The sequence below is a fragment of the Paralichthys olivaceus genome, chromosome 14 (genome assembly GCF_024713975.1).
Source record: "Paralichthys olivaceus isolate ysfri-2021 chromosome 14, ASM2471397v2, whole genome shotgun sequence".
Classification (NCBI taxonomy): Eukaryota; Metazoa; Chordata; class Actinopteri; order Pleuronectiformes; family Paralichthyidae; genus Paralichthys; species Paralichthys olivaceus.
In genome coordinates this window covers 14,569,149-14,708,571 of record NC_091106.1, presented here as the reverse complement: position 1 = coordinate 14,708,571, position 139,423 = coordinate 14,569,149, and the positions used below count along the sequence as shown (strand labels likewise).

The following is a 139,423-nucleotide window of genomic DNA, read 5'->3' as shown; positions in this document are numbered from 1 at the left end:
CCGCATGTACAAAAACAAACAGTGAGTCATCAGGAATTCTTTCCATTTTCTCCATTATAATACCACAACTCAGCTTTCTGCATGGAGAGAGACCGGCCATTAAAACAGCACCTGTTGTGAGGGTGTAAACACGTGTTCCTCGTAACCGTCTGTCAAAAACCTGACTGCACAAACACCTTCGCCGTGCAGGCAGGCAGGGGACAGTTCTCATTATAGAGGTCTGTCCTATTCCAGAGGAGGGCAGAGGTGAGTGTGGTCTTTATCTGGTTTTATTTGGTATGTATGGGGGGGGGGGGGGGGGGTCCCTGCAGGCCCCACAGAGACTGCACCTCTACCGTACACCTCCTGCAGACGTACCTGCGAGCACGACCTTTGCGTTGCAGCTCAACTCCCCCTCATTTATCTCTCATTTCGCCTATCGGCCATCAACCCATCTTCTCTGTCGTCCTCTCAGTTCATACCGCACCTTCCTGTCACTCTTTCAATAACATCTTGCTTATTGCATTACGCCCTGCTAACTATCCTCCTGATGTCATCCTGCTTCCCTGTTATAACACAAACACAGGGGAGGGAGAGCGTGGAGGGAAAGAGACTTCACTTATCTAATGGCTGAAACAAAGGAGGGGGCCGGTAGATGAAGAAGAGGGGGAAAAAAACAGCAAAGACAAGGATTGTGGGACACAAAATAACAGGGGCTGCAAGAAGAAAGGGAAAGAGAGACAAAGACAGAGAGGCAGAGACTCCAGGGACGGAGCGACAGTGCTGTGGAGACAGGAGCTTAATTTCCCAACACCATCTGTTACCAGTCCCTGGGTTGAAAGCTCCACTTATGTCAAACCTCCCACATCCACACACCAGTAGAGCACCGCAGAGCTGTGAGACACACCACTGCCTTTTTTTCCCGGTTCGTCCACTGCACCTTTCTAAGCAAGTCACCCACCCACTCTCACCCAGTGGCACTATACAACACACACACACTTTAGCAGAGATTAACGACACTGCCTGCTCTACTTTTTTGGGTCATGGTGTGTTAAGGATCCTGTTGGGGAAAAAATATAACACAAATGTTTTGGTGTCAACTTGTTAAATGTCCCTACGCTCTGTAGCAAAGAAAAAGATGTTCCTTTAAAACATTCACCGAGTCCACCGTCCTCTTAATGAAAGAGGTCCTGATAACTCACGTTTCTTTGTTACTGGACTTTTGAATTATCTTGATAACTATCAGTGTTTAACCTTGGCTGGGAAGCATCGATTGAAGCTTTGCCCAAGGGGATGCTGGATAAATATACATATATGGCTTTCTGTTGGGAAATAAAAGCCCCCAATTTAAAATGTGTCAATGGATGTGCCTCCAAGCTGGTTTTCATTTTTTCCCCGGTGGTGTAGGCAGAGGACTGGTGGAGAAATGTCTGGCCTATATACAAGAGTTTTAACAGGCATGAATATTATGTCAAATAACAGCGTTAAAATAATTTTATATAACGTGTGTAACTTATTTACGGTCAATTATGTTGCAATAAGTTGGGTAAAGTAGTTGCAGCATTTGGATGATGATCCTGAGAATTGTTACTTGTTTAAAAGTCTATGGAGGTTAAAAGTTCTTGTTTGTTTAGTTGCAATAATAACGGCGAGTACTGTTCTTGTTGCATGCTGCGATTGTTAATGATGTAATGTATCTTCGATGAACTTCTTAGATCTCTGCTTTGATTCTTAGAGCAAAGACACACGTCTCCTGCACTGAAACTAAACACATGAACCCAGGAAGCCACAAGAGGTGGTTCCTGCATCTACAGCACAAGGAAATGTTGATATCAATAGAAGAGTTAGATTAGGGGGTGGTGGTGGGGGGTTACCCTGAGGACAGACCATTCCCTGGCATTTTAATCACTTCATTTACACAGTCTCAGGGTATTTCTATGCAAATGATCTGTAAAGGTCACGCTGCAAAGTGGGATATCCATTCTGTTCCAAATGGTGTTTATAGACCGGAAAAAGGCAAAAGTGCACATGCAGACAGGTTTATCTGCATATTAGTACAATTTCATCACTGGGGGCTTGGAAGTAAATAGTACCAAGTAAATATCCAGCAGGTAAACAACTCATCATGTCCATTCATGTATTACCTTTAGTGCAAATCTAAAACATTTGCAAATGAGTGCAATGATAAATTACAAGGGAAACAAATGACCTTAAATGGTCATTATGTTCTCATGTCTTAAAAAAAAATTGAAATCTAAATATCAAATTTGACCTTAGCAAATCCTATTAAATAAATTCACAGCAATGAATGGCTTAGGTGTTATTTAAGTTGCTTTGAAGTAATGTCAAAACAAAACCACTAGATGTCACTGTTATACAAACTCAAAGGTTTCTTCTACTGGGGTTAAATATTGATGAGGGCCAAAGTCCTTACAAAGACCATTATGTATTTTGTATTGAAAACAAAACAAGCATAGAATTTAGAGGTTCGAGAGTTAAATGTCAAAGCAATGTTAAATGTTTGTGTACAGCTGTCCCAAACCTAACCAAGCATCTCACCCTTCATCAATCCTGGGTACAAACAGTCTGGAGCAAATGGTACTCAGACTTTAAGGGACTCACAAAAACACACAGACATAGTTTCATGTCATGAGTTCAAGACGATGAACTCGGCTCAAGCAGACCATGGTTATTCAAATGAGAACACCAAAAAGGACAAAGTGTTTGTCAATTTTTTCCAAACTTTTATTTGATGACAATATACAAGAGCATGTTGAGCACGTAGACCCTCGCTGACTGTCCGGACTCACTGTGAGGAGAGAACAGCAGAATTAGGACAAGAACCAAATCAAGTTGAATCATTAAACACTCAACATGTGAGGAACATCAGGTTTTAAAAAAGGTAAAATGGGACCACACATGTTAAATTGTTTATAAAGTGAGAAACAGTTTTAACCTTAACACCATAGTAGAAAACTTCATGTTCAATTAATAAAATTGTTACGACTTTAATGGGAAAATGTTTCAGTGAAGAATTCACACGTTGATAAAGCAATATTTCAGCTGCCCCATACAAACACTAACCTACAATCTACATGCTACACTGAGGTTCTGCATCTAAAAACAAGGAATCTGGAGCACTTAGAAAGCACTTGTCTAGTGAGCCAGTGGACACATCCTGAAGGATAAGCTCAGTATGTAGCAGAGACAGAGGGATGAGGGGGTGGAACAGAGGAAAAACCTATGAAACAACGTGGGAAAAACACTGGAGGAAAACTGCAGGGGGAAGTAGGGTGTGACATGCATGACACAGCTCAGGTCTATCAGCTCTGGATGTGCTACAAAGTAGCACACCATGCTGCTTCTATACCTGCACAACGACACCTCATTTCTGCAAAAGAAATCCATGGGAAGCAAAATCAAGAACAAATATGGGGGGGGAAATAAGGTTAACGTGTTGAAACTTGAATTGTGGAACAGAAAAGATCTGAGTGGACTTTACTCTACAGGTTTTGTACTACATTCCATAGAAACCATGGGATACAGGGTTAGTTAGCATCAATATATTTATAAACCATTGCGTGGTAGCCATTACAGAGGGTAGTGCATGATATTATATGCAGACCAGCAGGGATTACATTTCACAGACCTATTCTAGGGGAATTCAGGGTTTTTAATCTCTTCATCTTTCCAAAACATGGAGTGAAGCACTATTAGCAGTTGAAGGTGACCATTAGCAGTGGGAGCAGGAATGTTGCCTGGTTAAATGTAAACCAGTGGGTCACATTTGATATTGGATGTATTGTGTACATCCAAGGTGAAAAGCAGCTCAGATGATAGTTGAGGATGTAAATGCTGGGAAGTTAACGAGTGTCTATCAGGCTCCGATTAGCTGCACACTGTCGTTAGTCTATCCATGAACATTTACCTTCTACAGTTCCAGAAGAACATTTGATACGATGGAACGATGACAAAGGAAATTAAAGCAGGAAACATTGTGAAAAACAAAGATTATAGCAAGGTGGGAAAAGATGAGAAATTAAATTAAAGGAACAATTATGAACTGAAATGTACAGTTTGATTAAGAAAGACAAGTTATATTTATCCATGGTTGATTACCACTGGACTACTTCATGTTACAGGTTCTACAGGCATGTTTTCTCTGCCACCTAATGACATTATGATAAGCCTTCTGAGCAGTGCTTCTTCAGGACATACTGGACATTACAGTGACTTGTTTTAAAAGAAAGTGAGGAGATGGGCCAGCGATGCTGGTGCTAGCTGTTTATGCTAACTTAGGTAGAAGGAAACAAGTGACAGAAACGGAAGCAAAACAAGAGTTGCAGTCTTGCGTTCCACCGTTAGAGGCAGGTCTTGGCAAGTACAGGATTTTTCTTTCAAGCTTAACTCAAGGTTTCTGCTAGACTGGTCATTAACAGCTGCTAATGCTAACAATGTCTATGTAGAAAAAAACATACATATAGCCCTTTTAAAGTTGTGCAAAACTACAATTGTGGTCAGCGACACTTTGTCAGAAAGTATGCAAAACAGTGAAATTACCTTCTTGCCAGCAGCACCCACACTGGCCTTCTTGGTGCCTCGTACTTTCTTCATTCTGTTCTTGCGTTCCTTGCGCTGTTTCCTTGAGGTCTTCTTTTTCTCATAGAGACCGTGCTGTGGAACACAAAGGAACAAGCATGTCATTACAAGGTGTTGCTTTAATTCATCCAACTATAAATCAAGGGATCTGCATATTGCAGTTTTCATGTCAACCCTCAACCAATCATCGTCAAACTTGGAGGGTGTATTGCTGTAGATCTAAGAACGTGCAGTGTCAACAGATATTTGCTTTGAATGAGCTGTTCTCAAAAATAGACAAAATATGATCTATAAATCTTGTGCAGTGACTGAAGATCCTAATTGTGACTGATGTCAGTATATGCGACAAACAAAGTGACAATGACATAATGATTGTTTTGAGAGCTTCTAATACACAATCATTTCTATGATGTAGTACACTAAGTGAGTAATGAGTTTCTACAACCGTCCATAACTGATTAACTTGATATAAAAACAACTAAAACAGCACATATCTTAATGCAAAATGTTTCCTATGCTGACTACAAATTTAAGGACAAAATTGCAGGTTCAAAAGCCCTCAGGAGTTGTATTGCTGCTTTCTGCAAGCTACTCACATATAAACTACAGTAAACTCAGTGGCTGAAAACTCTGCCTCTACAATAAGCAAAGACTGCCCGCCTGACACTGGGTTAGAGATTCAGATAATACGACACTGAAGCTGCAAATTGTTGCAGAGTTTAAAGAGGCAGGATGCTTCTCTGCTGTTTAACACCACATAAAATTCAGCATTTGCCCATGAACTGGCAAAGCTTTCATTTTGATGCGTAGCCTGACTGTAAGAACTCACCCTGGCCAGTCTGTGTTTTGGCTCATTCTTCTTAGCGTAGTCTAGAGAGTCGTAGACCATAGCAAAGCCTGTTGTCTTGCCGCCACCAAACTGAGTCCTGAAGCCGAAGACGAACACGACATCAGGAGTGGTCTTGTACATCTTGGCGAGTTTCTCCCTGATTTCAGTCTTGGGGACTGTGGCCTTGCCGGGATGCAGGACATCGACGACCTGCAGGGACACGCAGACAAAGGGGGAAACATTATAAAAGCGACAGAAGGTGTGAAAGATGAGAACTCCAAGGTGGAAGAGAACATGGATGCTCACCATTTGCTTCCTCTGAAGGAGCCGGTTCGTCATGAACTTGCGAGTCCTGACTGTCACTGTGTCATTCTGAATTGGGGGGAAAAGGAAAGATCACACTTACTATCACAGTTTCTTAGAATCATCTCCCACAAATGCTAATGCAACAAAAAGTGGCTCATGAGCTTCTCAGCCATCATGCTGGTGTAGATTCTCAGCTAACACGTGAACTAGAAATCCTCCACAGCCCTGACACTGTATGTTCTGTTACACACTGAAAATAAATGGATAAACCCGAGTATGTGTATTTAAGATATCCGTGGTCGCCTACACTGAGGGCCTGCTCACGTATGGCGGCGTACTGTGTGCTAACGTTAGCCACAAGGAGCTACTACTTCACTTCCCGGTATAATTAATACTTTTAACATCTATGTCCCATGCTTAGGAGCAGCTGTGTAGGAGGAGGAGGCCATTTCTGAAGTGAAACCGTAGGAAAATATAAAGAGGGAATAATATTCGCTGTCTCAAAGCGGGTTGGATCCAGTGTGAGTGTGTAACGTCAGTCAGGATAGCATCAGGACGGTGCCGCTTCATTTTCACTCAATTCTCTCCCACCCGCGTCAATATCCACATTTTAATATAAAGCAAACTTTCCCCATCACCCAGTCTGTATTAATCGTGTGTGAATGGACGGATGGCCGCGATGATGAACAGATTTTACTTTTAATTCTCGCCACAACACTCACCATCTTTACGTCGGCCTCGCTCAGGGACGTAGAAAAGGAGGAAGGACCCGCAGGCGGCCGCAATAATGCCTGCTCAAAAATGGCCCGGGCACGCACAAGCTATGCCTGATTAAAAATCGTAAAAAAAGGTGAGGAACGACTTATTTTTTAAAAGCATTTTTAAGTTTGGTTCGTGTTACTACACACGCTGGGTGAAGAAATAAGACCTGTAACCTATTTCTCCTTTCTCTCATTAATTAAACTACTTTCAAGTTTGTAAATAAAATACAAAAACTGTGGAGTCAAATCGAGGGCTACGCCTGCTGGGTGTGTGCATTATAAAATATATAATATATAGTAACTATATTACTAATGTATACAGCATTGTATAGTGTACAACTGATATAAGGGGAATCCTCTTGCATCCATATGGTGTCAGTATTGCAGGAGTCACTGTAATCTCTGCAGCACTGTTGAGATAAATAACAGGAATGAAATGATGTAATAAAAGTGCAAATGCATGCACAGATATACACATTTCACAATAATTTAGATGTATTCATGGTCAGATTAACACACTGGGGAGATGGGACCTGGGCTACACTTTGCACTTAGTCTCTATTGATCCCTTTCCTCAGCCATCACCCACCACGCTCTCTACATTGTTTATGTACTCTTTGTTTATGTCACTTTCCAATTCTAATTAAGTACAAAACACCCAGCAGAAACTAGATGGCATCTTCCTTATTTCCCTGTGCACCAAGAAACCCTTCTACAATGCTCAACCAGCACTATGCTTGTGTTCATTTGATTAAACACCATGCTGGAGTTTTAACTCAATGAATTAAATCAACATTTTTAAACAAAAGCAAACATAATTTTGGTGTATATTTGTTTGCAATGTCTGTTTTTACAAATAAATTACTAAAGCCAAATGACATCCAAGAAGAACGGCTCCAAAAGAAACACATGCTTCATGAATGTCACAATTCTCAAAATATTGATTCCAAGATTAAATGTGTGCAGTTTGAAAATGACCAGTCTGACCTTCTCTTCATATCCACTTTTGCAGTTTTACAGTACTCTAAGAAACTGTGGGTCATGTACACAGCTAATAACTAAACAGCATACATTTACATACATTACCCTTCTTTAAAGACAGTATTTGCTAATATGCATATATTAGTCTGTAAGAGAAATACAGTTGGTCACCTGAGGGAATAATTGGGTCCCATGAATGAGGGCATGAATGGGATAACAAAGAGATTTTATTTTTAGCTTGTTAATGAGCACTTGTGATGTGACATTTCTGATGAGGAGAGAGCTCCACTCTGCTGAGCATGAATCAGTGTAACTGAGGTAAAAGAACACTGTGTTAATCAAATAATGAGTGAACATATCTAGACATGTTGAATGACTCCATCTCTGTTTTTGTCTGTGTCTGAATAAGCAAACAAGCACACAAAACATCGCATTTTCTTTGTTACGGAACTTTATTGATCTCGCAGCAATAATGTCCACTGCCGTTGGAGATTCAGTGAAAATAAAAGTTGTTTAAAATCTGAACAGATGGTAACAGTTACTTTGTTCCACATCTCTTTCAACACAATGTTAAAGCCCTCATTGTCAAACCAAACTGATTTTATATAAATCTGCAATCCGAATGACTATGCTGTTATACAGAGCTTTATCGCCAAAATTAAAATGTGCAATGCAAATCGGGTTCAAGCAATCCCCTCGATGTACTCGACACCAAACATGGCCAGAGTTAATTACAAGCCCAAAAAAAAGGAAATTAAATAAAATCTATGAAATATATCGTGTCAGCCATTCAGTGGTTCCATTCACGCAGAGAAATTAATGAATGGATTTTAAATGCAACAAAAACACAATGTCTATCGTGATTTTTTTTTTGGGCCAAGTTCAGAGTTACTACTTGGACTGAGCACAATAAGCAGTAATGACTATGATGACAGACTAAATGAGCGCGTGGCGCTCTTTTAACCACATCACCCTACGTACTTCAGAATCCCAGAATGACACGAATGTCATCACACGTTCAAACTTCACAGCTGCATGAGGAAGGAAATTATGAAAGGAAAAAAAAACCCATAAAACCTATTTGTTTCTCTCTCAAGTGTTAAGTACAATGTTACCTATTCAATGTTACAGTGAAAAAATAAACATCTGTTGGAAAGTACAAATTGATGACAAGGAGCCTAGGTTTATAGTTACTGCATTTCATGTCAAGTAAGGCATGGGCAGACATGACACGTGAACAGGTAACGTAAAGTGGATTAAGGACACTGGGGACAGATTTGTAGATTAAGGGACAGCCTCCATCAAGCCCGGTTCAAACAGTGTTTCCTGGTTCCTTGACCAATCCAAAGGCTTGACAGCTCTTATTCCCAAACTAATCACCCTCAATACCAATAAACTGTATTCAACAATAAAATGCATATAAAACATCAGGATTTATTTCAAGTTTCTTAAAAAAATCTCATATTCCACCCATTAATTTAAATTTAACCTATTCCTATTTGTTCTACATGTGTAGCTGGTCTGGAGATTCAGAAAGTATTTACTCCTTTTCTTGGACCCTGTTCAGATCTGATATTAACTCTGTCCCGAGAGATCTGATCACAAGTGAACAGCGTGAAGTTTGTCTGTTCACACCCGACATTAAAATTTGTCCTGGAAGCATCTCCTGGATCTCACTTACCCGCTCTATATGCAAATAATCATTGACATCATTTGGTCTGTGAAGACAGAATGATGTTTTTTTTACGCAGTCTGACTTTACAGATGAGTCCAATGACAGCATTTGTGAGAGTGTGAGAGTGTGTGTGTGTGTGTGTGTGTGTGTGTGTGTGTGAGAGAGAGAGAGGAGTAGTGTACTAAGTGAATCAATGAGCTGAATGCAGGTATTAAGATTTGACTAATTTGAATTAAAGACCTGAATTTGGGGCAGACCCCTTGTGATCAGATTAATCAGGACGGATGTTACAGGTGTGAACACTCTTATGAATGAACACAACTCCCCCGCCAAAACAATAAACCAGTTAAGCCTAAGTAGGTTTTAAAAGTGTTTTCACGTTTCACGGCAGGGGGTAAAATGTGTAAATTAAATTTAGAGCAAGATCGTGACGACCAAAGAGGTTTGATTATTGATATATTTTTCTAAAATCTAATTTTAATGAAGAGCGTTTAGTTGATGGATTTACAATTAGCTTTATAGTAATAGTGGGAAATACAATTATTTGATGAATTAAAAAACGATCAACGTCACAGCCTAAGATTCACTTTAAAAAAATGTTCCTCTGAAAATCAGAAAGTTTCACAGGCTCGTGTTGCTTATGACAGCTAAAATCTTGGAATTGCATGAAATTATCGCCTAATTGGGAAAATGAAAACAAGTAGCATCCCTTTTACAGACCGTCAGGGGGAAACTAAACTGACCAAACAAACGATAATAGATTGTGGACCTTTTCAAGTAGTTCCAAAAACAAAAAAAGAAAAACAAATCACTTAAATAACATGCACACACAGGCCTGCAGAACCAAAGTCTGAATATGAATATCAAAGTTTTTGACTGATTCTAAGGCCAGTTTTAAAAAATGACCACTTCCTCCCCCAATTAACTCAGAATAGTACGGGTTTGACAGTGAGCTCTGTTGAGGATCCCGACTCAGAAAGCTGTAAAATGAGCACTGCAGTCGACTAATTGGACCTTGTGTCTGGGTACATAATATCCAGGCCTGAGTGGTTGTTGATTTGTACAGCGATGGGTGACCATGGAAATCTATACAAAATAAACCTTCCAGAGTTGGCAGCACTGTACCTGTATGCATGATATACTGACTCCCCATGGTTTACACACATTACATCCAGCAGTGAGACAGAGAGTTAAAGAAGATGGCTGCCATGAGGGCTCACAACATTGGATTCTACAAGCCAAGCCACTGGCACATGTGATGCCAGGTCATTTGCTTTTTGCTGGTGCTGTTCCTGTCAGTTAGATGTCCATTTCAAACTGAGCATCATCACCTAGAAAAAAAAAGAGGTGTGAGAGGATCAGGCTGGATTGTTTTAGAGAACTGGTGACGGCCAATACCGATAAAAAAAATTCCTATTACATGAGTCTTACCAGTTGTGGGCTTGCCATCACGGTGGTTGATATGGTTGTTGGCTTCGTTCTTCCTGTTCTCACGTAGGACATTTTGGCTGGTCACTCCGGGGATGACAGGCAGGTGAGCCGGCGGAGTCTGGGCCATGGGGGAGTTGCGCCTGTCCAGGAGGAACTTCCGGTCGTAGATGATCCGGGTCCCTGCAACAGGACAAACATTAAGTGTCAGTTATTCTGCTCCATCTGAAGAAATAAATGTTTAATTGGGTGATTAGTCAAATAATTGACTTTTCTGCAAGCACTTTCCTTTTGCTAAAGTAATCATTATAATCATCATCAGTCTCACAGTGATGGCCCCAGTTGAAATTTCCAAACCAAATAGGGCAAAAACAGTTAAGTGAAGAAAGGTGAATGTGAATCACCAGCAACATGAGCCAGCCAGTGATGACTTCACTTCCTCTAAGTCAGAGCACTGCTTATCAGCTGTGTGAGTCTTTCCTTTGTGCTGAAGTCCTGTCTGTCCAGTACTGTACCTGCTCTTTGTTTTCTGAGTCAGAATAATCTCCATTTTGATAGCATCGCAGTATACTTTTTTATTTGATTACCTACAAATGAATCTGATTTATTGTCCTTTTCCATGGTAAACTTCTAGATTCCTCATGGCAGGAAGACACAGGTGGAACCAGTGACGGCATTCATTTGTATTATCTGATTTCACTAAACTTAACCTTGGCCGTCCCAGATCACCTGTTTTACAAAACTGGTTTTCAACCGACTCAGTTCAAATTCTGACTGAAATGTTCATTTATAACCAGGATAAAAATATTCAGATGTGTGTTTGTGACGCACTGTTGAAACAACACCTGAACCACAAATCACTACCACAGCTGCTGGTGCAGCTGTTGAGCTCTTCTCACATTTTTAATGCTATAAATAATAATCACTTAACTTCAGAATCACCATTATTTTCTGAATCATGAAGGCAAATCAATCAATAAACATCCCTAGCAGGGATATACAGTGTCCATGCTAGAGTTACTGTACTTCCTTACATGCAATGTTGTGAATCATATGTTGCAAGACAAGCTGTGCTACAAACGACATGACACAGAGTTGACGTGTTTGCTTTAAGCTACATGTCACGACAATGACCAAGATTGACAAACCAAACGTTTCCTTAATCAGGCAGCGAGGCTTCCATCAGAATCTCTGCGCTGCAAACCAGCCAATCGGAGAGCGGCCTGGGAGCGTGTGGGCGGGGCCAGGCTTTGTTTTTGTTTTGAACAGGCCACAGTGACAGAAGCGCTCGGGTTTACTGAGAACACCTGCCCTCCATTTTGTTTCCAGACACATCCCGAAGCCCACACGGGCTGTCCCTTTACCTCCGGGGGTGGTGGAGAATAAAGTGCCTCCGGGGGTGGTGCAGTAGTCGTGAGGTAGCTGCGTTGTGTCGTTGATCAACACCGTCCTGGTCGGGATGGCCCTGCTCTCGCTCAGCTGACGACTGGTCGACATGTTCCGATTCGGTGGCAAATCCAGCAGCTACAGAAAACCGGGAGTGTTAGCAGTGGAAACCCGGGCCGATCCCCTCTCTCTTGAATCTTTCTGTCTCCTTTCGTCCTCCCAGCCGTCAGCTCCGTCCCCTCCCTCAGCAAGACAGGAAGAGAGACAGGCTGCTGGCGGACGTGACGTCATCAGGCCGCCAGCGTCTCTACTTCTCGAAAATAATAATAATCTGTGATATCATATATTGTCTGTTCTGATTCATCACATTCAGCTTGTGTTCGTTTATGTGAAAGTTTGTTTATGACCCCTGTTTATTTCTATTTGTTTATGTAAGTCAATGTGGGCTTTATGTCGTTTCTCTCATAAGTAAAGTTTATTTAAAAGATTGTGGTGGCGCATTTTAAAGATAAGAATTGTATATTGACTTCATTGTAAACCAAATACTTTTGTGTGGTAAAATTCTATAAATGCAGAATGGCAAATATCACCCCAAATCTTACAGGTTTTCTCTATGAATTTAAGAATAATCTAACAAGACTCTACACCTTATAGACACCAAAACCAAGACTGTACAAATATACATTACATTTTATTTTCTCTACTTTGTATTATGTTAAAAATAATTTATTGATCAAAAAAGATGTATCTACTGTTTTATTTTTAACTATACACACTAAGATTAGATTTAAACAACATAAATTTACTATTCAATATATTATTCAGTTGAGTCTAAAAAGTACAATTGAATGGAAACAATGGGGAAATCAATGTGTCAAAGATACTGGCTCATTGTCACAAAATTTACATTTATAATCCTCCCAACGCCAATATTTCCGATAGTCCGTGAAGGCGTCGTTGACAAACAGCGCATGCGCGGTTTTCGATCTAGCCGCCTCTGCTCACTCTGACCCTCGCTAACTCTTGTTCCGCCGCCATCCTCCATCCAGCACCTTCTCAGCCTCGTCCTGCAGCCAGACATGAGCTTCACCGTGGAGGAGAGGGGGGCCCCGAACTCCCTGAGCTTCCGCCTGTTCTTCAGTAAGTGCAGCACGAGCGGCGCGGAGGAAGTTCTCTGTGTGTTTTACTTCTTCTGAGGAGCCGGAGCCTCTCAGGCCAGCGAACCTCCCACGTGTCGTTTATTCATCTGCTGTCGCTTGTTTATTCAGCTCATCACTAACAGCCCGGAGCCTCTGGAACTAAAGCTAATGTCCGCTCGTTTCAAAAGATAAATATGAGGGGTCTGGTTGTTGTGAGTGAGCGAAGCAGCTTCGCCGGCTCAGAGCTCCAGTGAGATGGCGTGATTAGTGAATTTCTACGTGTCACGTCGTCGACCTGACTTGCATCAGATTTCCTGCGTGAACTTGGCGGAGGAGAGATGATGTTTCCGGAAAATTATAAAACCATACGAGTCAATGCCCTCTCTGATTAGAAGACCTTATTAACCCACTGATATTGATAGGAGCAGACTGTGGGATGATTATTAACCGCATGGTGATGATGTTTTTCTGTTATAGTTTGTTGCAGTAATTATTATCACGATCATTAACATTTTTCAAATCTGAGCCAGAAATTTAAAACCTATTATGTATCAAACCTTCTCATCGCCCCTGCCCAGTGCAAATGCAATATATTGATATTTTTAAAGTGTGTTTTGTTTTTATCGATTAAAATCATATTAAGATAATTACTGATGTTGTTTTATTGCCCTGGCCTTATTTGTTGTTCTTGTTATTAGTAAAAATTACACGTGCCAAATAAGTCAACTTTTTAATATAAGACTTTAATTAAATTAAATGAAGACCATGCTAATTGTAATAATCACATATAATAATAATAATAATAATAATAATGATAAAAAATAATAATGATACTAATTAATAATCACTGATTTAGTTTTCTTGAATTGCTGAGTTTGATTTGGATTTTATTTACTTTGCTATCTTTGCACTTTCATTCTGTTCAGCACCTTGTAACTTTGAATAGACGCTTTAGAAATAAGATTCATTATTATTACACAAGTCAAATAAGCCCCTGGACGCAGCAGTTTGAATATTTATAGTAACTGAAATAAATGGCCCCTATAGCCACCAGGTTGCAAATTGCTTAACACACTGTCAAACTGGCTCTACTTGTTCCATTTTGTTATCTGTGCAGAAAGCTACCCCTTCAAAGTGAAAGTAAACTAATGAAAGCCTGTGTCTTCGATTTCAATCTCATGGGAAATGAAGGCTCCATTTTCTTGGTGTGGCTACTCAGTTGTTGTCACATATTATTACACATATATATGTATAATAACAGCACTTGTATCTACCTGCCTCCACCGAGCTAATGTATCTTTCTGTTTTACAGAAAATGCTGAAGGAAAATACATCTCGCCATTGCACGACATACCAATGTATGCTGACGAGAGCCTGGTAATGTAGCATCTGTTGCCTTTATGCCATTAAATCTGTAGACATGTGTGCACCCTTTAAATCTACCCACTGGTTAAACTCCACCTGTGGTGCTGCCATGAATATTGAGTTTTTGCAGCAAAGGTAGTGAAGTGCTTGAGGTAATGCGTTCGAGAATAGCGAGGTCATAGTCTAATCGTGAAGGCAGTGGCCTTTACTCCGTATATTCTGAGTGCTGTGTCAATATCTGTGTAAACTGCAGATTATTTATTATCTTATCGTCCTGAAACAATATATGCTCTTTATGGTGACGTTTCAACCAAAGCAATAATTGAATAAAACACAGAATGTCACACATTATTTAAGGATGTTATACTTTGAAGTTGTGTCAACTTTAGTTGTGTAATAAGCTGTTTCATAATAACTGAATGGCTGATTCTTGTCTCTTACAGAACATCTTCCACATGGTTGTTGAAGTACCAAGATGGACAAATGCAAAGATGGAGGTATGAATCTGCTTTTAGCTTCACCACAGTGTGTCCAACAGGTTTTTAAAGTTTTCACTGCTTTTATGACCTGTGGAAGTAAAATAATCCTTCAGTTGAAAGTTAAACATTTAGATTCTGAGATGAGTTTTAGCTTTCTCATTATCTAAACTAGTGCTGGTTGTAAACCTGCCTGTGTGGAATGACCTGTTTGCTTGGCCTGTGGTGATGCTGGTTGCAGCTTTCAAAAGTAACAGCATAATTTATTTTCAGATTGCTACCAAAGACCTCCTGAATCCCATAAAGCAAGATGTGAAGAAGGGCAAGCTGCGATATGTTGCCAATGTTTTCCCACATAGAGGCTACATATGGAACTATGGAGCCATTCCTCAGGTTAGCAAACATTTCTGATGGTGATGTGTTCTGTCCTGCAGTGTTTAAACTGCACAGCACATTTTTTATATTTGTTTTGTAATGTTTCAGACCTGGGAAGATCCCAAACACAAAGACGGAGACACTGGCTGCTGTGGCGACAACGACCCCATCGATGTCTGTGAAATCGGCAGCAAGGTAAAACGCTGGCAGGGGATTTTGCAGCTCATCGATGTCATTGTTTGTTTTGTAAATACATTGAATTAAAAAAAGGAAATCTCTTCCAGGTGTGCTCCCGTGGGGAGGTCATCAAAGTGAAGGTACTCGGGGTCCTGGCCATGATCGATGAGGGTGAGACTGATTGGAAAGTGATTGGGATCAATGTGGAGGACCCTGAAGCCAAAGACTTGAACAGTAAGCACCACAATTTATTTGAGCCACTGGCCGTTTTCTCGCCCTGTGTCTGTTTGAGAAGTCCGGCATCTGAACACCTGTGGTTGTCCATTTTCAGACATCAGTGACGTCCAGCGCCTGAAACCCGGCTACCTGGAGGCCACAATCGACTGGTTCAGGAGATACAAAGTGCCTGATGGGAAACCAGAAAACCGCTTTGCCTTCAATGACGAGTTCAAAGACAAGGTGTCCATCAAACACACCTTTTTATTTATTTTCTTACTTAGATTAATCTCCAGCACTTGACTACTTTGTCAAAGTCTTTAATTTGCACTGCTCTGGGAAAGTATGGTTTCAAGGAAATACAAGTTCTTGTACTCAATGTAATGTGCAGATTTTCATGCATGAATGTCATAGTTAATATTTAATCTAACAGTTAGTGTTTCTTGTGTTTCAGGACTTTGCCATTGAAGTTATCAAGAGCACTCACAACTTCTGGAAGGCCCTCATCTCCCAACCGACCAACGGTGGTGAACTGAACTGGTAGGATACACACAACATTTCTCTTAAAGCTTTGACTTCATCTTGAAATATATTGAGTTTAGAAGTCTATAACTCATCTATAGGTATACAGTATATACACACATATCACAATTTCAATTCCCAATAAAAAATTGATAGAAACATTTTATTTTAAACCTTTTAAATCCAAAGCGTGATCATAGATTCTCCCAGTATAGTTTGTTTCACTTATGCTACAGCCCTTTGGTCACAACATTGCATTAGCATTAGCAAATAGCAGTAAGTAACCGTTTATCTGCAGCTGCACCCTCAAGGCACCATGGCCTTGGGCAGAGGTGATGACTTGTAGTTTCCAGTTTTGTCCTGGTTGACTTGTAAAATGAGTTATCGTTACATTATTAATACATTATTTAAATGAGTCTTTGTGGTTATGTTAATGACGATCTTAAAAAGTCAACACTTAATAGTGAAACAGTTTATCAACATTTCAAATGAAAAGTGCCCTTTAAAATCCAAAGTCAAATCTTGGATTTGGAGAATTGTGACACCACCAATATTTTATTCACACATGAATGTGTTTTTTTTTTCTTACAGCAAAAACACCTGTGTCTCGGTAGGAGACAGCTGTCACTGCTGCTCAGCGGATGAGGCGAAAGCTGCTGTTGATGTAAGTAACGTTCCATTTTTCAACGTAATTAATTTGAACTGTAGGCTTAATTCATTCTTGATGTTTCGCTCTGTTTTTAGATGCATCCTTGTGGAAAAGAGGAATGTATCCCCTCATCAGGTAGAAACTTCATACATACTTGTGTCGGTATTGATCAAATATAGAGAATGTGTCTTGTTTCTTTTATCTGTTGAGAGACTGACTGTTGTTATTCTGTTTTACAGTAGATAAATGGTTCTACTATGAGAAGAAGTAATCAGGAGCCTGTTTGGACTGGAGCAGACCACAAGGCTCATTTCTCACAGGACTACTTGATTATGGCCTTATATCAGGAACCAATGGGACGGCAGGATGGGTCGTGGGTGTCGGGTGTTGGATTGGCTGGTTTTCCATGTAGATGGAGAGAGGTAGTGATAATTTCTCTAGTGAAAGAGAAAAGTTGAAAAAAAAGCACTCGTGTATTGACCAATTAATTTTCACTTATTTAACAAAGATCTCGTTGGAGATGTGCTTTCATAACAAAGATCATGTACTTTGCAGAGTAGATATTTGTGTCCTGTATGAGATATGAACTGCTTTAATAAAGCTTTGCTCGTTAAATTATCAAAAGTGTGTGTTCATTTATTTCATCTATTTGTTTTTCCTGAAAAAATACAAAACGTGGCACTTGTTGAGTTCAGGATAAGTAAGAAGTTATGTTTGTCTGTGATGCTGTGGTACACAAGATACATTAATGAGGAGTGTGAAGGGAAAAAAGCCAAAATTGTAATCCTTTGCATTGTTATAATACTGCAGCCTAGTGGTCAGTGCCAAATACTACCCTTCTTTTTGTTTACTGGGATGCTCAGTGTTTTCACAACTGGCCAAAATGTAATAAATGTGTTTTACCAGGTATCGTTTCCCCATTCATAATAGTAGTGGTAAACAAATAAAGGTGAACTCTCTGTTCTTCACATTTTGTTCAAGACCTCGCAAATAAGATCTCAAGGGCTTCACCCTAATGAATAAATGTTCACAAAAACAATAAAATGCATTCATAAAACTAAATAGTATCCAGATATATTTTTGTAACTAAAGATGGCAGCTTATTTTAACACTAATTTGGCAAATGTATGTTTTATGTTGAATTTTGAGATTTGAAATGTTATGGGTTATCCTCAAAGGATAAGCAGTGACGAGTTCATGTAATGCACTGTTCATTGTTTGTGAGTAACCCATTTTATATCCCTTAAAGCAACATTAAACTACATCTAGCTTAAACTACATTAAATTTAGTTTGCAGGTGTTACTGGTAAAGAAAGTGATAAAAAATGTAAACCCCCCCCATCAACCATGTGTGCCCAAAAGTCATTAAACAGTCTTAAAGCTGTATCGCTCAGTTTATATTGCTTTATTCAAAACTCTGTGCACACACTTACCTTTATGTCCCTGCTATTAGAACAGGTGTGTCTTGATTATAGGCAATAATATTATTTCCAATGTGTATATGAGTTTAATTGCCTATGTCTAATATACTTCTTTTTTATATTTGGAAGCTACACTGTAATTAACATGATTTGCAGATAGATTATTAATATAATGAATAAAACAAATATATCTTGACACTTATTCTCGGGATTATTGTGCATTCATTTGCTTCATTCCTTATATTGTAACTAATCCACGGTGCAGGATTATATTTATATTTTTTATTTGAGGAGAAAACAACTCGAGAGATTCAGTGGATGTTGTGTGATCGTGTTTACAAAGAAACAGAAGAAAAGATAAAACAAACATAATCAAATAATAAACTAATAACAAGAGACAGGCAGTGCCCCGCCCCCTGCGTTAGTCAGTGTGACGTGTTTCCGGTGTCCTGTCAAAGTTGCGGGCTCCATGTCAGTGGACGGGACAGACACACCGACCAAAAGCCAACAACAGACCGAGGACAGACAACTTCATCAGGTAATAAAACCACAGACATACGCGTTAGTATTTATAGCCTCGTTGACCACCCCCCCACTCTGTTGTAAAGTTCTGAACTAATAAAGTTGTGTCTGTGGAGCCAGGCTGCTGCTTGTTGTTTACCACATTTATCATGTTTTACCGAAGTGACGCGACATCACAGGAACACACAGGAATCATCGTTCAGCAGCCTGGCGTGTTTTTAATCTTCTTATTCATGTGTACGTGTTTTAGAGAATTGGTTTGAGATTTGCGTGAAAACCTGCGGCTGCTGGTTACATGACCGTGGTGTGTGGATTTGACCAAGGACTTAAACATCATGTTTTTCACACGGAGTCTGGTGTGTACAAGTGACCCAGTTGAAATAATTTCCTAAAGCCTTAGTCACTGGAGGCCTCACTAGTAAAGCACTTCAAGTTCCACATAGTGACAGGTGTGTGAGTGTGTTAGTGTGAGTGTGTTAGTGTGAGTGTGTTAGTGTGAGTGTGTGTGTGAGTGTGTGAGTGTGTGTGTGTGCGTGTGTGTGTGCGTGTGTGTGTGTGTGTGTGTGTGTGAGTGTGTGTGTGAGTGTGTGAGGGACGCTGGGGGTAACAGATCAAGTGTCCTTGCCACAACCTGTCGTATAAATAGTCAGAAGAAGATCAGATGTGACTGAGTGAGGCAGCTCGCTGAATACACCAGCATTCAAAAAATCATTTAAAAACTTGTTGGCTGTTAAGTTTGTTCTTCTTTTTCCTTTTGTGCTTTAAAGCTTGTGTGATTACACAGAGCTTACACATGCCACCAGAGTAATCCAGGGTTATAGGAATAATGATCAACAATGGGCTTCAGTGCTTGAATCTGCAACGCAACCGTGTCCTTTTGCAATAGTTGGTTAAAATTCTGTGCTCCTTTGTCAGTGTGTGCTGTGTTGTTATCTGGAGCACGATCTGATGGTCACAGTCTGACAGAAGATTAAACATGAACTAATCACTGATTTATACCTCATGTGTTCATTGCTGTGTTATTATTCTTTAATGTGACAATGAATAATTTCAGTCTTCTGTATTGCAGGCGGTCAACAGACATGTCTTTTATATTTGACTGGATCTACAGGAGCTTCAGCAGCGTCTTACAACTCTTAGGTAGAGTACTGAACAGTGCAACTTCAACACTACAACTTCCTAAAGTCCAAGATTAACTATAATGGAACAAAAATAACATAAACAAATTAAAATGGCTGTTGCTCGTGAACCTCACAGTTGTTAATGCAAATAAAATAACAGTAATAATAAGTGTGAAAATGTGAAATGTGTGACTCTTTTTCTGTGTGAAGAGGCAGTACACTTTGAGTGAAATTCATCGCCATCAGCTTTTTAATGTATATGCTTTCATATGCAGACAGCAGTTAAAAGCAATTGGACTTTCTTGATAAAAGAAACTAGTCAGACTGTTAACAGTGCACAGCGAACAGATATCTGCTGGCTATACAACAGAAGCTGCAAAATATTTGGAGTTGCCCCCAGGCTGATTCATCATTAAACGATAGCCAGGGCTCCAAGATTGATTAGCATAACAAATTCAGATAAAATCACACAAAACATTATCACACAAATTATTCTTATTTTACAAATAAGTCCAGGTATATCTCTAGAGAGAGAAAAATTACAATTGTAAAAATGTTCTACTTGTATTTTGGTATAATAGAAATAAAGGAACAAATGTCTAATTTAAACATAGATTTACCATAACCTCCTGAATAATATACAATTGTTGGTGTTTGTAATTACTGTGGTGGAGAATGATACAAGTTTACAACGAAGTTACATTGAATTCTCATAATTCAGTTTCTCATATTTGTACCATTAGGGTTGTACAGGAAGAGTGGCAAGCTGGTGTTCCTCGGACTAGACAATGCTGGAAAAACAACGCTGCTGCACATGCTCCGAGATGACAGACTAGGGCAGCACGTGCCAACGCTACATCCAAGTACATCCAGCAGTTTGACATGTTGTCAGTTCAGCATTCTGCCTTGTGTTTGTTGCTTTCCTTAAAGTCAGTGCTTGCCCTCTGTCCTCAGCATCTGAGGAGTTGACCATCGCCGGAATGACCTTTACGACGTTTGACCTTGGAGGTCACACACAAGGTATAGCACTGAGGAAAGAATCAGTTTGAGTCGCCGCTCAAGTGTAACATGAATAATGAGACTGTTTTGCCCTCACAGCAAGAAGGATCTGGAAGAACTACCTCCCGGCCATAAATGGTATCGTCTACATGGTGGATTGTGCAGATCATGAGCGACTAGCAGAGGCTAAGATTGAACTGGATGTAAGTATATTGATTTTACATGACACACAATACACTTTTAAAGCTTTCACTTGAGGCTGGAGCAAGCTGCTCACTGATAACATGACCCCTCTCGTGTGAAGGCCCTGTTAACAGATGATACCATCTCCAACGTACCGGTTCTCATTCTGGGGAATAAGATAGACCGTCCAGAGGCCGTCAGTGAAGACGCACTGAGGGGCATGTTTGGTCTTCATGGACATACGACTGGGAAGGTACTGCATACATTCAGAGACTGACTAAAATAGGCTAAAATGCACATAGACTTCAAGTGTGGAAAGTGAAGACAATGCAGGAGTGTCCTGTACCTGTATTTCCTAGAATTACCAGCAGAGGACGCCTCCACTTGTTGTAAAAAGAAAACATTTTTTGAGAGGAAGTTATTTCTCACTTGATTTATAACATCAGGGGCATTTATGGTCTCAATACCTAGTTTCAATTCTTCCTCAATACAACATGATGTTCACTTTTTAAATTATGGTCCCATTTATCTTAATATAGTGTGGATACCACGTGATTGACAGCTAGGATTGTCCAATGGGTGCAGGTCAAAGGTGTAGGTGGGCGTGCAGTGTCCTTAAACTCTTAGTCAGGCTCAAATATGGTTACTTTTGGTTTCAAATGACCAAGATGGCACTGCCCAAAATGCCAAATTCGAGGTTTCCTAGCGACAGTTCACAAACGTGTAGGTACGTCACGATGAGTTGCCGCTTGCACACATGACGTGATAGAAAACTCAAGTCTGTTTTTTGCTTTGTTGTTGCATCCACCTGTATGCTGGAAAGATGTAGAAACAATACAACTGCACATTTGCTTTAGTCACAGAAAATCTCCCTCCTGTGCTTTAACATTCACACTTTCTCATCCATGTTGCATGGTTGTTCAAGGATTTTATATAATAGCAACAGTGAGCTTCACTTATCTCACAAGGCCAGATGTACCTCACTTTCAGCACAGAAGCAGAATTGCTACTGCTCCCGTTGTTGTTCTGAGACAGTTTAATATTCTATGTTGTGAATTTCCAATTCAAAATCTGAATCGCCAAGGGCAGATAAAAATGAGCTGAGATCACCACTGCTGTTCTTAAACACAGTGGCAGTGGGGGGCGGTGTGCTGTTGAGAAGCATTACCTGTGTTATGCAGATTTTTCATTGTTAGTGTAAATCTCCTCAAGCACCTGCTGTTTCTTGGCAGAGGAGCCAGGAAAAGAGAGAGAAAGGAAGCAGGATTTTGTAGTGAGCCATTACAAAGGTCTGTCTCAGTGATCTGCTGCTCCACAAATAAAAAACCCTACATGTTTTTATACATGTTCAGGGTCCAGGGGGAAGTATGCTGAGATGCTGTTTATTGTAATTTAATAAAAACATACATTACGCACTATATGATACAAAACATTACAGCACATCCAATAAAATAAATACAGAAACAAGCACACATATAAATAAAACAAACTTAAATTTTACAGAAGCCATTAAATAATTTAAAAAAAATTAAATTTACAATACCAATATTTTCAAAAATTCAAATAGTTCTTGATTCATCTTAAAAAATAAACATTTATCCAGCAAATATATTTGTATTTATAATCTGGGGATAATGTTCAACCCAAACATAATGTTTAAAGATGTAAGATTAAGAAATGATCCTGAAATGTTTGTGTCATGAATTCGAGTCAGTGTATTTAGATGTATTTTTGTTTCCTTTCAGGGCAAAGTGTCTCTGAAGGAGCTGAATCTGAGGCCAATGGAGGTTTTCATGTGCAGCGTGCTGAAGAGACAAGGATATGGAGAGGGTTTCCGCTGGCTCTCTCAGTATATCGACTGATTCACATTCAGATTTACCAAGCTGCCTGTCGGTACAAAAACATGTTCCACACCAAACTACCTGCCACTAAGAGATATGATAGACTGTATTTATGATTTTTGACTGTGCCAGGAAAAAGTGTTTCAGATCATGTTTTTAACGTCTATTTGTCTTATCAATCATAGCACAGCAATTTTAAGATGAGTTACAAATGCTGTGGGTTTTACCTTGACTTAAAGCCTGTAGGAAATGTAGTCCTCGCCATGAACCAGCTTCTGACCCCGTTTTATTTTTGTGCTGGTGTTGACTTACAGTGAAGGTCATTCAGAATAACATTCTGGGGCTGGGACTTACTCTTCCTTGATTAAGAATTAAATAAAAAACTGTGTGGCACCATAGATAATTAGCTGAGATAAAACATTACATATTCTGTATGTTTTTATTCAGTTTTAACCAAATGGTAATCTTGAAATACCGTTAACAAAAAAAGTTCTCATGGAAAGTTCTGCAGTGTTTTAGTATAATATTTGTTAATGAGAAAAGTGCCAATACCGTAGCCTGCTACCTCCAAAGCTGAAATTTGATGCTGATTGCATGTTTTTTTTCATTCAATGAAGATGTTAACCACTACAGGCCAATTATACAAATGCGACCATAAGTGCATTAACTGACTTTTTTCTGTGAGGAGCTTCGTCAACAGAAACGTGTTAAATAACTGCAGTATGTGTTTACTGCATGAGCACAGCAGGATGATGAAACCCACTCGTTCTTGTCAGCCTACCTGTTTTCACAATGGCTACTTAATGTGACGCGACTCAGGTACTTTGTGATTAGTTGCTGCTTACAAACTGCAGTGATATTATGAGAGTACTTGGGTAGTGTTAAACATACGGCACACAAAATGCTATGCATGAATTTTCCAGTTGGTGCAATACTATACATTATTTTGTATATAATCTGTTATTTATATTTTGCAATATGATGGGCATCTGTTACAAAAGGCAGGTTATATTGTTATTGAACACATGTGAAGGTGGAGCACAATAAATATTTTTGACAAAAGTTGAAATCTTTGTTGTATGACTTATTTTTATAAGGGGCAAATGTTTGATATAAGTAATTACATTATTTAAACACATTTATACTACTATTATACATTGATAATAATGTTTTTTTGTTTAGAGCATTAACCAATGGTCAAAGACACTTAATTAAAAAATTGAGAATTAAAGCAAATAACAAATATAAACATCATTTATCACATTTTAAATAAACACATTTATTATTATTAAAGATCCGTTTTTGGGTGATATCTTGTTCCAATGATAAAATACTTATATTGCTACGTAATTACACATATTATTGTCAAAAGTGTAGGACACAAATATAACTTTAACATCAGGAACATGTGGACACTGGTGTTTTCTGTGTGAGACGTGTTTTTTGTGTTGAAAGACATTGGACCTGCTTCCTCGTTTCCTATTGGCTCGGAGCTGCTCGTGTTTGCATTCTGACTAATCACGTTGAGCAGTGGGTGTGGTTTATTTCCGTGCACCAATGAGAGACAACCAGGAAACCAGCAAACGGAAGTGGAGTTCTTTAACACGAATTAAACGAAACACAACAGTTCAAAGTCGTCGCTGTGAGTTTGCTGTGTTGACTCAACATGGCAGCTTGTGTCCTGGCCTCTCCACCGGCCGCTAGCTGCCTGTGAAGTGCTGCTTTTACCGGTGTGAGCTCAGCGTGGGTAGGTGAAGCATGGAGCTGCAGGAGGTGGAGAGGCGCTGCTGTGTGGTCAACGTGTCCCCGGCTTCCTCAGAGAACAAACCGGTCAGCTGCAGCGGAGTTATCGTCCACCCTCAGACCGGAACCGTGATATGTGCCAGCCTCCCGTTTTCACGTTTCATCACCGACAAAGAGCGCTTCTCCTCGGCCGGTGAGTCCAGCTTCCTGCCCTCGCGCAGCTTGACCGACAAACTGAGAATCCGCGTCAGCTTCTCCCCTCAGCGAGATGTGGACACCGGCCAACAGGCGCTCGCACCCTCCCGGTCCAGAACCACACGTCAGCGGGAGGTCCCCGCCCGGCTGCTGATGCTGGTGAACTGCCTGGAGTTCAGACGAGCTTTCCGGGCTGTCTTCCAGGATGCTGACCGGTGGCGTTTCCATGGCGACGAGGAGGATGAGGATGCGGAGCTGATCAGGGATGCTCACTTCCTCAGCTGGTTCGCTGTGCTCCAGACAGGTGAGGTCCGGAGCAGCCCAAACTCAGTGAGGAGCGTCCCCTGGCAGAGCAGCTCATCCCTCCTGAAGGGCAGCCCAGTTCTCGCCTGTGGTTCGCCGTTCGGCTCCCTCTGCGTGGACCTCTTCCTCAGCACACTCAGCAGGGGCATCGTCAGCAACCTGGCCGGAGAGGACAACGCCGTCATCCTCACAGACGCCCGCTGTTTGCCAGGCACAGAGGGTGGAGGCTTGTTTTCAGTGGAGGGTGCAGACGATGTGCGTCTCGTTGGGCTGATAGTGTCTCCGTTTGGCTGGAAGGCCAACGAGTGGATAGGCCTCACCCTGGTCTGCTCTGTCCACTTGATCTTCAGGAACATCATGAGCTGCACGAGCACTGAAGATCCACTCCGAGATGTCTGGCTCCATCAGGGAGAGGCCGGCCTCCGCATGTCCACCACAGCCCACGAGTCAAAGGCTGGGAAATACCCTACTGTGTGCTTCGTGGACAGCGGCGAGTTGTGGGGCTCAGGGGTTGTTGTCACCCCTCATCTGGTTTTAACCTGCCGGCATGTCGTCAATGGGAAGTCGACCGTCAATGTGAAGTTCCATCACAGGGACAGGTGACGGCACATTCACTGTCCTCATGAACATGTCCCTCTTTGAACAGGAAGGGATTTGGTTCAAAAAGAAGGGATAATGGATCAGTAGACTGTAGAATGATTTCAGCTACTGTTAAAAGTTATCTCTTACATCTGCATTTATCCTTTAATGACATTTGAAAATAAAACTTAACCTTATTTAACTGTAAAAATAGTCATATTTAGTTTGTGGTTCTGGAAGCCCCCCGCCTCAAAAAACAGCCTCAATGGCAGCACTTCTCTCCAAAATTAGAAGAATCCACAGATATTGTCATCACGTTTTTTCCATCTGTTCGGCTCTGGATAGTTTGCAGGTGTATGGACTTTGTGGACTCTTCATATTAATCACAACCAACTTCAAACTGAATGTAGATGTAAAGTGTAATGTCTGTACTTATTTTGGATTCCTCAGTGAGTTCTCTCTTCCACAGAGTCAGTAATGTTGTGGGTGTTGTGCTGTTTTCCACGAAAGCGTCTTCACCCTATGATCTGGCTTTAGTGGAGCTCGGAGACTCTGTCCCAGAGACCGCGGTCCCTCAGATGGCTCAGAGTTTCAACCCAGGTTTGATTTCATTTGTTGGGTGGAATCATTTCTTTGGAATAGCCCCTTGCTTCATATTCTCTGTTTCTTTACACCAATGTAACAGTTACAAGAGTGATTGTTCAGTTGGGTTTGTCTGCCTGCAGGTGAATCTGTAGTTGTGGTGGGCTATGGAGGGTTAGGTCAACGCTGCGGTCCATCCCTGACTGGTGGTGTCCTCTCCAAAGCCATTAGCTGGAAATCCCAGCCTGTGATGCTTCAGACTACTTGTGCAGTACAAGCAGGGGCCAGTGGGGGTGCTGTAGTGCGGAAACTCTCGGGAGAGCTGCTGGGTAAGAAACCCCCTGCAACAAAATCCTGTATTCTTTTTGATCAGTGGGGGGCATATGATGACCACAGGAAAAACAGAACCCGTTCACCACACATGAGTTGGGGGAAAGGCAGCTATGCCCAGCAGACTGCTCTCCCTGCACTGCTGTATCTGCAGTTTTAACACAGTGTAATGAATATCTGCTGTTCTGCAGGTCTTGTGTCCAGCAACACCAGGGACCTGGCTGCCAAAGTGACCTACCCACACCTCAACTTCAGCATCCCAGTGACTGTTTTCCAGAGACTGGTGCAGCGTTTTCAACAGACAAAGGACGTTAATATGTTCAGGATGTTGGACACCGCAGAAAAAGAAGTCAGGAGGGTGTGGAGACTACAAGCTCAAAGCAAAATATAACTGAGGCACCCTCAGATGAACAGTTAGATCATTCAATTAAATTTACTTACATGTAAAATCACTTAGACAATCAAAATTAAAATTATGCGCATCTTTTTGAAACACTTTTAAAATACATAATTTAACTTTTTACACCTTGTTGCAGATCATAAATAACTGCAACTGAAACAAAAATAATGAATTCTTAATGTTGATATGGTCACACAGAATCATGAGGGCGTAATGTTAACATCCAAATTACTTTAATACCTGTAGTGATTTTTTATTTGTACAGTAATTCAATTAATAAAGTAATTTATTTGTGTATCATTCAGTGTATGCTGTGTGTATTACCCAATATAAACATGAACATAAATTGAACTACAAATTTAAGGCTGAGTAAAGGAAGGCCCATACCACCAATACCTCTCCAGAATATTATATAAAATCAATGTGTGAATCGGACACTGGGAGCATTAGTCATTATACAGCTGCAGCATCAAGATATCTATCAGTATATGTTCAGATTTACACCTGGCTCTCTTCCATATGGCTGGTTTTCAGAGAGCAGGAGGAATATTCAGCATAACAAGCTGACAGGCTGCTGAAAATGATTGGTCCCTTTGGGTAGCCACAGGACTTACTGTTAGTATCAGGTATTCAGACATCTGTTGGCAGATATACCCACTCGAAGCTATAACACATTTAAGGTTTCATCCACTGGGACGCCACCGATAATGATTTTCATTATCATAGAAATGTGAAACTGAGGTTTCGGAGGATGGCAACTGTCAGTTTTTTTTATTACATATTAGAGTTTTCTCAGCCTGAGCTCCAGAGGATGTTCGTAACATACTGTAAGGTTTTTATTTCACTGTCCCCAGACTGAATACTTTTTGGCAGTTTTCTATTAGGCATTGTGCTTTTAGAAGTGCTGATGCAAACCTGCGCCTGTATCTTGTTTCTGCTGGTTTCCCGAAGCATTAAGATACTTGCCACTGCAGAGAGGTGAGTCAAGAGGAGCCAACAATAAGGTCTGCTCCTCTGAGAGAGACACTGAGAGGAGACGAATGGCTTTGAAACTGACCCTCATGAGAATTAAAACAAGTCTTTGAAGGATGGGCTGCTAACACATGCATTACAACATTATGTTCAGTTCAGAAAAATGTATATTTTTAACACTGACAACTAGAAATGAACAATCACATTTTCTTTGTATATCCCATATTCACAAATCACAATTTGCCTCATAGGGTTTAACAATCCTCGGTCCTTAATCCTCAACTACAGATAATGTGGATTAGTTTTAAACTAAACAAGTCGCCTAAATATCTATCAACAATAAGTACAGTATAATTAAAAAATTGATGTTTTAAAAATGATTAAAATGAGAAAAAAAGCAGTTTGTTCACCAGAGAGGAAGCTGGCAAAAGATGTCAATCTCATGGTGGTGGAGGAGAATAGTTCAAGAACCACTCAAGTCAGCAGGCTTCATCCTCCGAACACCATTATTTTGTGACAAGGTGTCAGTACGATATTTCAGCCTCAGCCAAAGGGATTGACTGAATAACAATGACATGACCAAACCATATGACTAACATGGCTAATATATTATAAAAACATTGGTGAACAGTACATTTTTTCACATAGAGGTTAAATTGAAAGTATCATTCAAGAATAAATACTGTGTTTTTACAGACAATACTCTCAGAGTTGTAATCCCCTTGCTTGTGCTTCATTATTCAAGATTATTGTCCAATAACTGGAAAAGTATCTTTCACTTGTGTAAGTTACACAAAAATAAAATAGCTGTATGGTCTAAACGTGCTTGATATGTGCACACCATTTTTACACGATCATTTTTGTGCTAAAATCTGTCAGTAAATAAGAAAAAGAGCACGGATGCAGATGTATGGTGGCCTGCTGGACCACAAAGACCAGTTTATTTAATTTTTTTTTATTAAACACAATAATTGTTCCACATTATGATATGATGTACACTTGCCAACTGAGCAGTTTGTTCTGCTCGTCTTTCAAGGCATTGATAATGGGACTAATAGGTGACAATCTGTCTTCTGATACACACATTATATACAAGCTAAAGAGTGATGCGTGAGAAACTTCTCTTTAATAAGTCATGGATGAGACAGAGCACTACTGTCACATATGAGCCAAAGCGTATGACGTGTAAACAGTAAAGTCAAAAAGGTGCTTTTCTGTTTTCTAATGTGGCCTCTCTTCTCTTTGTCACTAATTTCCTGCCTTAAACCAGAAACTGGTTATGTAAATTGTAATAATCTGAAAAAAAAGACAAGAGGCCAATTTAGAATACTGAAACGCACTGGATCTTTATCCAATTTTTTACGCAACCACATGACAAGCACCTGCAGCTGCTTAGAGTCTCCAATATGCATCAGCTAAAACTGCTCAAAGATAGTTTAATAGACAAACAGAAGAAAACAAAGATTTACAAGTATGAGGGACAAAATTCAGACTCCAGACCCCAAAATTTCTAAATAGCAATATTTCCCCCTTCCCCTGCCCAGTTTAAGAACATCCTCTAACATTAAATACCCCCTTAACCTCCCATAACATATGCATATTCCCTCTCCCGACCCACGCAACCCTCATAAGCCAGTGTTGTTCAGAGTGTGAGACCTTCACCATGTCCATCTCTTTGCAGGATCTCCGTGCGAGTGTGTGTGTGTGTGTGTGTGTTTGGAACAATCAAGACGCCTGGTTGGCCCTTTACCAGATATATCCCCCATCATCCACCTCTCCCACTTCCCCCTCTTCCTCTTCAGTCTCCTCTGCAGTCTCCTCCACTCCTTTCTCCTCCTCATCCTCCCATCCGACGCCGCTGCCAAAGTCACCTGAATACGCCATTTCATCATCTGTGGAAAGACGGATGGACAACATGCGGGGCACGGGAGGATACAGGGAGATTGAATTATGCACTGTGGTCAGCATGTCTTCCTGAGAACTCTATTCCAATTAAAAATGCCGAAATCAATTTAAAAACACTGACTGCAGTAGCAAAAAGGGGGCATATGTTTGACTTTGTCTGGATTTTAATAGCTATTTCTAAGCCTTGCCAAGCGACCCATTTCTATCAGGCGCAGGTTCAGTCCAAGCAGTCCTCATTTATCTTGAAAGACTTTTCTCACAGCGACAAGCAGCGCTTTAGAATGCAAATGACTTCGGACACATGAATGTGGCACTGGTCCCTGCAGTGAGTTATGTTGCAGTGGGTCTCAGTCCTTCAACAGAAAGGCAGCCTTGTGCAAAATGCATGTGCAGAAGTGGGATGATCCACAGCAGACCATTTTTTTTTCTGCTACATCCAGCTTTCAGGTTCAATTATAACACTGTATACTGACAGCTGGAAGCTATTGGATTTACCGCAGTCTGGTTTCCCACGAATCCTAGTTCCGGCGACTTCTCCTCCGTTCTGGTCAACACACCAGCACTCTCCCCTGTCACACTGCTGCTTCCTGTAGTAGCCGTCTTCGTCGCAGCTAGGGATGAACCGGCCTGGCATTTGTACACACACACATACACAAACACACATACATAAATATGAGTCAGGTATGGTAAAGCGGCCCTGACCTTACATACTGTAACGGCTCCAAACCCCAGTGAAGGCAAAAGCAGATAAACACATACTGCATCATGCCTCATCACACATTGGCAGCCTGCCCGAGTGAAACTGTAATGCATGCGGCAGACAATTCCATATTCTATGAATACAAATATGTTCACGCAGCAAGACCGGGCTGAAGAAGTATTAAGTCAGCACAGTGCAGCATATTGGGGTGATGTGTGGGTGTGTTGTGGGATGGCTTTCTAATCATCACTGAATCAGGGAGGACGCCAGATGGGAAAGTTTTCGATTTCTGATCACTTGCACGAATATGAATGAAAGAATGTGTTTGAAGAGTGTAGAAGGCCAGGGAAACTGCACTGAGGCCAGTCCTAACCTTCATATTCTAAAGAGATGTGTGCAATGTGAAATACTTCAGACTTTATTCTCACATTAGGCTAAAAGAAGTTTAACACAAATGAGACAAAACAGAACTGTCCGTCCAGGCTTTCAAGGGAACATCTGAGCATTGCGCTGGCAGACATGCTCCCCAATCTCTGTGTCCTTGGAGAGTCCTGACTCAGAGCCCAGTCAGCCAGCCAAAATCTGCAGCTCGGACAGTCGTACAAACACACAACACCAAGTACACACACACATATTCACACGCTTACACATACATGTAAAACACACTGATGGCTGCTTTCCTAAGCTGTCTGTCAGCATCAAGTTCTAATCCATAAGCCTGATCAGGGCCTAATCCCCGCCTCCTGCTTGTCATCTGCTCCACGGAGCTCGCCAACCAAGAAAGGCTGACACAGATGAGTTGACGCTTTCTTGTCAGCTACCTACCAAACTTTCTCTTGCCGCCGTCGAGCACTTGGATCCTCTCGAGTTCAGACAGGCAGGGCGGCTCTGAAAAGTAAAAATAAAGGAATATCTGATGAAAACAAACAAAATTAAAAATTCTCCTGTGAGTAATGTAATGACACCAAAGAAACTGTACCCAGACCTAGTTTCTGCTCGGCTGTTTGGCTTACAGGCGCAATCTACAAGAGCTGTGGGAGAACCAGGCTGTCAACAATCAGCAGGAATGCTTTTAGAGCCTGGTAGTGACCATTTCACCCCATAGGGGAGTGTGAGGGTACGCAGGAAGACAAATAGTGAAAGACTATTGCACGACAGAGGTAGATACACCTCAGGGGCAGTTGAGCTCCTTTAAGTTTAAATGCATTTGCCAGGGGGAATATGTCAGCACACAGGCACATGATGGTGTGATGCATGTCCTCCCCCAGGGTACTCACTCTCCCTCCAGAAGCAGAGGCACCACTCGGCGGTGGAGACCTTGCCGTCCCTGTAGGAGTCACAGGAGTTGAAGAAGGGGCGGATGCAGACCTCGTACTTGTCCAGGTTGATGGCCGCCAGCTCGGCCTGGTCCAGGTACAAGTCGTTGTTGGTGTCCAGCTTGGAAAACATCCAGCCTATGGAGTCCTTACAGCTGGCTACCAGGCTCCTGTCCAGCACTGCAAACACACAGACAAACAAACATTAATTTTTCCATCAGGGGACGGCTGAACAAATGGAGAATGAAACCGTGCTCAGAAATATTTCCTGCTTTCAGTACTAAAGCCATTTATTTTATATAAGACATTTTGCACACTTAAATGTGGTTCTGAAGCTTTAAACTAAACAAAATGACTGTTCTTTAATTAAACACACCAATGCTTGTGTTAATATAACATTTTAACCAAATAAAAATAAAATCTTAATTTATGGGTTGAACAGGGCTCATAACTACCTTGTGTTTCAAACCGCTCTGAGCCGTGCAGGGGCAATGCTTATTTAGAGTCAACCATTTGGGACGTCTCTGCATCATGACATTTATATATATTTTAGAAAATGAGTACGCTCTAATTAAAGATGGGTGGTCCTCTGCTCCCAGCAACCACTTGCGAGTGAGGATCTGGAGGGCAGCACTCATTTTTAAATCTCTGCTGGAACTAAACCCTTAAACTGCTACATCGTGTTCCATTCATAGCCGTCCCTCATCCTCTCCTGCCCCTCCGCATACCTCCTGCTGCTTCAGCCCAGACTGTCTCACACAGGCACTCTTGTATGAAGTACAGCACTTCTCTCCTCTGTTTCAGCCAAAACTTGGGGGTGAAATCACACTTTAATCATATCAGATTTCAAATAAAAACAATTTCTCTCATGAAAACAGCATTAGAACGGAAAATGTGGCATCCGTACTATGTAAAAATGTTCCACTTCAGAATTTACACTTAGTTTTAGACTTGGTGCTTGTCAGCCACCAACTTGTGTCTGACTACATCCCGAGGCTTACTTCCTGTTGCCCTGAAGCACAGCATGCTCCAGTATGTGATGCAATGTTGCTTATTATATTTAAACACATGATATCCAGCAGGATCCTTGCAGTGAGAGCAAAAGAAAAGCATGAAGGTGGGAGCTGCACTATAGCAGAATCGTAATGTTGAATGTGCGAGGGATTTATTCTCCTTGTCTGGGATCGTTTTGCTTTAACAGTTGTATTGTGGCGGCAACAACTACTGTTTTCACCGAGGTCTGAGACCTAAGACTTGTTCGGACTATTTTTATTGTGTACTATCTGCATACACTGTAACTTCCTCTTAATGGGGTCAGGATTCTTTAGCTCTAACCTGATGTGGTGCTGACTGCGGTGGCTCTGGCCCCAGGCTTGCTGTTGTTGTTCTGCTTGGCGTTGCTCTGCAGTAGCTGGAACCAGTCCCTCAGACGCTCCCCGAGATCAGCCAGATCCTGACCGGTGCAGCTCTCTGTGGAGGCCGAAGAGACAGGAAGGTTATGATATTTCTTGCTTCAATTTTTGTGGTTGTGATGATTGTCATATATATTGTTCATGAGACCGAGATAAATAATAAAGTAGAATGGTATGCAGTAGATTCACTTAAATCAGGCTGCACTAAATTGCACACACTTCAGTAATCAGTCAGTATGATTGTTTTCATCAAGATCCTTGAATTATTTCCTGGGAAATCAGTGAAAATGTCAAAGAACACCCTGTACGTACAATTAATGGGTTCTTCCCTGACCCATACCACAACCTTCCACAGTTTTGTTGTGATCCGTGCTGTAGTTTTTGTGTAATATTTCTCATGAACAAACAAACTAACTAACCAGCAAACATACAAACAGGGGTGAAATCATAAACTCCTTGGTGGAGGTAATATGAAAATTAGTAAGCATTGCAGTTTTACTCCACAGTAATTACCAATGAATTATTTTCAAATATATTCTACAGGGTTATTTCTACATCTTTATTATATTGTAATGGTTGTTATGTGTCTGATCTTACCATATTTACTTTCGTTGGGCGTGGGGGCAGTGGTTGGACAAGGACACAGACCCGAACACTTCAGGGTGAGCTCCTTCCCTGTAAGACATGCCTGCTGCTCCAGCTTACACTGCAATACAAGCCCCCCCCCCACACACACAGGCGACATCAACAAAAGGAGACAAAAGGTGAAGTAAAATGAGTTATTGCTGCAACATAGATCAAATATTCATGAGGTGGCTGACTGTACGCCCTAATTCAGATCTGAGAATTGCTCCTGAATGCACTTTCTGACCTCTGCATGCACAGTCAAGAATAGCGATCCAAAAGACAGAGCATAAATCAATAAACGCATGGGATTGAGTCACCTCACACCCTCGATTGGTCCTGCTGAGGCTGTGGATTACGACTCTTTGTCTTTTTTTTTTCTCTCCTGAGTCTCTTCATGCTGCTCAGCTCTGAAGGTCTATACTGTTAATGACCAGTAGGTGTACAATATGCTAGCATGAATATAATAGAAAGTTAAGCAGTGAATGAATGTGCATATAGTTATGTATCCCCTTCCTTGCACACCTAGCGATTATTTCAACCTTTATTTTCTTCATTACACAAATAAAACTACAGAATTGGTTCTTAAATGTATGTTTTAAACTTGAACCTGCACTGATTTTATTTGCAGTTCTTGATACAGCTTTGTAAATGTAGGTCAAATCTTCACTCTCCTTCCTCAGCTCTGTTTTGCTCTCCATCAACTCCTGAGGGAAATCTCTGTTTGTTTTGCTCCTAAATGCTCCACCAGCTGGTTGCTGTGCCTTTGTTTGTGAGTAGTTCAGAGCTGGGCAGGTTGACAACAGTCTTTATTTGAAAGCAGCAGCCCTGCTCTGTGTGGAAACGCTGATGAGAGCAAAGAGGCCGAAGAAATAAAGAGAAACAAAAGATCTGAAAGACACGTAGTCATTTTATCTATTATTGAAATAAAAAGATTTTAAAAGCCAACGCACCGAGTCAGTCTCAGTCATGAACCAAACTCCCCAGAAGAATGGACACTGGAACAAATGTCAGTGTGATAATACCTCAAACGACAGAAACCATCTTTGAGAACATTTTTTAGCGTGCAACAAGCTGGCGATCAAGATGATTTTGCATACATAGCGAAGGCTTAAACCATCTACAACAGCCCTCCAATAAATCCTTTCTTCTAGAAGAAAGTAATGCTCGTTTTTGTGTGGATTTAACTTATTGGTCATTTTTGCAGCTGAAGGTTCATGTGCTGTTGAATTGTATTGAATTTTACTGGCAGATTTCTCTTCTATTCCATTTACCATTCACTGTGATAAAAAATGGTTAAGGCATAATATAACACTTCTTAGAATGATTATACAGAATAGAAGCTACAAACTATTGCTTCCTGAATAATCACGTTTTTTTTAAAATGCATTACTGACTTGAAACCACTGAAAGGAGATAAGCTGATTATTTGGAATTGATTCCCAGTCCTGTGTCTTTGTCTTAGTTTACCTTTGAGGCGTAGTTGTGCCCGTCTGATCCACACACAGGCCCGGTGGAGGAGATGGGACAGGGCTGACAGTTTCCATCAGGAGACCTGAGGGCGGGTTGCTTCAGTCTACAGAGAACACAAACAGTGAGTCCAGCTGAGACAGCTCTGGCTGTGCTAATTCAGAGCAGAGACACGGCAGCAGCATCAAGCTGAACATGAAGCAAACAGCCCTCGTCCACATTGTCTGAACATATTAGCTTATCATTAAATAACAGGCAGTCGTATTGCTCTGCACGATCCAACTTTATTATTAGCACTGAGGCTGACAGGGAGAAACATCCCAGACCAGCTCGAGCCACAGACTGTGTGCTTGGTTGTTTTGACCTCATGTTACCGTTACCGCATGAAGATTTTCTTAATGTGTGTGTTATGGGAGTTCCCCTGTACTTGCCTAGGGGCCACACACACACACACACACACACACACACACACACACTTACCTGTGCTCGAGTTTCTTGCGGTTGACGCACACAGCTCTTTGGTAGCCTTGGGCAATACACACCTTGTGCCGGCTGCACTTAACCTTTTGACAGGGGTCCTTGGTGGTGTCTACATCTGGGGGAAAAAAAGTGAGACATTTGCTATTGTATCTTTGCTTTTACTATTTCACTCATTCTCTGCCTGTCATGCTTCTGTTCGCTCCCAGTCTCAAATCCAGAATCTTTCCCCTCCATTTGTTCAGAATAACCTGAGAGTCAATGTAATGTTAGACTGGTTCAGAACTGTTGGTTGTGCACTAACCAATATTTATGCATAAGCATCTTGTGCTTTAAAGAAAGTAGAAAACCCTTTTAAAAAACACAACAGAAAGACATAAAAGGATGGAGAGTATTAGTACTTGTTTTGAGTTTTTGTAAAATTGTCTTTAGCTTAAAGTTTCAATGAAAAAGATGATTTGTGCTGGAACAGAGAAAGAAACAGCATTTCTCGCACCTCGCTGGCACGTTTACTTTTTTAAATATGATTAAACTTAAGGTGACCTGCAAAGACAAACATATCGTGCGATGTAGGCCTGTGTGGCTACCTCACTCCAACGTCATCCATCACACTCTGTGCTGCTGGCAGCTAAAGCCGTACCGTGTGTCAGCACCCAAACACACTCATATGTCACACCTGTCTGTTCCTAGCAGGCCTGCTGGAGTCTGACCTGGATGTCACACTATATTCTCTTCAACTCCCACAGCTTTTATTCACTTACACTATCAATCGGCACGGCGCACCTGAATATGGCTTATTCACAGATTACTGTTGCAAAGTCCCGTCTCTGTGACAGATGTGGTCGCGCATCATTCATTCATTCACCCCCCTGCTCTACTGTATCCTGTTTTTATGGCACTGTTATAATTTAGCAAGGAGGCTTAGGATCGCCTCTCTTGTCCTCTCCAGTGGCTGAATACATTAATGCTGCCGACATCACAGGATTATTGAGGCGAACCGACAGATATCTGATTTGAGAAGCAAATCCAAAACAACACACACCCCCCTGTCATCGCTGAGCTGGTTGTATAACTGACTGACTGACTGCTCTGCTGCTATGGAGAAACAGTGAGGCTTGGAGGCATTAATGCCCACATGCAGACTCCTCATCCATTTTGACTGTCAACAGTGGAGCCTTGTTCTCTGGTCGCCCAGTATCCTAGATAGTGTGGAGCATCTCCGTGAACAATATCTCTCTGTCCCTGCCTTGTGAGCGATTTCTCTCACTCGTCCTCTTTTGTCACTGCCTGCCTTTTTTGTTTGCAGGTTTGCCATTTCACCCCCATACAATCCTGAGACACTGACACACAGGATGAGGAAATCAAGGTAGTAATAGGCAGCACAGCAGGTGGGAAGGCAAGACTATGTAGCCTTTATTTCAGTCCACACGATGAAGATTCAACCAGTGGTAGCAGTGTAGCGTAGCAGTGTAGCGTAGCACTGGACGATACAGCCGAAAAAAGTGTTTAAATGACAAACTTGCTAAAAAGCCAATCATTCTACAAATCTGAGGTAACTCTTCTTTCTGCCGCACAATGCACAAGCAAAATATATCGATATATATTGAACCACTGTTATGTTGCTACTGATGACAATTATATTGTGACAGCTTTTGATGTTGTTTTATTGCCCAGCCGAAGCAGAATACGCACAGAGTAGATAATCCTGTCTTTCTAATGGCAAAACGTGTAAATAAATCTCGTTGTTAGCGAGCGGCTACAATGCTGGCGCGGTGTTGTGTTGTGAACACAGAAACATAAGGTGGCTGCCTGAGCCTCATGTTAATTTAACAGGCTTCCACAGATTAAAGCCGTGCCGGCGATGATGACGTTTCCATAGCAACAGGCGCTCTTGCAGTTCAATCTGGTGTTTCTGAGAACTCTCTCTCTCCCACTCAGCTTTCTGAAACCCCTGTTGTGCAATCATGTCCATCACTCTACCTTTCTTCCGTCTTTTGACATTCCTTTGTCTTCCCATTGTATCAGACATCTTCACTGTGTGTTCTCATTCTTTGTTCATTATTTCCTTCATCGCATCCACACTCTCTCCGTGTTCAACTCTGATTCACCCACCTACTTCCATTTTTACTTTTTTGTAACTCTCCTTTGGTATAAAACTAAAGCCTGCAGCAGCGAAACTCTCCTAATTAGACTCCCTGTGCCTTGGTTTGATCCAGTCCAGATTTGCATGAGGTTTATCTCTGCAGATTGGGGCCACATCCTCATTATGAACCCTATTATCTTATTTTTACACACTCAGACTCTAATATTGTCAGTGCTATCTCGTCTTCCAGGTAGCAGTCAGGACGAGAAAATCTCTGTTTGTCTCCAACTGTTAGTCCAAGCTTGAATCCCCACAGCCACAAGCAAAATGACCAAGAAAAGAGAAAAGGTCTTGAACTTGAATTATGCTGCATACAGAAACTGGAAACAAGGTATGTACAAGTGTCAAGACAAACAGTAAAAGCTGTTACTTCACACAGCTATTTGATTAATTTGGTTTTCTAAATATAGTAAGGTGAGCTGTTCCTTCCTGTATCTATGCTATACTAAACTAACCAGACAGTAGCTTTAGCTTCATGTTTAGCATACAGACATGACGAATGCTGAACTAGTTAATTAAAACAACAAGGACATAACTAAAATTCAAGCTACAAATATACAATGAGATTTATTTTGAAATGTAAGTTGTGAATGGTAAATGAAGGAGGTTCAGTTGCATGCGAGGCATGTCTTAAAAGTAGGGTCAGACCATATGGATTTTTGGGAGCCGATTATTACTGGCCCATCGATAAATAATTCAGGGACTAATGATTAGTTTTAGATGTTACAAGTCTTGAATGTGGGGTTTTGAGTTTGATAGAAGCAGCCCCATGTGGCTAGAGAAGAGAGAGCAGGGAGGGGTGGCACTGGGACATTGTTTGGAGTGTGAAGGTGAAAAGGGCAGCAGTGGTCCCTGGAGGATCGTAGTGGTTGTTTTTGGAGGTTGAGAGTTGTAGTCATCACAAGATGTGTGCAACTTGTACAAGAGAGCTTGAGGGACTCGTCTGGGGGAGAGTCTGCTTTGTTAGATTACTGTGGATTAACAACATGTTAGTGGAGAGGGTCTTACAGAGGGCAGGATTTTTCCAAGGGAAAATAAAAGATCTGCTCCATTGTCCATCTATGGCTGCAGATTTCAACAAGGTGTTCAATGGCAATTTACTGTGGGTGCATGTGTGGTCAGCCCAAGTACCAATATCTATCAAAAGTCTCTAGAGGTATTAAACTCGAGACCTTGTTGAGTGTGGACTCAGCATGTTTTCCTATCTTAGCGTCTGCCATTGATCTGAAACCATTGATTTGCCAGAAAGCATCCAATCACCATTCACCTGGCCTCTCTGGCTGAGATAAGATTCTAGGAAACTAAGATAGTGTTAAATGTGTATGTAAAAAAAAAAAAAGTCCTGTGAATGCAGAGCACAAACACGTGAGTTTCGCTGTGTTTGTGCATGTGTAAGAAGTGCATATACTCTGTTCTTACAAGTCTAAATTACAACTGTTCTCCTGCAGTGTTAAGTGTCTTAAGAGCAAGGTGATTCAAGCAGTTGCTGGATGATGAATTGACTGTAGAAATCCACAGCAAATTACCTTGACCTCTCTCTCACTGAGCGCAGTGCCAGCAGAAGTGGAGTCAGCCACTGCAGTGTCTGAATGCAAATTTCTACCTCTGTCTATTATTGGCGTTGGCTGTCTGCATGTCAGGAGTGTTGACAGTTCAAACGTTCTGTCTTACTCTGCGTGGTGGCTTGGCGGCTGGAGCTGCACGGCTGAGAGATGAGGCCTGCGGGCTCACCCAAACTCAGGTGTAAAGACATCACACTGATTTAGGGACGTCTCACGGGGACAAATCTCTTTTTCACTCCTTCGCTTTATTCAAAAAAGGAGGCAGATCAATGGGAGGGAGGTAGCACACTAGTGTTAAAATGAGAAAAAGGGAAATAGATAAATGAAGGGCTCTATGCTTTGTGAAATAGAGGTAGTGAAGTGCTATTCATCTGCTATCCTGAGGCAAGTCTATAAAACTTTGGTACAGTTTCAGAAAAGCTCAGAACACACGGCTGAACTCTACATTATAGAGATGCCACTTGTGACGGTCATCGATGTCAGTTAGGTTGACTCAGATTCTGTATTATTTCTGCTCTATTGTAGAACTAGAATCAAATCAGACATTTGTAGGAGTGTCAATGCTTGATCAAGGTTATGGAAGGAATTTGTCAATGGCATATAAATCATAAGTTAGGTATTAAGGCAAGTTATTAAAGTTTTCCAACTAAACTTGTTTAAGATTAGGAAAGGCGAGTGGGGAAAGTTCATGAAGAGGCCAATGCATCTACCACCTCAATCTCTACACCTCTATTTTCACCTCAAAGGGTTACTACTTAAGGCATTGACTAAGACAATGGAATTGAGTGTAACTCATGAAATGTAGAATGTCCAATAATGAGGTAACTCTGGAGGTTTTTGTAATAAATCGTCAATGTCAACTGACGTCGACCATCCCCTGCTGTGCTCTTTAAGTCCAAATTTTCCAGAGTTAGTGTTGAAAACAACTAGTTTCAGATCTGTAACAAAACGATTCCTCTTCAAAGATGAATAGAAATCAGACATTTTATAACCGTCTCCATTTTCATCTCATCATACTCTCTTATACTAATTAACTTGCCTTCTCCCACCAATCCACAATTTCCTCATCACCAAACTGCCGTAGAGTCGACAGGAATAGCGTTGATGTCATTTGCTTCACATTAAATCAATGTCTTATCCTCATCTCGTGCTTTTACTTCTATCTCACCCTGGCCTTTCATTTGAAACCATAATTAGTCATTTGTTAAGCTCTTGGAAATTGCACTAATGGACTCTGCCATTCAGCTGACTTCATTTAAGCTGCAAATCAAGCGACAATGTTTGAGAACACGACTCTGTGTCATGACTTAATCTTGTGGCAGCTCAATTAAGACCCGAGTCAAGGAGGGACGTCAGCGGTTCAGCCTCTCCACACGGTTCCTGCTCGAGAGCAGCAGACGAGGAGGAAAAGGAGGAATCAGAAGGAAGCAGTGATGGGTTGTTGAGCCAATCTTTAGCATCTCCTGGGGGAGGCACATTGGATCCACTCAGGCAGACAAAAACAGAGCGCTAACATCTTTCAACCTTTTTTCAGAGGAACCAAAACAAATGTACTCAGAGATTGCCTGACCCAGAGTACAAACATGGTTCGGTGCTGTCTAATATGATGAACTAACCCTCACCCTGACCATCTGGGAGGTACTGCAGTTCGAACACAGGCCATAGAATCTGACTCACTTTCACGCCCTCAGCATAAATTCCATGCAGTTTAAGAAGCTTTTTTAATATTTAGCTTTTATGAATTATGTTCATTGAATTATGTTGAATCTGTGATGAAACATTTCAATATTTTGAATCTGAAACCACTCTTTCATACAAAGCAGGGGAAATGCTATCATCGACAAAAGAAAATAAATCTTTTATTTCATAATTCTAAATAAAAACATTTTCCGCAACAGAATTTGTGCTTCATGTCCTGTCTCCTCCAGACGCCACCCCTCACCTTAATGTTCCGGAAATTTTCCCATTGTTGACCCAGATAATCTTCTGTTGCATTCTTTATATGTGAAAGGCAAACTCAGGATAATTGAGTTAATTTTGCAGCTATCTTCCATGATTTCATGTTTGATGTTTGATAGCTTTAGACTAATAGTATCTCAAGGCAACTTTCTCAATAGGAAAAAGTATTTTTCAAAAACAATCTTTTTTTCTTATAAATACTCCATTGGCCAATATAGCATGAACAGAAAAATTACTATCAGGTAGAAAGAATATCATTTGAACCAACTAAACTAATGCATTCTGTTGAGTAAAACTGGTTTACTCAACAGAATGCATGATAATCATTTCTTTTTTTTTTAAAGGCACAAACATAATTGCATATGTAGGTGTGACTGTAAAGTAGCGAAACCCAACAAAACACTTACATTAAATGACATTCATGGACTTATATAGTTACAAAGACATGAGATGGTGTGAGACTTACTGTCACTTGAGCCCTGATTTTCATCCCAAGTACGGACGTAATCATCCTGCAGAAACACAAAGAAAACAGTATTTTATTAGCGAGTACAGGATAATTCACACTGCAGGCCTGAGCACATTGTCGCTGATTTCAAAAAACATTAACACTGTCGTCTGCAGAGAAGAAGGGATGTTGTTTACATTATCCTTGCACGCTGATTATAATGTGTGCATTAGTCTTGCAGCATGACAATTAATTGAGTGAGTCACACACTGGAGATAGGCGAGTACTACTGTGGCTGATCTGTGTGGAAATGAGCCTAACAAATTTGCACCCGATGTCTATATTTGTGAGACATATGGCTTCTGGGGGTGAGCTGCCTTTTATGTCTTTTCTTACTTGATTACAACATTAATCGCTCTAATTAAAGTGGGCAACTTGAAGGAGATGATGTGAGAAAAAAAAATAAAAAAGAAGCGGGGAGGATGGATGGAGAAGAAGAGATAATGACACAAAAAGACAAGAGAATGTGTCATGAATGAAGAAGACATAATCATACAAAGGCAGCTGGAGAATTGTGGGAGAATAAAACGGAGAACTGACCTCTACCTCCTGGTGGAATGACGGCAAGAAAGAGAAAGAAGAGCCAATATTAGTGAGGAAGAGACATGTATATTTAGATACAGGGTTTTAAGATGCATTCTATGACACTGTAAAGCCACAAGAAAGCTGACTTTTTATGTTCATACTGAAGCATTTCTTAATAACCTTAAATATTCATGAGTTATTAAGACACAGTCACAGTGAAGGTAGAGACAAACATTCTTATGTCAGATTAACCAGCAGCTTGGTAATAAAAAGAAGAGAACACTACAAACGTCATCACAATTTCTTGAAATTTGGCAAGCAGATTTTCTGAGGATTACTTTTGTGTTACCTCACAATGCATTTTGCTATGTCTCACAAAACGTTTGCTTTTTCTCGTAATACATTTGCACAACTTCACAATACTGTCTTTAAATCCATCCTCTTCTATTCCTTCTGAGCAATATGTAGCTTATCTTCTACCACCGCAGCCCCACACTACGGATCAACTTACTGGATTTTACTTTGAACTAGGCATAAAGTACTGATATAATACTGCTGCTCACTAAAGCATGGTTATATCATTAGTGAAAGTAAACTTAAACTAAAAACTAAGGTCTATCTAGAAGAACGCAGAATGGTGATCTGCAGGATGCTGTTGGATTTATTATGGGAATGAGAAACTATTGCCAGATAATACAAAACTATTGCAAGGGAACATAAAAGCAGTTCTCGAAAAAAAAAAATCAGCATGACCCTTTGACAGCTCCGTTGATTGATGCATGGAAATAAAGAAAACAAAAATGAGAGAGAAAAAAACATGAAGCTTTGAAAGAAATCTTTATATTCTTATCGGATCCCATCATTAAGAAACTGATTCAGAAATTATGCAGAAGCTTTAATATTAAAGTAAGATCATCATACACTGATAGTACGGACCTTTCTGAGGAAATTTTTTATATTGAAACTGAAAATTCAAGATGGTGTGAGTGCATTAAGTTAAACACAAATCCGCCTGTGCTTCTCTAAATAAATAAGGGATCCCATAGGAGACAGTACAGATGCAAAGCCTTTTGAGCATATTTGCTGTCTGAACATGAGTCATTTCAAGATATTTACAATCGGCCAACCCTCCTTCTGCTCCTCCTTAGCGATGACTTACTCATCACCGTAAACATTTACTGTACGGTAAAGCGTGTGCCAAACAGCTCCCTGGAAGGCGATGAATCCTGACACAACACATGAAATAAACAGCCCTCATGAAAGCTGGGACCTTCTTCCTTGACCCTCACAGTTTTATTTCAGAGGTAAATATTTCCATCGCTTGCAAGCACTCCAAACACCAAAACGCTGAAATCTACCAAACTGCACTGGTGTTCTCATTCTCTGCTCACTGCCGCGTCAAGCACACTTCCCCTTCTCAGTGAAATAAAGATCACTCCCAATAAACTGGCATGCGCCTGGATTTTTGAACTCAACACTCCAGCTGGGCTTCATGAATGATTGTCAGACCGGCAGTTTAACCTTGTTGGGCCTAATGGAGTCATGTATTAGCAGGGTATAAGACCTCAAAGAGTTTATGACCTGGCCATTAATTTAACACCTCCCATGTCTCCTTTATTGATGCTCAGCTCCTGCATTATTTAGCAGCCTCTGTGTTTGCGTTTCTGCCAGAAACGATGAGGAGAGTGTCCTGCTGTGCTGACAGGACGGGAAATCATTATATTCATAAAAGAACGGTTGCAGAAAATGTATTCAGGGAAAATAAATTCTCCTGAGTGTATAATGAAATTGAGCATGAAACGCAGTGCGTGGCGACAAGTTGAGCACACAGCAGAGGAGTTGCATCACTCGAAAAAGATTTGTGGACCAAAGTCGTGATGAAAAGGCTTCTGGTTTATACACAAACGTGATTAAAGGAGGCTGGATGAGAGCTGGAAACGCTCGGCTGTACCCAGGAGCTCTGAGATTTACCTGATAACATCATCATATCAGAGCTCCTCTTGTTAAACACAACGGAGCAGCTTACCCTCTGCTTCAAACAACGCAGACTGTTTGCCTTGCTGCCGGGCTCCAATGTACTGATTGGCAGATCACAGTATCTCTTATATCTCTGTACCTGATGAGTCTCTTCACTGAAAAACTGGAGTCAACACCAGAGGAACAGCACATTGGCAATAAGATCTCTAAACTAGAATTACTGCCATGCACTGTGACCATGACCCTGTGACCTTGATCTTCGACCACTGAAATCTAAAGTAACATTTGTGCCACATTTCCTGATAAATCCTGTTCACAAGAACATGAGCACACTGCCAAAATGTAATCAGTTGTTTGAGTCCAAACAAACCTTTGTTTGTTTGCTGATTCCTTCAAGAGCTGTTGCGATCACAAGCTCAAAAATGTGACGGTCCCGGTGACCTTGACCATTGACCTTCGTGTACCAAAAGCCAATCAGTTCATTTCTTGAGTCCAAGTTAACATTTGTTCCAAATTTAAAGACATTTCTTTAGATATTGCGTTCACAAGGATTGAACGGAGGGACAGACAAAGATTGTGTTACTTGTGGGGATAGAAAAAGACGACCTAACAGGAAACCGGTAGAAATCAATGTAAGGTTCTATGCGTGTCTATCTGACAGGTTGTGTGTGTGACTGACGGATGTTCCTGTGTAAATGTCAGCTGTCATGTGCACTTAGTGTTCACTGTGGTTATCCTGAGGGGTTTGTTCATGTTGACAGCGGGAGGGCGTTGATGCCTCATCACTACCAAAGGACACAGTAATATCACTCTCATGTGGAGATCCGTGCAGGCTCATCTGCCGGATGAAGGTTCATATCTGACCTTTTCTTCACAATTATAGTTAATATCTGCCTTTAGTGAATTCATCCACCCATGCAGAACAGCACAGGTCTGCGATGTATGAGCAACATCTTGCATCAAAAACCACTAAGGGTCATAAAATTTACCACAGCATCTGACTTCAGCCCACACAGACCCCCAGTCTCTGATTTTCATGCATAAGTGTTCTTCTGGCCAAAACTTTTATATGCGTGAACCTTCAGAGCTGCTGCAAAGTAAACACAAGCATCAAGGGAGATCCCAGTCTGTAAATGTAAGCCAGTTCCTATCTTTTATTTTAAAAAGATGCCAAACAAGGTTATTTATGTTTGCCTGCTTCTTGATGAGAAACCAAACAGAGGTTCAGGTTTGATTGAACAAAAACAGTTGAGTGTGTAGTTTGAAACTCACTTTAAAATGCAGATCATGTAACATAATGGACAAATATCTAGATAAAATACATAACTGGTCCAGGCCCCTCAGAATAACACATTTCAGAATCAGTTTCATTAACTGAAAATACTGTATTGGTATTCCTTTGCTATGGTTTAGGTAGATTTAGGCACATTTTACATCAAAATTAACGAGTATACACAGGTTTTAACTGATAAACCTGCAAAAAAGGCGATTGACTCCTTTCCCATTGCCAGAAGAGAAGTTTACCCCTCTGTTGTCCCCCAATTAATTAAGTTCCACATCACAAATGCACTGGTGCAAAAATAAAGAATAATAATAGCAAAATAGCAAACTAGAGCCAATCAGAATCTGTGTCTACTGCAGTCATTTCATGCGGGACCTAATTGTATACAGTTCCATTGTCTTTTTGTCCTGGTAAGGACAATGTCCTGGTTTAGGTAAGAATGACTTTACCCACATTTACTCATATGGTTAAAAGAAACCAATGCTGACCACCCCACCCCCCTTCCTCTATCCAGACTTTCTGGCTCAATAACAAGTGAGGATCACTTCGGCCTCTAAAGGGCTTTGTCAGTTGAGTGTAAACATGTTTTTTGGTCCTCGCTGAAATAAATGATGCTGACGTGAGTGGTTTGGTAAGAAAGTCACCTGCTTTGCACAAATGAGTCTGAGCTCCACCGAAGGTCCAGCTTACTGTAATCTCTCCCTCCAGACTTTCACTGAGGCCAGGGCTGCAAGCCCAACACTTCTGCTGCTGAAGTCCCCTCTTTCATTCTCTGCCCACACCGAGAGGTCTTAAGGCAAATGCAAGAAGCCCTTTCAAGATGAAGGGGTCCATGTGCAATGTAAACTTCAGTTGACTGCTGCTGATACAGCTCTAGCAGCACTTCCTGTCATAGACTCTATATAAAGATGGTTGACATGACAGCTCCCAAAAGTAAAGCTTAGTCATCTTGATCACCCCGTTGGCTGGCTGCAGTAGAGGCCATCATCCCACCTCTGCCATGCTAGTGGATGGGACATGGACCAAACTATAAAGTCAAAAAACACATTGAATATAACTGTTTTCAGTCATTTAAGGTGGTTCTTATGACACCAATGTACTTTGTGTCCAGTTTGATTTTTAATTACTTATTTGATGCTATACAGTTGGGGTGAGCGGCTGCTCACCTCTGTCACAACCACAAAGACCCAAGCTCCAAACGATGTCAAAAGCACAATATCACAGTGCCCATATTGGCGGACATTTTGGCTTAACTTTTGTACAATGGGAGGAAGTAAAAAAGTGTTATCCATCTTTATATAGAGTCCATGACAACTTGATATGCTGGAGTTATTTGATACATTCACAAGTACGTAGTATTCACAGGGGAAGGTAACCCACTTTAACTATATGGCATAAATCCTAATTTAATTTGTGTAGTGTAAAAAAGAGTGCCTTCAGGATTCATGCAATGATGTTGTCATTTTACATTCATGATAATCTTGCTGTAGCACACTACTGAAAAAAATATGTGCTGGATACGGATGTAGCAGAAAAAATAACCCAAAAATCTGATGAAATAAAGCAAAAAAACGACATTGCCTCAAGGATTTCTTCAGCTGCGGTGCTACATGCAGCATCAAATCATTTTCTCCGACCTAGAGACTCGTATAAAGACCGTGTTGCTGCTCGCATCCTCTCAGCTTTAGTTTACAGATCACATGAGACACGCTTGAGATGAAACAACAACCCTCTCCACAACATTCTCATCCTGTAGGTTCTCCTCTTATCTTCACGCATGCTTCTGGCTTCAGGGCAGCAGAAGCAAGCCTCAGACTTCCCGTGTTCCTGCATGCACACACAGGAATCTGAGCAGATGCTAAAGGACTGCAGAGGCAGAAGAAGAGGCAGAGCATCAAACGCTGAGAGTCAAGTGCCGAGCTTATCTAAGAGAGAGAAGAGCGGGGTGGGTGAATAGAAGGTCAAGTAGGGGTTAGTACTTTTGGGGAGGAGATCAATGGATGAAAGGGGAAAGAGCTGTGGTTTTCAGACATGCACAGAACAGGATATTCTCCTGAAATTAACAAAAACTCTGTAGAATGTCCATGTGAGCGCATGTAATATTACTGAACGATAATATCTGGAGAATTCTCCAAGAGTGAGCGGGCGAGTTCTACAATCATCAATAAGAAATGCCAGACATGTAGAAAACACCAAAGATGTCAAATTGGAAACTGTGCAGATGCTGGTGTTGATATAATGTAGAAAACCTGTGATCTCTGCGTTATAATTTATATGATCTGCACCCTGCATGTTCCACCGATGGGTGCCACCCCTCGCCTGGACGCTTTGGAGGTGTTCCTGTTGTAAACGTGTTTGACTCTGACAATGTCTGGCTTTGTTCTTCATATGTGAAAGGCAAAGTAATGCTCGTATCCAAGGACAGCTTTAGCGAAAATAATTAAAACATATTTCTTCAACCCAAACTATGCCCATTCTCTGTTTTCCTTTGTCCATTTTTTCTCTTTTCCCAAGAGAAGCACTTGATTATATAACCTGTTAAGCCATCAGAAAATTATTCAAATAAAAAAAGATTTTGAGAAATGTGTTTCCTCTCTTCGTTTTCAGGTTATTGAAAATAGACATGTTCATGGGTTTAAACATAGACTTTGATTTGAATTCAGAATTATGACACTGACAGATTGCTGTGTTGATTTATCCTCATGTATCCTTTTTTGATGCATTGTGCTGTATCTAAACACCATTGATGTGCTTTCTGCACGGAACTATACTGACTTCATTTTCCATAAAAGCATATAAAGATATGCTCTTTTTTTATGTCATGTGCATTGAGACTTGAAGGACTAGCGGCTGCAAGCTTGGCTTCATTATTACAGAGCGGTGCTTTGTCTAATAATCCCCCAGTTCAAACACAGTAACAGAAACAAATGGATTTAGTTACAAAAAATGATAGAAGTAAGATAAATTAAAATCTTATACATTAGACTGAAACATTTTAAATGCTACACAGCTTTCTTCTCTTTCATATGGAATCACTGTATATTTTGTATGCATTTTGACACATGAATGAACTCAGCTTCATGCACTCAGCTTCTCCTCACTGGTTCATTCATGATTAATCTCTTTCACACCGAAGGCATATTAATTTACGTCTGCACTGAATTGTGCGACGCTCACGCTGTGACTTCTATGGATATTGTGCTTTATACATAATAATTCCCTGCCTTCTTCAAGCGAGGCTCTGATGCCATTTTTTCACACTCAAGTAGAGATGATTGATGTCTGAAAAACAAGAGAATGGGGAACAGATCAAATCCAAAGCCAGATTCAAAAAATGTTACTCGAGTATGTAAACTGTGAATTGCTTTTTCCTCTTCGCTACACACAGAAATACAGGACCAAAAAACCTGACTGTTTTCACTGAATCTGGCAGTAAAGTTGACACAGTGTTGATTTCATAGACATTCACTCCACCATCTCTCTCCATATTGCATGCCTATGAGCCCTTTGTGTTTTTGTGGTTGTGTTTCGGAGTTAAAATGCATGTAAAAAAAAAAAAATGAGTGAAAAAATAATTTCCCCTTGAGGGATTAATAAAGTATCTATTCTCTTCATTCTTACTTCGTTATAGAGCTCTACACACACACCCACACACAGAGATACAGCCATAAAAAAATTAAATAAAATAGAAAATCACACTTAGTCCAAAAAGTCTCAGTGCACCCATGCCAACCCTGTACTCACTATCTATAAATAAAATCAGCCCTGGTGCCTCTCAGGGCCCCGCAGGAAATGAGAAAACAGTCTGCAACCCTTGAGAATCTGGTACAAACAGCCAGAACCTTTACACTTCAGTTAAAATACCAAACTCTCCCGGATAAAAAAAAAAAAAACAGACCTGTAACAACAACGGAAAATCAATGACTTTTCCTTGGTAGTGGCCACAAGAAGGATTAGATGAGTTGAGACAGGGGACTCTACAACAATGTAATCGAATAAGAGAATCACAACCAGTTCAGAAGCCGTGGAGGGAAACCTGTCTCTTTTTTCTGTTGCATAAGACCAATCATCTCACTACTCACATCTAATGCTGCAAAGATTTCTTCAAATAGATTCCAACGTTTTCTCACATCATTCATTTATGGATTTATGGGTGTTTTGCCCAGTGGCTGTATCTAAACATAACATGACCAAAGCATCTTCATCGCTACCCGGTGGCTGGCTGCAGTATAGATCATAGATCCTGCCCTCTCCATGTTAACAGTTGTGATATGGACAAAAGTATTTTTGTCAAATAACAGGCCAAATAAAAAAAATTTCATAGATGGTTTGCGTCATTTTAAGTGTGCATGATTCTGGTAGGGTTGAATTTAAAGTTATTTGATGTTATAAAAATGAGGTGAAATATCATGTTTTGGTATTGACTTGCTATTGTTGCTTGATCAGCTCCATGTGGACTGGAGGAGCCGGAGATCAAACCACTGACATTCAAGATAGTGGATGACCCGCTTTACCTCCTGAGCCAGTACTTCTTTTCTGACATGGCAATATAAAGTTTACAATGACAGCAAAGATTCAAGATCAAAATTGGATGTGTCATAAACTTTGAAACAATGGATGCTTGATTTCAGACATAACTAAACAAACACAGGCTGCTCAGTTCCGGGTCTGTGTGTAGTTCATTAATTAACTTACAGTAATTTGAAATACTCCTGGCCTTGAAAGGAATAAAACATGAAGCTATTCCTGAAGGTATAGTAAACTGTCAGAGTTGAGGTGTGCAGGTGGAACCAAAACTGCAGAAGCAAAGTTCAGTGGCAAAACAAAAGTGTAATTTAATAAAAGGGAAAGGTACTTACAAAAATAAAGTCCACAAGAGAACAATGTGACAGGAGCTAAAGGAGACACGACGAACGCAGACAAACGAAAAAGACTCCTACACACGAGGGAGGTAGGTTGACTGAACACGTGAGCAACAGGTGGCGTCCATCACAAGGGCCGGAAATAGGACATAGACAGGAAGTGAAGCCAGAGACACAGGAGGAGTAAAAACTTCAAAATAAAACAGGAAACTGAGAACTCAGGGGAAAACAACCAAACACAAGCAAAATGTCCACAAAGAAAAGTGTCCAACAAAAAACAAAAACTCTCCATCTCAGAGTCCAGAGTCATGACAGTAAACGAGTTAGCCTGACTTTCTCATGGTTACAGCTACAGACAAACAAAGACTATTCTTTTATTATTCCATTAAAGAATAGTCTATTCTAGAGACTATTCTTGACATAACATCATCGTGTCTAGTTGATCAGCTATGAGCGTACAATGAATTATCTGACTGACTAGGAGATCTTCTTGGTCAACACTTTCTTTCCAGAACTCCATACACTGTGGGGTTTGGGTTTGTATATCTGTATTTATACGCATTTCATTCTGAGTTAGCTACAGCCATTTTCTCAACAACCTCACTCTCAGGCTCTCATGGCTTAAACATCTGGATTTATATTCAACCACTTCATTCTGAAATTCATCCTCTTGTATCAGCGGCTGTACTCAGAGGAGCTGATCTCACACAGGTGGTGACTCACTCTGGCTTAAACCCAAAGGTAATAAGACTTTGAATTATTGTTAGTTTTAAAAGGGGGGAAAAGGGTTTGATTAATTGAACTTCTCTTGCATAATTTCAAAGGTCATCTACGGTTTTATAATAATTTAAGAGGTGTAAGAGAGTTGCTTTTAAATATGACTCTTTAATTGTCCTGTTTTACATCTGGATTCATATCAGCAAACGTCATGATGCATAACTGTTTGCAGTATTTTAAAGCTTTTACTGTAGCTTATGTCTGGGCTGTTTACTGTGTTGTAACCACAGCAGGACATTGGATGTATCCCACAAAGATCTAATAACAGACAGATTCCTGAATGTAAGGGGATTTTGCAGCGAGCAACCTATTTGGCAAACAGACTCCCAGGTGTAGCCAACACAGAAGCAGGTCATTCGAAGAAGTCAGGCGTGTGAAATGCTTGCAGGGGTTTCTGGCATCTGCAAAGCGGAGTGTTGTCAAAAGAATGCCTCAAAGAGTCCAGTCGTCTTCTGCAGCTATTATTCTGGGTGAAAATACTTTATCTAGTTTTATACCCAATTGCACCTGCAGCGAAAATTGATATTTATCACTTTTCATCGCTACACTTATCAGATCGTCTCCCTGTCTCTCCCGCAGCACCTGTGCCCTTCAGCTGTGGCTATTGTACTGTAGTGGGAAGCAGCTGTAGTCGTGCCAGCGAGGTACGATGAATGGCTGTTTCTTTTTTTCTTTTTTTCTCACCTTCTACTCAATTACAGCCCACCTAAGCTTTTGGTAGCCATCCAAGACACCCCACGGCACACCAGTAATGCGTTCAAATCCTGACCGACCAGACTGAAGCTCTGAGAAGTGTCCGTGGTGATTGAGAACCACTCCATCTGCATTGCCAACCGACTTCTAGGCAGTTGCGGCCGATGAGGACGACTTACGTCAGAACAAAGTATGATGGGATAGACTAATGGATTTCTGATTAGCTGTTATCATCGCTCATAGCATTAATGCATCAATAGCAGTCTATTCTAATATCAGAGAGCATGGAGGCAGTCGAAGGTTTCGATATATACGAAAGCCAGACTGCGCGCAAGACTGCAGATGATAATTTACTGAATGGATAGTCTGTAATGGAGTATTTGGCTCCAGTGTTGCAGATGCCATTATCCACAATTATGTTTCCTATATTAGTGAAAGGATAAAAAGGAGCAGTGACAGTGTTGAAATTCTGCTGGAGTTTAGCCAGTTTAGGAGAATGAGAAAATCAGCTAAAGGTCAACCAGGTAAACATCCGATTAAATGTTCTATAAAAAACAACCAGGGTTGTGCAGGAGAAACACATCACATCATAATAACATCTGCCAGAACTTGCAGCAAGTCCTGTCATCAGTCTACATATTTAATCCACTGGCATCGACGAGGGATGGGATGTGATGTTTTTTCTTTGTGCTGGCACCAAGTGTTTTCTGCTCATTAAACATTAAGTGGTTGGATAACGGGTGCAGGCAGGATTGGTACTGGGTGGTCCAGAGCTGCATGAGTGCGCACGTATGTGTGTTTTTTAAGATAAAGAGTCACTAGGCACGGACAGAGCAAAGAGAAATAATGAAATAAAAACCTAAAATCTTAAATTCTGACCCCTTCCTGTGATGAATACTGACATTAAACATCCCCCTCCTGGGAGAACTTATATAAACATGCCCCAATCCTCAGCTCATATCTGAGTTTGTATAAAATCAACATGAATTAAACATTGAACCACGGCTCGAGGATTCCATGGACCGAGCAGTTTTTACAAGGGAAGTTGAGCAAAAAAAATAGAATTTACTGTTGATTAAATTTTATTAGACACAGCAGATTGGATCTGATATGCATAACGTCCCTGGTCTCCAGCCATTTAGGGTAATTTCATACTGAAATGAAGATAGACTTTAGTGATGAGGTGAGCCCCGTTGACATCTAATTGTCCCTATGACGAGTCTGTGAATTTCTCTGAGCTGAGCTAAATTTCTTTAAGTATCTGTTCTTAAAAATGAGAATGAGTATACGAGATGTATTTTTAGAATCCTATAGATGCAATTATTTCTAGCTGCTTGCATGTCTCCATATTGAACCAGCTATTAGAGCTCTATTTCTATTTAAACCTCCATGTTAATGGTTCCTTAACAGTAAAGAACTTTCCACTTTTAACTAAAGCAACTCTGTGTTCAGTTTCCATGACTGCCCTGCCTCGTCCAGCAGAATTATTTATTTATATACCCTGCATCTGCTGCATTAGTGGAATGAAATGTTGAGTGCACCTGTCAGATTAAAGGATTGAAGGTATCCCATTCTGTTATTTGTTGCCTGTAACTGTTAAATCTAATCGTCTCCCTGAAATAGATTGAAGTGTGGGAGCCATTTTTGTTGGGAGTGAGGGAGACTCTTATCCTGAATCTGCTTTTTACATTTCGTAAGAGAATAAATATGAAATATTTACAGTGTTTGTTCTGCCGCTTGTGTGTGTGTGTGTGTGTGTGTGTGTGTTTGAGGGCTTACGTGTGTGTTTGAGCTCATCTTTCATGTTTCGCAGCTTTGAATATTGCTTTCCAGTGTTGAATTAATATTCAACATTCAGCTCTCTGAGGACTGTGCACATCAACATCAATTTGTGTAATCTGAATACCTATAAGTGTGTCATTGGCAGCCCTTAATACATCAACTGACAAATTCCCAGAGACTGAACCCTTTTTTTTCTATAGCTCAAAGACCAACATGAAACAGCACCAATTAAATGTTCATTATATTCAATATTCAGCAGCTCTCATTAAGAATCATCAAGAAAGTACTAGCTGCTGCACAAATTATATTTTAGTGGAAGACGTCTAGGGTCTTAATGATATTAAAAATCTTAATAAAGGATGTTTCCACTCATTCCTCCGCCCCCTGAAGCGGGACTGGTGAGGGGGATAGAGTCGTGTAACTCCCAACGGTACAGGCTCCATTTCAACACCATAACAAACAGACTGCTGTTGCTACGGCAGCAAGCTGGAATCAAAGCTGTTTCTATCTGCGATTCCCCCGGGAGGTTCAGTGGTTCACTTCTCTGATGTTTCTGCTGTCATCATCATCATCACCAGAGACATAAATACTTCTGCCCTCTAATGCACTTGCAAATGAGTACACACACGCACTGGGTTGTGCACCTGTCCTTTGCATTGACTTCCATTCATTGTTGACAGCCTTACCAAAACCTTACACCTAACCATGACCATGTCTAACCCTAACCTCAACCTAACCACAAGTAATATCTTACCACTAACCTTGACCAGGACCTCAGAACACACACACACACATCTTGCACAAATATAGACATAATCATGCATGTAAGCATGCACACATGAGCTGTACACACACACACACCCACACACACACACACACACACATACACACACACACACACACACAACGCACATTAAGTAAATGACTCCTGGGAATAATGATCATGAAAGAGATGTGCAACCGCTCAGCAGCTTTGATGTTAAACTGAGAAAAAAGGGGAAAATAGAGCAAGTGACATCATACTGGATAGCAAACCCTTAAATGCTGTAGAGAAGAAGAAGAAGGAAGAAGAAGAAGAAGAAAAAGAAGAAGATTTCCCTGCACCAATTCTATCTGGGGATGCTCTAAATACTCCAGGTGTTTATGTTTTGAACATCCTCATGTGCTGCATAGAGAGTGAAGGTCCTTCTCTAACCAATCAAACTAATCTGCACCCAGGAGGCCAATTTTTCACAATGATCCACCTCTTTATCAGGGACGCCCTCAGCTCATTATTTACAGAGGTGTATGATTTTTCTGAAGAAAGGCTCACGGTCTCCTCCTGCATCGCTCTCATACAGACGCTCCAGCCAACTGCTCACATTTCAAATCCAATAATGAAACCTATCACGTGCTGCAGTGATCAACCTGGATCAATTAAAACCCAATTAACAGGAGTCATATGGAACATAATCCAACTGCACTATTGTCCAAATCCTGTTGGGATCATTTCTAATCATTTCACAGAGCTGGAGGCAAAACTACCTCTATACATACAGCAATACATCACTGTGCATACATACACACAAACATGCCCCGCAGGCTTTCATCAATCTCTGCAGCCCAGTTTAGTTTGTTCAGTAGGTGAATATGTGCATCAATCAATCAGCCAGCCCTTGCTCTAATTGCTTAATTCTCTTGTTTGTGAAATCTCCAGGGACGCATCTGGGAAAGCACATCTGAGGTAAGCCATATTTGGGTCAGTATGATGGAAGAGGTGCTCCTGCTGTGAAGCAGAGGCTAAAACATTAATTGCTTATTATTAACAAAGGGCTAAAAGTGGGAAGAGAAACAGCCTATGGATTGTGTTAGAGCTTTATTTTGAGTTTGAGGTCCAGGAGGTCAGCCCCTGTAGTAGCTACACATTTCATTCATATATAGACTGTTTGGATTAATTCTTAGAGGGAAATAAAACTAGGTAAACATGAACATTTGTGGAGATGACACATATACAAAATAAAAAAGATTGAAAGGCTATATGAACACAATCCTTCTATACTTTAAATATGTTTTTGGGCCTTCCTTAATCTACATATTAATATATATATTTTAAGATTTTAATCCTATTTCACAGTTTCCTTTGTCTAAACTTTACTGTTGATTCAATACACTCGGTTGCTCATATCTTATTCATTGTACCACCACTACTTATTGTATTTTCATTTTCTTATTTCTATTGTTTTGTGTGCTTGTACATATCCAGTGTGTGTGTGTGTGCAAATGTTTCAACAGCAGCAGCACTAACTTGTGTTGTGTGGTGTAACTATGTTTTACTAAATGATCGTGCATGTGCGTGTCCCCGCATCAGCAGCGCATCTTGTACCGCATTATACTGAACATCTCTCCATCATCATCATAACCATCAGCAGCAGCAGCAGCAGCAGCAGCAGCGGTGGACTTACGTCTCTGAAGCGGTTCCAGTGCTTGAGCTTGCGGCTGTACTGTGAAATGGTGGACAGCCACTGCTCATCCTCCATGAAATTCCCCGTCTTGTCCGCCTCCTTCACGCTCCTCACGTCCGTCTGGAAGCTGGACCCGGCGAGCAGCGCCAGCGGGACGAGAAGGCACACGACGTCCGTAATGTCCACCATGGTCGCGGATAATTAAAAAACCCCAACAACAACCACACACACACCTTCACACAAACACCGGCTGTAGGCTTTTCCTCTTCTGAGAGGATGGAGGAGGAGGATGCTGATGCTGAGGCTGAAAGTACCAACTGATCACCTTCTAGGATGCTGCTGCTGGGGGGGAGGTAGGAGGTGAGGAGAGACAGAGAGAGAGAGAGAGAGAGAGAGAGAGAGAGAGAGAGAGAGAGAGAGAGAGAGCATGAAGTGATAGAAATGTGAATTGTGGGTAGATGACTATTTGAGATGTTTATATGAGTGCACCTGAGAGACTTTACTTTCCCTGCTCTGGGACAGTTTGTGTATATCTATCTATCTATCTATCTGTCTGTCTATCTATCTATATTAATCAATATCCATAATCATAATGTAAATATTACTCAGTAAGATCTACAGTTTCATGTTTATTGTCTTAACAGAGTTTCATTAATTAAATAACTCCCAAGCAACATTTTAAGTCATTGTTCAGGGAATTCCACACTTTCAGTCCAAATACACACGAATGGAATTCTTCCTTTTATGATGATGATTAATTAATTTTACTTGCACTGCCCCAGCTTTCACGCAAATTTCGAACATTATTGAGTCACATTGTATTGGATTGTGTTAGTATAAACCCATATAGTCTAGATTCATGTAAAACAATGATTAACTGCACGATTCTGAACATGGTTTCTCTGATAATTGTAAATCTATCCATGCATAAAACAGAATTTACCTTCAATCTTCTCCTTCCTGCCACATTGACAATAAAATATAAGAGACTCAACGTGGATTGCAGAGTTTGTAATGTTGGAGATGTGATGTCTGTGCTGCTTCAGATTCGTTATCTCTGTTTATTATGAGACGATACAAATGCTGTCGGTCTGAGATAATTGTGTTTTCTGAATCGGGGCGTTTTCACTGTGCCACAGCTTCAGTGCCTGACTGTATCTGCCCTGCCTGCTGCGTCCCCCACTGCCCTCAGCCAGTTTCCCCAGGGACACACACTGAATGACAGCTCGTAATAGAAGTGCTGGATTAACTGATGCCATGTTTTTTTTCAGCCTGAAAAGAGTGTCTTTGAGGCCCTCTTAATAACGGCAGGCATGAGGCAGGGCGTCATCGATCCTCTCGGCTGAATGCAATAAAGTTTACGAGGAAAGATAAAGAGAGGGGGAGTTGTTTAAACTGAAAACACACATTAAAGTAGAATGTGGGATATGATCAATATATGAGTTTCTCAATCCAGACAGGATGACATGAGTGTGAACATATTTTACCTTAGAGCCACTGACAGATTCTAACTCTGTGCTCTGCAGCTGCAGGGATCAGTCTGCTTCATTCCTGGGGACATTAATCAGACTAAGAGCAACTTGTCAAATAAAGAAATTGTGAATAAAATTAAGCAGATCCCATAAACCAGATATTCAGTGCTACTCTGGGAGTCACAGACACAGCATGAATCAACTGACAGGTGAGATGTGACAGTCACACAACTGAGAGGAGGAGCAGAACATGACAGGTAAACAATGTTCATTGTATTTATCGGAGTGAGTTACAGAAAGAAAAAAATGGGTGAGTAATCCTGGAGTCACTGAGCCAACGGGGGTTTGGCTCATGTGAGACAGTGTCAGTCATGGGAGAGTGGTTTCCCCAGGTCGGATGCTTTGTGAAGGAAAGAAGAGAAACCTAATTGTGATGGATGCAGGATGTCATGCAAAGATCAGATGATGCTCATAAACAATACCGTCAGCCACCACAGAAGAATTTAGAATCATTAGCCACATGGTCCCGCCTATACACACACTCAACCAATCACGAGTCAGTTTCAGCTGTTGATCATGATGTTTATTCACATTTCATCGAATAACAAATTAAAACCATACTTACCAGAAAAGAAATTAAGTTAAGAATAAACATGGAGGAGGCAGATTTATGACCTATTCTGCAGCCAGCCACCAGGGGGCGACCAAGATGATTTGGCTTCACATTTTGGGAGCAGTGATGTCGTCCATTTTTTGTATACAGTCTAAGGTCCAAACTGAAATGACTCAATATTTACAAGTTGGATTGACACTGATATTCATTCATGGTTGACAGAAAAAGTAATCATTTGATATTGGTATGGTTCTATTAAGTTAAGCCCCATACGGATTATATTTGGTGTGATTTAAGATTTAAAGAGAAGTCAAAACAGCAACGAGTCGTGTTTAATTCAAACCAAACACAAAATCATAACATCGGCAGCATTGCTTAATAATGCACATGGTTCTAAAATGAGAGATAGCTTCAGTCAGGGACGGAAAGAGTTCCTATAAATAATGATCAGGATCCTTTCCGCTGCCTGATGTCATATGGTGGCAGCTCATCACGTATGCATCGGCTGTCATTTACTCCTGCACCTATCAACTGACAACACCTGATGATGTTCAATCAATATCAATAATCAGGCTCATTTGAAGGCGCAGCCATGCAAACTGGAAACTAGAAAAAAACGAATGAAAAGTCACATTAAACCAAATTTAAATTATGAATAAATTATATGTGCATGTCAAATTAAATTATATGACTCTCCTGAAATATATACAAAACTGTGGAGTGGATAGAAGCTTTACAAATATATTATATATAATATACTTATAAATATATATAAATCTAACATATAAATATTGATTCTTATATTTAATATTCATGTTGAATCAGTGTCCAGCTTCTTTGATTGTGTGATTAAGTTGGTTCTGATTTATAGATTTTGTCCAGGCTAAGTTTAATAATTGAGATACAGTCTGAGAGGATGCTTGTACGCCACAGTTTTCACACACTGAACTATAATTTTCTCACATGGTAGTTAAATGCAATTTGCTTTGTTGGAACAATGGAAAATATACTTGAGATTTTCTTTGTATTAGATAATTTGAGAAACATAGGTTTTAAAAAACTGCAAATGGGTCAAACGGCTGTTTCTGTTTAAGCTCATAAAATCAAAGTTACTGATTTTAACTTTCTCAATTCAGGGCGGCACTTTGAAACACTGGTTAGTTAAGACTTTAACTTTCTGATGCTCCATTAAACCTAACATTCAGAGTACAGGCCATTAGAAATAGATGTGGAAAGTGTAGAAAGTGTGTTGGTGCAGAAGATTGTGCTTCAGCAAATCTCGCCAAACATCACAGTTTCTCCTGCCCCCCCCCCCCCCCCCCCCCCCCCCCCCCCCCCCCCCCCCCCCCTTGAGATTGCAGGTCTGTTTCTGCCTCCTCCAGCAATAAATCACAACCTAAAAGAAATGCTGTCCCACCTCCAACTTCAGGTGTCACACGCACATGGAGCCAAACACAGAACCCTGCCCTGGGAGCTGCAGGGTTTTCAGATATTAAACCCTGGGCTGTGAGGGATGAGAGGATGCACACTGGGGTATTTAGCAGGGAAATGGAATGACCTTCTATTCCTACAATGATCATTTGCAGAGGGAACGACGCTGCCCCAGTTATGGTGAACAAACATAAAACACAAAGCGTCCAGGACTGTTGCGCTAAAACATTTTAAATGTCTCAGTGACATGGACCCTTCTTTTAACAGCATGCTGTTGCCATAGTTACAGCCTGGCAAACTCAAGCCAGGGACCCTTTTACCCTTTTGCTGAATTGATTACCAACATGGGCACATTCAAAAGTGCCTGAAGAAGGTTGCATGTGTGCTCGCTCAGGTGTAAACATGTTGCATTATATCACTGTAAGTGCCTCGTAATCGCTGGATAATTCTCACACTCATTGGTGGAACAAATAGTTAATTAGAAAATGAAAAATAGAGAGGGCAATGCTTTTTTGTTTCTAATTCATTGCAGATTAAAGCACATTGTTCCAGAAACATAAAAAATCAATTCCTAACAATTCATTTTGCAGTAGATTTATTACACCTGAATTATGGGATGGCCTGAGGCTGGTTGGCCTAACAGCTCTCTCAGGCCTTTGTTGAATAGTAAAACACAGAGCCTGTCACGTTTTATTCCCTCTTTTCCATTTTACTCCCTTCTTTTCCCATGACGTGTCACAAATAACATTTCACCCCCAAACATTGAACCTTAGCAAACATGACCCATTTAACATCCATATGCTGAGTTCAGTGACACATTAAGAAGCAGTAGAAAAGAGCAGAGTGGACACCATTAAAGTGCACATGCTCGTAAATAAATGCATGGAAAAACAGTGCATTCAGTAAAAACATTAGGTGAATTCAGGCATAAACATTTTAAATACACACACGCCACATTGGTTGCTGCATCTTTATTGTCTTTAATTTGAATGTGATGCATTGGCGCCTCATCGTGGATATGCACTGTATTACAACATTTAGGTCCAGTTATTCCATCAGTAGAAATACTGTAAAGTAAACCCCTAGCCACATTCTTCAATGTGTATTTACCAGTTTTACCAGTATAAGTAAGTTTTGTGAAGAATGTTCATGGCAGATAAGATTATTAAAGGTATTTGATATAGTTTTCTTGACAAAAGTGATTGAAAAAATGTGTTTTAGTCAATGAGTCTAGAATTGAGCTTTACCAGTAGCCAACCCAATTCATTATTTTCTTTTGCCTGTATGTTAAATGGGAGAATTCAGGCTACTCCCATGCACATCAAACACAGAGAGTGTTGAGCTCTACATGAAAAGACAGTGGAGATAGTGGTGTTTTTTCAGGGGTGGGGGATGGTCTCTCTCTCTCTGTGTGTGTTCAGGCTTGAGGTCAGGAGTTGCTCCCAAAGTTGGAACAGACCAGTCGGCTGCTTCTCTTAACCTCTTGGAATCAGTCTCCGTAAGAACAGGAAGAAGAAAAAAAGAGTGTTTGTAAATGATTGAAGTGTTTGTAGACGATCACACCACCTCCACACACTAAACAAACACACGTTTAATCAAACCACTGACTCACTGTGAAACAACACATGTTGTCCAAATACCCCGAGCACCAACGGCCTCTGGTCATTCTGACGTATAACCATAATAGTTAATAATACAATTGTCCCACTTTGGCTTTACAGTTTTTGAAATGCTCCAATCATTGACTGGAAACACGAGACATGAAAAAGAGTGATCTCTCCACATCTCAGTCATCATGTCTTTCTGCGGAAATCTGGAGGGTGTGTACTTTTTCTGTTTTGCTGTGTCACACAGTTGAACCCACATGGATTGGCTCCGTCAGTGTGACTCTCAGCATTGCAAATAAAAACTTGTGAATTGGTTTGAGTGGGGGGCGGGGGGTCAGAGGCCTGTGGGGTCAGAGGGGAGGGGTTTGCTCATCAAAGAAACCAAAATGTTACCAGGCAGGGTTGAGAGCTGGTAGACGTGTGCTTTAACCTCATTGGTTAACGAAAACGATGGGCGGGGCCTTGGGGGCTTGGGTATTTAACGCTTTGTTCCATTGTTACAGTGTTTTCCAGCTGGTCTGGTGTTAGGAGCTCAGGGGCCCCACTGCTGCAGGACACTATTACACCCTTTCTTTCTTCCTTTCTTTCTTCTCTTTCTTTCTTCTCTTTCTTTCTTCTAACAGTCCCTTCTTTAGTTTTTTTCCTGTGAAGATGTCTTCTTCCTGTAACCAGTCCCTGGACGGCAGCTTTCCTCCCTCTCCGGCGGAGGACAGGGGCGCACAGCGGCTGTCCTGGGGCAGCCTGCTGCAGAGGCTGTCCGAGCTGAAGGGGATCAACCAGCAGGTCACAGCAGAGCAGGGCTGCAGGAGCGAGTCTGGTGAGTGTCACTGGCTTTTGTTTAGAGCAGGAGGCCTCTTTGTCTTTTGTTTGTGTTGATGCAAATAATCTCATAGAAGCTTTTTATTTGATCTTTTGTTGACATGTTTACTTGCACATTAAAAAAAAAAACCAAAAAACCACCAGAAAATCTTGTGACAAAGGAGATTGAAGCCTTTACTGACCTGCTGCTATTTTAAGCACCATAAAACTGAGTTTAAGTTAGCCTAACCTGTATTCTTTTGTTTCAGGATCCTTAGCAGACATGTCACTCTCAGAGTCTGACAGCAGCATCTTCTGTGACCCCCTGGAGGAGGCCCTGGCCACAGATGTCCGTGGGACCATCACACAAAGCCTCAACAATGCCTCCCACATCCTGGGCTGCTCCAAACTTATCCTACCTGACTGTCTCCTGCACAGCATCAGCCAGGAGCTGCTTCACCTGGCAGCGTGCGAGCCCTGCGGCCTGAGAGGAGCGCTCATCGACCTGTGCATGGACATGGGGGACCAGGGCTCGTTGTGCACTGTGGACCAAATGGCAGTAGATGCCACCCTGGTCCCAACGTTCCACGTGACTCTTGTGTTGAGGCCCGAGTCCAGCGGGTTGTGGCCAAGGGTTCAGAAGCTCTTCAAGGGGAGCAGGTCCCCGCAGACGTCTGGGACGCCTCTTGGGCCCCGGAGCACTCTGAGGCTGAGTACGAGATTCAGGGCCATCAAGAGGAAACTGTATAGTTCAGGGGAGCTGCTAATTGAAGAGTGCTGCTGACCAAACACTCCTCGCCTTGCTGAGCTGAACTAAATTCATGTTGAACGTGAACAAGAAGAAACCTAACGCCAAACGGCACTGACCAGATTGCCCTGAAACAACACGTACATCTCTGTAGGTGCATTAACGTGTGACTACGGTTTCCCTGGAACCAGCTCAAGTCTCGTGGCTGCTACTCACCTGTTTGCAGGTGACTCCACAGTGAAGACTTGTTTAAACATGGGTTGCTTTCTTACCTATGAATGTAAAGTCACACCCTGAAGGGAAGTGGCTTAAGTATTTGATAGTCAAATATTATCAACTGAAACTTGTCTTGTTTTGTACTGGACTCGAAGAACATGGAGAAATAAATTATTTTCTACTGAATTGTGTTACAATTTTCTTCTTTGTTAAGGTGTCACTTAAAGGTCCGGTGTGTAAGATTTAGGTGAAAGGGAACTATTGGCAGAAATTTAATGTAGAATAATCCTCATGATGTTTTCACTAGTTCGTTTCATCTAAATTGTGTGAATTGTAGTTTTTCTTTACCCCAGAAAAGGCCCTTTACATTCAAACACTTTATATTTACATCGAGGGGACCCTCTCTAGTCCAGACCAGACAAACTAAACACCTTTTCATGACAATTAAAGTCTACCACAGTTTCTTTTTCATGTTTGGAAGGAGAGGGTGAGGTGGGGGTCGTTCAGCTGCAACATGCAATTTCAACACTAGATATCACTCCATTCTACACACTGTACCTTTAACCAGATTAAACCTATAAAGCATGTGCTACAGTGAAACACTGCACACAATAATTATCATAGCACACTGATAGCTGCTAGTAAAGTGAAAAATGTTATACAAATGCTATGCTTTATTTAGTAAACTAGAACTGTGGCACATGTGGTGAGGGGCATCCACAAAAAAAAACAAAAAAATCTCCTGTATCTATGTCAGTCAAATGTCAGGTTGGTGGTTGTATTCTAAATGGTCATAGGGCAAGACTTGACTGACTGCTTTGCCGATAGTGTATAAGCATTGGATAAAGTAGTGCTGTGTGAATGACTGAATCCAATTTTAACTGTTAAGAGCCTGGAGTGGGAGATAAGACTGGAGAACAGCTACACAAATACAGTCAAATAACTCGAACAATCCTTCATTAAAAACAGCGAAAGTTCTTCTCTGTGCTGCAGTGTAAAAGAAAGAGAGAAAAATCAATATTCCCCCTTAATCCGCATCAAAATGTAATGGTTTCTTCCCAGGACCAGGTGTCATCCCAAATCGATTTTGAAGTATTTGCATAATAATAAGTTAAAGACAGACACAGGTGAAAACATAACATCATTGTCAGGTTATAAAAATTAGAATACTATTTGTTATTTGCATTGAAAGAGCATTATCTATCAACAGCACACTCAAAATGGGCTATGTGTAGTATGCTTGGTGTCTGCTTTAACTATTCTTATTTTTTCTACTTTTAACCCACTAGAGTTAAAAGATGCAGTATGGATTTGGGACGAGCACATCAGCTCATTATAAAAGTACAAGAGTGTGTGTGTGTGTGTGTGTGTGTGTGTGTGAATGCCTGAACATTTTACAGAAAAAATATGCACCAATTAATCATTGAAGAAATTTAATTTAAAGAAACCTTTGTACAATTTTAGTATGTTAATTTAATAAATATGGTTGACTTTTATTTGTGCAATGATTTTCAATACTTATGATCCAACAGACTACAAGCGAATCCACATAACATTATAGTATATGATATTAACTTCAATAAACCCTGAACTGTTAAAAGTAAAATGAATATTTACATAGGTAAGAACTATAAAAATTACACACGTTCCTTGTGAGTGGCTCAGACGTCTGTCTATGAGAAGGCCATGAGGTTCCTCAAAAGGAAAACAGAAAAAGATCCAGACAGAGAAAACTAAACATAGCAGCTTCGTAACTGTTCAAATATGCTCTTACTTTTCCACTGATGCCCAGTGGACTCTCGCCACCCCGAAGACACTAGAGTAAGAAAATGTCAGCAGTCAACTCAAAGCTTCTCACAGTTCTACAGGAAGCCAATCTACAGCGAGTTGCAGAGAGGTTCCCTGATGAGGTCTGTCGCCCACTGCACATAAGGCATGTTTGATTCTCTTGGTTTTGCCGCAGAAATATGCTCCAATCTGAGTGGGCTCCGACCAATTTCTTCTAATTAGATTCAAGTACAGAGGAACCTGAGGAAACAAAGGAATCAGGGATTATTATGCAGCAATCACTTTCCACAGGATAAACATTTACTACATGTGAACATAGCCAAGACCCAAAATCAATTATTCAATCATTATCACTTGTGCAATGTTGAGTATCAGTGAAGCACCGACAAGATGAAATTGATCACAGATGATGTTACATGTTTTATCCACTCAACCACAATGATTATTATTCTTACATCTCAAATAACTGATTTCATATCATACACATTTTGATAAAATTCACTCCCTACATACAGGTGGCTAAAAGTTTTTGTTCATTATAAAACCTTCAGAGACTTGACCCTTGCTTGACCCTTGGATTATAGGTAATCCATCACAGTGACCCATTAGTTGCCTCTGTTGATGCATCTTTATTGGTCAAAGTTCTGTCATCACATGGTAATGCAGTTGTGAGCGGCGCCTGTGTAAAAAGCTCTCCTTGTTGATGCAGTAACAGTAAGCAGTGGGAAACTCCAGACATCTGAGACAGCAGCACAGCTGACTCTCGAACATCAGGTGTCAGTCAATAGGACTAAAATAAATATATACGAGCAGTGTATGCTGAATGGATTAGAATGAATGGTGACAGTGGCCTGCAGGGTTGGCAATCAATGCAAAAATGTGTGCTCTGCAGAAACTATCAACAGCTATGAAATGCATGTCTGTATATGTAGGTTGTGGGATAAAACACGCAAAACACCAAAGTCGTTGCAGGTCATTTACTGTGCATATTAGCAACTTTAATGTCAGTGTGATGTTCATGCAACTTACCCATGTATGTGCAAGTGGTTTCTAGCCATCCAATATGACCTGAATCTCTGATAGTCTGGAACAACTAGGCGTCCCCATTCTCTGCGCCCTTTCGTACAACCCTGAATCCCCAAAGTAACGAGCACGGTACAGTAAGCCTTCCTCTGAGAGAACAAGAGGACAGCAAGTCAGTGACACTGGGCTTCAGTCTACTATAAACATGATAACATAAAAACAGAAATGACATTTTAAAAACCCATTTACTAACTCATATTAAGGTTGAAATAGGATCAAAACAAAGCCAAAGGCAAGATCAGGGAATAAAATGATAAAGAAAGAAATAAAAACAATAAAATAAACATAACATAACAGACGACTCGTGTAGGTAATAAAAATGGTGTACCAGGACTAGTAAAGGTTTTTTTTAAAGATACGTTTTAGGAGCAGATTTAATGTCACTAATTCTGCAGAAAAATGTACATTTATTCTTTTGGAAGCTGTCGTCATTAACTCAAAAAAATGTGTCATTCTATTCCAACAAACAAATTCAGCAAAGAAAACCAGCTGAAATACACGTGGTGCACTATACAATGCATCTGAATTACTCTAGCCTGGAGCTGAGATAATTTATTGAATTATTAATCAATCACTAGTAAATTATTCTGCATCAGTTATTTAAAGCTGATTTGTTTTAGCCAGCTTTACAGGCTTAAATAAGTCAAATCAGCAGTAGATGAATTGAAAATCAAAATAAGTGTGTGATGTGCAGCATTTCTGTGAACTCACTCTGCTGCTTCTCCTTCCAACAGTTGTTTCTAAGGTTGGAGATATAGTCATCTTCTACACTTCTTTCCACATTCTTTAGGTTATTCCCCGAATATTCTTCATTGAAACGCTCTCCCACGTAAAAAGGCACCTTCAGGTGGGATGTATGCCTTTTGTGAATGTGTCCAGCTGATCTAATGCAAGGAGATACAATAACAGAGTGAGACAGACGTCGATGCATTTCCACACAGACCCAGAAAACATTAAGAGTGTTGTGCCACTTACGGGCGGTAGCTAAGGCTGTAAGGAGGCTGGGTAACCATCATCTGGCTGAGAGCAGAAACAATGATAAGGATTAAGATGGGCATCAGCTGGACAAAGAGAGCCAGTCCTCCCTGTCCAGAGAGAAGAAAAAGATAAGCGTTTAGTATCAGCTGCTGTCAAATTCATGTGACTGGAATATTAAAGACAGGACTTACATCTCTCTGTTGTTCTCGTCTTTCTTGTCGGTTATGATGTGCAAAATGCATTCTTCCGTTTCTGTAAACGTGTACGTTGCCTAAAATCAATTTAAGCAAATAAAACAATTAAAATATAAACAGGCACAGAGCAGAGTTAAGACTTGGCTATGGGAGGAGAGCAAAAGGCTTTTAGTCCATTCAATTTGACGTCCTCTGAAGTATTTTATGTAGTATTGTTTTAAATCATGCCTGTGTATTTGCATATAAAGTGGGGAAGTGAGATCATATCACAAGTGGTCACTTGTGACATACATGGTGACACATACGAGGTGTGAACTGGTGTACTTAGAGCTGTCCACTTGTCATCGTATCGCTCAAGACTGATATTAATACCAGGTCTGATCAGTGCCAGAGAGTAGATCAAATCAAATCAAATCAAATCAAATCAAAGTTTATTGTCACATGCACCAAATAACTTAGCGTCATCAGAGCAGTGAAATAGAAAGTATTTAATGAGTATATTTACAGGCAGAATTCTATGTTTAACAAGGCTGATGAAGCCTGTAATCTACATCGAGGGATCTATTCTCAAGACATTGGTTTCAGCCTGTGTACGCCAAAGAGTATATACATCACATTATATAGCAGTGCAATGAATGTTGTAGTTACAGTCTGCTTTTTCACACAGAGCCAAACAACACAAGCAACCAAGCAAAATGATGTGCATTATGCTTGTAAGATTATTAAATAGATAATTACTGTTGGAAGTCGCCCTGAGCTTTAGTTTGCACTAGCATCAGCTGGACTTTATTTGCTTGTGGAACAAAAGGTGTGTTTGAAAATGAGGTTAAACAGCCAGTCAGACAGCAATCTAAGCTCACATCACTCTGATCTGATAAGAGCTGAGTAATGCTAGCGTTTCAAGACAAAGCACAATAACCACCAGTAATGGCAAACTGATGGCTTTGAGTGGCTCACTCTCAAATCAAATAGCTTACTCAGGCATGGAAACATTACACAAAACACAAGATCCCAACAGACACAGAGTTCATCTGGCCTCTACTTACTTGACGGGAAGCCTCCACCAAAGAACATGTTGAAGAGGTCCTCGGGGGAAATATCTGCTTCAAAATCACGATGGTGTCTGTGTCTGGTTGGATGTGTTCGTTCCTCTCCATACTGGTCATATTGCCTTCGTTTTTCAGCATTGCTCAGTACCGCGTAGGCATTACCAATAGCTGAAAGACACCCACACAAATTTGCACTTGTTAAAATTACATTTGCATGTCTCCCATAGAACAGCAGCCAAATGAACTTTTAATTTACCTTTAAATGCCTCTGTGGCTCCAGGTGCATGATTTTTGTCTGGGTGAAATTTCAGGGCCAGCTTTCTGTAAGCCTTTTTAAGATCCTCTTCAGAGGCCGTCTTTTCAACTCCCAGAATTTGGTAATAATCTTTACAGCTCTTAATTCTGCAACAAAAAATAAAAAGTCTGATATGTTTAGAGGATTGTGGGGAAAACAAACGAATAAAACTACTGAAAAGATGACACACAGATACATCCTCATTAAGCTATAAGTCATTACACTAACAGACTATTAGCGATCGCTGAGCTAACCATATGAAAATTCTTCTGCACTTATCTGGATGCATTTTGTTCAATTGATTTTGCCATCTTCAAATAATATCCTATGACCAAAGGCATGTTTTCACAATTTAGACTGTTTTAAAAACCCTGTGTTTACTGTGTGAAGCATGATGGTAGATTGTGATTTTTTATATAACAATCACAAATTATGCATTTTCACAGTAAAAGCAGTATTAACATTGGACTCATGAACAGTGCTTCTACCTTCTTGGTCAACTAACCCCAGTAAAAATAACATTTCATCAGAGACCACATCATCAATCCTAGATTTTATATTATATGCTAAAAGATAATCAACAACATACCCCCAATTATTGCTTGATATCAGGAAAACAAGTAAGGGCTGCAATTCATATTCATTTAAAGGTTCTGTGTAGCATTCAGGTGAAGGGAATCTAATAGCAGAAATTGAATATAAAATAATCCAATAGATGTTATCACTAGTGTATTTCATCTTAATTATAAAAATGAAATTTTCTTTACCCTCGAAAAGGTCCTTTATATTTAAAGACTTTATGCATACATTGGAAGCTGGTCCTCTCTACGGAGGCCGCCATGTTTTGACAGAAGCCCAAACTGAACAAACTAAACACCTTTTGAGTTTTTATGACAACTGAGCGCTCCCACAGGTTCTCTTTCATGTCTTTCATGTTTGGAAGGGGAGGGTGAGGTGAGGGGCGTTCAGCTGCAACATGAAACTTCACCACTGATGTCTACACACTAAACCTTAAGTATATTCACCATGGAAACGAGAAAACAACAAATAATCACATTAGAGAAGTGGAAACCTGAGTAGGTTTTAAGTTTTTCTTTAAAGAAATGACTTCACTTCGAGTAATACTCTATAGACTGCCCATGATGTAAGTAATGGACTTATTGTCGTAGTTATGATACTGATTAAAATCACTTTTCATCATCATTCATCTCCGTTCACTCCACAGGACAGATCCACATGGGCACTGACTTTCTGACAGCCTCGAGCTGCTCTGCAGTGAAGGGTTTGGCCGATTCTGTGCCCCCCTGTGCGGACCCATCCGGCTGCTCTCCGTGGCCGCGGTGCCTCATAGCGGGCCCGTCTCCGTTCACAGGGCCGCCGTTCTCATCTGGGGGCTTCCCATTCTGCTCAAACGACTCCAATAAGTCTGAAAAGAAAGTGCAGCCATTTTACTCCAGCATAACAATCGCGTATGTGTTAATCAGGCAGTTAGCACAGCGAGCTAACGATTAGCAGCGTAGCGTCTACCGAGGGCGTCGATGCAGTAAAAGTAAACTGCGAATAAGCAAACGCTGTTTAAAGCCAGTGGGTAACCAAATATATCCGAGCCACTGTGGCTGGAGTCTGAAAAACTACAAATACCAGCGTCAGCTAGGAGCAGGTGGTGCGACGCTAAGACAGTTATGCTAACGTTAGCTAATTTGGCTTCACAGCCATGGCCCACCGTCAGACACACAACCACTGCGAAAACAGGCGTTTATTCGACGTACTTTTGGCTCGATCCGTGGGAAACAGGCGTTGCGCCTTCTCCAGGAACTTCCGGGCTTTGTCTGCTTGATTGTTGCCGATCGCATTCAGGGCTATTTTGATGCACCGATCGGCTTCGTCCTTGTTTGAGTCCATCGCGACACAGCGGAAATGTTTACTTGCCTCGAGTCGCAGCGAGTTGACGTCAGGAAGACGTCTCCGTACTTCTACGTCATGAGAAGTGAAACGCCTTTACCCTCCAGCTCTTTGAAACCTTCCTAAAACACGCGGGTCATCCCCGATAGATAAACTAGTCTTTGTTAATTATGTGTTTTTAGCCTTAAAGGCCAATTCTTCGACTTTTAAAATGGTGTTGGCAGCTTCACGCAGAAGGTCAGTCCTTTTTCTCAAATGCAACATTTTGTGTTCACTCAGGACTCCATGTTTGTTGTTTTCAACTGATGACAGTATTTTAGCTGAGCAGAGGAAACCACGGTCAAAGACTCGGCAGAGAAGAAGTCAGAAGAAACCTCCCTGGACCGATGACCTGTCATGGGAGGAGAGGCTGGCGGATGTGGTCACCCCTCTGTGGAGGCTCAGCTACGATGAGCAACTTGAGCTCAAGCAAAACCACCAGCTGAAGATACTGTCTCAGCTCTCCGGGCATCAATCACAGTCCTTGTCACCTGCGAGAGGTGAACTCAGCTTCCCCGTCCTGCCTATCCTGCCCTCCCCAGTGAGGGACAGCTACCGCAACAAGTCCACATTTTCTGTCAACAGAGGAGTGGATGGAAACCCAAAGACGGTGGGATTCTACGTGGGCACAGGCAGGCAGGGGAACATCGTCTGCGTCAATGGAGACCACCTGCTCAACATGCCGGAGAAGCACAATCTAGTGGCCAGATGCTATCAGGACTTCCTCCGCCTATCCTCCTTAGAGCCCTGCCTGCTGTTCCACACCGGGGGTCACTGGAGAGAGGTCACAGTGAGGACCAACACGGAGGGCCGCACCATGGCTATAGTCTACTTCCATCCGCAGAGTCTCACGCCAGAGGAGGTGGCGGTTCACAAGGCTGACCTGGTGGATTATTTCACACAGGGTCCTGGATCAGTGTGTCAGCTGGATTCACTGTTCTTCCAGGAGAGTAGCATGACTCGCTGCACTCATGAGGAATCCCCCTACCAGCTCCTGCATGGTCAGCCACACATATATGACGAGGTAATATGGAACCACTGGGCACAATAACATGGAATCTGTTAACAGGGACTTCATAAATCACACAGGGATGGCATTTGTAATTACATTTTCAACTTTGTAATCTTCATACTCTCTTGTACAGTTAGTTGTTTTGATCATTAGTTACTGGTGATTTTTTAATCTGAATACAAAATTGAAACATATATTTGGTTGCAAATGTAATAGTTAATCCTACAGACAGAGATTTGAAGAAACAGTTTTCTCATTATCAACAATTGAAATAATATTGGAATAATTTGTTGTGTTAAAAAAATACCTTCATATACCTGCTTGACATGAATAAATGTAAAGTTGTTAGGAATGTAACAATATCAGACCTTGACATTTGAGCCACAGTTTGAGCTGATTTTTTTTGTCTGTGGCAGCATGTTGGGGTATTATGGTTCTTTTGTTCTGTCTTGCAATATGAGGTTGTGGATGTTTGTATCACAGTTTCAGAAGAGAAGGCCGCTCAGAGAGCACCTACCTCTGCCAAGGCTAACGCCCTGTCTGGCCGTGTTAAGAATAAAAAGTAAAAATTCTTGCATCTGCACCCAAATTCAATAGGTTCTTAAATGGGTTATTCCCCACCTCTCCACAAGAGTGTATGGTAATCAGTTCAGTAGTTTCAGAGTAGTCCTGCTGTCAGAAAGACAGACAGACATTGAGAATGAAAACAAAATATAGATAGTAAGTACTGTAAGATGATAATAAACAGGAAGCATAAAAACCATGGTTGTCTACATAATGTTTGTTTTTTTAATTTGTTGTTTGTCATTCACAGGTGCTGGGCTTCAAGTTCCGCATCTCTGCTGATGCCTTTTTCCAAGTGAACCAGGCGGCTGCTGAGGTGCTCTATGACACAGTGAGAGACCTGTGTGTCCCGAACACAGAGAAAGGCAGAGAAAGAACGAAAGTTGGTGGTAATCTATTAGATGTGTGTTGTGGGACAGGTGCTATTGGTATTACCATATCCCCGAGAATGGACAAAATTATTGGAATAGAGCTCATAGAACAGGCAGTGGAAGATGCAAGGCACAACGCAGCTTTCAATAACGTACTGAACTGTCAGTTTTTTTCTGGTAAGGCAGAGGTTGTGCTGCCTGGACTCATGTCTCAGCTGAGCTCCACAGGTGGAGGCCTCACAGCTGTGGTAAACCCTGCTCGGGCTGGCCTGCACCCCAGAGTGGTCCGAGCATTACGAAACCAGCCCTCTATACGCCGCCTGGTCTATGTTTCCTGTAAACCAGATGGAGAGGCTATGAGGAACTTCCGGGAGCTTTGCTGTAAACCCGACCCGCAGAAGAAACTCACAGGAGACGCATTCTCTCCTATTCTGGCTGTCCCTGTGGACATGTTCCCACACACTCTTCACTGTGAACTGGTGCTACTTTTTGAGCGGTAGCAAATCTTTCACACCCAAAGGTTCGACGGGCTTATCTTCCACCCACAATGCTGGTGGCTTTAAATGGAAAACAGGGGGTTGTATAACGTGCAAGACTGTAAATGTACATGTACCAGATGATAATAGAAGTGTTGGTAACCATGACAACACACAGAGGTGTTTTTTACTTGATTAGACCTCCTTTCAGGGCTCTGTGGTACCACTGATTAGTACCTCTGCTAAGAAGGTTATGTTTTCATCCTTACCATTTATTTGATTGTCAGCAAGACTTGGTGCAAGGACAGGACATGGGCGTAGAAAGAAACAATTTAATCGTGGGCTGATCCAAGAATAATTTTTCACTTTCTTTAGCATTTTGGGATATATGTGAGATACATTTTCATAAATTTCCCAGAGAATAATTAATGGATCTTGAAAAAATGCGACAGGCTAGCTTGAAGTTCTCCCATGACCATTTTTTGTTTATCTGTTGGGTACTTTTTAAAATTAATAATTTACCCAACACAATCTCTTGCATGGTCTTTATCTGAGGCTATCACAATAGATTTTATTACATTATATTTGATGGTCATATATTGTGCAAAATCTATTTTGTACTTTATCGTACTCTGCCCTGCAGTAGCTGTGTTTGTGCAATAGGTGGTGTCATTACTGCCTCTTTGCCTCCTTCCCTCAAGGAAACTGGCTGAAAACAGCTGTTGCACAAGCCCCTTGTTGGTTGTTCAGTCATTCCAGTTCACTAAAGTTCATAATACATTGTGTACAGTATAAACGTAAGTGGTCACCATCGTTTAAGTGTGGTCATACATTGCGACAGGGCTCGAAGATCGGATGTTCTTTTACCTCCTGCGTGAAGTAATGGGATGATTATGCTCAAATCATCCAGGCAGTGCCAGGGTAAACACTAAGTCAGGGAAATGAACTTTAGTAGCCCCACAACAGTTACCAGGGTGCATAAATGTCATCAGTCTCGTGCTTTATTCCGATTAACTTCTGTTCTGGAAAACTTTATCACAAGTGGACAATTGAAAATATAAAAATTTTTAACAAAACATTTATGTGGAGTTATGTCCTTAAGAAAATAAAATCAAAACTTTGTTAAATCATGACTGCAAGGTGTTGTCCCACTCATTTCAGGTTTAATGGGTACAAATGTCATTGTTGCCTGACATCATGGTGTCTGCAACCTCTTGCACTCTTTCATCAGATAAAAGAGTAGAGATGTTCATATAAAAGATTGGGTAACAGAATCCCTCCTATGATAAGACTGATGATAAAAACTGAGGGCGGTAAACCTCAGTTAAGCAACAGCCAATGGCATTTCAGAGCCTGTGACATCAATTTCCCCATCGAGCAACTGCTTTAAAACAGGCCCCCGGGATAGGTAATAATATGATCTCAGATCCTGGGAGCAACTCGACACATCTTTATTTTTCATCTTTATCTACATCGCCCGTGTTGCCTGGATCACCTGCGGTTCTGGTGTCTTCTCTTGTAAGGAAACAGCACAGTGAGTATAGACTCAGCCATATTTTATATTTTTAGAGAGACTTTATATGTCGATTTAAACTTGGATTTGTAAAAATGTGTTTGTGTCACTGATGTTGGAGCACTTCACACCACTCTATGATGAGTCATTACTTTCTGCTGTGAGTAAGTGTGCAGCTGCTGTGTGGTACATGTGCAAGCATCACTGTTTGGCACGATACATGGGGATGCACTCATGGCCGGATCAACCTCACAGGGGGCCCTGGGGCAAACATTTTTTAGGGGATTCCGTATTGACCCCCATAGTATAGCCTACATGGCTGTTTCATTATTCCCCTCAGGCAGAAACCAACCAGTTATCCATATTGCTCTGTTAGTCAGGATAGAAAATACTTAGCAATAATCTTTTAAAGTTATTGATTAATAGTTTAACAAATTATTTAATAACATAAAATGCCAACAACCCACCAAATGCAGCTTTTCATGTGAATACTTGTAGGACAGTAAAATCTATTTGAATATATTGTCTAACAAATGTGAGGTATTAATGTTTCTAACAAATGTTGGAGCTTTGGGGGCCACTGAGGGTCTTTGGCCCCTGGGCATGTTGTAATCCAACCTTGACCACTGAGATCTGGCACATGTGGTGCTCTACCTCAGATGTGTTTCTTCGAACTTACAATAATGTGACATTTATCATGATAATTATTAATATCAACTGATATGCAATTTTTAAAATCCTGATATCATATTTGACCATATTGCCCAACCTTACATAATCATCACTGGTATGAGCCAATAAGAAGCCAGTGATTCATTTTTTTTCTTACATAACTAAGTAGAAATGTTTTAAAAAAAAAAGCTATCTATCTGCTGCCAAATTATTCCAAAGGACATACTGAACAGGACATGGTCCCCTGAATATTTTCTTTCTCTTAAGGGATGAAAAGTGTCCAGATTCAGCCATTATAAATGACCATGATATATGGTTGTATATATATATATATATATATATATATATATGGTTGTCATATGTTGACATGGTGAACACATTTTTAATACATGTCTAAAATCTTTATGTTACGTCTCTTGTGTTGTTCTCTTAAAGTAGAAATGTAAAAAAAAAGGCTATTTCAGATTATACCAAGGGACATACTGAACATGAGGGGGTCCCTGGAATATTTTCTACCTGGTAGGGGTACGTTTCTAGATTCAGCCTTCAAAATGATCGTGTTCATGGAGCAAATGTCTGAAATGTCTCTAACATAATTCTCATGTGGCATTCTCTTACATAACTGAGGAGAAATGTAAAACAATGAGTCACAGTTTTCCAAGGGGAATTATGGAATACAAGGGCGTGGTTCTATTTTAACGATCCTGAAATATGATTATTATAATGTTGACATAGTGAAAGTATTTGTACGCAAGTATAACATATTTAAGATGTTTCTCTTGTGTTATTGACAAACTCAACATGAGTGGGACTCTTGCATACTTTCTGGTTGCGGGGGGGCGGCTGTCCTTGGCTGAGATAATAAATAGTTTATGTCATCATGGAATAATAACTCGTGTATTCAGCTTGTACTTGGCTCAGGGCGCTGCAGCTGCAAAGCGGAACTGCGAAGCGCCGCATGTACTCAGCCAGCCGCCGTACCTCCCCCTCCTCTCTCTCTCTCTCTCTCTCTCGCTCGCTCTCTCCCTCTGTCTCTCCCCCTTGCACTCTGTTCCTGCATCCTGCTGTGCGCATTAATCTCACCAACTTCTCCACGTCTTCTCTCCCCACCTCTGCGCTCTCCGCTCACGCAATCCTCACCTCAGCCCCCTAAAAATGACCGAGACGGAAACCAGGGACCGCCAGCAGCATCGCGGCGGCGACAAGCAACAGAACGGCGACGCCGCGGCAGAAGCACCGACGACGACGGCAGATGATGTTTTCGACGACACCTACACGGAAAAAGCGGGACCCAAACCTCCGAGGATGCTGGTGTGGAGAAACATCATCCTCATGTCGCTCCTGCACACCGGCGCCCTGTACGGACTCTACGTCCTTCCCTCCGCCTCGGCTCCAACTCTCGCCTGGAGTGAGTATTGTGTCGCACACGGTGTTTCAGGTTGTGCAGATGGGTTTTTCCTCTGGTGCCTACAGGCCACAGGCAGAGAACAGAATGTGCTGATGTTGTGTGATCACTGCTAATACAGTACACACCGCACGAGGGGTCATGCCACTGGGAATAATGGAGAATGAGCCACCCTTGGCCTTGTGATTTTCATTACACACGTCCACGCTTGTGTAAACCTGCGAATCTATGTCATCCCCTTAGTTTGTTAAGAGCCCAGGCATTTGGCTGCTTGTAAACTACTTGTTGGGCAGTCAGAAGTATGTGGATTTCATTGTTTGCTAAATAATTTGTGTTTTGTAATATGTTTAAACTATGTAAAGGCATGACTCAGATTTCTGAACAGTCCCAACTTTGTGTCCACTGTGTCGCTGCATAATTTTTCCCCTCTCATTGCAATGCTGAGCTGCATATTATTTCACCAGGGGAAGACAAAGCACAATCAGCCTTCCCATAGACATCCCATTGTGAGGCTGCATGCATGGCACCACAACAGAATGCTCTCTGCCAGCCCAGAAGCCCCCGCTTCTCAAATCCTGTGTCGTCTTGTCTGGGCCTCACATAGGCGACACATTCAGCGTTTCTTTTTTAGGGCAGCAAAACAAAATCGAGGGCAGACCTCCACGCTCCCACCGTCCCATCTCCGCACACATGTGACTTTTCTCAGAGTCCTCCTGGGTAGTAATGGAAAGAACTTGGTGTCCCAGTGACTCTGCCCCTCAGGGGGTGTAAAAGTGATCTCAGCACTTCCTGCTTAACATTTTCCAACTCTCTCTTCCTTTCAGCGGTAGTGTGCTACCTCATCAGTGCCCTCGGTGTGACTGCCGGCGCACACAGATTATGGAGCCACAAATCCTACAAGGCTTCATTTCCCCTGCGAGTCTTCCTCGCCCTCGCCAACTCAATGTCCTTTCAGGTAAAGTTGAAAAGACAAATAATCCACCACCTCCTCTGTGCAGAATGATGTACATGCAGTCTAAACATATAGACAACGAATAGAATATATGTCTTCTTGCACCATACTTGCTATCAAAGATGCCAGTGCCATTGATTGATTGATCAATGTCAATAAAGTGATGTCATCTGAGCCATAAACATTTATTGTTTTGTTACCGGATGATTCCTGACCCTAATCTGATGGTGCATACCAGGGGCGCCTCATATAATCCTCTCTATATCTCTGCCTGTGTCTGTCCATGTGAGCAGAATGACATATACGAGTGGGCGAGGGACCACCGCGTCCACCACAAGTACTCAGAGACAGATGCGGACCCCCACAACGCCCTGCGGGGGTTCTTCTTCTCCCACATCGGATGGCTGCTGGTTCGCAAGCATCCCGACGTTATTGAAAAGGGACGGAAGCTGGAGCTGTTGGACCTGAAGGCAGATGAAGTGGTTATGTTCCAGAGACGGTGAGCAAACATGCCCCACAGACATTATATATTTATTTAGATTTACTGGATACACAGGTTCTGGTACTTCACTGTCGTATCACATTCGTGCTTGCAGCTGTTTTCCATAGGCAAAGTATGTTTATCCAGAGGAAAGAAAACATAGCAAACAATCATACTACCTACGTCACATCTTTCTTCAGGGTATAGAAAAATTCTCCATGATCTCTGTGTTAAAATATCATTGCAGTTATAGAACTAAAACCATTTAGAACAAAACATCGTGATTGACAATTAGGATGTCATTGCCTGCATAGCTGTTTTCAGAAATGAACTTAGTCCAGATATTTCGCTGACATAATTTAGAGGAGCTCTATGTGAGAATGCAAATGTCTGAATCAGTTGCTCTGGACCTTTTACCAACCAACTCATAAATGTCAGAGTGAGCCCATGAGAGAATACAGCAGGGAAATGTCAGAAACTTCACAGCCAGAAAAATGTCCAGACTACAATTTCCTGACATTTTCCAGACTTTACCTGGACATTCACATCTTCTCTCCTAAAGTGATATATGAATATCAAATTCCTCAATTAGCAGTGAATGTTGATATTGAATATATCATTATTGCTGAATAGTTGCATGTACATTTGCGTGGTTTGTAATTATCTGACAGGAAGTCACTTCCCCTCAGGCTCCGACAGGATGTAGTCATGTGGCTTATAAGGGCCAAAGATCCCTCGTAGTGACAGATCCAGCGATAAGGGACATTTTGAGGGAGTGAATCACAGCGTGCTCACGCAGCGTCCACTCGCTGGTCATTTGTCAACCTTTCTACTCGTCTCTGGAAGCAGTCCCAGTTTTTCATCCTTGCTCTAAGGCAAGGGGGATTTCCATTGACATGAGCAACCCAATCCAAGGCCTGTCAACGTACACTGAACTAATGTTAACATGTTTATAATCACACTCATAGCAACAGATTAAAATTGTGACGAGCTTACAGATTTTGCTGTTGCTTAAAGGGTCAAATTGTTGAAATCACACAAATGAGGTCCTGGTGTTTTTCTGGTTTCTTTTGCCATTAGACAAAAATGAATAAATGTTAGTTTGATTTAAAAATGTATGAGAAGTGAGGATGGATGGTTGTGCTCTTTTTTACAGTCACTACAAGCTCTCTGTGCTGCTCCTGTGCTTCCTCATGCCCACCTTGGTGCCCTGGTATTTCTGGGGGGAATCCTTGGTTGTGGCATACTTCGTCCCCGGGCTTCTGAGATACACCGTTGTGCTCAACGCCACCTGGCTGGTCAACAGCGCTGCACATATATGGGGCAACAGGCCTTATGACAACACCATCAACCCGAGGGAAAACCCGCTTGTTGCTTTCAGCGCCATGGGTAAGGAAACAGCATATCAATGAGCTACTTATCCCACTGTTTTATCTGTATTTGTCTAGAGACATGTTTGTGTCATTTGTTTGTTCTTTGTTTTTACTGAGATGCTGTATATTAATAATAATAAGTCACTTGTAGACGTGGATGTTGATGTCATTTTCAGTACATTTGTGTCCGAAGAGTTAAAACTCTCTTTTTGTGGTGACTGGTGACACTGTGATGACAGTGGCCAATGGCATAAATGTCACAAGTTAACTAATGATTAGAGTCTGATCAATGTGGACTTTTGGGGCTGGTACTGATGTTAGGGTGTGAAAAATGGCGATGATTCTTAAGATGTTGTTTTCGGTCTCTTATAATTAAGAAATGTAATTGTAGCCTTATAATTTGCAGTTCAACTATAAACCTAGTAATTAAGAACTGTAAATAAAGTACAAACCAATTAAATTAAGAATAAAAACATATTTTTCGTATGAACATAGTCAGAATGTCATCGTAATGTGGGGGACAAGGCTGCACCCAAGCAGCGTGATAATGATTACAGACATTAATTCAGCAGATCTGATTACGATGGTTTGAAAATGACTTCATGTGACAGTCAGCCTGTGAGGTTTTCACATCCAAAAATAAGTCTGTCTCCACCACAAACATTTCATGTGTCTAAATTCAACATATCATAATAATTGTCTTCACCATACAGTGTATGAAATATCATGCCTGCAAACCTGTTGACATTTAGCACAACACATAAGTGTTTTGGTTTTTTGTTTTACAGGGGAAGGCTTCCACAACTACCATCACACATTCCCCTTTGACTACTCCACCAGCGAGTTCGGCTGCAAGCTCAATCTCACCACTGCCTTCATAGACCTCATGTGCTTCCTGGGTTTCGCCAAAGACTGCAAGAGGGTGTCAAATGAGGTTATCACCGCTCGCATTCAGCGGACGGGTGACGGCAGCCACAAAAGTGGCTGAGTCACATTCGCCTGCGAACTCGATTGCAACCGATACCGACATGTCGAACCGAGACAGAACGTAGCAACAGGTATAGCAGCATTTCAGTGGTTGGGTGGTGATTGCCATGCTTCTGATTATAAGTTAAACCTCTTCCTGAGATTAATACTGGCTTCAAAGAGCTATAGACCTTTTTCCTAAAATTGTGTGGGTCTCTTATAAGTTTTGAAGTGTCCTCACTGACTATTAGCCACAGCCAGCCCCTTTGGTGGCACGTGCAAGCACAGCTTTTTTTCACCATAATATCAAAACAGGCACAAAGAAAATGAAGGAGGTGAAGTAAGGATTTAAGTCTTCTTTTTGGCAGTGGTAGGCCAGACAGCCAAACAGATCAGTGTGAGCTCTGTTTAAAAACCAATATTACAGAATAATTTACTGTATCTCTTATTTATTAATGTGCTATTTATTAACAGTCTTTGGCACTTTTTGAGAGCTTTATGAAAACTTTAACGGTGTGGTGTTTCTACGAGCCAGACTGAGGGCCTTTCACTCTGAACTTCTGTCAGTGCTTTGTTTCATTCCAAAGGGAGTGGACCTTAATCTTGGTATTTGTCTATTTTTTTTTTTTTTGTAAGCTCGTAGTCTTACTAAACTGAAGCTGCTGTGTTCAAGGCCAATATTTCAAGAGCCAGTTTATCATAGAAGAGTGACCCTGGCTGAGAATAGGGATGCGTTCACACCCACTGTCTCCAAACTGTCCGAGGGTCTCCTGATGAGGACTGATGAGGAGCGCTCTGGCGTAACATCGCGTATACGTTGAGCTGCCTCACACTTCATCATTAATCCTCCTGATTTCAGATGCCTCTGAACTGAAACACAAAGCCTGACTTCTCACTCTTAATCTGAAGAGAGAGAGTTTATATACACTCAGTTGTTTGATTCACTCTCCCTCAGAGGCCAATGAGGCAGGTGTAAGAGGTGCATTTACCTTTTGTGCTCTGTGATATTACTGAAACATGCCAGGACTCTTGACCAAATGCCTTATGAGGGTTGCTTATCTGTTTAAAAAACCCCACTAAAAGTGGGAGTTACAAAATAATTAGAGCTTCAATTTTCTGTCCAATCCCGGCTGTGTGGTATCTGTTTATAAGGAAAACTTGAAAAACCTGTTGGCCCATATTTATAATGAAACAAGAGGGGACCGTTCAACAAAACAATGCTATTGAACTATGATTGAATTTTTCTGTGTCAAATACTTTGCTCTAAAACAAGAACCAAACTTGTCATGAATATCATTAAAGATACTGTTGTAATATTCGTCACACCTCCTCTTTTACAGAGCGAAGATTTTTTTTTTTTACAGTGTTAACTTCTTGAACTTTAAATGCCTTAAAACGGCACAGTTTTTTCAAAGAATGTTTTTGCCCGAAGTATGTGTACAATGAATAAACCAAATTTTCTACTTGCGTACAGTATGTTTTGCAGGTTTTGTTGGAATTCTGTAATATTCCTTATTCGTATACTGAATAAAAAAATATGATCATACCATTTCTGTTACATTATTTATGTGGGATGCTGCATATATATGATGGACTATTGAAGTATTATAGTAACTATACAACAAAGAACTTTTCAACAATGCACTTTAGAAACATGTATGGCATAAAGAATAAAACGTAAGTCACCATCGAAACTTGATCATAAATCAAATATATATACAATTGCTGACATCATATAAAAAGTTATGTTTTCAACTAAGTTATTTTCAGAAATAAAGTGATCACAGCACAATTAAACGTAAAAACAAGTTTCACAAGTGAAAAAGCACACAAGCTTATAATTGTGTGTAAAAATGTTCCCATAATTCATCACAGTGCTCTAAGTGATGGTAAATGTCTGTCTCTACAACATAGTGATCAGCCAAGACTTGATCAGACAGGAGTTAAGAGTCTCTGACGGTTTTATCTTCGTCTTGCTGACGAAGGAGCCACAGCGGCTCTATCTGCATGATTGGGATCTACTGTACCTGTGCAGTTCATGCTTCATCGCTCACTTGTCTCACCTACATCTGAATAGGACCGTGACCACTACACCTGTGACACCTGCATAGTGTACATATTTAAAATGTCTTCAGATATTGTTTCGGACATTCCTCAAGGATTCCTAGAAAACAGATTTTTGTAGATACAGCACAGTATTTGTGTGTTCAACTCTGCAAACAGGCTCTTCATCACTCTGCGTCTGCATGATGGGAGCAGCACTGTATAGTCCAACAGGCTGAGATCTAAATTTCTTCATGGCAGCTCCTACTGTGTGAGCCTGGTGTGTTCAGAGAGGGAGAGGCAAGGCGAGAGAAGCTCCTGCAGAGCTTTCAGTGTTTGTGATCAATCATTTGAAACATCTGTGCACTTGCTCCCTCTGCTGGAGGATCCCTTCATTGTAAATCCACCCAGGCTTTGCAGTGCATCCTCCTTTGTTTTGAAGGAGAACAATACATGTGTTTTGTTTTTTTGGCAGAAAACAGTCTGCAGAGCACAGGCACCACAGTGAGTCTGAGCCCAAATACTTTACCAGCGTTGATCCCTGTTGACCCTGTCAGTGACATCAGCTGTGTGTCTATTGGCTGCAGCCTGTCAGGCCACTATCCTCTTCATGTAACACCTCAGTGTGACCACACTGTCAGCTGGAGCTCGGATGCTCCTCTGTGGTTACTCACTTGCTTGTGCAACACTGACTTGTGAAAATGTATTATGCTGCTGCTGCTGTTCACTTTGTCCCATTTTATATCTTTTTTAAATTCCCCTCATGTCCAGGGTCACATTCCTGTTCAGGTGATTCAATTTGGGCCAAAGTTAGAAATGCACAAACAACACACAGCCTGTGCAGCTCAGATATAAAACAAGTTTGCTGGTAGGTACTTCTCAGTGACTGTGCACTTTTGTTGAGGTTATCTCCTAAAGCTAAAAACAACAGGGTGGACTCCCCCACGTTTGTCTCATTTTACTTGTCATTCCTCTTTAAATCTTAATCCAAAAACATCCCTCAGAACCACCGTCACCCCCTCCTCCTCCTCCTCCTCCTCCTCCCCCTCTTCCAAATCACTTTTGCTCTAATCCTAATTTGCACACAAGACGTTTCCTAAAGGGGGAAAGGGACCTGTGGGTCAGATGGGGTTAGTGGGAAACAACCCTTCATCTCACTGTCAGCTGTATAGGGACCATCTGGATTAGTGATGCAAATGTAGCCTATCATACCTGATCAATGGCGGAGTCCCAATCCTCCTTTTTGTTTTCTGACGGGGGGTTCTGACCTTTTAAATTCTGCAGGCACCAGCAACTAAAGAATTTAAAGCATTTGAAGGTATTTTAGATGTTGTTGTTAAAAATTGAGAAAATTGCAGAATTGCACAAATGAAACTCGAATTCGTCTTGATGAGACGAAACAAATAATAACAACAATAAAAACCATGCACCTCTAAGGGTTATAGCTGTTATATTGATTATTGAGTCCTTATTGTGATAATCATTACACTGCATGAGATAGAAATGTAGTAATATTTGTACTGTATAGTTGATTAACACTAATAATCATGAATACTATACTATATACTATAATATAATAATAGTAATAGTGTTATTTTCTTTTATAATTCAAAAGTTGATAATTAAAACACGATCATTGCATCATCATCCAGTAGTTGCGTAGATCTAGACTCGGTATTTCTGAACGTGCAGTTCATCTCTTTGTTGAAATCTTTTAGTTTTTATGTGTAAATCGCTTGTTTTGCAAATTTAACGCAAATAATTTGATGCCACTCTACACTTTTGGTTTAGTGGCGTCACGCGTCTGAGTGAGTGACAGTCCCCATGTTTCAGGACGATGAACTGATCCAATCACACTTTTGTTACATCCATGAATTACTTCCTCTAAAACAAACACACATTTTTCTGGTCCTATCACAGAGTGTCCTCCTCCTCCACTAATCCGCATCTGCGTTAGATAACTTCGATAAACTCGATCTCTCTCCTCGGAGCAGCAGAAACTCGGGGGATCAGTGTTACACTTTCCTCTGCGGGATTAAACTGATCTTCCTCCGCAGCTGAATGGAGGCAGGGCAGCCGCGGTTGTCCGGCCCTGAAGGCCCAGGGTGCCCTTTTGATCACTTCACTCTCTCCCCGGTGCAAATACCTCTGATTGGCCCGGAGGCTGAGAAGAGGGAAAATCTTTAATTAAGCAGATAATCTCTCGTTGGGACGAGAGTGGCTCCATTTCACAGCCCCCTCCTCGACTCCTGCAGGCCCACTACTGAAGTCTGATGTGCAGGGAGCTCAGTTTCCTCTCCATCGTCGGAGCGTCTGCACCTCACCTGGCAGGATGTTCATGCATCTGGAGGTTTTCTACTACATCTTCATTCTCCTGGCTCACATGAGGTCCTGCTGCTGCTGGTAAATTGGATTTATAGATTTTATACTCTTTCTCTTTAAATCAGCACAACTCTTCGTTAGTTTTTCTTCCTAATATTACCTGGATTGCTTCATTGATTATACCAGTAGTATTTTTATAAACCCTCATAGATGGTTTATAAGTGTAACAAGCTTTTCTAATTGTGTTTAATTCATTCATTAATATTCTATCAATCAGTTGTACCATTAGTTAGAACAACATTTAGGCTTTACATGTTATTAAAACTAATTTTGACTGGTTTCTACCTTGCAAACGGGTTCCACCAAAGTCTATTTATCAACCTTCTTTCAAGACTTAAATCTAAAGACTAGATGATTTACATTTTAACAGGCGATTTGATGCCACATCAGAAAATGAGACTCTCGAGCGTGGACTCATGGGACCATAACCACATTTTTATACATATACATTCATACTGCAGTTAGGCTAGTCTGCTCGTTTATTTATTTGCTGATTTACTGATTGGTTAAATTATTCAATCTGTTTATGCAATCCAATGCTACATGGCTGCTGAATGGTTTTCCATTGTTCTCAGAGCACAGCGATAATAAAGATTTATCTGAATCTGCTTTATTTCCAAATATAAGGGATAAACAGCGGCCAACATCATAAATTAATTTAATTAAGCAATGATACCACATTCATTTCTTTACCCAGTGTGCTTCAGCTCCTACATTTCCTCAGTTTTTCCCTCTCTTACGAATTTATAAATATTGCTGACTTATGTTCGGATGTCACGGTTTAACATGTTACAAAGCGGACTAATGAGAGATGTTAGCAGAGGAATTTGTGCAGCACTGAGCTTCTCTGAGTGAATAAGCTGTCTTCTTTTCCAGGTCAGTGAATAATTTCTTGATGACTGGACCCAAGGTAAGCCAACGTTCTTTTGATCTTTTTTTTTTAACCCTGTCCTTTTCCGAGGGACTAGGCGGTGAAACATGGTTTCTGTCTGTGTTATGTTTTTGGGACGTTGTCCTTGTGATACCTTAACTCAAGTGCATGGACGAACTCAGGTACCTGCTCAAAGGCAACAATCGCTCTGATGATATTGGTGATGTTCTTGGCCCTTTGTGATTTTCTTTCCCCCCTCCGTACACTTGACCTTATTCAGCAGCTCATGTGCGGGCTGAATGTGTGAAGAGGCGAGGGCAGCCATCGCTGTAGTGGGTGGTCATCATTAGCGGGTGAGACCCCTGTGAAAGAGGTGGTGCTCCATCTCCCCAAAGGCCACTTGAGACATATTAGTTATATTATCGTTCACACAGTCTGGACAAGCAGCAGAGCGGCAGGCGAAAGCCAAGGACAGAGCCCGCGGGTTAGAGAGATCTCTGCAATTAAAAAAGTATAAAGATGTCAAGTTTCAATCTGTTTACATTGTTTTAGTGACACTGAAAGTCAGTTTGATCTCAATATCTCAGCTGTTGATTTCTTGAAAAGGAAAGAGGCAAGACACATTTAAGCATTTGAGTGTTTCTGTCCAAGTCAAAAAAAGTAATATGACAAAGATTTATCTCACGGTGAAGAGTAACACATTTGACACTAGTATGAAAGTATAAATATAAAAGAGGTTAAAAGTGACTTATATCATCTACGAAGTTGCAACAGCCAAGAATGTTCTCATAGTTTGTTGCATCCATGACATTGAGACTTCCACTAAGTGGAATCTGTCTCACATTTTTGCATCAGGCAAATCTTTGCTCAAGGGGTTACGATGATCATTTTCTTTTTCTACTGTGCACATATCTCTGTACTAAATCATACCAGAACCACCCATTCGTCCTCAGTCATCTTTATCACATGATGTGCAGAACCTATGTGTCTCAGAATGGTGGTTTAATACTTGTCTCTGTCCCTGCAGGCGTACCTGATCTACTCCAGCAGTGTGGCGGCGGGCGCTCAGAGTGGCATAGAGGAGTGCAAGTATCAGTTTGCATGGGACCGCTGGAACTGCCCCGAAAGAGCTCTGCAGCTCTCCACGCACAGCAGCCTGCGCAGCGGTAAGTCCCCTGAGATCCACCAGCCTTCAGACATCTCTACATGGCAGCTACGCTCAGAGAGAGAGACAGAGTTCTGGATGGTGAATATCCAAAGAAGCCTAAGACAAAACATCTTGTGAGCCTCTGCGTCTTTCAGGCTGCGTGTCCCGTCTCAGGGGGCAGGGTTTTGTTTCCTCTGTGAATGGAGATGTTTGCTCAGTGAAAACATTCATCAGCCTGTAGAATAGTTACAGTGGCAATGGTCAGAGGCAAATCAAACACGTTAATCCACTGCACAACAACACCAGAATTATTGCCTCTCTTGGCAGCTTCTAAAAGAATATGTTGACAAGACCAAGAGTCATTGAATCTACTTAATTTCAGCACAGAAGAGAAGTTTAAAAAGATTTTTTTAACCATTTTCTACATGAAAAGTTCACCTAAAAATCATCAGTTGTATATATTTAGAGAGTTTAATATGATAGATGAAATTCATGACTGACATCTGTGTGATAGTTAATGAGTCTCTCTGTTTGCAGCAAATCGGGAGACTGCATTTGTTCACGCCATCAGCTCTGCTGGAGTCATGTACACTTTAACCAGGAACTGCAGCCTCGGAGACTTTGACAACTGCGGCTGCGACGAGAGCCGGAACGGACAACGTGGTAAGACAGAGGTCCACATGTGCCACATTTTTTAATATCAATGAAAGAACAGAGATTAATGTATTCTTTTACTTCTTCCCAGGTGGTCATGGTTGGCTCTGGGGCGGCTGCAGCGACAATGTTGGCTTTGGAGAAGCCATTTCCAAGCAGTTCGTAGATGCGCTTGAGACGGGGCAGGATGCACGGGCAGCCATGAACCTCCACAACAACGAGGCTGGGCGCAAGGTACGGTAGATGTTCCCTTCATCAACTTGGCAGTGAGAGATGAGCCCCTGGTATAAGCTGAAGGACGACCATGAGATTTTAGTGGCTTGATTTTGAACCATACAGTATTTAAGCGGTGCCTCGTTGGAGATTTCTTGGGGGAATCTCTCCTGGGGCCTCCGACTGATTCCTCTGTGTAAAGCACCTTTTGAATAATTTTTTCCCTGCTTAGAATTACACTGAGGGTGCCACCCAAGCATCCCTTTCACGTCGCTATAAGTGAGGTGCCACTCGTCCCCAATAATAACAGTGTGTTCGGTGTACCAGAAGGGCCTATTTACCAGTGCTGAATGCTCCTTATGACAATACCTCAACTCAAGAATCTCAGGATCACTGGTGCAGGCTTAATTAGAGATCCTGCAGAGCCAGACATTGCACAGCATTCTGTATTATGCTGCTTTTTAAAATAAGTGTTTAGTTTTTATTCTTGCAATAAGGATCCCACATTTATGTTGGTCTTTGTTTGGCCCCGAGGGAGTCTGAGGGGACCACAGGCGTGCAGCTGAAGTGCTCTTTGTTTACGGTGCCTTTGCTCCCCCCCGTTGGGCCCTAGGATCCCCAAGGCACCTGGAGCATCATTGTAACAGAAAAAAATGGGGATAGAATGAGAGAAAAACTCCTTTTTCATTTCTCCACTCAATGGGACTCTCCATTGGGTCTTCTCACACTAGAAAACATGTTGATAATGAACATGCTAAATAAATACTCCTATTTCTTCCTGGGGGACAATGGGGCTCGATGTGAAACTTTGATTCAGCCTCACCTCAACAGAAAGTTCATCCCCTCCTCGCCAAAAGAAAACCTTTTCAAACGACAGCTCTTTTGTGTCGAGTAAAGTCAGGAAACACAGAAACTCAGCAATGGACCATGAAACTATCATTTCTTCCTTTCAGCGTATTCATCCTTTTTTACTTAACTGGAAGAACTAGAATACTATCATTTAATCTAACAACACTTTAATCAGGACACAATGGACATAAACAACCAACTTCTTTATATTTTCATATAAACCTGGAAGCAAAAAACAATATTCCTTAACAAACAATTTCTCTGGTTCCCTTCAGGCTGTTAAGGGGACCATGCAGAAGACGTGTAAGTGCCACGGTGTGTCAGGAAGCTGCACCACTCAGACCTGCTGGCTGCAGCTGCCAGAGTTCAGGGAGGTGGGGAACTACCTGAAAGAGAAATACCACAGGGCGCTGAAGGTGGACCTCCTCCGTGGAGCCGGGAACAGCGCAGCTAGCCGGGGGGCCATCGCCGAGACCTTCAGCTCCATCTCCCGCAAGGAGCTGGTCCACTTGGAGGACTCCCCCGACTACTGCCTGGAGAACCGCACCCTGGGCTTCCCCGGCACAGAGGGCCGCGAGTGCCTCAAGAAGGGCAAGAGCCTGAGCAAATGGGAGAAGCGGAGCTGCAAGAGGCTCTGCGGGGAGTGTGGCCTGGCCGTGGAGGAGCGCAAGTCTGAGATGGTGTCCAGCTGCAATTGCAAATTCCACTGGTGCTGCGCGGTGAAGTGTGAGCAGTGCCGAAAGACAGTCACCAAGTACTTCTGCGTGAAGAGGGGAGGTCAGAGGGGAAGGAACGAGAGTGCAGGCAGCCGCCGGAAGAGCCTCAGACTGAGGAAAAAGCACTAAGCATCTTCATCACCGGCTGTACCACGACCACTTTCAGACTCTGTGCATGTTCAGATAGTGTGTGTTTTGGACAAAAAAAAGTTTCTCTTTCTACAACCTTCATTGCCAGTTTTGTATTAAAAGTTAAAAACAGTGGGATGCACACAAAGCCACATGAAGCCATGTTTGGAAAACATGTATTTAAGATATATTTTTTATACTTTTTCAACATTTTAAACAGTCACCAAGCATTTGAAAAAAAATCCTTAGCTTCAAAGTTCTCCAAAACTTGATTTATTTATTTCCATACATATAGAAAACAATCTACTGTGAATAATTAAGCAATTAAGCATAATTATTTTTGGAGTGATGGATGATCTGAGTTTTGGACATTGACGGAAAAAAACCCCAATTTGTAAGAATCAGTCAGGTTGTGCTCTCAAGAATTGTGCAGCTGGTAAATGTCATGTATCACTAACAGGCTTTGAAATGATTCAGATTTTTTTTTTTACATTTTTGGAAACACTATGCTCTCACATTGCCTTGGCTTTTGCTGCCCTCCTGATGTATTTAATTGTACATAAAATGAAGCACTTTGTACTGTACATTGTTAATTTATTGCACAGCGTTTCCTAGTTTTGTTTGTTAGTCGCCTTTATGGTTTGTTTTCTATTAAAGTGTAAGGAAAGAAAAATAAATCCTTGGATCTTATATATTATACTGCCTGAAGAAAGCGCTCGTCCTGCTCTTTGTGACAGTAATACCTGATGCTCCGCAGCACACATAGCCTCGCTCTCCTCATTGTTCACATCGGGGTTAGGATACTTTGGGGCCAAAACAAGAAGAATGGAAAACTTTCCAGCGCACTCTTCCGTCCATCACGCCTTTCTCAATTTCGCCTCAACAAATACCTCCCCGTTCTCTCCCTCATCATGGTAATCCTCAAAGAGCCCCCTAACTCCTGAGTGCTTGGAAGTTTCTTTACTGTTTAATACTGGTTTAATTAACTTTGTCCAGACAGAGTAGGGCTGTGGGGGTGGAGGGCATGAGGCAAGTTGCCCTTAAAATCATCCCGCCTCTAATTTTGTATGCTAATCTCCTTTTTCACGCTGCACCTCCTTAGGAGCAGGGAAAAGAAATGTTGGGAAAACTTTGGGTTGCCTGTGCAGGGCTTCCTGCGGCTGTTTTATTTCTGGGCCCACCTATTTGGATCCTTTCACTCCTCTAGGGCCTTCCTTTGCTCGATTTAACAATGAATGCAGAGCTAATCAGCTCTCTCGGAAATGCACCACTGTCGAGGAAGGTAATCCCTTCTTCTCCACTCTCAATGGGCCGTCGCCTTCTAAAGGACTTTGGGAAAAGGCTTTGCACAGATTCACACTGTTCGCTCAAAAGAAGTTAGTTCAAGTATTGTGCCCAAACAAGTGGGTTTTATAAACACATGCTTGCCAAGATACTCACCCCACCTGCGAGTAAGAGGTGCCAGGCCCAGGCGGACTAGCACATGGCAGCTGAGGCCGAGACCCCTCAGAAGAGACGGGACATGAAAGAGCAGATTAGTGGTCCCATTGAGAAGGGGGCGTTCATTTCTGCACCTTCTTCCTTTTGCTCAATGAAGTGTCAAGGAACCACCTTGTTGACATCTTATTTACCAAATAATGATCATAATCAAAACTCCTCCTTCCTCTGGTGACCCCTGTGGCCCGACTGGATTGCTCTGCCTGGCACGCAGCGAAACCCTCTCAGCAACAAAAGAACCAGCATACCAAGCTTTTACCCCGCAGCTCTGTGGAAGCTCTGCAGTTTACTGTGATCAGGGAGCAAGACAGCAGCACATCAAAATCCAAAATGTTCATTTATAATATTCTAAAGGCAACACAAACATTTGAATTAGTACTTGGTAGTTAGTGGCAAGAAAGATTTTAAAACCTCGAAATCATTTCAGCATTGCCTTTAGATTTATTTAAGTGAAGAGTAAAACATTTGACACAAGTACGAGCACATTTATGGATTCAAATGAACAAAAGCACTTTTAAACTTCATATATGACACTTTAACACAGGTTCATCCTCAGCAGAAAATGTCCTCCTGATACCCACATGTAAATATAAGCAGACAAAGGCAAGTCTGCTGACATCGCAGCCAGTTCATGTGTGGGAAACCTCCACAGAAAAACTTGTTTGCCAGTTTTAATATTCATCGGTTTAACACGTCTGTGACACTGACTGTTTACTCAGTCAAGATAAAGCTCAGTTGAAAAGTAGAACAGCTCTCAGAAGAGCACGTTCCTCCACCAAGGCCCAACAGTCCCCTTAAATTCAATTAAGTAGCAACAAAATGCACATACTCATAAATATCAGTCCCATAAGTATGTTTTTCATCAAGATCCAAGGATGATTCCCTGAGTAATCAATGAAAATGTATAAAAAAGAGTGAAAGAAATTCCTGGCTCTTGGATCTCACACATACCAGATCCTCAAATGTTTTGTTGTGCATTTTCCTGCAAACTAGCAAACAAGCAAACGCCAATGAACAACTGAACTTCCTTGGTGGAGGTATAGATGGAGTTTTTCCCTGGAGACCTATCATCAGGTGCTGCCTGTAGGTTCCGTTAATGTTTACATAGGATAAGATTACCACTGTAACACTGACACTTTACTCCATTGTACTGTGATTTACTGTCTGTAACCAAAGGTATGTTTTTATGTACAAAACTTTATGGACTACAGTAATAATAGTAATACTCATACATTTTATTTATGCTTTTAACAATGTTCAAAGACACTTTAGCTGGATTAAAAAAGAAAAGAAAAGCAATTAACTAATAAAATGCACATCATAATCACACATTAAACTTAAAAATACACATAAACAACGAGACAGCCCCAGAACCCCAGAGGTTTACAAGCATCTTTCTCTCTCACACTTGTCTCTGTCTGTGTCCCTCCCCCGAACGCACCCCCAGCTGAACTGAATGGTTATAAAGGTGTGTGAAACAGCACATAACTATGATCATGACTCAGACACACAATTCTCCCCTCAACCCAAGAGGGTGACACGACCTCTGACCGAGGGGTTTGAACTTCCGTCTCTCGGCCCGGCCCTGCCACGTCCTATTTGCAGGCACACATGAGCCCAAGGTGACGGTGAGAGAGGCGACACCTCAGAGGAAGATCTGGGGCTCGAGCAGATGGTTTCTCCCACAACGCAATGAATTCATTTGAACTGAGAAACAAAGAGATTACTGACAAAACATGTACATGTTGTTTATTATACTGTTGCTTAAAAAAAATGTTTTAAGTTTTGGATTTTGGTGAAATTTAACATTTTTGTTTAAATTACATTTTTTAACCTGCAGCTCTGACGTATAATTAATGTGGAGAAATAAATCACACAAAGGAGGCTGATTTCTTTCAGGTACTGAGTGATAGTGCAATCACTGAAAGATGGGAAAACGACTTATAATGCTTCAGAGAATCCTTGACTAATAGGATTTAAGGCTTAGGGGTTCTGGACCTACAACACCTACAGGGGCGAGGGTCAGCATGAATGTGAGAGAAAGCCGATACAGATGAGTGTAGATGCTCTTAAAGTGGTCGACAAAACTCTGGGAAATCTGTCCTAACCTGTGCAATTACATGTGGATTTATTCCATCAGCTGCAGGCTCGATAACCTGGATGTTCCATTCACCAGGAAACTTTCAGTGTAACATCAGAGTCTTTGTTTTGACAGCAGTCCATCTGCAGGGGAGAAGGCAGCAGTGGTGAATGAGTTTGCCGCTATCAGCAGGATGGAGATACAGACTTCTCGGGGCTCAACAGGGTGGTCAATCTCCTGGTATCTGCAAAGAATGGGGAGGAGCGGAGCATCACAGGGATCAGCTCAGCTCAACCCACTGATCTATACAGGAAACAAGGAGCATGGGAACTCCCCAGGGGGCCTGGACAAGTCCCTGAGGTGGAAACCTGCTGATAAAGCATGACTCAGGAGAAAACATGTAGCTCTAGGTTTAAGAAGTAAAATAGGAAATGTATTTGTAGTGTTGAGCAACAATTCAGCCTGAAACTTTCATCAAGAGGTGAAAAACCAGAACTGATGAATCAATCAAACGATGATGGGTCAAAGTGATTGATAACTTGAACTCCAGTGAGTTCAATACCCGCCTGATACTGACTGAACTGAACGAGCCAGTTTAAACTGGTCAGTCCACTGTGCAAGGTACAGTGTGCATTGCTATCTCGTGAAGAATGATCAGCCAGTGATCAATGGGGTAATGCTGAGGCTATGATTGCCACAGGTAAATATTGGATCAGTGTTTCAAAAGTGTTTGCTCAGTCTCAGTGAACAGAAAGACAAAGAGAGCGGGAACAACAGCATCAACCCTGCACGTGTCATTACGACCTGTCACTGGATCACTTGATGCATTGAGCAGTGATTCAGTCGTTAAAGATGGTTAAGTATGATTTTTTTTTTACCCCTTTACATCCATTTGTATAGTTTCATCTATAACCATTCATCATATATTATATGCTGTGAAAAATAATCTGTCACTATGGGGATTAGATAGATGTTTGATGATATGCATAAAATATACAATATAAGTAAAGCAGTATAAGTAAAAAATGGAAAAGTTTTAAGTGCAAGTGCCTCAAAACTAAACTGATCGACAAGATTTGAATATGTTTTCTGATGAGATTACGTCTTTTTACTGTTTCCATGTGGTCTCTACTGCAATTAACGTTTCTGTGTTTTCATACTTATTTCTTAAAGGTCTTGGTCTTTTATTCTCTCATGCATTTAATTTCATTACATTTTCTTTATAGTTTCACATGTTTAATGTGATTTTGAGATCCCTAGTCCACAGTCAAATATATACTATTCTGCCTCTAAAACACATATATTTGGCATAAGTATTTCCCTGCTATTAACTTTGATCTGTAGATTAAACAAAAACTGCAATTTTAAAGATGTCATCAGGGTTGTCTTATCAAGTCAAAGCTAAATAATGAACTGGAGTGTTGTGTGTTTGAGTCCAACCGGGACCTTTGTGGGTATGTTGTCCAATCTAATTCATTTCAAAAGTAAAAGTACTTATTATGGAGAATGACACGGTCCGGGAGTGCTATGCTAATATTTGTTGTTATATTATGGTGATGCAGAAATGCTGATATCATCATTTTAAGGTGGTATAAATATTTTTCTATTCAAATGTCCACATTCTCCTGATGATGCAGCCAAATCAAAACAAATATTTAGAGAGTTTTTTGTTACTGTAGAATAAAGTCCACTGGAAAAGAAAATTGTTCCCCGAATAAAATTCACACTGTAATACTTTAAACCTCAAATGAATTAAGTACATCGATATTAAAGTCATCAGCTGTTCTAATTAATTTGAGTGTTATAGGTGAAGTATTTTTTTCAAGTTGGACCGACAACTTTTTCTTTTCAGTGTTTGTCAAGGTACTTTTTAAAAAATTACATGATTTTCACTACAAAATGTATCTCTGCCTGTTTGACATGAAGTTTCTGAAAAACTAAACTACAATTGTTCCCTCTAGCTGTGGAGTCCTATTGCTACAACAGGAGGTTTTCTTTTTCTTCTTTTTACTATAGACTCACTTTAATAAAGTACACTGGAAAAGAAAGTTATTTACATATTAAATATACTTCAACACTCAAACGAAATAAGTTTGTTCATATTAAAGTCATCCGCTGTGTCCATACAAACTGATGCAAACTTCATTCGAGTTTTTACAATTGAAGTATTTCTTTAAGTCGGTCCAACAAACTTTCTTCTCTCAGTGTTCATCAGTTAAACTCTTTGTTTGGTCAGGGCTGTGGCTGGTGTTCTGTTTCATGTCGCGGTCGCTGGGTTGAGACAAAACAGTGTTTGTTGTTGTGGCCGTAACAACGAACTTTTATTATTTATTATTTTCACTACTTCGCTATGTATCTCTGCCTGTTTGACTCTACTGTTCTACCACTGCCCCCTCTAGCGGTGGAGTCATATTACTACAGCAGCAGCATGCACGCAGTCAGCCGGTGCAGTAGGTGTCGCTGTGTGAAGCTCTGACCCCGGACAGATGGAGGTGTTGTCCTGACTCTGGCTCGCTCTCGTTGTTTGTCTGCTGTCAACACGGTGTGTAAACACCTCCACCTTCAGGCGGCGGGACCGCGCACACTCCCTCCGCTAACGTGATAACCGTGAATGGGAAAACCTGCGGGATTCTGAGTCCGTGGCCTGGTCCGGGGAAGAGTCCGGAATAGGAGCCGGCGTTCGTGGGTTCACAGCACTGAGGACGGAGGCAGCTGAGCGGCGCAGCTCGACGGCCATGGCAGCAGCGACCGTGGTAGAGCCCGATCCGGCGGCGAGCGAAGGCGGCGCCGCGGCTTTCCCCGGCGTCCAGAGCCGAGACTGGGACGAGTCTCAGCTCCGAAAATACCCGTTTACCACCAGAGCCATTCCCAGACTGTCCCACACGGACCCGCGGGCTGAGCAGCTCATCGACAACGAGGTAAAGCCGATGAGACAGAAACCTCATCTCTCCACAATCTACCTGTCAGATGAAGGATGTCAGACATGTTCTGTTAATGAACCATCTGAACGAACCAGCGCTCTGAAAGCGTGACAACGATTAAAACACACTCATCGTTGTTGGTATGAGAGTAAACTTGATTGTGAAATTGAAAGTACAAGTAGTGACAACACCTAAGGTGAAGCGAACTTTTATTAAGGCTGCAGCTAACTACTATTATCTCGATTAATCGATTATTCCTTGAGATTTGTTCATCAGTATTTGCTGGCGCCCAAGAAAATGTCCTGAAAAGTCATTTTACTCAGATTTTCAATTTCTGATTTGTAAAACCGCCTTTTACAAAAAAAAAAAGCATCACATTCTTACACTTTAAGAACATGTAAGCAGTATTTTGACTTTTTGACATTTGACTTTTTGACTTTACAAATAACCCAAAAAACACATTATTGTAGTTTTGGGAATGACAGCAAAATAAAACTACAAAGCCCATCGGGATTCCAGCCATAAAAGGTTAATACAGTCAGTTTCATTGCTTCAGGTAGTTTGAGGTGACTTCGACATGTGGTTAGAAAACATCTGTTGACAGAATCACAGCACAGCTGGAATGAACAGAACCCAATCAGCAGCAGGTTTTCTGCTGTTTATGATCTGATGTGGATTTGCCTCATTCCCCCGTCTCACCTTTAGGGGGAAACAGCAATGCAGACTCAGTGATTTTAATGTGCAGGTGCTGGAGTAGAGACAACAACCTCCTGTCTGGAGGATAGTATTACTCTAATGACTAATATGTTGCGCAAAGGTTGGTTAAAAAGCGCCTTTGACAAAAGAGGAACGGACGCATGACGTTAATTTGATTCACTCAGGGACATAAACCTCATTCAGTCTTATTCAGCGTCTGGCAGCTGGAGCCTCTCCCAGGAGAGTTATCTACCTGTTGCACTTCAATAGACTATAGCGCCACTGGTGAGTTTAGAAAATAAACAGTGTCCTGGATCAACTTGTTTGCTTGACAATCAGCAGTCAATAAAACCATTAACAGAATAATAATTCTACAGCATGTATACACCTATATTCATGAGCACGAGAACACAGGTTAATGCTGTCACTGTTAGGATCAGATATTAGTAGAGAAATAAATAATTAGACTTGAGAAGAAAAAGGTGGGACAGTATCAGCCATAGTCACAGGTCAAATCGAACAAGCCAACACCTGAGGGAGTAAAAGACCTCAAGTATTTTTATTGCACCTGATGTTAGCAAATTAAAGCAAGCAGCTTGGAGTCCAATAAGAGCTGTCTGCTCTGAAAGGTCACTTAAGTACTTTTGTTTTCACCACTGAGATCACAAACCAACAGACATCGTGATCAATGAGGAGTCAATATCGAGATGTGTCCATTATGAGTAATCATACACGTGGTTTCTGTAGAAATGAATGACACTGTAAATAGTAATTTGTTATTGTGTCTCATTCTGAAGAAACAACACCCATGGAACCACACCCTCATATTTCTCACAGACATGAATTATTCATTTCTTTTCATTTTTTTGTCCCCACTGACACATATAAACCTTGGGTGTCTTGACAGGTGCTATATAAATACAAGATAAATAAATATTATTATTCTGCTGGGAAAAAAAGTTAATTTGTCTGACAGCAAGTTTTATATTGTGTTCATTATGTCTATTTTTGGATAGTTTTCCATGTGACTCGAAGTTTAGATATAACAGGTTGAATAAAGAAACAACCCTTTATGGAGCTGTGTTGATGTTCTGACTGATAAAATACTAGTTTTACTGGTACACAAAGGTCCTTCAATGTGCTTTACAGAAATAACAGAAGCATTAAAGTACAGATCAGAAGAATATAAAATATTAAACACATAAAACATTAAAAGGTATATAAACAGTATAAAAGCCCAGAAGAATACAAGATAAATCTGTTTATCTTCACAGAGATCAGGTTGTAGTGAAGTGTGACTCACTCAAGACAAAAGAGATGTTAACTTAGCAAATTCCATTCTGTATGAGTAGAAACAATCCCTTTCTGCTCTATCTAGTCATTGTTAGTGTACACAGACATATCGCTCCACTTTAATTTAATAATGCTGTTGCACTTTAACGAATGACACACTTCAGCTCACGAGAAATGTTTTACGAGAGCAGCAGCACAACCATCTTGTAAACTAATCCTGATGAGGCTGAAGAGGAGTGAAAAACATTTTCACATATTTGAACTGCAGCTGCTTCCTCGCAACATGAGCTTGTGTCGCTTATAGAATTAGAATTTTGTTTGCAGTGAAATGTGAATTATACAATTTTCAATGCTTGAGTAGTTTGCTTCAGAGCTGGAATATGCAAATATGAATAATTATTAAGGGCAGAAGATTCTTATAGTCACCACAGTGGTTCCACATATAGACTTTAAAACGGATCAAAAAAAGAATGTTATGTTTGTAGGACAGGTTTGGTCATACACTGTCACTGTGTTAGTTACCTGTTTAAAACAATCCCTGTTCAAATTGAAGCCTGGGGTGAAGAGTGATGATAATAATAATAATAATAAACTGTATTTGTTGTATTTGTCTGTTTGTTACAGCTCAGAGTGCTTTACATATAATATAGATACAAATAAAAAGATGTTGAGTCCATGTTAAAGAAAATACATATGTTAAGACACACACGACACAACGATGATTTAACATTCAACACAGAGACAAAGACGTAAACAGAGTAAACAGAGTAAACAGGGACCTGGAGGTGGAGCCACAGTCGCTGCATGTCACCACAGTGAAGTTATTAAACCTGGGTTTCCTTCATCATCTGAACTCCAAGGTTCCGCACACACACACGCGCGCGCGCGCCCACGTGCATACACTCCTCGCGTGCTCCGGCGAAAGTGAAACCTGGAGTAGTGAGCGGCGGGCACGCGGCGGGCGCGCAGCGGGAGCGCGCTCACTGCTCTACGTTCTGTTAGTCACGTAGCCCTCTCACGCACATCCGCGTGCCACGCACTGTTGGCGGTGAGGATGTGCTGCGTTCACGTCTGTTGGTCACGTTCCTCTTTCTTTGTGAGACATAAAGAAGTCAGTCCTGTGGACATTTAGTTTGAAAACTGTGATGCATCAAGATCTAACCATCACAAACGGTACTTATGTGCAGTTTAAATTCTTGTGCACCCATTTACTGAAACCGAGCATTATGTGTTAAAGTACAACCATAAATTGCAGTTTTATGCCAAAATACCCCAGAAGATAAGATATACCTTTCTTGATCCTCCGTAGTTGAAAAGGATAAGAAAATACAATAATATTATACAATGCGATGTAGGCAGTTCTATAATCATGACACAGTATGAACATCCTCAGTCCATCATTAGTTTAAAACATTATTAAGTGCATATGGGCCAGTAAATATATTGTTTTGTAGTATGACAGTTTGTTATAAAATGCCCTTTGTCCATTTCCAGGAACCGGTGGTTTTAACTGACACAAACCTTGTGTATCCAGCGCTCAAATGGGACATTGCATACCTGCAGGAGAACATTGGAAATGGAGACTTCTCTGTTTACATCGCTGAAAAATACAAATTCCTTTACTACGATGAGAAGAAAATGGCCAATTATGAGAACTTTGTCCCCAAGTCACAGCGGCTGGAAATGAAATTCTCCGAGTTTGTGGATAAAATGCACAAAACGGAGGAAATGGGAGGAGAGGAGAGGTAAGGGTTCATTGTAAAAAGGATATTTCAGTTGTTAGTTCTGCACTGTTGTATTAAACAGAGATAAGACCTGAGCACCAGGATGTGATGTTGCTGCAGGTGTGTCTGACAGCGAAGGGTGTTTTCTCTCTTGAAATGTAACGCAGCTCAGGAAAGTGGTGCAAATGACTATGCATTTACTCAGGAGAGTCGGGGCAGGAGCTGCTTCCTGTGACCTGACTTGGCCACTCAGACACAGATCACTTACTAAATGTCTGGAATGTCTCCCAGGCTCCCAGGTCACGGTATTTGTAAGTGCAGCACGAAGGCAACTGGACTCTCCTGAGGTCCTTGAAGATGTTTTTCAGACAAGTCCTGTTCATTTTGCACGTAAAACAAATCCCTTGATTATGAGAACTCGCTGTTTGACTTGTTGAAACAATCACAGTGGAACTTTTCTTTCCATTATGTTTTCACCCCTGTCTGTTTGATTACACAAAAACTGCTGGATGGATTGCAACATAATTTAGTGGAAGGATGCAATATGGGTGAGGGAAGAACCCATTCTATTTTGGTGCAGATCTGGATCAAGTGGCAGATCAAGGAGATTTTGATTTTCACTTTCTACATTTTGAGATAAGGGGTCATTTTTAACAGTTTATTTATTTCTCAGAGAATAATTCATGGATGAAAACAATCAGAAATAAGGGACTGATATTCATGAGTGTGTGGAATGTGGCTCACAATTTGGAGGATCATGTGAATTTAAATGTTTTTTAAAGTCTTTACTGTGTGCCATTCAAATTTTCTTTAATTCACCTGGTGATACTTTGCAAACAAACTTATGTCCTGCAGACACATCTATATATCTATATATATATAAACAAAAATGCCTTACACATTCTGTCTTGTGCTTCTCTAGAGTATACCTGCAGCAGACCTTGAATGACACAGTAGGGAAGAAGATAGTTGTTGACTTCCTCGGTTTCAACTGGAACTGGATCAACAAGCAGCAAGCCAAGAGAAGCTGGGGACAGCTGACATCCAACCTGCTGCTCATAGGCATGGAGGGTAAGAGGTCTGACCATGGACTGTTTATAAAAAAGTTTGACAGGAGTCAGTCACTGCACGAGGAATGTAGTAAAACTACTTATCCTATGAATATTCTCTCACCACAGGGAATGTGACACCAGCACATTACGACGAGCAGCAGAACTTCTTTGCACAAATTAAAGGACATAAGAGATGCATCCTCTTCCCCCCAGACCAGTTTGAGTGTCTCTATCCGTATCCTGTGCACCACCCATGTGACAGACAGAGCCAAGTAAGATAAAAACAAGTACAAATCCACCCATAACGTGAACTGCATGTTAGCGATTTAGAAGAAGAAATGAATCAAACCATTGTGTGTTCATCTTATTTTGTGTGTTTCATTTTTGTAATGAATGTGTTTTTCATTTCCAGGTGGATTTTGATAACCCTGATAATGAGCGGTTCCCCAGTTTTAAAGATGTTGTTGGCTATGAGGCTGTCGTAGGCCCAGGAGATGTGCTCTACATTCCCATGTACTGGTAAGAAACACATCCACAAGGCTCGTGTATAGAAATGATTTGCTTCAACGTGAACTAAATCAGCTGATAATTGAATTTCTTGGATACACTGTCAGCTGATGTGCTTTCATGCGCTCTGATTCCAGTGTGACATGTAACAGCTCAGTTAGCAGATTAGTCTTCCGTGATTTCTTTTAATATTTAGAATAAAATACATTGGCTTAAAAAACAACAAACCCATTTTAGATTGGGAAACCAAGAGCAAAAGGAAAACAGCATTTTCCTGCAACTTCTGATTTGTAATTTAACTTTGAAGACTGTTCGTGCATCACAGTTTTGTGGTTGCATTCATATTAAATGTTTTATTTGTATTGTGTAGGTTACAGAAAAATTGACAAGCTGAAAATGTGAAGTTTATTTAATTTGTTCTTATTTTCTTCAGGTGGCATCACATTGAATCATTGTTGAACGGTGGAGTGACGATCACTGTAAACTTCTGGTACAAAGTAAATCACTTGGACTCTGTCTACTTTAAATTTGATTATGTTTTTATTTTGTTCATGACACTTACCTGATTGACTTATTTGCTCAGGGTGCCCCCACCCCCAAGAGGATAGAGTACCCACTGAGGGCTCATCAGAAGGTGGCCATCATGAGAAACATCGAGAAGATGCTGGGAGAAGCTCTTGGAAACCCACATGAAGTAAAAACACTTTATATCCTGTCTTTAAAAAGTCTCTTTCCTCATCAGTGTACTGATTATATAAGTCGCACATGAATGTCACACTGCCAGTTTCTAGAACATCAAATCAGATCTGCATCTAGGTCACCTGCTGGATGACATCCCTGGGGTGTGCTGACCCTCCCTGTAACCCAATTACTGTGAATATTTATGGCTTACCTGATTTTAGTAGAAAGGAACGATATATGCAGTGTGGGACAACGAATAAAACAATGTGATCTGTCTCTATAAAGTAATAACTAACCAAGAACTCTGTGTCTCTGCAGGTTGGACCCTTACTGAAAACCATGATCAAGGGGCGATACGACCAGGATTTCAGTTAGACCCCCCCCCCCGCACCCTTGAAACTGTTAACTTCAGTCCTTCGGAAATGTGTGAAAGTGAGACTGCTGCGTGTGTCATGCGCATCCTGACTGTGGAGCTACGCGTCACTGCATGGCAATAAGCGGCCATCTTGAGAACCATTCCGCTTGAGTCATCTCCGAGTGCCATTGTCATCGCGAATACGATGATTACAGAAGAAACTCCTGCCTAACTCGTAAGAATTGGCGCCTACTTGAAGAGGTCTTTTTTTAATTTTACCTTTGGCCTCAAGTCGAGATTGTTTTTCTGTGATTCAGATTTCTGTCAACACTCATGATTCAGGCTAATGGGTGTTATTGGTGTATTTGCTCAACCAGACAGTAAAAGGAATCGGTACCTTTTGAGCAACCTCAACATTTTGACCACTAATGGATAAATTATAAACTCAGTAGACATCAGTTAATGCAGGACATTGCTATACACAAGCAAAAAAAAAACAGTCGTGGCTTGATTAGTCAATGTGGAATGGCCGTAATTATATTCTCCGTCTTTATCACAAACTCTGCTTCACAACTGATTCACAACAGGTCCTTATTTATTAGTTTGATCTGCATTTTAACAACATGGTTTCTGTGAGTGATCAGTGAAGACTTTCTGCTGCAAAGACAGAAAAGACACAGTGATAAAACATAGTAATGGAATATGATCAAAAACGTGTTGGGAGTTCAAAAAGAGGGTTTATATATCGAGCTGAAGGAATGATGGCTGATGCTGCTGAATGATTTTAGCCCAGTGTTTGCTTTGTGCTTTATTTATGCTCTTGCTTCTTTTATATTTCAAGGACTTTTTGGACATGTTTTCCCACAGACCAGTAATAGGTCTGGGGACACCGAAGATAAATGAAGTACAATCTGCAATTTTAGTTGCAAATGTCAAATTTAAGACTTTAAAAAATACAACTTACTGTTTTTTTGGGAAACTTCAGGTAACTACAGGTGATGTTTTCTTGAACTGTTCTGATTGTTAAACTGCTTAAATGATGGTTTGTGTTAAAATGTTATTCACTGTCTGAACTAGCAGGGCCATCTGCTGGAATCTCGCTCTTATTCAGCCATTGCAATGCAACATAAAAGCGCCATCTAGTGTTCACGTTTGCAGTTGCATGTTCAGCTTGATGTGTCTGGCCCATGCACTATACTTCTACAATACATATTCAGTGTGTTGCATTAAATGCAGCAGATCTGGGATTAAATGACACTGTAATGTGTATGAAAGATGAACTGCAGATGAAAACCTGCACATGCTCCAATAATCACTTTAGATCCTCAGAAATGAACTCGTCTTCACTTTCCCGCAGCCGTATTTTCACCTAAGGAGTCTTGAGTGCATCTTAAAATGTGTTTGCTTTCTCTAAAGCTGTTGTGAAAATGTACATTAAATGAAAGGGAAAGATAATTTCATACACCGTGCTGTATGCAGCAAACCAACATAATCCAGTATATCATTATTTTCCTGTGACATTGTATGAATCAGCAAGTGATGCATTAAAAATAATAACATCCGAGCACTTAAATCAACAGCAATACACAGGTTTTCAATGGTTTTGTTTTGATTAACTTGCTGATAATGTGCAGGTAAAAACTGCACAATAATTCAACAGTGCTTTTTTCTATGTAGAAAATTTTACGCTACCTGAAAATAATGTTTCATCTCTTCTGTTGCTACGTTAACTGTGTTTACTATGTGTGCCTTGCTTGACATGGAAAGGGCACTAAATGCTGCAAGAACATGAATTTTTTTTTTTTTTTTTTTACAAAAGTGTTTTCACTCTGGCATTAAACAGCTTTAACCTGTGAGAGTGACAAGAGTTCATAGAGCTGGTGGCATGTTTTTGATTGATGGCTGCTGGCCTTCTGTTTTGAACATTCAGTATGTGTTCAGCTTGTTCCTCTGATTAAAGTTTGTTTGCAAAGTTCGACCCTGAGTTTCTAATAACTGCTGAAAGATGCGGGGAGGTCTTATACTATAAAACTAGGAGGGTACCTGAAGAGCTCATACCTCGCCAAGGCTGATTGGCCACTTTATGACCATATTCCATTTATATGTATTGCATCAGATATCTGCAAACTGTTTACAGTAAAAACAGGCAAACGATATATGTTCTGCTGTAGCTGAAAGTTATGTTTGTTAATAAACATAAAGATCACTCCAAATGAAAATATATTTTGATTCACAAAATCCAGATCTAGATATTAACACTCTACAGATGTCTGATTGTTTTCATAAACATTTCATTATTTCTTGTGGAAAATCCCACAATGTGAAAGGAAGTGAAAATCATGGATCCGTGAGAAATGTCATGCCTCCCTGACCTACACTGCATCCTTCCAGAGTTGCGTGATAGTCCGTCCAGTTGTTTTTGCTTAATCCTGCTAACAAACCCACATGGAAACATTGGCAGAGGTGATAGCATGGTTCTCTTGAATTAGCACCTAATGAATCAAAGAAAACCACGTGAATGGTAGTCTACAAAAGTTAGTATTTATTTACTATAAAGTGTGCATCAGCGGTTTCTCAAAGCGAGGGGTTAAAACGCAGTTGTGACCAAACAGCTCCAGTAAACCTGCTCCATGATCTATAGTAACATCATCATAGCATTGGTAAAGACCACATTGCTGCTGATAATGACAAGTATCAGTAACAACACATCTTTTTAAACACTTGATTGTGATACACCTATACTCAGGACAACTATATTATACCACCAATCAAAAACAATAGCTTATAGTTCCTCTGAATAGATGCAGAGGGGAATAAACAACTGGTATATCTTAGTGAAAGAAAAACCTGAACAACCATCTATTCTAATATAAACAGAACAAACAAGAAATAAGGACCCAGTCATAATAATCAAAAAAAGAAACTCCACGACCAACACTCACAAGCGAAGCAAAATTCACTGAACACATGAGATGAAAGACGGCTTCAGTAACATCATGTGACCCTGAAATCACACAACAGTGTCTCCTCACGATAAACACATAACATAAGATTTTGAGAATCTAAAGGTCGATATCAAAAATAAAGACAATGCTGTTGGAGTGAACTTTAAAATCGAACTCCTCCAGCCACATGTTTCGTTGATATTTAAGGGGCGACCACAGTCTTCTTCATTATGCCAGAATGTATAGTGCTGTGATGGTTTAATTTGTTGTGCAAGAAAATGAATTAACAGACTTTCTTGATAGAGAGTAACAACACTGAATTTAAGGTGTTTGAAAATAAGAGAAACTGAAGCTGTGTCACAAACAAATATGTTAAAATCTTTGTTTTTCCCCCCATTTTAGAAATGATAAATAATAAAACTAATGTTTATAGTATAACACTTTTGCATATCACATACTCTTCCTTTGTTTCCTCTACGTGGTTTGATAGTAGGTGATAAAAACAACTCAGAACTGTGATCCTCCTCCTGTAGACTTCTCCACTGCCTCAGAAACATAGAACCTCCTTCATTATTCAAAGTTATATGGATAAATTGGCTCAATTTAAACTAAATGATGTTATTCAACCAATGGAGTCCACATATCAAACCCTTAGGTGATGACTCCTGATACATTCTATCTGAAAATGATTTTGTTGCACAACAAATTGTCCACAAGGCCCGACCAAACATTTTCACAGCACTATTCCTCTATGATGTAAAAATAGAATTTGAAATAAAGTTGGCATCAATGATTTAATATGTACATAAAAAACAGCTGTGACTCGTAACTAACTCTTAAATTTTACAGTATCACTAGAGCGTATTTACAAAAAGGAAAACAGATTTATTTGAGTTATGAATCTAGATTGTACTAAGTTAAAATACAATATCAAAGAAATAAAAAACAAGAATACAAATGAAGAGTTATGTGTTGGAAAAGAAGGACAATAACGTCAGTGCAACATCAGACCTGCTGAGATGGCGAAATGTAGATAGATTAGACTGTTACAGAAACTAGAATATAAATTACAACATCCCCACCAAAATATCCCACATTTCAAATGTTTCTCAACCAAATAAACCGGGATAGAACAAAAACATTAATGTCATGATGTAACCAAGGCGTATAATGGTAACTCTTTTAAAATAAGCCACTGACACCAACTCACAAACATGTTCCGTAACTTGGAAGAAAACTCAAACCAACTCAGGCTAAATGGACTTAAATGAAAAACAGTGTAAACAATATTGTCAGTAGCTGCTCTTACGCTGCTGTGCTCATCATTAATGGAATCTGTATTTCCGTGCAGGCTTGAGGTTGACATATGTCTTCTTCATGTCCTCTGTCTCGTTTGTCTTCACAAGCTGATACCTCTCGCCTTTTGTGGTGACCACCTGGTTACCGTGGTAGCGCACTAGCTTCTTTGGAGCCTGCAGAAATCCCAGCACAATGTGTAAGTTTCATTGTATGAAACACATTTGATAAAGCTACACGGCAAATGTGGAGTAGAACCAGAGACTTACATCTTTGGGGGCAACAGGCCGGTGAGTTTTTTTGTCATCCTCTCTGTCCACATGCATGTACCTGAGGAGATTGATCACAGTCTCAAACACTGAAACAAAGAAGTGACTCTACATCCCCCTCTCCAAAGGGTAAGAACAGTCTCACTTACTTCTCAAGGATGCTCTCTTTAAGTTTATGGTCCGCCAGTGAAGAAATACTTTTCCCATGATTTACCTGAGAAAACAGAACAGCTTCAAATTAGACTGTACACACACACACGGGGTCTACAGTGGCTGAGATTCTGTGTGTAGCAGAGACTCACATTAAGAGGAGTGGGGCTGAATTGGACATCCTCCTCTATGATAAGACGCACAGCTTCCTCCATGTCTCCTTTGGCGATGGACAGGGCACTACGAGCCTCGGACAGACTACACTTGGGAAACATCTCCAGCAGGTGTTGCTCCTGAGCCTCCCATTCAGACACTGGTCCCTGGACATACACTCATTTTTAGTACCTCTATTTCAAGTGGATTCAAACAACACCAACAGCAGGAGAGGAATGATCTACAAGTTAAATCATAGTAATAAAAAAATCCTAATGCTTCAAGAAAAGGAGAATAATGTGCTCATGTATGCTGAAGTGATCACCTTGGCAGTGGCGCCCTCTGTTGGTGTTTCTCTGCACTGTGCCTCTCTACCTGGTGGAGGTTCATTGGGCAGGGTAATGAGTTTCAATGAAATATCATCTGTCCTTGGTTTAGGCACACCGTTGTCTTCATCAGCTAAAAAGGCAAAAAAATAGTTAGAATAAATAAATTCAATGCTAATGTTATCATTGAAATGGAGTGTCAATGCTCAGCAATGTTGGTTTGTTTTGATGACATTTGACAAACCAACGATAAATGAACAAATCTCTGTTCCTTTGTTTTCTTATTTTCTCAAAAACAACTTGTCTGATTGAGGAGTTACAGTTTTTTTCCACACATTGTTTTTGACTTCATGTGAAGAAAAAGGAATTCCAGTGTATGATAAAGGGCAGGGCAGTGAATAGACAGAGAGAGACCAGTGTTGTGAATATGAGGAAACCATTTGGTAAGATCTTGTATCAGGGAACAAAAACAAATGCAGTACCTGAGGTCCGAGCAGAGGCTAGTTTTGAAGCCAGGTTGAACATCATTTCACAGACTTTTACACTGCAAAATAAAAACAAAAATTGTAATGACAACAAATGAGCAAGTAATGTTGTTCGGTCATTTTTAACTCTAACAAATTTCAGAGCAGATAAAAAAGGTGTAGCTGTCTGTTTACCTGTCAATTTCAGCAAAACCAGGTATGTAAGCTTCTAACATCTCTGCAAAGACCTCCACGTCAAAGTTCTCCTCCACGCTCTGCTGGGAACCGAGATCCTCCAGGACTCCAGTGATGTATGACAAAAGAACATCATCCAGGGTGCTGCGATGAAGGTAAAACAATTGCTGTTTTCAGAGATGTGCTGAAGTCTGGATGTTTTACTGAAACTTTCCAGAGGAGATTTATGCGAAAACACAAATGTCTGAGTCAGTTGCTCCAGACATTACCCTTCAGCCCCCCCAAGTAAACGTTCTCAAAAATATGCGAATGATATAATTCACAGCAAGTGAGTTGGCTTGTTGATGATGTTTCTAAGACATGACAGACTTGACACTGGAAAGAACATAAATTAAAACTAAAGAATATAAATGTTATCAAGGAGGTGCCACATAATAAGAAGACTCTGATGAAGATGTCAGCTTGGACAGACAATAAGATTCAGTAGCTTCCGTACGAACGTGCTGTAAACAAAAACCTGTAGATTTCTGCAGTGTAATCCATCTTTTAATATTCATGTCATGCTTGCTGTACAAAGAAGGGAGTACATACAACCGCTTCTAAGCAACTGTTAAACTAACTGAACTTCATTCCTCTTCTCAGGATAAAATAAACAACAGGGAAAAAAGATGGTGAACTGCTTACCTGAGATCTGCATCGGGGATGTAAGTCTGAATAAACTCGTGCATGGCGCTGTGGATGATCTTGTGGAGGTCCATGGTGTTCTCCTGCTGTGCAGTGGATGAAGAGCTGGGGATAGAGCAGAGCAGAGGATGTTATAATGAGCAACAGTGGCTGCAAACCTTAAATAACACAGCAGCTGTCCTCCAGCCACCAAATATGGTCCAGCACCGGCTCAGGCTTATGAAAGCTTGGTTGTGAAAGCTTCTCTGACGCTGCAGCATTGTAACTTATGTCACAGATGCAGGATGCGTTAACTCTGCGGCACTAACACCATCGTTGGTACATTTAATATTATTTCAACAGAAGTCACCACACGCCTGAGTGATGCTCGAAGTAACATGGAAGAAGCTACTTTGAGAATTAGCTAAAAGAACTTATTGACGAAGCTTACACACAACTCACAGAGCTAAGCACAACGTGCACAGAAGTACTAACTGTATACAAACTGTTATTTGCATCTCACACGTGTAGAGTAGCATTCTAACCTCGTTACGTTGTTTTTGATGCTCGGTGTTAGCATAACAGCTACTCAGATGTTTGTTATTAGCTAATGGTTTAGCTAATGGCTCATTAATAACGCCCCGGTGAAGCTAGCATCGTACGCTACTATCCACCTTGTGTATCCAGCTTCCCCTCAAATGCATTTTTGAAACATTTCCATCGTCCATTAATGCAAAGCGTCCACCTTCATGTTCGTATTCTCAGAGGGAGATAGCGGTGGACTGTTAACGGACTAGCGCTGGCTAAGTGGTTAGTGTAAGCTAGCTCACGGCTAACGCTTAGAGCTAAACGCACCTCTGCTGTTCACACAGGAGCAAGTGGTGATGCAGTGAAACTCACTGAGCAGAAGTTATGGAGACATGAAGCTCAGAGTTTCCCCAGAAGAAGCGGAGGTGAAGCAGCTCAGTCTCAGGAGGAGGCTGCAGGTTCCTGCTGATGTTAGCCCACAGCGTTCAAAACAGCATGACGCCACTTCCTGTCTATGTTACACAATAAGGCAGAAAATGAGCAATAAACTGTTTCTTCTCTTTATGTTAAATATAACTTTGAAACACTGTTTATTTGTGCTGTTTTATTTAGTATTATTTTATTATATATTATTTATCTGCATTACACCTTTTCTGTGTTGAGCATCTATCTGCAATATTTCTGATTGTACATAATGTTTATACACCTATCTAAAGGACAACTGAGTCATTTATTTTATCACCCTATTTACACCACAATGTTTAGGATGGATTTTCAGTTATAAATTATATATTATATACTATTTTGTATAGTTTTAACGTCCTGTAAACATGTTTTTTTATTGTTATATTTTATTTATTTTTTAGTAAATGCACCTTTCAGTGGTAGCTGCTGTAATTTCACCATGCTTCATTGTGTGATGACATTAAAGGCATTCTATTCTATATATAACTATAAGGACAATGGGACTTTTGTGAAGGACCAGAGTCAGCATAGAAACTAGGAGAACAGGGATTAGTGGAAAAACAAGGGTTTTATTCACCCAAAGTATTTACAGAACTTAAATACATTCATAAATCAACTAAACAGACCTTAACATACTGACTTTCCTCAGAACAAATGACACAGCTTAACTCTTGACCACAGGTTTATATAGTCCATGCGCGCCAGTCCATAGATTATTGCAGGGGAGAAAAGACAGTCTTCTTTAAACAACTGTGGCCCAGATCAAGGTGGCTCCTGAGAACACCCCCTTCAGTCTACAGCAGAATGGTGCAGTCCAATCAGTCAGCCTCCTCTACTTAAACTGTGTTGTTACAGCAGTTCAGTCTTTGCCAGGTTACCGTGAGGATGGTGGACGACAAAACACTGACAGAAAAGTAATTAACAAAGCAATTTTTACTTCGCTAAATTTGTGTCTATTGTTTTAATGGTAAATAAATTAAAAAACTTCACATTTAAGCTGCAGCACAACTTAGTTTAGTACGATTATGATTTGCTTATCTAGACATGTTTCAGAGCTGTAGGGGGAGAATGGGGTAAGATAAGCCACCTTTTACATTTGATGATTTTACTGCAAAACAGAAGTGTATTTGTTTCAAACAATAGTGACTGTATATGCCTCAGGTTACCTGTGGAAATTAAAACAAGTTATCTAATTCTTATGGTTTCAGAACAATAAAGTTGGTCCTTTCACACAATTCACCCCAAGGTGGGGGTAAAATGATCTTAGCAATGGGTTAAATTGAGCCCTCTGTTGTTTAACATGCTACTTTAACATTTTGGGGAAGGATTAAACTGTGAGCTTTGTGTTAGCTACAGAAAGAACATGTGTACATGTACTTTGTGTACACAGCATGTTTGTGCGACTTAAATATAACTTTTGTCAACAATGTTTTCAGTACATTCACATTGTAACACTTGTAACAGTGATCAAACAGCAGCGTGAACTTGTTACAGTGACACAAATAGTTTGTATGTGTATGTATGCATGTCTATGTATGTGTGTATGTGCATGTGCGTGTGTGAATGCAGTGAACAATGACTGACCATTGGTTTAATTTAACTCATCACCTGCTCGTTTTACCCCACAACCACCATTTTGTGTTTCAAACAGTAGCTCAGATCAACAGTTATGTTAAGTCTGTTGCCTTGTTTTGTAGCTTACAGTGACTAAAATCAACATGTAATCATGTCAACAACATATCTATTTTGATGAAGATACAAGACTGACAACCTTTGTAACATGATGAATTCACTTTGCATGACAACAGTTTTTTTGCTCTGGTTTGCGCTCTCCATGTGCTTGAGTCAAAGAGTACCATCTGCTACACTGCCTTAATTTGTGGTCACGTGATTACTTTTTTTTTTATGGATACCTAGATACAGGGGTTATACCTTATCCACTGGCTCGACTTAGCTTGTTCTTCCTGTATTGACTTGGATATTTTGGGAAAATCTAGATTCTGATTTGAACCTATTTGTTCACCTGATTTATCCACAAGTCACCATGACAAAATAAAGCTTCAAAACTGATCTGAAATCTCCTCTTTGATGCCTTATAACCAGTCTAAACCACTGAATTTCCATCCAGACAATTCATTTTCAGGATAAAAAAAACTTATATTCTTCATACAACTATTTTGGAAGATGGACCACTTTTGGCTTTTTAAAATCAAGAACTACATCAAAAGCATAAAAAGAAGGCACTTAGAATTAAAACTGTTTTTGACATATTCTTATGGACTAACAATTTATTTCACTTGTTCTATTTTCTCCCTCTTCCTTATTCTGTCTTAATTTTTTTTATAATACACTATCATTTTTCTGGAGTTATCTAATAAGAAAAAATGAGACCATACTTCATGCACAGCCCAAACCTTAACATACACAACTTCAGTGATTAGACATTGGAGCATTGGCACAAGTTCATTGATTAAAATTCCCACAGGACCCCTTCAAAAGCAGGTTCCTGAGGAACCTACTTTAAAAATTACAATTTATCATCTGGGTCACATATGTGTCTTGTTCCTGCTCCTCTAATGTGAGGTTTTACTGGTTTTGCATAATTGAAAATAAAGATATTTTTGAGGTATTGATTACTGATAAAAACAGTAGACACAGACAGAGCATGCACACACGCTTGTTTAAAACTTTCTCCTGGATAAATGTGAGTCTTTCTGACCCATCATTGGTTCCTGACTCAACCCTGGTCCCTCTTCCATGAGACCAAAACAAATGGTCGACTCTCACTGGGACATCATCTTACATCTTTTGCCAGATCCATACATAGTTGATGATTGAGGTGTTATCTGAGGCAGCATCATTGATGCCATCAGATCCCGCTCTCAGTTACCTCCGTCTGTGTTGGCATTATAGCAGATATGTACCTGTAAATCATTAATGTGTGTTCAATTGTTTTCTTGCTCCCCTGGCAGTATCTCTTGCCGGCTGTAGTATTTCATGGGGAAATATGGTACACGCCACTGATAAAACAAACAAGAACAATCCTCAACTTGGCTGAACTCTGTTTCAACCCTGAGCTCATGGCTAGACAGGTGGGGCTGAGGTATCGATGAGAGAGTGTGTAAGATCTGCAGCAGAGGAGAGCATCTCGTTTTACCTCCATGTGTTCTCATCAATAACTCACACTGATACACTTGCACACACTGAGTTGCTTCTATCACACACTCATTATAATTGTACAGACTCATGCTTCAGGCAATGTTTGCTAATGTTTTTATCAGCAAAGCAAAAATCTTTACACTTCAAAATTGAATGCTCTGAAAGCCGCTCTGTTTTCTGTATATTCATGTTTTTCATATTCTCCAATTCAGAACTCAGTTGTAAATATGAACTCATGCTGACAGACCTAATAAAACTGTCATGGTTTGTTTTTTCATATTTTTACAGCATAAAGTGTCCCGACACTAGGTGGCAGCATTGAGTTATTACTGACAGCCTCACCTCTCTGAGAGACGCTTTGATCTCAAAACAACAAAGGAAATTCACTGCTAAATCACCACAATATTTTTACTTTTGGGTCAAAACATTCTTGTAATTTTTTATTCAGCTCTTTTCATTATATAATATTCATCAATGCTAGAGCACAGGTTTAGAGGAGTTTACAGGAAATAACATTATTGCGCATTATCCATAAATATGTGGAGCTCACTGTGGAGAATAGCTTTTCTTTACTCTCATCACGCTCATTATATTTTATGTTATGTTTGGTCTGGACTGAGTTTTTCTTTTTTCCTTTCGTGAGCATGGGCTTCCCATCTGTTTGCAAGTACTAGTTTGCAGTTGGTGTGAGTGTTTTTATGTGAGTGAAAGAAGGAGACACATAGATGCATGCACCCCGCTAGTCCTGCACTTATCCTCTAACAGTAATCTCAACTATATTTAAGTTGGTGTATGAGGATACTGCAGAGAATACCATTTTAGATGCACTGGCAAATGTCTTATATGAGTTGAGCCTAATTTTAGAGATACAACTATTTAAATATTAAACTAAATCTTTTGTTAACCTACTTTGTTCTTCTGTTATTGCTGCATCTCCAGAAACAAACATCCTGAGAAACGTGCAAGCATCCCACTGTATAATTACAGTATAATCACATATAACCACACATGCAATGAGCTGAATCAGTGTACACAAATGTCATATAGCATCAGTAATAACTGAGAACATAGTGCACCTTTAGCCTCAAGCAACATTATTATTTAAAAATTGCCATTGAGCGGGGCACAAACAAGTCGAATGGTTGAGTTAAAGTAGTGTGACGAAACCCATATCCTCTTTGATTCCTTGTGATGATTTCATGCTTGTGTGTGGCAGTAAAATAAATGACTAAATATATTTATAAAATGTATTTACTGTGAGTTTGATTTCAAAAATTGTTGCATTTCTTCTTTTAGGCATAAGAACAAGGTTTTTCTACAGTTATCTAAGATGTGTTTTTTTTCAAATAGAAAAAAAAGAATTGAGAAACTTTAGAAACTCACATCACACACTACTGCAAGTGGAAGATAATCCTTAATATGTGCTAATGGTGTGTTGACACATTTCTCTTCCTATACGCCGGGGCACAATCAAGCATGTCATGCAACAATGTTGAGTCAAGGCACATAATGTGGATATTGTACTGGTGGCACAGATTTCCATTTTCACACAGACAGTAGAGATGGGGGGTTGGAGGTGGCAGTGGTGGGTGGCGGTGGGGAGGGAGCATTGGGGCGGGGGTATTCTAGGGGAACAAAAAAAAATTTTTTTTACAATTCTGATCAGACTCACCAAAACAGTGAACGATTTACTGCCAAATTAATTACCCCTTTTACCTAACTTTTGACAATAATGCTCGGAGCTGTCTGTCGGAACAGCATTATTCTATTAACGTTCGATCGGCAGTTCAGCCAGAGTGACTTCATATTTAGATTTTATTGTATTTTCCTAGTGAATGTGTAGCATTGCATCCACAATAGAGAGACGCAGAGTTATGATCGTCTGATATTTCTCAGTTTAATCACCTGTGCAGCAGAAATGGGATCAGCACATTATTTGAAGGGAGGATTTGTTAAAAATATCAAACACGTAACATATCTGTTCCACGGCATTACAAAAGGTGCATTTACAGAGTGAATTCAAGCTTGGTGCAGTTTAATTAATTGGAAACTCTCACAATATAAAAACCTCCACAATCAGCCCTCATCTTTAATCAAATATAAGACTTGGTTTTGAAGGTCGTGTGATTCAAAGAGTTATTATGTAGAGTTTTTTTTTTTTTTTTACAGATGGCATGTGTTTTCAATTAAATTTTTACCTTTGCACTTTTCTCTTTCTATTAAGAGCTGCACGTTAGAGACTTGAAGAGACTTGGAGCATGAGCTTGAGATTAGCTGGCCCGGTTAGTGAGGGGTGAGGCCGACCTGATCCAGATCCGGGCCACCTGTGTGGGCCTGCCTGCCATCCCGTCTGCCCCCTTTTCCTGTCTCCAGGAAGTGGTCACCAGGCGGCCTATTGCCTCTTGTCCACGGTCGCAGGCTAAACAAATGGTAGGTGTTGAAGAGGCTGTGCAAAAGTCTCTAAAGCACATAAATAATTATATATTTAATAGAGATTTATATAAACATATGGAAATGAGGGGGTTTTGTATTGCAGTTTTGCAGAAGTAAAGTTTTTCTCAGGCACAATTAACCACAATAGATGGGAGCAATAAGCAGGACGATTCAAAAACACAAGTATCTGGCTCATCTCAGTAAATGGGATGGTCTCCCTTGTCTTGTCCTGTGTGTCTCTGTTCAGCAGTCGATAGGTTAACCTGCCTGTAGCATCCATCTTATGTGGCCCCCCTCACATTACCATTGATCTGAGGGAAATAAAGAGCACACGTGTTATTATATACAGCCCAGGAAAACACCCTCTCACCATGATGGAGTGAACCGGCCAAATGTATGAAATATTGCCCCTCCAACATATTCTGTCTTCCTGTCAATAGTGTAGCCTTTGCCCACAACCTGGATCAATAGCAACTTATCTTTTCATGATAACACATAACAATGTTGTCTGCTGTCTTTTTCTGATATTGAAGTTCTAATTCTAATGTCCTCCTCTCTTTTTTTCTTTTTAAATCATCCATGCCGATGAGTATATTTGGATATTTCTCATTTTTCCCCTGAAAGAAATAAAATTGGCGTGGGCCCGCTAGTCTGAGACATGGCAGTTACAAATTTACATGTTGGTTTTCTGGACGTTTCTCTGAAGCTTTTGGGGGTCTCTCATGTGTGAGACTGCTCAGTGGAGAGAAGACACCCCTCTGTAAAAACATCTGTTGTGGAAATGGCTGTCAGACTCTCTTTTGTGGGCTCCCTCTCTTCTTTAGGCTGAGATTGTCAATTGTTTTGATCATTTATGTGGGTGAAAGAAGAATGATTAAAAAGAGAATATGGAGAATGTACCCATGCAGTTGAGCAATCTGCATCGCGGCTGTGTATTTGTTTTTGAAGGAAAGGAACATTTCTCTCTGATTTAGTGGCATTGTCGTCTGCACATTAAAGCCCGCAAAGTGAGTGATGTGACAAAATAAAGTTTTTAGAAATCTCACTGTACATTTGCTGTTCATAGGGACAAGCTGCAAAAAAAAAAAAAAAAGCTCTTTAATTATTCATGAAGAGTTGATTGTTACGATATGGAAAAAGTCACTGGAAAAGAGAAAATATATATATTTTTGTTATTATCAGAATGATTCCATTGTTGTTCTTTTTGTATTAAAAATAAAATACCAACATTTCCAGTTTCCCAAACTAAATGCTATAAACAAGTGCAATAGGAAGTGATGAGGATAAAAGGTTGGTGTCTTGTTTCAAGAAAAATATTTTGAAAACAAATTCTCTACATTGTGTCTTTTTTTTTTTTTTTTTTATGGCCCGGGGTGCTATGATGCTGGCGTCTTCCACCTACACAGGAAGTGTCTTGACTCAACCTGTCTGCCACAAGGCATGTCACCTCCATGTACCACAGGTCAGCTGCCATTTGTCTCAGTCAAGCAGCTCACTCACCTATAATTCCTTTGTTTTTATTACTGTCCATGCAAAAACAGCATGAACCCAATTTAAAACAACTGATTAAATTAGAGCAGCTGCATCAGATGCATTAAATCAAGCCTGTATGTCTGTCTGTGGTTTTAGGGACCACATACGTCATGAAAACTACTACATTAGTGAAACTAAACATTAGTGAAGAAAACATTAACAGACAATCTGTTCTCCTATCACAACAACAAACTGTTCTGCTGGGACATATTTTATAAAAATCCTACAACATTATGTTATTTTATCTGCATGTGTCTGAGAGTATGTCCAGTGTCATTGCTTCATAAAAATATGCACACAAACTTTACCTTTTAAAATAAAAAACATCAAACACACGTTATACCTGTCTAAATCCTTTATAAAACAATCTAAACATTGTGCATAAGACCTGGTTTAAGAGGTATAAGGACATTTCTACGTTGAAATGGCCCACGACAGTAAGATCCCTGCATGAATCAATGGGACGCCTGTTTGTGATTCCGTGATTTTTTTCCTGCCGAACAGGTGAGTGTTTGAGCAGAGTGACACCTCATAAACTAGCTGATAACCTGTTCCTGTGTCTTCTTATCTGTCTTCCAGACAATCTCTGGTCCCTGAGCACGTTGTCGTTTCCCCTCGGGCCTGTTATCAGATCCCCTCCGTAGGCTCCCAGCAGCTGCAGTTATTGTGGAAGACTCGACTTTTATGGCCTCATGATGTCTGCGACAACACAAGCTTTTATGAGTGAGTACATGCTCTCCTGTGGTCGTTGGGATGGTAGTTTCCTGCTTATTTGGGGTTTTGACTTGAAAGTTTTCCTTTTGTTTTACTTCTTTTGAATCTGTCAGAGCTACAGATGTAGTTCAATGTTTTAGACAATATAATAATTCCAGTCTTTTGATTCTAAATTATCAGTGGCTAGAGGTGTTTTTATCCCAAATCTTACAATAATACATTAACATTAAAGATAACAAAAAAGAAAAAGCAGAATTTAACATTTATGTTATTTTCAAATATATCGATAATTATCTTTTTCCTATCATGTTTTTGCACTGATCGGACCCTCGCTCTGTCTGTGAGAAAGCGTGTTATCTCCCTCTGCCATTCATGTACACATTTATTGGATTCCAAGTCTCCAGGATCAATCTTTTGGCCACCAGAGGAGCATAACTAATGGCAACATTAGAATGGCTTTGTGAGAGGGACTGGCCGGATGCGGGTTAACCAAGCAGGAAATAATCTAGGATTTTATATCCTGCATGAATGGCCATAGGATATGCTGAGAATAAATTAATCCCCCCCAAATTTTTTGCAGCAAGGTTATCTTTTGAATGGAACAGTTGCAGAGGGGTGGACGGTTTATTTGGCTGATTATTTTTCTAGGGGGAGGAGGAAGAGGAGGGTGGTGGTGTTGGTGCACACGTGGAATTTCTTGGCAGATAATGACCGTCGTCCTAATGCTCAGCCGGGGTCAGACTATCTATTCTGTCTCTGACCACAGGTCTAGACGACCTTCCTCTGGAAAACCTTTTCTTTTCCTCCGTTCCTTTTTAAAGACCCACTTCTATTTTGCTGTTGTGCCCAAACAAGGATTTTATAAAATGGGTGACATCGCCACACAAGCTGTCTGCCGAATCCCCCTTAATTAAAGTGACGTTTAAAGCCTTCCTCCGACACTAATAAACCCTCTCTCCATTAAGATCCTCCTAATTACTGTGTGCAAAGGAAAGGGGGACACACACAGACAGACAGTGCGGAGGTAAGCCTGCTGGCATTTGGCCCCATAAGCTGAGCGCCACACAAAAGAAAATGTCCCCTGGGTTACCCATCCTACCAGACAGATTCCTCTTTTTTCAACCTTGCCCCCCCCCCCCCCTCCACTCCTGTTTTCTTCTTTATGAATGAAAGTATATGACATGTGTGGTTGAGAGTGTCCATTCATGGAGCTGCTGGAATGTGTGGAGAAAGCATGAATGAGGCATGAATCACAGCCACCTGATTAGTCATTAAAGAGTCTTTTGACATTACCATTGTTTAAATGTGCATGGTGGAAGTGAGAGTGCTGTCAACTATAGACTCCTGTTCACTCATGTGAGGCTGATTAGAAAAGAGAAATTCAGTGTCAACAGACGGAAGCAGGGATCTTCTCAGGAAGCCTCCATCTTATGTTATTTCTTGATATAAAAGAAAACATTTCAACATATTTGAGCATTTTATACGAGGTGTTGCTACGTTGCACGTCCCATGATCCTTTCGAATGGCTTTACAGAGGCTTAAATTGGTGTGGACAAGAGAATCTCGCATCGTTACATGTCACACTGAGCCACAAGTACAGAGTGTGCGGACAGTCACTTCAGCTTCTGTGGCAGAGATCAGCTCGGAGAGGTTAAACGTGTTTGGTTCATGTCCCGGTCTGCAGATTAATGACATTAACAAAGTTTCCATTAGTCGTACAACAGGGGGAGACATGGGCGTCCATGCGGAAAGCCACATGACCGAGGCAGAGATAAGAGAAAATGAAATACGTCTTTTCGCAGAGGAGACTGGAGGGGCCAGGAAGTGCCACTCCAAATTAGCCGCGGGCCCAGTTTGTTGTTACTTCATTAACCCAGCAGCCCCGGGGAAAAAACAAAAAGCAGGGTCGCAACCTGTAGCAACAGGGAGGCCTGAAATTTCCAAAGAGATTCTCCTTTCAAAGTTTGGCTGGATGCAGGAGTGAATGAGGGAAAGTTGTTATTTAACAGAAAATCCCGGAAATCTCATTTTTGTGTTTTATCTCAAGTTATTGTTTTTACTTTAGACTAAATCAGTTCTAACAGCTGCAGTGTTATGTGAAGACTATCAGAAGGAACCAAACTTTACTGTTTAAATATCCTGCATGTATATAATAATATTTTTAAATCCTAGTCCGTCCAGTGTTGTGGGATCATATTTCTTTACATTGTCCTGACAAGCTGTTACTATGGAGATGAACCAGTCGGCTGGTCGATCTCAGACTGTATGATCTTTTAAATGTTTCAAATATAATCATCACATCAAAGGACATAGTTTCAAAGCTTGTTAAATTACATAAAACAATCACTAAAAGTTGGTCAATCATAATTAAAGTGACAATGAATAATTCTATGATATTTTGGTTAAGATCTGGCAGTATATTGATAAATCATTTATGTAAATTCACACACAGTCTTTTCTGCAACTTTACACAATATGACATCAAACTATCCAACAGTCACACAAATTAATCATCAGACTTTCTTACAAATGATCAAATAAAATATTAGTGGATCATGAATATTGGATGTACACTGTGCTCTGTGTGATGCTCTCCAACGTGTGGTGAGAGAGAGAGAGCTTCAAAACAGAGCCGAGTCGTATAATGGCGTCCTTGTTGTTGTAAGATGAGCCGAGCGGCGGCTCTTTATTTGCAGGCAGTGACTTTATTAGAGTCTATGGTTACAGACCCTTGGAAGGAGGGCTATTGTATTCTCACCCCTTCTCTGGCAAACATACCTCTGCTGCTCTCCTCCTCTGTGCACGCTTCCTAACGAACAGGCCCGATGGATTCTGCGGAGAGTTAGTAGAAATCTATTACTTAGATTTTCATTGATTAGAAAGAGGTGGGGTTTGTCACGGAAAATATGGCCTCACGAGTCACAAAAATTCATCACCTTAGATCTGAAGTTTCTTAAAAAGTCACCAAAGTGCACCCTCTCTCTCTCTCTCTCGCTCTCTCTTAACATGGATCACCGGCAGCTGACTTGGCTGGAAACTCTGTGGCACAGGTAGACAGAGGCAGGGTCCAGCGAGTGTCTACTGAGGCTGCAGACACATCTGCCTGCTTGATTTCACCTGGTAACTGAGCATGTAGTATTTACTTCTCGGCTGAAATGCAATCAGGGGCTGGTCGCTGGCAAGGAAGCAATGAGCCTACAGTTATTGTGCCTTTTTTTATTTTTTACTCTCTCTCAAGAAGTAAGGAAGAGTTTGAGTGGAAAAAGTGGAGTGGAAAAAAATGATTGTAATATTTATTTTTCAGGTACAACATAGATATATAAATAAGAAATATATTAAATAAACAATTAAAATCTGTCTTTTGTCTTGAAATCCATCTATTTCCATGTTTTACAAGAATTACTACAGACACCAATATAAGAGTTTGTTGCTTTGTATGTTTGTAATTAAGATCACCTGAAAACTAGTAGCTTCATTACCATGAAACTTGGTGAAAGGATGCAATATGGGTCAGGGAAAAATCCATTTTGGTCAGGGAGTGGATCAGGTGGTAGATCCAAAATTTAAAAAACGTCTTTAACATTGAGAGATGTTCATTTTCTGTGATTTCTCAGATAATAATTCATGGATCTTGTTGGAAAAAAATAGGCATGTTTGGAAGAGTGATATTTATGAATGTGTGTGATCCAAATAAAAATCTGGATGGTGCCATTCTAGTTTTGTCAAGTGTCAAACAGAGAGTTGCATGTTATTGAACTTATTTTATTCTAACATTTACTTCTAAAGCAGTGGTTTAATAATATTCAAGCAGGACGAGAGGTCATAAAAAACATGATTTAAATAGTAGAGTTTCAAACGCATCAGTGTGAGCTGTTTCACTGCTGAACTCCTGATGATGAATGTAAAAGTGACACTGCTGCGGTTTCCTACGGTAGACCGCTCCCCGGTGTGCGTATAAACACTTAACATGCTCGAGACAAGAGTCACCTCTCTAATCTGGCTGAAGGAGTGTGTGGAGAGGCCCTTTATCCCTCCCTGCTTTAACTGGTTGCTCACAGAAGAGCCATTTACCTCCACTAATGGGGAGTGAGTCTTTCACCGGGGCCTGTTTGCCTCAGCCCTCTGAAAGAAACTTCGCCAGAGAGGAGACATTAAGAAAACCTGTTTATCTGGAGCAGTCTGTCTGCGTGTGTGTGTGTGTTTGTGTCCAGGGAAGGGGCCGAGCTCCTTGGTGCCTTTTCAAGAGGCTCCTCTTCACAGCAGCTATAGAAGTGTTGGATCAGCACTTTTCTCTGTCGCCGTCATGAAGACACATTAGTGTTTAGCCTTTTTAGTTGTTTATTAAATTTGCAAATAATGCGGATTATTTCATAAATGAACCACACAACATCATTTTTTTTACTCTATTTAGTATGTTTATTACTTTATACCACTTATGCCAAAGTACAAATCATGGTCACCATCTTAGTTTAGCCTCTTTGCATGCTAATATTTGCCAGTTAGTACTGTTGACTGAAGATAAATATGGACAACCTCCTCCCATCAGACACAAAGCCAAAATTACCCGAATACAAAGGCTGCCATAATTGCGCTGATGATGTAATTTAGAGCCAGACTCTGGGCTGTGGAGATTAGTGGATGGAGCCACGGTATCCACGGTTGTTCAACCATTCACGAGTCAGTCTCAGTTGTCAGTCTTGATATTTAACCCCATTCTTATAGTATCAGATAACTTATTAAAACTAAACTTACTTTAAAAAAATGTGCATTTGAGCAAACACCAGTTTAACAAGAGCTACCTAAAATGACGTTTTAGTGATGTCCCATCCGTGAAAGTGGAGAAGGTGAAGTTTGTAACCTTTACTGCAGCCGGCCACCAGAGGGCAATCAAGATGATTTGACTTCACTTTTATGGAACCGTCATGTCATCCATCTTTACTGTCTATGGTTAGAACTAAATGCAAAGTGCAGCTTAGGCTGATGGGAATGTCATTGGTATATACTGGGTCCTGAATGAAAAGTTAAGGTATGATCAAAAGGAATGTGTTGGCTGTCTATCCATTTGGAATTTGTTAAGGTATATTACTAAAAGTGTCAGTCTATGGGTGGCGCTGGAGGAAAAGTCCCAGCTCACCAAGGACACTAGAAATCATTGTCTAGAGAGCATGAGCAACAAAATATGTAATGTAAAGTCAACCAGTTGTTGAGCTATTTAGGTCCAGATCAGTGGTGTGGTGGACAATCTGACACTGTACATCTTAAAAAGTAATTTGTCAAGACATTTCAAATCAGACACCAAAAATTTGTACAAACAAACAACCAACACAACAAAAATAAACAAGAAACAAAAAAGATCCTTTCTCTTTTTTACTATGTGGTGTTCAATTTTCACTCCAGCCTATATAGAGAAAGCATATTATTGATTTTAGAGCAGCAGGTAATTCTCTGATCCAGGCAATAAAGCCTCACTCACTCTACTAGGAACCTGGGAAAGGAGTCTCACCAGGAGGAACAGACGCCACAATCACAACCTATAGTCACTGTTACTTACTTTTGTTTGTGACAGTGGGGGCTTTTAAAACCCCCAGACACCTCGTCTTTACTGACCGTTTGTGGAGCGGTCCTACTGTGGCAGGGCTGCTACGCCGGGGTCATCAGTGGCTGCAACCTGTCGTTAAAGACGGGACAAACAAACACAGGAGGAACTCTGGAGAATGGGGTTAATCAGGGTGGGCAGACACAATGGCAGGTGGTCGGCAGGTTAGGGTGAACAGGGAAACGGGACTGTGTGTGGGGTGTGTGTGTGAGACGAGGATGGGAACACACAAGCATGCACAAACAGACATGGGAGCATAACCCTAACCCAGGGGGGCGCAGTGGCCGAGGGGGAGAGTGGTTGTCTCTCAACCAGAAGGTCAGCAATCTGATCCCAGTCTTCCCCATCTGTATGCCAAAGTGTCCTTGGACAAGATACTGAACTCCGAATGGCCCCTCATAGATGCACTGTATGAATGTATGTGTGAATGGCAAACTGTACTAAAAAAGCGCTATATAAATACAGACCATAGAGACCATCTAACCATAACCATAAAAACTAAATGCCTAACTCTAACTCCAAAACCAAATCTTAACCCTCAAACAGCCCTTTGAAAAAGTGAGGAACGGTCAAATCACCTCACTTTCGAAATATGTCCTCAATTCTTACATAATGTGCTCAAACTTGTCCTCAAAACACGCACTCACGCACGCACCAACACGCACACACACACACACACACACACACACACACTCACACTGCTGCAACAGATGTCAATGCTTTCCTATCCTCAGTGTGTGAGTGTGTCTGTGTGAGTGTGTGTGTTGTGGGATTTCATCATGTCAAATGTACAACAGCAAATGTATTCATGTCAGCAGTGTGACATTGCTTTGTGCACCTTAATGCACATACTTTACATACGTCTACCATACTAATACTCTTTTTTCTTTTCATTGCCTAAAATAAGAGTTTTAAGAAGCAAATGCATCCAGATGTTTTTTTTGTGTACAATACATAGTCTCCATAGTATTTGGTCAGTGTCAGTACACACAGTGGTGGAGCTGGGAGGTGGAGCTATGGGTTGTACTGCTCATGTTTGGCCAGTTGAGGCCATGCTTTCCTCAGGGTGAGCAGAGTCTGTCGCCAGCCTCAACATTGACTGTGGCTCTGTCCCACTTCTGTCCTCACTAGCCAGCTGTATATATGGGTCATACAGAAATGGGAACAGTCTTTACTTGTCAAGCAGCAGCAGGAAGTAAAAAAGTGCATTTATTGAGGCTCCAGATGAAATATTTAGATGCTAAATACTTAACTTGATAAACATTTGCATTGTAGGTGTCTTTTCTTTTGCATTTCACTATTTTTTCCCCTCCTTTGATACTTTGCAATATTTGGTTTTACCTCTGAATTATTCTCGAAGAAATCGAGTTGGAAAACTCTGTATCTTGCAATGCTAAAGAAAATCAGTTTCTTTTCTGACCAATCATTTAACTAAGTCTGGTTGATTTGCAACAGACAAACACATGAAAACACCTCCTTGGCGGAGTTAACCGAAAATATTCTAATATTGAAAAATAGGATGCTTTGCACCTGAAAACATTTTATGCAAGGCCATGCATGAATGATTAAACAATGGATGAGAAACCATTTATCAGAATTACCTTTATTTACATTTTACTGCAAATATGTTTATCCTTTTTTAATTTTGAATTCAGGTCTTGAAGTGTTCCTATGACTGAAGATTAACTTTTTACCTGCGACTGTGCAGAAATCCTTCCAATAAATAAGACGTTGAGAGGAAATAACCTTTAAAAGAAACATAAAAGTCAGAACATCTCCATATTTTAAGAACTGTACTTTTTATTGTTCATATTTCAAATTCAGTAGATTAAAATTCAGTTTTTAGCCTTGTTGTTTGCACCATGATCATTTATCAGTCATCTCCGCAGCTGCAAATAAACACAGACACGCTTCCCTGTGATTTTATAAGATATGATGACACATTTATCCATGAGAGAAATAAAACTCCCTACAGTATATGTTGCAGAGTGACACTGAGTTGATGTTTGCCTGCTCTCCAGCAGTGGGGGTCCATGTACCGCGCTGGTCAGTCTCTGTCCATGCAGGTGCAGACCCTCTCCACTGAAAACCACCGTGAGCCTGTCAAATAAAGTCAAACCAGGGAGATGTGTGGCCTGTGAAAGGGATATCCTCACCCCGCTAGTGGGCTCAGAGACGCTTCTTTGTTTCCTGGCATGTCTCACATACTTTCAGGGGCCAGATAAGCCCCAGCACCATGAAACACCGCTTTATGTTTGGCCCCGGTAATGTCCTGGAGAGGACAGAGTGGACTCGGAGGAGAGACCAGTCAGTGAGCAAGTAAAATGTTCTTAGATTCGCACCTTATTAAAGGGACAGATACATATGAGAGGCCTGGTTTATTTTAAGTAAAAATACTCCCGTAACCCAAAGCTCCAGTTTAAATATTCCTCCCTCTCACTCTTTTACTCTTTTACTGTCACTCATTTTTTCTTTTATTTCCGTCTCTCTCTCTGAAGAGCTGAGATGGTGAAAGGCAAGGAAGGAGGGGAGGGGTTAGGTGACGGGTAGGGAGGTTGGGGGGTTTTGCTGTTTCCTGAAATCGGATTAGCAGCTACTCTACACTTCGATCGCAGGGACTGGGGGCTTTAGTTTAGCCCAGCTCAAGACCACCCAACAGGTAAACAGGTACATTACTCTGGAGCAAAAAAGGAATTGAATGTTGAGGGGAGAGAGGATAAAAATACTCATGAGAGATGGGGTTAGTGAAATAAATACAAGACTTGGCAGATTGGTGAAAGTGTATCCCTCAGTGCGGTTAATCTGAAATTAATTCTTCATGAAGGAGTGAAAATTTTGATATTGCAATCAAACAAACAAAAAGTTTAAAAAAAAAAAGAAAAAGCAGCAACCAAACCATACGTACTTTTTGAAATTTATTCCAAACTACCAATTTGTGAACTTCCTCTTCTTGAACCAACTCTCTGGACCTGCACAAAAGACCTACATATCTCAGCCCCAACCCTCCCCCCCACTCGCCAAGATATCTAAACCTCACATTGTCATGCTGCTGCCACTGCATCCCACAGAAAAACCTCCTGAAAATTAGTTTTTGGCAACCGGCTCGCAAACACACTCTCCTGTCTGCTGCAAGCCACCAAGGCTTTGTTAGGCAGGCCTGCTCTGAGCCCAGAGCCTTCAAGACCCCATTATGCAGCAGGACTCAGCGGGGCAGAAAGAGCAGGAGTGTTTTCGCCAGTCATGTGGGCACACAGGCATTATACACTCTTCAGTGGCACTGTAGATATTTTGTGAGTCTTACAAACAGAGAGGAGGCCTGCGAGGCTGCAAGAAGAAGTTTTGGTAATTGGGAGTTATATAAGTTCCCAAATCCTCACAGGAGGATTTTAAGTTTTCTTCCCCTGTTGTGTGTTTTGAAAAGCTGTGTGTGAAGGCCCCACTGCGAAGGTGACAAATCTTTTGACATAAATCACTGTGTAAAGGTTAAAGGAATACAGTCAAGTGCTCAGGAAGAACACCCTCTAATTGCCTGCTTTGCTCTGGCTTTGCTGAGCAGTGTTTTACAAATTAAACAACAGCTCCCGCACACTGCGTAGCATTTGTCTGTGGGTGCGTGCGCCTCTGGTGCACGCGTGTTTGTGCGTCTCTGTTTACGCGTGTCTCCATGTGTGTCCACTTATGTCTTATTGTGAAAATAAGCTTGTTCGGAGCTCGTGTCAAAGATTCAACAGACGAGCACATCAGCTGCAGCCGGACAGGAGGAGCTGGAGTTTTTACTAATCAGTGATGGACAAACTCGGGGCTCCCTGCATCTCAAACATCACTGCTTCTGTCAGGGGCCCCGAGTGCAGAGCAAGGAGGCTGAGCAGCTCTGATCAGCGGTGTTGTGTGATTCTTTTTTGCTCCCACTGAATCACACTGGGGAACGTGTGTGTGTGTGTGTGTGTGTGTGTGTGTGTGTTTGAGATGCAAGGATGCATGGTTCTAACCCTCCCCTGAGTGGTAATGCATGAACTGTTAGCAAAACATTGTTGCTCCTGCTGTTGCCTTCTATGTTAATAAGATGGCGTTTGGGGGGTGGGATTGGGGGTGTGCGTGCACAGATGTAATAAGAATCATAATGCCCCTGTAGTACAGGATATCATGCATTTGGCTCATCTTAGGCCAACTTTCAAAGTCAATACAGACGAGAACCCACAGTTGTTCACAGATGATGATTTCACACGAGGCAGCTCAGGAAAAAAAATGACATCAAAATCATTTTAAATTATATGATTCCAATTTATTATCAAATAAACTGTTTTGGAAATCAATTTCTTTTCATAAAAACAAATATATTCGGTAATGTGTCGACGCAGAGAGCTCTTGCAGTTCATTACAAGCCCCGTGTGTTTGTAATCGCAGAGTCTTTTATGCAGAGATTCCATCTGTCAAGCCGCTCGCTGCCGTGTCACTCAGTAACGTGTTCACGAGACAAGAGTTCAGGGTGTGTAAATGTATTTATGAATGCATGATTTTGTGAAAGTGTGTACTTGGCTCTCTGCTCTTGCTGTCTAATAACTGGTAACCCCAGCTGTGAGTGTGTGTGTATTTGTCTGCCTGTGTAAAGCTGAGGCTCGCCGGGGCACTGAGGCGTAACTTGCTCCCAGTCAGGCCTGTGCGCAGAGACCAAAAAGCCTCCAGCCGCGCTTTCCCTCTCTCTCCCTCTCTTTCTCTTTCAATCTCTCTCTCCTCCGCTGGGATTTGGAAATAGGTAGCCTGGAAGATGTAACATATATTTATTTTGTATACAGAATAAATGTCTTTTTGTAGGTGCACATGTAGTACGTTTTTCTGAGCATGTTATGCACAGAAATAAAACATTAACTTTGTAAGATTGAGATTAAGCTTTCCCCAGTTCAAAACAAAGACTCTTTAATAGCTACTCTTTTTCTTGCATGTGAAGTGGACAGAGATTTGTATATGTTCTTCGGGTCTCATATGAACTCCTCCCTCTCAAACAGTAACCTGAGGAGGAAAACCAGCATGAGCCACACAGGCCACTGGTGAAGCATTTTCATGCTGGATTTGAAATCAGATTATACACGGGCCTGCTCAATTGACTTAATGGATTTGAAGAGACTAGATCCTATTAATAAAGGAATAAAAGAGATGGAGGAAAGGAGAGAAAGGGGTGACTTTGCCCCCGAGGCTGCGGCCTCACCGGTGGGACTGCAGGGCTAATCTGCTATGCAAATTAAATACTGCCTCTATGCAGTGGCCCCTCTAATGTCCTCCATTACACACCTTTTATTTGTTGTGATCTGATATAGCGAACAGATTCGTTTCCAGCTGCAGTCAGACTGGTGTGCGAGTGATTACTGAGGAAGATGGAATTTGCGTCCTTTCTCATCCTGACCAGGAGCTCTTTGCCTCGGAGGAATGAGCAATGGGAATATCCCAGCTCGGTCCTCAGATTGGGACTGACACCCGTTTGATTTCCTTTCTGGATGCTTTTTTTTTTCTTCTTCTTCTCCTCTTACAGAATCCAGCTTCATGAGTTCCAGGCAGGATTATGATGCAGTTGAGACTGAGAGGTTTAATCAGTGAGAGTGGCAGTATTTGGGCTGTAACAGAGCTTACCTCGCCGTTTTCTCTTTTGTCTTAATGAGGTTGTACTTTGCTTCATTCCTTGGAAGTCTACCTCTCACACTCTGTTTCTGTCAGGCTGTCAAAAGTGGCTGTAAAAACACACATTCGCCGCATATGCTAATCCGATTTGCACTTAATCATGACAGGGATTATACTGTACGTACAGTATCCGCAGGGCTGTGAAACTTTCTTTGGTGTTTTCCAGCAGCAAAGTTCACCTTCCTGTGAGTCTGGCACATTTTTCTCCTACAGAGGCAGAGACTTTGTCTGTGATTAGGAATTAAAACTAAACAAGTCTACAAAAAGAACAAACCTTGATAAGTAGCTTTTAAGGTTTCTTTGAATAATCGCAGCAAATGAGTAGATGAAGTGCTGGCTCAAGTATTTGTTTGTTTGGCCAGTTTGTGGGAAAGTCTGCTTTCTTTGCATGAACTAGTGTAATTTCAACTACCAGGGCCTGGAGTGCATACCACAGACCCCCATGAAACAACATATACATTCACTACAATTTGATTCAATAGAATTTATTTTGAATCTGCACCAAATTGCACACACTCATAAATATCAGTCCCCTTAACATGTCTGTGTTTGTTAATCAATATGCATGAATTATTTTCTGAGGAATCAACAAAAAACTGAAAATAGCCCAATCTCGCAATGGTAATGCTTTCACTTTGGACTGCCTTGCATCATACATTTAGTTTTTTTGTCTTCTCTTTTTATTTCTGACCCATACCACATCCTTCCACTTTGTGGTAAACGGTATTGTACAGATGAAAACATGACCTCCTTGGTGGCGTCAATAAAAATATTGTAATATTGAAAAATAGGATTCCTTGCACCTTAAAGCACTTTATGTAGGGCAATGCATGAATGATTAAACAATCTATAAGAAGCCATACTTCAGAATCTGTTAATTTTTATATACATTTTACTGTAAATATATTTAAATTTACCTGAATTAGATTAGAAATACAGGTCTTGGAGTGTGTCTAGTATTGTTCAGTATCCAGTCTAACTATCAAACAAATGTCAAAAAACGATTTTAATTACAAAACAAAAGAACACCAACACAGATCTATGCCAGAAATGAAAATTATCTGAACATACAAACCTTTACCAACTGATAGCTAGAACATAAAAGCAAAACTGCTTTAACCCTGAATAAACCTGTCACCCAAAATAAAAGCATACATGTGTCCACAGTACATAAATATTTCATGTGTACAAAACATATTCCTGAATAATCCATGATCCTGTCTCCTGTTAAAAGATCCAATTTATCATCCTTTCTGTCTCCAAGACTGGTCAATACATAATCATAACTCTCACCACTGTTTCACAAATAGACCTGATGTTTTCTACTGGGTGATGAAAAGGATGTTCTCCTCTTTCTATTGCCTACTTCATCAGTGTAGGAGGAGCGTTATTTCCGTCCAATCACGGCTGAGAAAAACACACGACTTTAAAACCTAGAGCTAGCTTTCCTTTCTTCCGCCTATCATCAGCGCCTGAGCGTTTTACCAATCACTGCAAGAGAAACTGCTCCTGCAGGATAAACATAAACTAAATATGGAATGTATCCTGTATCTTTGATATCAACATCCTGCCAAATAAAAAATGAATATCCACCTTTTCCAACAAAGGTATGCCTGGGAGTGTGGACCTCATTTCAAGCACAATTAACTTGAAATGGAGTGCTGCAAGATCAATAGTCCCCAGTTGATCCAGAGGGAGCTGTCAGTCTATGGAAATGGCACACATATGGTAATATCCCCAGCTTAACAACAACTTAGAGGATTTACTGTTGCTGTTTTCAGACCCACATGAATAACAAACAGTGGGCCACCCCCTGGGAACCATTTTGTTTTATCCCAGCTTCAATTAATCTTTAAGGGGGAGGATACCATTCAGGAGAAATGGCAGGGGGGATATGAAGAGGGCGTTTTGTAGATGCGAAAGGTATTCTGCTAATTATAAAAATTACAAATAGATGATCCACTAATGCAAACTAGATGTGCGTGTTGCAGTGTTTTCTTCACCTAACTAGCTTTACATCATCATACACACACACACACACACACACACACACACACACACACACACACAGACGTACAGTCAGATAAAGTGTGTTTGCACTTTCATTTTCTAATTAGGACACTTATGTGTCAGTGAGAGCTCCTATTGACAGCCACACAGTCATTAGCAGGATTATGAGTTCTTACATAGATGAGTGTGATGAGATCTCGGGAGATGCGTATGGATTTTACCTCCCGCCAACCACACTCCTCTACCCTCCCAGCCCGGGGCCACAAACCTGTGGCTTAAAAAGAATCTCGTAGAAGAGATGAGAGTGAGGAGAGTTGGCAAGCACGAGCGGTCATACGCTCCTGTGTGATGTCATTAAGTCAGATTCGTTTAGAGGCGTCAGGTGTGGACGGCCGGCACATATAGACAACGCGGTGTCACCTGAGATAGCGCTGAGACTTAGGTCAATTCAAAATTGATTTACCTCAACTCCGCAATTGATGAAGTCCGCTCAGGTTAAACTGCAGAGTTCTCGATTGGACATGCACTTTGGGGAGCCGCTATTGGAATTGACTCCTGCGTGTCGCCCTCAGCTCAAGCCAGGTGGGAAATTGAGTTACAAAGCACAGTATGAGAAGGATAGATGACCTCTGTGACAGTTATACAGTCCGCGTCTGCCTCTCATAACTCCAGCTGCAGAAAGTCAGTCGACTGAACTGAAAAGGAGACTAACGTAAAATTCCATATTACTCTCTCCTTACTCTTGTAATCTTGAGGAGCTATTTGAGTCCTCTCGAGAATAAGAGTACTGAGGGAAACATGAGTGGAGGGGGACTCAGCTTTTGGAGAATCCCAGAAAGATGGGGCAGTCAGAGGTATGTAAAACATTTTCCCGTCTTCTCAGTCAGGAAGGTGAGATGCAGGTGGAGGCATGTGACGTCCGCAGAGGCAATTCCCTGTCCTGTTTTCAGGGGAGTGTGTTGAACTAAATCTAAATTGCCACTATGATTTCGTCACTCACCTCTGATGAGGGAGAAGTGATGTTTGAATAAATGGAAATAAATTGAAAAAAAACAAGAGAAAAACATAACACCACAGCCCGGGGCTTGTGGCTCTTCCTCGACTCCGGCTTTTATCATGTAAATAAGGCGAATGGGACTGGGTAAGGGGGACAATTCCCCAGCCGCCACTTGGGCCAAATACAACTTTCCCGGGCTTTAGGCTCACAATGAGGAATGTATTTGGAGGCCTCAGTTTTAATTTAACTCGAGTGGCAGCTGAGGGGGCACCAGGGACCTCATCTCATGACTGCTACCATCACTCCGGTGGAAGGAGGGGAAACCTCAGCCTGGTGCCATACATTTCAATGTGCAAAATCTCTTCCACAGCATTCAGCAATGATTCTGTGCGTGACTGTGTGTGTGTGTGTGTGTGTGTGTGTGTGTGTGTGTGTGTGTGTGTGTGTGTGTGTGTGTGTGTGTGTGTGTGTGTGTGTGTGTGTGTGTGTGTTTATGCACGTGTTTGCGTTTCTCAGCTGACTGTTGCACCCGCACCGTAAAACCTCTCGGGGAGGAAACACGCTTCTTGCTCTGCTGTAACATTTGATTCATTACGATCCGAAACAGCACATCAGTTCGCTTATTATGTCTTAAAAAATCCTCCCAGCGTCCCAAAGAGCAAGGGGGAAAAATCCACCGAAGAGGCGCTGCCTTGAAATTGACAGCTGTTATTGTGCTGTGCCATCTGGTGTGTTTGCCAGGGACCAGAAAAGGGTTAATATTCTATGATGTGTGGTAGCGGTGGCACAGCCTCTTTTGCACAGCCAGAGTGGAATAGCGGGTGCCAGGAGTCTGTGCACCCGATGGAGAGAAACCCTCAACATTAACATGGCACCATATCAACCAATGTGGCTAATTTAATGGGTCAAATATGTTTGGACAGATGCCAAAATAACAGCCGTACCTCCAGAATTTCTAACGGGGCAGAAATCACAAAGAAAAGTTACAGCTCCGCTTGGCATTCTGCAGAATTCTCTGCATAGAAAGTAAAGCAGCTCCCAGAAATTATATTTTCCTCCTTTTTTAAACTGAAATTTAGAAAATCTCTGATCAGCTTGTGTGTCTATTTGTATCCCCGTGCATTTGTGTGCTAGTATGTACTTTGTCATGTTGGAGCTGTCATTATTCATTGACCACAAATGTAAATGGATCTAAACAATGGGACGCGCGTGCTGTGGGTAGCGATCGCCCCTGGAGAGGACAGGGCCTGCTGAAATTAATAGGCCTCCCGTGGCTAAATAAGCAATGGCAAAATAAGCCTAAATGTCCCCCAATCGTATGACAGACAGGGCCCAAGAATCCAAACAGCAGGTAGTTATTATATGAATTGCTGGAGAGGGACATATTGCAGGCCTAACATGCCACATCAAAACCATCACACTACACAGGATCTGATTCATTATGCGTGCGTGGTATGTTTCTTTGGAAAAAGCTAATTTGCTGCACAGTATATTACTGCTTTTACACAACTAATCATTTACCAACATATTAGCCTTTATGAGAAAAGAGTTGGTTTATTTTAGATGACAGTGATTATCCTTTCTATCGTTTCTACAACTTTTCTAAGAAGAGAAGATTAAAAAAATATCGGGTTTCTGACAGAAAATACTGCATATGGCATTCATATGCCCAAAAGCCCCAGTGTTGGAAAAAAACCCTGAAAAATATGGGTGTAAATATGCTCCTTAGCTGGAAGACACTTCTTTCAGCCATCGGCTCATTTCTAATTCTGAACACTGCTTCCCAAAATGGTCCAACATTTAAAGGGACTGGCAGGGGGTAAATTAGTGCTCCGAGATGAATTATCATACAATTAAGGAGCCCAGAATGTGCCAAAACACAAAACACACAATATGGAGGAAAGACCTAGTTTCCTACTAATTCATCAGAATCAGACTAGTGTCCCATCGTCTTTTAAAGGAACAGGCTCTGACTTATATGCATTTACATCAACTCTTGTCAAGCTGGTTTCTGAGCAATTCAGGAATAAATATTTATTCTGAGAAGTCATCTAATTGTGATAATGGTTCCTTAATACACAGTTAACAACATGAGTTTAATATAAAATACTGATGTTTTCAGTTCAAAGTATCAACCTTCCATTCATCATATTGGCTCCTGGTGCTGTTGCTCTCTGTCTTTTCTTCTGGACTTCTGTGTGGCGATAGAGGCGTCTGTAATGGGGGATCTGAGCTGTGGGGAGTGATGGGACTGCTGAGGTGGTCAATAATCTATTACGGCACACAGCCCTCCGCAGAGTGACAAATGTCTGTCATAGAAATGGACCCAGAGAGGTCAGAGCTGGGCTACTGACCTCAGCCCCCTCAGCGCCTGCACACAGATCAGAGCGATGCAGTGACTGCAGTGAAATACTCAGTTTGAAGGCAGGTGTCTGTTTTTGTGTCCACACGGTTTAACAAATGCTGTGATCTTGTTACGTGTCATGTAAAATGAGGCTTAAATATTCATGAACACATTTTCTTTTTTAGATTTTGGACAGGGCACTTTATGTTGGTGTGAATAATCATCATTCCATCGCAGCATACGTTCAACTCATTACTCTAGGATGAGATCATGTCCAAGTTGCTATACAGTAGACAAAGAAATGCAGTGAAAGCTTTCATGGTGACTTTAGCAACCTGGCTTCAGTATCGAATATTCTGGTTATAAAGTATGTTGTGAATGTTGTGCACCTGGCCCGACTCAAACTTTTGCATTCTGCATGCAAGCCCTTTGGAAGAATGTCAGGAGTGAAAGGGCAGTATAGTATTAATATCAGAAGAAGTACAGTAATGTAGTAAGTGTAAAAGTAAATGCACTAAGTCTATGAAATAGATGAAAACAAACGAAAACCTTTCTTTTCTGTATTTCCACCAGGGTTATGTTCTCCTGCCTTCTTTATTTAGGTGTTTGTTTGTTTTTGGACATTTTAAAGTGAAAATGAAAGTAACTTTCTCACACAAGTTTTGTATCATTTTGTTTTGCTTTTGAATAAATGACTATATGTGACCTACTGGTGCTGAGCATATAAAAACTCCTACACAGCTTTTCGGAGTCACCCTGTGAGGACTCAGTGGTCCTGTGTATTGGCAGCCCTCCTCCCATGCTTAAATGATAGGACTGGACGTCGACCATTTACGTATCAAATCAATATCAAATTAAATTTTTTAGCAGTGCAAGCTACACCAAGAATCACCTGTAATTAGCTTTGACAGTCTCTCGTTACACTGCTCTCATGTCACTTTGCTCCCAATACATGCACTTCTTGGACCTCCACTCGGAACACCTGAGCACCTGAAGTAGGTTAAGCAGAAACACATGTGTCCACCCCGGTGGTGTGGTTTGCAAAATGGGCTGGGACCTGATTTAGATAAAAACACAATGACCCACCGGCACTGTTAAAATGAATAGCGTGTCCTCTGAGCCTTCCGTTTTCCTCCAGCTTCCTACATTTGTCATCTTCATATGAATAAACAGACCCAGTTAATCTCTCTGCCCTTTCATGGGATTCCGTGGCACATACATGTGTAGCCTACAAACATGCTTGTTTTGTCCCCTTTCCGATGAATGGTTATAGAGACGAGAATCTCAATTGCAAATGAACTGCAGAGAGATGCAGCGCCAATCCGTCACTCTCTGAATTTATGTGGGAGCTCAGATATTGTGTTTTTGAATTATCTCAGCCCTCCACACATGATCAGTGTGGTGGGAGGATCTTGTTGCATAAGGAAACAGCTGAAATGTCTTAAGTCGTTTTCAGACATTCAATGACTTCGGGATATTCCCCTAAAATAATCCGGAGGGGCTGCATGTGAGAACGCGAAGGCCCAACAGTCCTCATAAACGCTAGATAATCTTCAGAGGATTAATGACATTTCTCACATATGATTGATGCAAAATTGGAAGAATTCAAATATCTTAGGATGAACAGGAGGTAGCACACGTGCAGAAGAGAGTGAAGAAGGTATAAACTTGAAAAGACAATGAGATTCGAGAGCTTTTGTTGATAAGGGCCGACTTTGGAGGTTTTGCTTTTGTTGCGAAAGTGTCTGACAGGAGAATCTCCTGCTGCGTTCTTCATATGTGAGAGGAGAATGTCCAGACCCTGTTGTTTGGACATTTTCATGTCTGATAGAGGCTTTAGAGGTTCACCTGAGGTTGCTGTGAGAGGCAGGGAGACGGTAGACGTGTCAATGCTGACCTGTCAGTCTCATTGTGCTCGCTTCTGCAAAAAACATCTACTGTTGATCAAGTGGAAATTAACTGCACCTGAATGACACGCCATGCTGGGAATCTGCACACTGGCTCTGGCTTTTTAATAGACTTACACCTCATTTGGCCTCTAAAGCCTGTGAAGCCTCCCATGGGAGGGCCTGAGGTCGACACACACACACACACACACACACACACACACACACACACACACACACACACACACACAAATGCATGCGCATACAGAAAGCCAGAGTGTCGAAGTGAAGCCTCGGCCAGAGGGATAGACTTAGCAAGATGTGGAGGAAAAGAAGGAAAAAAAAATGAGGAGAGAGAGAGAAGAGAGTAATGCTTGCAGGAGAAAGATGTGGGACAGTTAGACAAGAGAGTTACTGATGGCCGAGTCACAAATGACAAGACAAGAACAGACAAGCAGACGATCGCAGATAAAGGATAAAATACCCTCCATGTCGTGGCAGCAGCGACAAAGCCTGATTAGGCCATCGCAGTGCGGTCAGGGAGGGACTGAGGGCTGAACAATGCAGTCCGCTTCCCCTTCATAACAACAGACCTTCCTGTCTGACCCCCTAACCTCTGTCACCGGCAATACGTGTCACAGTCGCGACAACACCCTGTCAGCCCCATCCCTCCCTCCATCACCCACCTCCCTCCCTCCATCACCCACCTCCCTCCGTCCAACCTCAAGTCAGTCAGTTCAACCCTGTCAGCTGATGAAGCCCAAATGATTCATTTTTGAACAGCAGGTGTGATACACATGGACCTGATGTTCATGGTCTGAATTTTTTTTTTTCATGCTCGAGGTACGTTTTTGGTCAGAAGTTCTTCTGAGTGAATAAGTTAGGATCCAGCCATCAACTCTAGAGTGCAAAGGGAGTTTAATGCTTTCTCGCTGCAGTATCTTATTTCATATATTATAAAGTTTGGAACAGATTTAAATTTAAGAATGAACTAAAACTAGAGCTGGAGAGCAATTTCTGTTTTCATGTTTCTGACTTTGTGTCTCTGGAATCGGAGAATCCCATATGAGCATCTCTCAGTATAGAGCATTACTCCACCAAGACCCAACAGTCCAATCAAGCTGTGCTAAATTTCACACGCTCATAGATGAGTCCTCTAAATGTGCCTGAATATTTCTTAAAATCTAGATCCATTAATTATTCTCCTTGGTGGAAATGATGATTATTGGACCTGAGCTGTTTCATTCATTGAGCTGATTGTTGATGAAAGTCATATTTCAAGCAAATATGACATTTGTTTAAATTCATCTACATGTTTTTTTTTTTATTATCCTGAGTCCGCTGTGTTTTCATGGGGATGCAGTGTTGATATTATACAGAAGAGAAAGAAACAAACAGAAAACAAAAAAGGTTTCTATATTTTTCCCTTTATTACAATTGTGTCAAAAACAAAAAGGCCAATAGAGTTAATCTAGAAATTCAGTTTACATAAGTATATATTATCTGTTCTCTCAAATGTTTGATGGTGCTGTCTTTTATACCAGGAGAAAGTCACAGAAACGCTACAAACATTTCATCATTATTTCTGTAGCAAATCATTAATTTCTGTGAGAATTTCTGGGCAGCAACAGCATGAAGTTTATTCACTCTTTAAAAAAATTATAGATAACAGATACTAATGCTCGCCGGTTTCCACCGGCTTGTTTTGTATTCATTCTGTGTAGCTTGATGCAACTCTAGCAGATGGTTACATCAGAGTTAAAAATCTGCTGCAGAATGGCATCCCTCTATCAGAAGCTAACAGTTAACAATTAAAGCGATTCTCCAGTTAAACCACATCTAATTAGCTTTTGCCAGTTTCCCCCCTCCTCTCTCTCTCGTACCCCTAAAACATTCCATCTGCTGTATTGGAGCTTCTCATACTGAGCTCCACGTCTATGAAGGCTCTGCGGAGCTCCGTTTATTTTTTCTTTCCACTGGCTGGTTTGAAGTCATCTTTTGTCTGGTGCGGGGGGTTATTGTCTACATATTAAGTGAGGTTCTGTGCAGGTTTCAGCAGCATCTTGACTCCCCTAAGCTGAGGAGCAGCTGAGGTTAAGTGGTCTCCTTGCTCATGGCACCCATCTTCTTCTTCACCGTGACAGCTGGGGACCAGACCGTTGCCATAGATACACTCTCCACCCCCCCAGTCGACTGCTCATTCTAAGTAAACACACACACATGCTCGCATACATGCACACGCACTGTATATCAGCTGATAATGATTGATCTCGGATCTTTTCCTGCCCCTTTGGCCATTTCCATGTTTTCTCTTTATCTTCTCCCAGATATGCAACGAACAAAAAAAACCCGAACATGAATACTGACTCTGGAAGGATAAAAACTCTTTCCCTTTTCATGCACTCAAAGGTTTAATTGTTATCTATTACAGCTGATTATGAAAAATGGAAAGTCAGTTTTTGGAACAGTAAAAATAAATTTCAGTCACTGTAGATGAACGCGTTTCTGTTTGTTTTGCTCAAATTGCACAAGTCTTCAGTGCAGGTGGAAGAATTCCAAGAGATAAGCCAGTGATCAGGAAAATAATTTCAAATATTATTTTCCAATAACACACTCCACAGGGCAACTTCTCGTGTGCCAGGCTACAGACGACAGGTCTTGTTCACTGACTGAATGGACTGGAATTGAACTTTTCTCAGGGATAAATTCAAAGTTTAAAAAATGTACGAAACAGTATGGGATCGTATTTCAAAAGTCAGAATAACCGTCAACTGAGTCTATATGTGTAAAATATAGTGAACAAAAATCACAGCAAGTGATGAAATGACTTAAATAAACAGTAGAGATGAGATGAGTAATAAATCTTGGACAGAGATAACAGATTATTATTTGATTAATTACATCACATCATCAAAAAAAAAAATCAAGTAGCCCGATACATTCTTGGTTTGAAGGCATTTGGAGAGATTGAATTTCAATAGAAAAAGGGTTGACAATTGTATTACTGCTCTTTTAATACATTAATTAAGAGTAATGTATGTCTTCTGCACTGTGTTCTGCTGGTCTCTATAATATATCCAATGCGGGTGGAGCTTGTGGCTCTTGCTGCTGCTGTCACACCTCTGTAGGCGTGTTCCATTAAAGTAACTAGTAACACCATCCTGTGTGATCACAGGCTTTAAGAGCGAAGAGGCAAAGTGTTTGGAGGGGACAACGAGGAGGCCCCACCCAGGACCCCGGACCAGCAGGCTGAGATTAGAGGACATTTGTTCCACAATATTGCTGCCTCCTGGTTTCCTAAGGCTGGTGCGTTTGCACAGAAGGCACAGGCAGATACTTGGGCAGCCGCC

The 139,423-nt window shown here is 40.9% G+C and overlaps 13 protein-coding genes and 2 long non-coding RNA genes across 21 annotated transcripts; 9 read left to right on the top strand and 6 right to left on the bottom strand.

Moving 5' to 3' along the window:
* Window positions 1–2,702: 2,702 nt before the first annotated feature.
* rps24 (ribosomal protein S24) lies at window positions 2,703–6,528 on the bottom strand. Of its 2 annotated transcripts, none has more exons than XM_020087494.1 (5): window positions 6,436–6,528; window positions 5,714–5,779; window positions 5,408–5,617; window positions 4,540–4,653; window positions 2,703–2,788 (listed from the first exon to the last, which is right to left on the bottom strand). In XM_020087494.1, exons 1-5 carry the CDS (start codon window positions 6,436–6,438, stop codon window positions 2,786–2,788), a joined length of 396 nt encoding a protein of 131 aa, XP_019943053.1. In that variant the 5' UTR covers window positions 6,439–6,528; the 3' UTR covers window positions 2,703–2,785. The 2 variants fall into 2 exon arrangements, with proteins under 2 accessions (XP_019943053.1, XP_069394429.1); XM_069538328.1 differs by lacking the exon at window positions 2,703–2,788 and adding an exon at window positions 3,350–3,370.
* A 1,360-nt stretch (window positions 6,529–7,888) lies between these two features.
* Window positions 7,889–12,057, bottom strand: eif4ebp2 (eukaryotic translation initiation factor 4E binding protein 2). The gene is made up of 3 exons (XM_020096817.2): window positions 11,923–12,057; window positions 10,562–10,741; window positions 7,889–10,461 (listed from the first exon to the last, which is right to left on the bottom strand). Exons 1-3 carry the CDS (start codon window positions 12,053–12,055, stop codon window positions 10,430–10,432), a joined length of 345 nt encoding a protein of 114 aa, XP_019952376.1. The 5' UTR covers window positions 12,056–12,057; the 3' UTR covers window positions 7,889–10,429.
* Window positions 12,058–12,207: 150 nt separating this feature from the next.
* On the top strand, window positions 12,208–17,487 carry ppa1b (inorganic pyrophosphatase 1b). The gene is made up of 11 exons (XM_020089670.2): window positions 12,208–13,084; window positions 14,396–14,460; window positions 14,892–14,945; window positions 15,198–15,317; window positions 15,408–15,494; window positions 15,584–15,710; window positions 15,808–15,935; window positions 16,147–16,232; window positions 16,806–16,878; window positions 16,959–16,998; window positions 17,103–17,487. The coding sequence occupies exons 1-11, from the start codon at window positions 13,024–13,026 to the stop codon at window positions 17,132–17,134; spliced, it is 873 nt and encodes a 290-aa protein (XP_019945229.1). The 5' UTR covers window positions 12,208–13,023; the 3' UTR covers window positions 17,135–17,487.
* A 1,221-nt stretch (window positions 17,488–18,708) lies between these two features.
* sar1ab (secretion associated, Ras related GTPase 1Ab) lies at window positions 18,709–24,019 on the top strand. Its single transcript, XM_020087796.2, has 7 exons — window positions 18,709–18,822; window positions 19,876–19,946; window positions 20,671–20,790; window positions 20,882–20,947; window positions 21,026–21,129; window positions 21,231–21,362; window positions 22,855–24,019. The coding sequence occupies exons 2-7, from the start codon at window positions 19,889–19,891 to the stop codon at window positions 22,969–22,971; spliced, it is 597 nt and encodes a 198-aa protein (XP_019943355.1). The 5' UTR covers window positions 18,709–18,822; window positions 19,876–19,888; the 3' UTR covers window positions 22,972–24,019.
* Window positions 24,020–24,511: 492 nt separating this feature from the next.
* Window positions 24,512–27,382, top strand: tysnd1 (trypsin like peroxisomal matrix peptidase 1). The gene is made up of 4 exons (XM_020087867.2): window positions 24,512–25,790; window positions 26,240–26,370; window positions 26,496–26,681; window positions 26,874–27,382. Exons 1-4 carry the CDS (start codon window positions 24,709–24,711, stop codon window positions 27,071–27,073), a joined length of 1,599 nt encoding a protein of 532 aa, XP_019943426.2. The 5' UTR covers window positions 24,512–24,708; the 3' UTR covers window positions 27,074–27,382.
* A 1,581-nt stretch (window positions 27,383–28,963) lies between these two features.
* Window positions 28,964–56,797, bottom strand: spock2 (SPARC (osteonectin), cwcv and kazal like domains proteoglycan 2). Its single transcript, XM_020097054.2, has 10 exons — window positions 56,470–56,797; window positions 42,089–42,134; window positions 35,962–36,076; window positions 35,482–35,587; window positions 33,985–34,093; window positions 33,311–33,445; window positions 31,937–32,155; window positions 31,485–31,547; window positions 30,455–30,586; window positions 28,964–29,946 (listed from the first exon to the last, which is right to left on the bottom strand). Exons 1-10 carry the CDS (start codon window positions 56,656–56,658, stop codon window positions 29,801–29,803), a joined length of 1,260 nt encoding a protein of 419 aa, XP_019952613.2. The 5' UTR covers window positions 56,659–56,797; the 3' UTR covers window positions 28,964–29,800.
* Window positions 56,798–62,096: 5,299 nt separating this feature from the next.
* LOC109635707 (DNA damage-inducible transcript 4 protein-like) lies at window positions 62,097–63,540 on the top strand. The gene is made up of 2 exons (XM_020097066.2): window positions 62,097–62,409; window positions 62,660–63,540. The coding sequence occupies exons 1-2, from the start codon at window positions 62,244–62,246 to the stop codon at window positions 63,172–63,174; spliced, it is 681 nt and encodes a 226-aa protein (XP_019952625.1). The 5' UTR covers window positions 62,097–62,243; the 3' UTR covers window positions 63,175–63,540.
* Window positions 63,541–64,770: 1,230 nt separating this feature from the next.
* On the bottom strand, window positions 64,771–70,716 carry dnajb12a (DnaJ heat shock protein family (Hsp40) member B12a). Its single transcript, XM_020096354.2, has 9 exons — window positions 70,511–70,716; window positions 69,990–70,167; window positions 68,703–68,848; window positions 68,444–68,614; window positions 67,395–67,474; window positions 67,201–67,310; window positions 66,937–67,109; window positions 66,172–66,314; window positions 64,771–65,382 (listed from the first exon to the last, which is right to left on the bottom strand). The coding sequence occupies exons 1-8, from the start codon at window positions 70,641–70,643 to the stop codon at window positions 66,193–66,195; spliced, it is 1,113 nt and encodes a 370-aa protein (XP_019951913.1). The 5' UTR covers window positions 70,644–70,716; the 3' UTR covers window positions 64,771–65,382; window positions 66,172–66,192.
* Window positions 70,703–74,235, top strand: trmt2b (tRNA methyltransferase 2 homolog B). Of its 2 annotated transcripts, XM_069538327.1 has the most exons (3): window positions 70,714–70,880; window positions 70,956–71,706; window positions 72,509–74,235. In XM_069538327.1, the coding sequence occupies exons 1-3, from the start codon at window positions 70,855–70,857 to the stop codon at window positions 73,127–73,129; spliced, it is 1,398 nt and encodes a 465-aa protein (XP_069394428.1). In that variant the 5' UTR covers window positions 70,714–70,854; the 3' UTR covers window positions 73,130–74,235. The 2 variants fall into 2 exon arrangements, with proteins under 2 accessions (XP_019951900.1, XP_069394428.1); XM_020096341.2 differs by having other exon boundaries at window positions 70,703–71,706.
* Window positions 74,236–74,387: 152 nt separating this feature from the next.
* On the top strand, window positions 74,388–82,013 carry scdb (stearoyl-CoA desaturase b). Of its 2 annotated transcripts, XM_020096156.2 has the most exons (6): window positions 74,388–74,639; window positions 76,436–76,698; window positions 77,520–77,650; window positions 77,941–78,146; window positions 79,285–79,517; window positions 80,290–82,013. In XM_020096156.2, exons 2-6 carry the CDS (start codon window positions 76,446–76,448, stop codon window positions 80,487–80,489), a joined length of 1,023 nt encoding a protein of 340 aa, XP_019951715.2. In that variant the 5' UTR covers window positions 74,388–74,639; window positions 76,436–76,445; the 3' UTR covers window positions 80,490–82,013. The 2 variants fall into 2 exon arrangements, with proteins under 2 accessions (XP_019951715.2, XP_019951704.2); XM_020096145.2 differs by lacking the exon at window positions 74,388–74,639 and having other exon boundaries at window positions 76,213–76,698.
* Window positions 82,014–84,173: 2,160 nt separating this feature from the next.
* Window positions 84,174–90,170, top strand: wnt8b (wingless-type MMTV integration site family, member 8b). The gene is made up of 6 exons (XM_020089978.2): window positions 84,174–84,913; window positions 85,769–85,802; window positions 86,791–86,929; window positions 87,448–87,573; window positions 87,656–87,798; window positions 88,902–90,170. The coding sequence occupies exons 1-6, from the start codon at window positions 84,843–84,845 to the stop codon at window positions 89,469–89,471; spliced, it is 1,083 nt and encodes a 360-aa protein (XP_019945537.2). The 5' UTR covers window positions 84,174–84,842; the 3' UTR covers window positions 89,472–90,170.
* A 4,927-nt stretch (window positions 90,171–95,097) lies between these two features.
* Window positions 95,098–98,934, bottom strand: LOC138413628 (uncharacterized). The gene is made up of 2 exons (XR_011246034.1): window positions 98,738–98,934; window positions 95,098–96,008 (listed from the first exon to the last, which is right to left on the bottom strand). It is a non-coding gene; the product is annotated as an uncharacterized lncRNA (long non-coding RNA).
* Window positions 95,511–104,253, top strand: hif1an (hypoxia inducible factor 1 subunit alpha inhibitor). Of its 2 annotated transcripts, none has more exons than XR_002203202.2 (8): window positions 95,511–95,966; window positions 99,453–99,703; window positions 100,605–100,753; window positions 100,861–101,006; window positions 101,147–101,253; window positions 101,675–101,731; window positions 101,825–101,935; window positions 102,241–104,253. XR_002203202.2 is itself a non-coding variant. In XM_020098208.2 (8 exons), the coding sequence occupies exons 1-8, from the start codon at window positions 95,784–95,786 to the stop codon at window positions 102,295–102,297; spliced, it is 1,068 nt and encodes a 355-aa protein (XP_019953767.1). In that variant the 5' UTR covers window positions 95,511–95,783; the 3' UTR covers window positions 102,298–104,253. The 2 variants fall into 2 exon arrangements, 1 of the variants encoding a protein (XP_019953767.1); XM_020098208.2 differs by having other exon boundaries at window positions 101,675–101,738.
* A 543-nt stretch (window positions 104,254–104,796) lies between these two features.
* On the bottom strand, window positions 104,797–109,792 carry cuedc2 (CUE domain containing 2). 3 transcript variants are annotated; one of them, XM_020098231.2, is made up of 9 exons: window positions 109,594–109,792; window positions 108,760–108,864; window positions 108,076–108,219; window positions 107,899–107,960; window positions 107,416–107,549; window positions 107,090–107,257; window positions 106,937–107,001; window positions 106,788–106,848; window positions 104,797–106,694 (listed from the first exon to the last, which is right to left on the bottom strand). In XM_020098231.2, exons 2-9 carry the CDS (start codon window positions 108,831–108,833, stop codon window positions 106,548–106,550), a joined length of 855 nt encoding a protein of 284 aa, XP_019953790.2. In that variant the 5' UTR covers window positions 108,834–108,864; window positions 109,594–109,792; the 3' UTR covers window positions 104,797–106,547. The 3 variants fall into 3 exon arrangements, with proteins under 3 accessions (XP_019953790.2, XP_019953799.2, XP_019953782.2); XM_020098240.2 differs by having other exon boundaries at window positions 109,639–109,777; XM_020098223.2 differs by having other exon boundaries at window positions 109,284–109,629.
* Window positions 109,793–115,191: 5,399 nt separating this feature from the next.
* Window positions 115,192–117,569, top strand: LOC138413629 (uncharacterized). The gene is made up of 3 exons (XR_011246035.1): window positions 115,192–115,320; window positions 116,730–116,785; window positions 117,436–117,569. It is a non-coding gene; the product is annotated as an uncharacterized lncRNA (long non-coding RNA).
* Window positions 117,570–139,423: the final 21,854 nt, after the last annotated feature.

What these genes read in the sequence shown, in the direction of transcription:
- rps24 (XM_069538328.1), bottom strand. An exon ending in TCCTTCAGAGGAAGCAAATG is followed by an intron (nt 5,618 to 5,713) that starts GTGAGCATCCAT and finishes GTGTCCCTGCAG; the next exon opens with GTCGTCGATGTCCTGCATCC. An exon ending in CAAAACACAGACTGGCCAGG is followed by an intron (nt 4,654 to 5,407) that starts GTGAGTTCTTAC and finishes TGTGTTCCACAG; the next exon opens with CACGGTCTCTATGAGAAAAA.
- eif4ebp2 (XM_020096817.2), bottom strand. Translation starts at nt 12,055, where the DNA reads ATGTCGACCAGTCGTCAGCTGAGCGAGAGCAGGGCCATCCCGACCAGG. An exon ending in ATTCTCCACCACCCCCGGAG is followed by an intron (nt 10,742 to 11,922) that starts GTAAAGGGACAG and finishes GTCCTGTTGCAG; the next exon opens with GGACCCGGATCATCTACGAC. An exon ending in TGATGGCAAGCCCACAACTG is followed by an intron (nt 10,462 to 10,561) that starts GTAAGACTCATG and finishes TTTTTTTTCTAG; the next exon opens with GTGATGATGCTCAGTTTGAA.
- ppa1b (XM_020089670.2), top strand. Translation starts at nt 13,024, where the DNA reads ATGAGCTTCACCGTGGAGGAGAGGGGGGCCCCGAACTCCCTGAGCTTC. An exon ending in GGACAAATGCAAAGATGGAG is followed by an intron (nt 14,946 to 15,197) that starts GTATGAATCTGC and finishes ATTTATTTTCAG; the next exon opens with ATTGCTACCAAAGACCTCCT. An exon ending in ATGACGAGTTCAAAGACAAG is followed by an intron (nt 15,936 to 16,146) that starts GTGTCCATCAAA and finishes CTTGTGTTTCAG; the next exon opens with GACTTTGCCATTGAAGTTAT.
- sar1ab (XM_020087796.2), top strand. Translation starts at nt 19,889, where the DNA reads ATGTCTTTTATATTTGACTGGATCTACAGGAGCTTCAGCAGCGTCTTA. An exon ending in CAGCGTCTTACAACTCTTAG is followed by an intron (nt 19,947 to 20,670) that starts GTAGAGTACTGA and finishes TTGTACCATTAG; the next exon opens with GGTTGTACAGGAAGAGTGGC. An exon ending in CCTTGGAGGTCACACACAAG is followed by an intron (nt 20,948 to 21,025) that starts GTATAGCACTGA and finishes TTGCCCTCACAG; the next exon opens with CAAGAAGGATCTGGAAGAAC.
- tysnd1 (XM_020087867.2), top strand. Translation starts at nt 24,709, where the DNA reads ATGGAGCTGCAGGAGGTGGAGAGGCGCTGCTGTGTGGTCAACGTGTCC. An exon ending in AAGTTCCATCACAGGGACAG is followed by an intron (nt 25,791 to 26,239) that starts GTGACGGCACAT and finishes TCTCTTCCACAG; the next exon opens with AGTCAGTAATGTTGTGGGTG. An exon ending in GGCTCAGAGTTTCAACCCAG is followed by an intron (nt 26,371 to 26,495) that starts GTTTGATTTCAT and finishes GTCTGCCTGCAG; the next exon opens with GTGAATCTGTAGTTGTGGTG.
- spock2 (XM_020097054.2), bottom strand. Translation starts at nt 56,658, where the DNA reads ATGGTGGACATTACGGACGTCGTGTGCCTTCTCGTCCCGCTGGCGCTG. An exon ending in GGCACAACTACGCCTCAAAG is followed by an intron (nt 34,094 to 35,481) that starts GTAAACTAAGAC and finishes CTTGTATTGCAG; the next exon opens with TGTAAGCTGGAGCAGCAGGC. An exon ending in TCGTGGGAAACCAGACTGCG is followed by an intron (nt 29,947 to 30,454) that starts GTAAATCCAATA and finishes GTCTTTCCACAG; the next exon opens with ATGATGAAATGGCGTATTCA.
- LOC109635707 (XM_020097066.2), top strand. Translation starts at nt 62,244, where the DNA reads ATGTCTTCTTCCTGTAACCAGTCCCTGGACGGCAGCTTTCCTCCCTCT. An exon ending in GGGCTGCAGGAGCGAGTCTG is followed by an intron (nt 62,410 to 62,659) that starts GTGAGTGTCACT and finishes CTTTTGTTTCAG; the next exon opens with GATCCTTAGCAGACATGTCA.
- dnajb12a (XM_020096354.2), bottom strand. Translation starts at nt 70,643, where the DNA reads ATGGACTCAAACAAGGACGAAGCCGATCGGTGCATCAAAATAGCCCTG. An exon ending in CAGCTCGAGGCTGTCAGAAA is followed by an intron (nt 68,849 to 69,989) that starts GTCAGTGCCCAT and finishes TTTTTGTTGCAG; the next exon opens with AATTAAGAGCTGTAAAGATT. An exon ending in GACGAGAACAACAGAGAGAT is followed by an intron (nt 67,311 to 67,394) that starts GTAAGTCCTGTC and finishes CTCTCTGGACAG; the next exon opens with GGAGGACTGGCTCTCTTTGT.
- trmt2b (XM_020096341.2), top strand. Translation starts at nt 70,855, where the DNA reads ATGGTGTTGGCAGCTTCACGCAGAAGGTCAGTCCTTTTTCTCAAATGC. An exon ending in AGCCACACATATATGACGAG is followed by an intron (nt 71,707 to 72,508) that starts GTAATATGGAAC and finishes TGTCATTCACAG; the next exon opens with GTGCTGGGCTTCAAGTTCCG.
- scdb (XM_020096156.2), top strand. Translation starts at nt 76,446, where the DNA reads ATGACCGAGACGGAAACCAGGGACCGCCAGCAGCATCGCGGCGGCGAC. An exon ending in GTGGTTATGTTCCAGAGACG is followed by an intron (nt 78,147 to 79,284) that starts GTGAGCAAACAT and finishes TCTTTTTTACAG; the next exon opens with TCACTACAAGCTCTCTGTGC. An exon ending in TGTTGCTTTCAGCGCCATGG is followed by an intron (nt 79,518 to 80,289) that starts GTAAGGAAACAG and finishes TTTGTTTTACAG; the next exon opens with GGGAAGGCTTCCACAACTAC.
- wnt8b (XM_020089978.2), top strand. Translation starts at nt 84,843, where the DNA reads ATGTTCATGCATCTGGAGGTTTTCTACTACATCTTCATTCTCCTGGCT. An exon ending in TCTTGATGACTGGACCCAAG is followed by an intron (nt 85,803 to 86,790) that starts GTAAGCCAACGT and finishes CTGTCCCTGCAG; the next exon opens with GCGTACCTGATCTACTCCAG. An exon ending in GCACAGCAGCCTGCGCAGCG is followed by an intron (nt 86,930 to 87,447) that starts GTAAGTCCCCTG and finishes CTCTGTTTGCAG; the next exon opens with CAAATCGGGAGACTGCATTT.
- hif1an (XM_020098208.2), top strand. Translation starts at nt 95,784, where the DNA reads ATGGCAGCAGCGACCGTGGTAGAGCCCGATCCGGCGGCGAGCGAAGGC. An exon ending in AGCAGCTCATCGACAACGAG is followed by an intron (nt 95,967 to 99,452) that starts GTAAAGCCGATG and finishes GTCCATTTCCAG; the next exon opens with GAACCGGTGGTTTTAACTGA. An exon ending in GCTGCTCATAGGCATGGAGG is followed by an intron (nt 100,754 to 100,860) that starts GTAAGAGGTCTG and finishes CTCTCACCACAG; the next exon opens with GGAATGTGACACCAGCACAT.
- cuedc2 (XM_020098223.2), bottom strand. Translation starts at nt 109,318, where the DNA reads ATGCTAACACCGAGCATCAAAAACAACGTAACGAG. An exon ending in ATCCCCGATGCAGATCTCAG is followed by an intron (nt 108,220 to 108,759) that starts GTAAGCAGTTCA and finishes CCTTCATCGCAG; the next exon opens with CACCCTGGATGATGTTCTTT. An exon ending in AGCCTCTGCTCGGACCTCAG is followed by an intron (nt 107,550 to 107,898) that starts GTACTGCATTTG and finishes TTGCCTTTTTAG; the next exon opens with CTGATGAAGACAACGGTGTG.